The 144179-nt window shown below is 43.0% G+C and overlaps 3 protein-coding genes across 8 annotated transcripts in view; 2 read left to right on the top strand and 1 right to left on the bottom strand.

The window, feature by feature from the left end:
• LOC115101912 (agrin-like) overlaps positions 1–27000 on the top strand; it is a 492981-nt gene extending 465981 nt beyond the window's left edge. For 2 of the 3 annotated variants that reach the window (XM_065005556.1, XM_065005558.1), the window contains 3 exons: positions 19495–19719; positions 20445–20548; positions 24462–27000. In XM_065005556.1, coding sequence (XP_064861628.1) covers positions 19495–19719; positions 20445–20548; positions 24462–24631 — 499 coding nt within the window. In that variant the 3' untranslated portion in view covers positions 24632–27000. The remainder of the gene's footprint in view (positions 1–19494; positions 19720–20444; positions 20549–24461) is intronic. The other variant, XM_065005557.1, reaches the window with a different exon arrangement.
• An 11495-nt stretch (positions 27001–38495) lies between these two features.
• Positions 38496–131027, top strand: LOC115102581 (tyrosine-protein phosphatase non-receptor type 11-like). 4 transcript variants are annotated; one of them, XM_029622680.2, is made up of 16 exons: positions 38496–38867; positions 75756–75878; positions 87148–87342; positions 87866–88058; positions 89329–89445; positions 89673–89786; positions 91967–92063; positions 92154–92248; positions 97014–97169; positions 98306–98437; positions 105988–106142; positions 106568–106635; positions 106954–107105; positions 107509–107612; positions 107789–107916; positions 126825–131027. In XM_029622680.2, the coding sequence occupies exons 1-15, from the start codon at positions 38854–38856 to the stop codon at positions 107877–107879; spliced, it is 1806 nt and encodes a 601-aa protein (XP_029478540.1). In that variant the 5' UTR covers positions 38496–38853; the 3' UTR covers positions 107880–107916; positions 126825–131027. The 4 variants fall into 4 exon arrangements, with proteins under 4 accessions (XP_029478540.1, XP_029478538.1, XP_029478542.1 ...); XM_029622678.2 differs by having other exon boundaries at positions 89326–89445; XM_029622682.2 differs by having other exon boundaries at positions 38497–38867; positions 92154–92233.
• Positions 131028–131648: 621 nt separating this feature from the next.
• On the bottom strand, positions 131649–140614 carry LOC115102582 (RING finger protein 223). Its single transcript, XM_029622683.2, has 2 exons — positions 140079–140614; positions 131649–133634 (listed from the first exon to the last, which is right to left on the bottom strand). Exon 2 carries the CDS (start codon positions 133533–133535, stop codon positions 132816–132818), a length of 720 nt encoding a protein of 239 aa, XP_029478543.1. The 5' UTR covers positions 133536–133634; positions 140079–140614; the 3' UTR covers positions 131649–132815.
• Positions 140615–144179: the final 3565 nt, after the last annotated feature.

The following is a 144179-nucleotide window of genomic DNA, read 5'->3' as shown; positions in this document are numbered from 1 at the left end:
GATGTTATTGGTCACATACATGTGGTTAGCAGATGTTATTGCGAGTATAGCAAAATGCTTGTGCTTCCAGTTCCGACAGTGCAGCAATATCTAACATGTAATCTAACTCCACAACAATACCTACACACACAAATATAAATAAAGGAATAGAATAAGAATGTATAAATATATGGATGAGCAATGCCAGAGCGGCATAGGCTAAGATACAGTAGATAATATAGAATACAGAATATACAGTGGGGAGAACAAGTATTTGATACACTGCCGATTTTGCAGGTTTTCCTACTTACAAAGCATGTATAGTTCTGTAATTTTTATCATAGGTACACTTCAACTGTGAGAGACGGAATCTAAAACAAAACTCCAGGAAATCACATTGTATGATTTTTAAGTAATTAATTTGCATTTTATTGCATGACATAAGTATTTGATACATCAGAAAAGCATAACTTAATATTTGGTACAGAAACCTTTGTTTGCAATTACAGAGATCATATGTTTCCTGTAGTTCTTGACCAGGTTTGCACACACTGCAGCAGGGATTTTGGCCCACTCCTCCATTACAGACCTTCTCCAGATCCTTCAGGGTTTGGGGCTGTCGCTGGGCAATACGGACTTTCAGCTCCCTCCAAAGATTTTCTATTGGGTTCATGTCTGGAGACTGGCTAGGACACTCCAGGACCTTGAGATGCTTCTTACGAAGCCACTCCTTAGTTGCCCTGGCTGTGTGTTTCGGGTCATTGTCATGCTGAAAGACCCAGCCACGACCCATCTTCAATGCTCTTACTGAGGGAAGGAGGTTGTTGGCCAAGATCTTGCGATACATGGCCCCATCCATCCTCCCCTCAATACGGTGCAGTCGTCCTGTCCCCTTTGCAGAAAAGCATCCCCAAAGAATGATGTTTCCACCTCCATGCTTCACGGTTGGGATGGTGTTCTTGGGGTTGTACTCATCCTTCTTCCTCCAAACACGGCGAGTGGAGTTTAGACCAAAAAGCTCTATTATTGTCTCATCAGACCACATGACCTTCTCCCATTCCTCCTCTGGATCATCCAGATGGTCATTGGCAAACTTCAGACGGGCCTGGACATGCGCTGGCTTGAGCAGGGGGACCTTGCGTGCGCTGCAGCATTTTAATCCATGACGGCATAGTGTGTTACTAATAGTTTTCTTTGAGACTGTGGCCCCAGCTCTCTTCAGGTCATTGACCAGGGACTGCCATGTAGTTCTGGGCTGATCCCTCACCTTCCTCATGATCATTGATGCCCCACGAGGTGAGCTCTTGCATGGAGCCCCAAACCGAGGGTGATTGACCGTCATCTTGAACTTCTTCCATTTTCTAATAATTGCGCCAACAGTTGTTGCCTTCTCACCAAGCTGCTTGCCTATTGTCCTGTAGCCCATCCCAGCCTTGTGCAGGTCTACAATTGTATCCCTGATGTCCTTACACAGCCCTCTGGTCTTGGCCATTGTGGAGAGGTTGGAGTCTGTTTGATTGAGTGTGTGGACAGGTGTCTTTTATACAGGTAATGAGTTCAAACAGGTGCAGTTAATACAGGTAATGAGTGGAGAACAGGAGGGCTTCTTAAAGAAAAACTAACAGGTCTGTGAAAGACGGAATTCTTACAAGTTGGTAGGTGATCAAATACTTATGTCATGCAATAAAATGCAAATTAATTACTTAAAAATCATACAATGTGATTGTCTCTCACAGTTGAAGTGTACCTATGATAAAAATGACAGACCTCTACATGCTTTGTAAGTAGGAAAACCTGCAAAATCGGCAGTGTATCAAATACTTGTTCTCCTCACTGTACATATGAGATGAGTAATGCAAGATATGTAAACATTATTAAAGTAGCATTATTAAGGTGACTCGTGTTCCATTTATTAAAGTGGCCAATGATATCAAGTCTGTAGGAAGGCAGCTGCCTCTGAGTTAGTGATGACTGTTTAACTGTCTGATGGCCTTGAGATGGAAGCTGTTTTTCAGTCTCTTGGTCCCAGCTTTGATGCACCTGTACTTACCTCGCCTTCTGGATGGTAGTGGGGTGAACAGGCAGTGGTTCGGGTGGTTGTTGTCCTGGAGGGCAGGTAGTTTACCCCCGGTGATGCATTGTGCAGACCACACCACCCTCTGGAGAGCCCTGCGGCTGTTGACGACAGCCCGACAGGATGCTCTCAATTGTGCCTCTGTAAAAGTTTGTGAGGCTTTAAGGTGACAAGCCACATTTCTTCAGCCTCCTGAGGTTGAAGAGGTGCTCTAGTGCCTTCACCACACTGTCTGTGTGGGTGGACCATTTCAGTTTGTCTGTGATGTGTACGCCAAGGAACTTTCCACCTGCTCCACTGCTGTCCTGTCGATATTTATAGGGGGCTCTCTCTGCTGATTCCTTTGTTTTGTTGACGCTAAGTGAGAGATTGTTTTCCTGCCCCCTCGCGAGAGCCCTCACCTCCTTCCTGTAGCCTGTCTTGTCATTGTTGGTAATCAAGCCTAACACTGTTGTGTCGTCTGCAAACTTGATGATTGAGTTGGAGGCATGCATTGGTCACGCAGTTATGGGTGAACAGGAAGTACAGGAGGGGGCTGAGCATACACCCTTTTGGGGCCCCAGTGTTGAGGATCAGCAAAGTGGAGATGTTGTTTTCTACCTTCACCACCTGGGTGGCCCTTCAGGAAGTCCAGGACCCGATTGCACAGGTGGGGTTGAGACTAGAGGTCGACCGATTAATCGGAATGGCCGATTAATTAGGGCCGATTTAAAGTTTTCATAACAATCGGTAATCGGCATTATGGGCGATTATATTGCTATCCACGAGGAGGCTGCGTGGCAGGCTGACCAGCTGTTACGCGAGTGCAGGCAGCGAGGAGCCATGGTAAATTGCTAGCTAGCATTAAACTTATCTTATAAAAAACAATCTTGACATAATCACTAGTTAACTACACATGGTTGATGATATTACTAGTTTAACTAGCTTGTCCTGCGTTGCAATCAATGCGGTGCCTGAAATTGTCACTTCTCTTGCGTTCAGTGTAAGCAGACTCAGGGTATATGCAGCAGTTTAGGGCGCCTGGCTCGTTGCGAACTTTGTGAAGACCAATTCTTCCTAACAAAGGCAGTAATTAATTTGCCAGAATTGTACATGATTATGACATAACATTGAAGGTTGTGCAATGTAACAGCAATATTTATACTTATGGTTGCCACCCGTTAGATAAAATACGCAACGGTTCCGTATTTCACTGAAAGAATAAACGCTTTGTTTTCTAAATGATAGTTTCCAGATTTGGCCATATTAATGACCTAAGGCTCATATTTCTGTGTGTTTATTATATTATAATTAAATCTATGATTTGATTTTTGATAGAGCAGTCTGACTGAGCGGTGGTAGGCAGCAGCATGCTCGTAAACATTCATTCAAACAGCACTTTCCTGCGTTTGCCAGCAGCTCTTCACAATGCTTGAAGCACAGCGCTGTTTATGACTTCAAGCCTATCAACTCCCGAGATTAGGTTGGCAATACTATAGTGCCTAAAAGCACATCCAATAGTCAAAGGTCTGAAGTACAAATGGTATAGAGAGAAATAGTCCTATAATAACTACAACCTAAAACTTCTTACCTGGGAATATTAAAGACTCATGTTAAAAGGAACCACCAGCTTTCATATGTTCTCATGTTCTGAGCAAGGAATTTAAACGTTAGCTTTTTTACATGGCACATATTGCACTTTTACTTTCTTCTCCAACACTGTGTTTTTGCATTATTTAAACCAAATGTAATATGTTTCATTATTTATTTGAGACAAAATTGATTTTATTTATGTATTATATTAAGTTAAAATAAAGTGTTCATTGTTCATTCAGTGTTGTTGCAATTGTCATTATTACAAATATATTTGCAAAAATCGGCCGATTTATCGATTTCGGCTTTTTTTGGTCCTCCAATAATCGGTATAGGCGTTGAAAAATCATATTCGGTCAACCTCTAGTTGAGACCCAGAGCATCAAGCTTAATGATGAGCTTGGAGGGTACTATGGTGTTGAATGCTGAGCTATAGTCAATGAACAGCATTCTAACATAGGTATTCCTCTTGTCCAGATGGGATAGGGCAGGGTGATCGCGATTACGTCGTCTGTGGACCTATTGAGGCGGTAAGCAAATTGGAGTGGAGTGTCCGGTAGGGTGGAGGTGATATGATCCTTGACTAGTCTCTCAAAGCACTTCATGATGACAGAAGTGAGTGCTACGGGGCGATAGTCAGTTAGTTAAGGTTTAATTGGTTTAAGTGAATTGGTCTCCCATGCTAACCGGTAGTAGAGAAATGGTTAATGGCCCCCCCATTCATATTCCACTGCAGTAAGTGGTGGTGACAGGGTTGATTATTCCAGGCCCATTAGGGGCTTCGGAAGTGAGCCTAGCGTTAGTTGATAGCTCGACCACTTCCCCTGCACTGTTTCCCTGGTCTTGACTGAATTTAGCTAATTTAGCTGACTGGCTAACAATTACGGCAATGCCCCGAGCGCCCCCTTTGCTTGCTGTACACCACAGCGGACGGAGCCGACACACACAGACACATACACCCACACACTCTGATTTGACACACACACCATGCATTTCACAACAACCATTGCAGCCCTAATTTCTATACTTGGTTAAAATTTGATATAATTTAAGCTTCTTTTAGAAATACACAACGAGCGACTGTGTCCTCTCAAAATAGCAGTCCTAAAGTGTCGATTTCCATTTAAACACACGTTAGCTATACCAGGAGAAGCTGGATGATGTAAGTGTAAAATGGTTTCAATACAAGGTGTGAATGAGAGAGAAACGTACCCTGCCTTCCAGGCTACCGCTGATACATTGTATCCTCTTCCATCCATCTACGTCTTCCAAACGCCCGCAGGTTGGCATGCATTAAATGTTTGTGATGATGAACCTGAAAAGACATGGAACATAAGACTAACCATCAAGATCCATTACAAGTCCTCCCAAAACACAACACTCCAGGGTGTGAAAATGGAGAAACAGACAGTGAATTTGAATTTGTGGTCTTATGAACACACACAATGAAACTAAGAGACAATTGTAGGATATGTCTGTATGTCTGTTGTCCTGGTTGAGCCTGTCAGATGTATGTCCTGCCGTCCGTCTCTCCAGCCACTTCTTTCTCTTGTCTGTCTGTCTGACTCATGAGTGTTCCTTGTCTGTCTTTCTGATGCACTCAAGCCAACTGACCAATGACATTCCAGAGTAAGTAGACTTAAAGAGAGTCAAAGCCAAAACTAACCCAACTCTAAATACATTACGATAGTTAACACAAAAGTAATAGATTCTTTATTTATTTATCCTATATCATCTTCATCATCTTCACCAGTGCAGATAGCTATCATGTGTATTATGTTTAAAATAGGCCTACAGGACATTCAAACTCCATGCCCATCATTTGATTTCGTCCGGGCTTTTCTCTTTTCTCTTTTCTCATTCAAATGGCTCATCATAGTCCAGTCTAAATAAACGCATGACTGCATGTGTACCAGATGCATTGTGTTCGAGCTCATAGCAAAGAGTGCTATATTGAAGGTGCTATATTGTGTGCATGGTTGTAACTACTTTCACCAGAGCCAGAAATATGTAAATCGGATGGTTTTAACTGTCATGTTGAAATGAACCCCTTCTTAACTCTTTACACTCATACCCATATACGGGTTGAAAATGGCAGATTTTGGCACTAATAAGTGCCTAAATTGGAACGCAGTGGTAAAATGCTGTAAATGATGTCAGAGTTCAGGCTCTGCCACTCACAGCGCTGTATGGGTTTTTTGCCTGACGGCCATTCTGAACTTGGGCACCGCACGCTTCAATAAAGTGCTCCCATCCCTGTCGCTAATTGGGCAACTTTTGCAAATTTGTAGTTGTCTGAGTGAGGAAAATGCTGTAAATTAAGAGGACTCGATGTACTTTGAAAGATGACACATTGAGGATTCTAATAAATACCACTTTGATGTCATACAAGCAATCCAAACACCTGTGAGTCAAAATGTGCACTATACATTTCCATATCATAAAACTCATGTCATCTACAGTGTCAACGTTTATGATCCCGATGTTTGATGTTCAGTTACAAGATGGCATGGCGCCTAGGTTGTTCTGAACAGAATGAACCTATATTTGTCTATTTGTCTCTCAAAAATAGCCGCGGAACACTCACCTGAATGCACGCATTACTTCTTTCTATGCGCACCAGAATTATGATCTGTTTCTACCCTGTGAAAGCCTAACACTGTAAGATCATATTTTATAACTTAACTAGTTAAGTTAGCAATAGAACAAGCTGTCAAATGATGCCCACCTGACCCAGTATGCGATTTACAGTGTATTCAGACCCCTTCCCTTTTACCACATTTTGTTACGTTACAATCTTATTTGAAAATTGATTAAATCTTTTTTTCCCCTCATCAAGCTACACACAATACCCCATAATGACAAAGCGACAACAGTTTTTTTTATTTTCATTTTTGCAAATAAATACAAAAACTGAAATACCTTATTTACAGAAGTATTCAGACCCTTTGCAATGAGACCTGAAATTGAGCTCAGGTGCATCCTGTTTCCATTGATCATCCTTAAGATGTTTCTCCAACTTGATTTGGAGTCCACCTGTGGTAAATTCAATTGATTGGACATGGTTTGGAAAGTCACACACCTGTCTATATAAGGTCCCACAGTTGACAGTGCATGTCAGAGCAAAAACCAAGCCATGAGGTCAAAGGAGTTATCCGTAGAGCTCCGAGACAGTATTGTGTTGAGGCACAGATCTGGGGAAGGGGAACAACAAAATGTCTGCAGCATTGAAGGTCCCCTAGAACACAGTGGCCTCCATCATTCTTAAATGGGACAAGTTTGGAACCACTAAGACTCTTCGTAGAGCTGGCCGCCGTCCGGCGAAACTGAGCAATCGGGGGAGAATGGCCTTGGTCAGGGAGGTGACCAAGTAACCAATGGTCACTCTGACAGAGCATTAGAGTTCCTCTTTGGAGATGGGAGAACCTTCCAGAAGGACAACCATCTATGCAGCACTCCACCAATCAGGCCTTTATGTTAGAGTGGCCAAATGAAATGAAATCCACTCCTCAGTAAAAGGCACATGACAGTCGCTTGAAGTTTGCCAAAAAAGCACCTAAAGGTGTCACGGTTCATGAATCCACTGCCTCCTTTTCCTTCTCTCTCTCTCTCTCTCTCTCTCTCTCTCTCTCTCTCTCTCCCGTGTTTGTGTGGGCGTGGTTCCCAATCTCGGCCTGATTGTCTGCGCCAGCTGGAATCACTTATCTTCCCTTTATATGTTCTGTAACCAGTGTTTCTTGTTGTCAGATCGTTGTTACTTCCCTGAGGTTGTGTCGTGTGTCCGTGCTCATCTCTCGCCGCCCTTGTGTGGATTATCTGCTGTGCTCCTTCCTACCCATCCGGACACTCTCCCCTGGGTTTCTCAGCACGCTCACATAGGAGGATGCGCCCTAGTCCCTGGGTCGGATTCCGTCTGAGGACAGTCTGTCTGTCCTGTTGCTGCTGTAACCTGTATTCATTAAACCATCGTTGCTTGCATCTTGCATCCGCCTCTGTATTGTTACAAAAGGACTCTCAGACCATGAGAAACAAGATTCTCTGGTCTGATGAAACCAAGATTGAACTCTTTGGCCTGAATGTCAAGTGTCACGTCTGGAGGACACCTGGCACCATCCCAAAGGCGAAGCAAGGTGTTGGCAGCGTCATGCTGTGGGGATGTTTTTCAGCAGCAGGGACTGGGAGACCAGTCAGGGTTGAGTACAGAGAGATCAGAGAGATCCTTGATGAAAATCTGCTCTAGAGCGTTCACCTTCCAACAGGACAACGACCCTAAGCACACAGCCAAAGACAATACAGGAGTGGCTTCGGGACAAGTCTCTGAATGTCCTTGAGTGGTTCAGCCAGAGGCCGAACTTGATCCCGATCGAACATCTCTGGAGAGACCTCCAAATTGCTGTGCAGCAATGCTCCCCATCCAACCTGACAGCTTGAGAGGATCTTCAGAGAAGAATGGGAGAAACATACCCAAGAAGTCTGAAATCGCAAAGTACTGAGTAAAGTACAATAATTTCTAAAAAAACTGTTTTTGCTTTGTTATTATAGGGTATTGTGTGTAAATTGATGAGGGGGATAACACAATTTAATTACGTTTAGAATAAGGCTGTAACATACAGTTTAATTCGGAAGTTTACATATACCTTAGCCAAATACATTTAAACTCAGTTTTTCACAATTCCTGACATTTAATCCTAGTAAAAATTCCCTGTCTTTGGTCAGTTAGGATCACCACTTTATTTTAAGAATATGAAATGTCAGAATAATAGTAGAGAGAATGATTTATTTCAGATTTTATTTCTTTCATCACTTTCCCAGTGAGTCAGAAGTTTACTTACACTCAATTAGTATTTGGTAGCATTGTCTTTAAATTGTTTAACCTGGGTCAAACATTTCGGGTAGCCTTCCACAAGCTTCCCAGAATAAGTTGGGTGAATTTGGGCCCATTCCTCCTGACAGAGCTGGTGTAACTAAGTCAGGTTTGTAGGCCTCCTTGCTCGCACATGCTTTTCCACTTCTGCCCATAAATTTTCTATAGGATTGAGGTCAGGGCTTCATGATGGCCACTCCAATACCTTGACTTTGTTGTCCTTAAGACATTTTGCCACAACTTTGGAAGTATGCCTAGGGTCATTGTCCATTTGGAAGACCCATTTGCGACCGAGCTTTAACTTCCTGATGTCTTGATGTTGCTCCAATATATCCACATAATTTTCCTAAATTAGGATGCCATCTATTTTGTGAAGTGCCCCAGTCCCTCCTACAGCAAAACACCCCCACAACATGATGATACCACCCCCGTACTTCACGGTTGGGATGGTGTTCTTCAGCTTGCAAGCCTCCCTCTTTTTCCCTCCAAACATAACGATGGTCGTTATGGCCAAACAGTTCTATTTCTGTTTCATGAGACCAGAGGACAGTTTTCCAAAAAGTACAATCTTTGTCCCCATGTGCAGTTGCAAACCATAGTCTGGCTTTTTTTTATGGCGGTTTTGGAGCAGCGGCTTCTTCCTTGCTGAGCAGTCTTTCAGGTTATGTGGATATAGGACTCGTTTTACTGTGGAAAAATACTTTTGTACCTGTTTCCTCCAGCATCTTCACAAGGTCTTTTGCTGCTGTTCTGGGATTGATTTGCACTTTTCACACCAAAATACATTCATCTCTAGGAGACAGAATGTGTCTCCTTCCTGAGCGGTATGACGGCTGTGTGGTCCCATGGTGTTTAAACTTGCGTACTATTGTTTGTACAGATGAACGTGGTACCTTCAGGCGTTTGAAAATTGCTCCCAAGGATGAACCAGACTTGTGGAGTTCTACAATTTTTTTTCTGAGGTCTTGACTGGTTTCTTTAGGTTTTCCCATGATGTCAAGCAAAGAGGCATTGAGTTTGAAGGTAGGCCTTGAAATACATTCACAGGTACACCTCCAATTGACTCAAATTATGTCAATTAGCCTGTCAGAAGCTTCTAAAGCTATTACATAATTTTCTGGAGCTGTTTAAAGACACAGCTGTTTAAAGGCACAGTCAACTTAGTGTATGTACATTTCTTACCCACTGGAATTGTGATACAGTGAGTTATAAGAGAAATAATCTGTCTGTAAACAATTATTGGGAAAATTACTTGTGTCATGCACAAAGTAGATGTCCTAACCGACAAACTATAGTTTGTTAACAAGAAATTTGTGGAGTGGTTGAAAAATTAGTTTTAATGACTCCAACCTAAGTGTATGTAAACTTCTGACTTCAACTGTAACAAGATGTTGAATAAGTCAAGGGGTCTGAATAGTTTCCGAATGCACTGTATAATGGGCTGTTTTTGGATTGCGTGAACAACAACACTAATCGTGTGATGGTGGGGATGCAGGGTTGTGTTCCAAACAAGTGTGCTTGCTCTAATTCCTCAACCGCACAGCTAGGAGAGCTCAAAAAATCACCTTATTGTTGAGGACTCTTCTTTGAGTCATAAAAGTGCATTGAAATGACTTAGGAGCTGAGGACACTTAGAGAAATGTGTGGCTACTTGGAGACACCAGTTAGCTCTCTCAGTCAAACCCTTGTAATTTGTTTTTGTCTTATGTTGCACCTTCCCAACATTTACCATTAATATTCTTATCGTATATACTTACTTATACTGAATGTATCCAGAGTATTTTCTGATTTCGTTGTCAACAAATGACATGATAAGAACAGTAAATGTAAAAGGCACATAAAATCAACTGTGTAATGTTTGGATTCAGTCTTGTGTCAGGGGGATTGTTGTGTCAACTTTGGTCTAATAATATTTCCATAATCTCCAAACTGTACCATGTTTATGCATCTGCTTTTCATATTTCTTTTGTAAGAAACATGTCAATTTAGCCATGTCTATATAGGCCAATTCCCACGAGTGTAAAGGCTTAACTGCAAGGTAGTGGACCAAGATATTCCCCCTTCCTCAGTCTTGCTGCATCAGTTATTTTACTGCCTCCTCCAGGGCAACACTTAGATCTTACTTTGTTAGTTTCCTTTTTGCTGGCATTAGCTTGGTAAGTAACTTCTTAAAAGATTTGATTTGATCAAAAAAAACTAATCGGGAAGTTGGTTTTAGGTTGAATTATGCCGAGCTTATTCACCAGAGAATTCGATATCCACATTTAAGCCCCTGTCATTCACACTTAGTTCAATCTCTAACTGCAATTATGAATATTTATCAAGTTGGATGCTGAGAAAAAGGAAGGCTGACATGTTAAGGAGTTGTCTCATGTTTTTAAAATGATTTTCAAGAATGTAACGGCTGTCGTCAGAATGAGACCAAAGCGCAGCGTGGAAAGTGTTCAAAAAACACTGTGATGACAAAATGACAAAAGGTGAAAACGAAAGCGCACAGTTCTGTCAGGAAAAAACAGAAAATAACATCCCACCCGAAACCCAAACGGAAAATGACAACTTATATATGAAAATGACATGAAAATGATATGAAAATGACAACTTATATATGATCCCCAATCAGAGACAACGATAGATAGCTGCCTCTGATTGGGAACCACACTAACATAGAAATAAGGAAACTAGAATGCCCACCCTAGTCACACCCTGACCTAACCAAAATAGAAAATAAAAACCTCTCTATGGCCAGGGCGTGACAAAGAAAGACTTCAAATCGAGACGTCTTTGAGACCAGCCCTAACAATGTGGCAGCTGGTATCAACATCCGTTAGGACAGCATTTCCCAAATTACAATGATCAAAGCTTTATGATTATTTGAATCAGCTTTGTAGTGCTATGCTAAAAACTAGACGTGCACCTCTTGGAGTTTGGCCAACCCTGCGTTAGAGTGATAATCATGGTCCTTCGAGCCGGACTGGCCAGAGGAGCTTTAATAGTTGTCACTTCCTGTAAGAGAGAGGGGCGCGATTATGGTCCAAACCAGAGCCAGCCCAATCTCTCCGAGCGAGTGTCATCGATTCAACATGATCTGGTGTTTAACAGAGATTCATAAATTGATCAATTAATTCCTCAGAGGAATGTTATAGCAATGTTATTACAACACACAGACCAGCGCTGTATCACCCTGGGCTAATGATGCTGTTACTATTTACTGCAGCCTAGATCGGTCTTCATTCCTCTTCTGAAAGCTTGGGTCAATTTCCTCACGCCCCAATATTGGAGCAACCAAATCATATAGGGCCCTGTCTCTGTCTCTCCCCATTTTTGTCGATTTCCCCATTTTTCTCATTTGGTGCTTCCTTCTCTCAAGGAAGTTGATAATAGCCACTACACACACACACACACACACACACATACACACACGCACACACACACACACACACACACACAGCACTGTCATCAGACTAGTAGTGGAAAATGTTATTATCCCCAAAAGAAAAATGGTTTGGCAAATTAATCATAAAATCATGACATTGTTGCCCAGCCCTCCCCTTAAGAGTCCCAGTGGTGGTGTGGTTGTGCTTTACTGCTCCTGGACCAGGGCTACAGTGTCTCTGATCAAATCAAATTGTATTGGTCGCATACACAAGCGAAATGCTTGTGTTCCTAGCTCCAACAGTTCAGCAGTATCTAACAATACACAACAGTACACAGAAATCAAAAATAATATAATTAAGAAGCAGAAATATTTGGACAAGCATTGTCCGAGTCAGGAGTATATAAAAACAAAAATATCACATCTCCAGAATTCCACTTTTCCTGGCACCACTCCACCAGGGCCAGCTCCTCCCTGTAGGCCATCTTGTCGTTGTTGGCAATCAGGCCTACCACTTTTGTGTCACCTGCAAACTTGATTGTTGAGTTGCAGGCGTGCGTGGCCACGCAGTCATGGGTAAACGAGGGAAGTACAGAACGAGGCTGAGGACGCACCTTTGTGGGGCCCTGTGTTGAGGTTCAGTGTAGTGGAGGCGTTGCTGCCTACCTTCACCACCTGGGGGGGGGGCAGCCTGTCAGGAAGTCCAGGATCCAGTTCCACAGGGCGGGGTTCAGACCCAGGACCCCAAGCTTAATGATGAGCTCGGAGGATACTATGGTGTTGAAGGCTGAGCTGTAGTCAATGATCAGTATTCTTACATACATTAGGTAAGATGGGATAGGGCAGTGTGTAGTGCGATGGCATCATCCGTGAATCTATTGGGGCAGTATGTAAATTGTAGTGGGCCTCGGCTGTCGGTGAAGGTGACATGATCCTTAACCTCATAGTCCGCCCCATCCCGCATGCGGTATCGTTACTACAGCCTCAAGCTCATTACCATAACGCAACGTTAGCGATTTCTAAAAATCGCAAATGAAATGAAATAAATATGCCTGCTCTCAAGCTTATCCTTTTCTTAACAATCCTGTCGTCTCAGATTTTCAAAATATGCTTTAGAACCAGAGAAAATCAATAATTTGTGTAAGAGTGGTGATAGCTAGCTTAGCATTTAGCGTTAGCATTTAGCACGCAACATATTCACAAAAACCAGCCAAGGAATCAAATAAAATAATTTACCTTTGAAGAACTTCAGATGTTTCAATGAGGAGACTCTCAGTTACATAGCAGATGTCCAGTTTTTCCTGAAAGATTCTTGTGTAGGACACATCGTTCCCTTTTGTTACTATGCATTTGGCTACCGAAACTAACCGAAAATTCAGTCACCTACACGTCGAACTTTTTCCGAATTAACTCCATAATATCGACTGAAACATGGAAAACGTTGTTTGAATCAATCCTGAAGGTGGTTTCTCATATATCTCTCCATTGAAAGCACCGTCCTTGAAGCCTGCTTTGTTGTCTGATTCGAATGGAAAAACACTGGGAGCTGACTTTTGCGCACCAAATGCCACGCAGACACCAAGCGGGACACTTGGCAATTGTAGTCTCTTATGGTCAATCTTCCAATGATATGCCTACAAATACGTCACAATGCTGCAGAGACCTTGGGGAAACAAGATAAAGTGTCCGTTGATTCCTGTCGCATTCACAGCCATATAAGGCGATCATGGAAAACGTAGCCTCAAAAATCCTGTTCATTTCCTGGTCGGTCATACATCTTGGTTTTGCCCGAAGCATTTGTTCTAAGCGACTCACAGTGAAAATCTTTGCAGTTCTGGAAACGTAAGACTCTTTCCAAAACTATCAATTCCAAGCATATTCGAGCATCTTTTCGTGACAAAATATTGCGCTTAAAACGGGCACGTCTTTTTATCCAAAAATGAAATACTGCCCCTAGAGTACTAACAGGTTAACTAGTCTCTCAAAGCACTTACATTTACATTTAAGTCATTTAGCAGACGCTCTTATCCAGAGCGACTTACAAATTGGTGCATTCACCTTATGACATCCAGTGGAACAGTAGTGCATCTAAATCTTTTAAGGGGGTGAGAGGGATTACTTTATCCTATCCTAGGTATTCCTTAAAGAGGTGGGGTTTCAGGTGTCTCCGGAAGGTGGTGATTGACTCCGCTGTCCTGGCGTCGTGAGGGAGTTTGTTCCACCATTGGGGGGCCAGAGCAGCGAACAGTTTTGACTGGGCTGAGCGGGAACTGTACTTCCTCAGTGGTAGGGAGGCGAGCAGGCCAGAGGTGGATGAACGCAGTGCCCTTGTTTGGGTGTAGGGCCTGATCAGAGCCTGGAGGTACTGGGGTGCCGTTCCACTCACAGCTCCGTAGGCAAGCACCATGGTCTTGTAGCGGATGCGAGCTTCAACTGGAAGCCAGTGGAGAGAGCGGAGGAGCGGGGTGACGTGAGAGAACTTGGGAAGGTTGAACACCAGATGGGCTGCGGCGTTCTGGATGAGTTGTAGGGGTTTAATGGCACAGGCAGGGAGCCCAGCCAACAGCGAGTTGCAGTAATCCAGACGGGAGATGACAAGTGCCTGGATTAGGACCTGCGCCGCTTCCTGTGTGAGGCAGGGTCGTACTCTGCGGATGTTGTAGAGCATGAACCTACAGGAACGGGCCACCGCCTTGATGTTAGTTGAGAACGACAGGGTGTTGTTCAGGATCACACCAAGGTTCTTAGCGCTCTGGGAGGAGGACACAATGGAGTTGTCAACCGTGATGGCGAGATCATGGAACGGGCAGTCCTTCCCCGGGAGGAAGAGCAGCTTGCCGAGGTTCAGCTTGAGGTGGTGATCCGTCATCCACACTGATATGTCTGCCAGACATGCAGAGATGCGATTCGCCACCTGGTCATCAGAAGGGGGAAAGGAGAAGATTAATTGTGTGTCGTCTGCATAGCAATGATAGGAGAGACCATGTGAGGTTATGACAGAGCCAAGTGACTTGGTGTATAGCGAGAATAGGAGAGGGCCTAGAACAGATCCCTGGGGGACACCAGTGGTGAGAGCACGTGGTGTGGAGACGGATTCTCGCCACGCCACCTGGTAGGAGCGACCCGTCAGGTAGGACGCAATCCAAGCGTGGGCCGCGCTGGAGATGCCCAACTCGGAGAAGGTGGAGAGGAGGATCTGATGGTTCACAGTATCGAAGGCAGCCGATAGGTCTAGAAGGATGAGAGCAGAGGAGAGAGAGTTAGCTTTAGCAGTGCGGAGCGCCTCCGTGATACAGAGAAGAGCAGTCTCAGTTGAATGACTAGTCTTGAAACCTGACTGATATGGATCAAGAAGGTCATTCTGAGAGAGATAGCGGGAGAGCTGGCCAAGGACGGCACGTTCAAGAGTTTTGGAGAGAAAAGAAAGAAGGGATACTGGTCTGTAGTTGTTGACATCGGAGGGATCGAGTGTAGGTTTTTTCAGAAGGGGTGCAACTCTCGCTCTCTTGAAGACGGAAGGGACGTAGCCAGCAGTCAGGGATGAGTTGATGAGCGATGTGAGGTAAGGGAGAAGGTCTCCGGAAATGGTCTGGAGAAGAGAGGAGGGGATAGGGTCAAGCGGGCAGGTTGTTGGGCGGCCGGCCATCACAAGACGCGAGATTTCATCACTTCATGATGACGGAAGTGTGCTACGGGGCGATAGTCATTTAGTTCAGTTACCTTAGCTTTCTTGGGAACAGATACAATGGTGGACATCTTGATGCATGTGGGGACAGCAGACTGAGATAGGAAGAGATTGAATATGTCCATAAACACTCCAGCTAGCAGGTCTGCGCCTGCTCCGAGGATGCTGCTCGGGATGCCATCTGGGCCGGCAGCCTTTCAAGGGTTAACATGCTGTCCGCGATGTGGCTGGTTTTCTCTTTATAATCTGTGATTTTCTGGAGTCCCTGCCACATACATCTTGTGTCTGAGCCGTTGAATTGCAACTCCACTTCGTCTCTGTACTGACGTCCTGCCTGTTTGATTGCCTTACGGAGGGCATAACTGGACTGTTTATACCCTACCATATTCCCAGTCCACCTTGCTGTGGTTATATGCAGTGATCACAGTGGGAACAACATCCCCTATACACTTCTTTATTAACTCAGTCACCTTGTCAGTGTACACGTCAATGTTATTCTAGAAGCAACCCGGAACATGTCCCAGTCCGCGTGATCAAAACAGTCTTGATCAGACCAGCATTGAATAAACCTTAGCACAGGTATTTCCTGTTTGAGTTTCTGTTTATAGGGAGGCAGGAGCGAAAGGGAGTTGCCGAAGGGAGGTGAGGGGAGAGCCTTGTAGCTATCCTGGAAGGGAGAGGATTTCTGCAGGCAATGTGTTGGTAGAACTTCAGTAGTGTTTTCCTCAGATTTGCTTTATTCAAATTCCCAGCTACAATAAATGTCCCCCAGGTTATGCAGTTTCCAGTTTGCACATGGTCCAGTGTAGTTCTTTGAGAGCTGTCATGTATCAGCTAGACGGGGAATATACACGGCTGTGACGATAACCAAAGAAAATTCTAAGGAGGTAATGCGGTCGGCATTGATTGTGAGGTATTGCATTGATTGTGAGGTATTCTAGGTCGGGTGAACAAAAGGACTTGAGTTCCTGTACGTTCCCACAATCACACCATGAGTAGTTAATCATGAAACATACACCTCCGCCTTTCTTCTTTCCAGAGATTTCTCCATCAGCACAATGTACTGAGAACCCAGCTGGCTGTATGGATGGGAACAGAATATCCAGAGAGAGCCATGATTCTGTGATCACGGCTCCAGAGCCAAACTCATAAAATGTGTTCTATTTCCTGTGTTCATACTACCTAGAATGTAGTAATGCATTGGCTAGTATCCTAGTATGGACCATGGAAGGTAGCTAGACATGTTTTCCCATCTCTCGGGCAACAACTTACTCTGTTCAACACATCTCCCTGATCACTGAGGCTCTTGTCTATGCTGGCGATGCTATATAGTACATCACCCTGTAAGGTTCCTTGTGGGTCCTCCTTCCACCTCCCTCCGTCCGCTTATTGCACACCCTTCCATTCTCTCCCCTGCTCCCTTAAAGTCCAGAGTCACTGGAGAACCCGTCGGAACAGAGGTGAGTGTCCTGGAGCCTGTAGCCAGCGCTGTCCAACCAATCGCTAGCATGCTGCCTCCCCACCCTTCTGCATCCCACCCCGACACAACCCCCCTCAGGTCGGCAGCCTAACTTGTCACTACTCAAGGCACAGAAAGTGCCCCATAGAAACAGTATTGGAGAACCACAGTTCAATACTCTCGGCCCCATTTAGAGAAGTATAATAGGGCCACACTACTCTGTACATTGGGCCCCATAGAGAAATTATTGGAGGGCCAGACTTCTCTATACTTCTCTATATACTGGGCCACGTATAGAGACAGTATTATATTTTAATTTGTTTATCTGGATCCCCATAAGCTGTTGCAATCGCACCCGGGTCTATTAAGACAGCAGAGCTCAGTCCCCAATCATATCCAGTTTAGCAATGTTCTGTTTACTTCTCCCACCTAAAGGCAATGGGGTGCACAGCCCTTTTTCAGACTTATTCAAAAAGGAATAAAAGAAGCATAGAAGACGCTACTCCATAATATTAATCAAATCCAGTAAGTAAACCCCAAAGTAAGACAACTTGGTTGCATATTAAATCATGTATTGTTTCACATCAAATTCTTAATTCAATTAAATTCAAACGTTGTCCCTTCTTGGAAATGTATTATGCAACCAGGAGTCCGAAACATAATTAAGACTAGTCAGTATAGTATAAATACAGTATAATATATCCTTAGTCTGAGGACCTTCTTCTTTCTGAAAATCCATCCTGTTGAGGATTTATTCAACCTCATACCCAGGCTGTTGAGGATTTATTGAGCCTCCTACCAAGGCTGTTGAGGATTTATTGAACCTCATACCCAGGCTGTTGAGGATTTATTGAACCTCCTACCCAGGCTGTTGAGGATTTATTGAACCTCCTACCCAGGCTGTTGAGGATTTATTGAACCTCCTACCCAGGCTGTTGAGGATTTATTGAACCTCATACCCAGGCTGTTGAGGATTTATTGAACCTCCTACCCAGGCTGTTGAGGATTTATTGAACCTCCTACCCAGGCTGTTGAGGATTTATTGAACCTCCTACCCAGGCTGTTGAAGATTTATTGAACCTCCTACCCAGGCAAGGGGAAAGGAGTCCAAATATTGTATGTGTTTTGCTACTGACCGTTTATCTAAAGGATTTCTATGACTCTAAATTCATTAGTCATTCTGTTTTGTGCATTTGTGCTTGAGTGAATTTAAATGGTGTATTTTAGAAAGATTAGTTATGCTTTGGAAATCTCAAATCCAAATGTAGAAACGTTGCACTCCTTCCTCTCTGCTGGGTCGAATACTAAACATCCGTCAAGTTCGGTTGGCCATACCTGAACAGAAACTAAATGAAATAATTATTCCGTTTAAACAATCCGTCCAGTCTCTTCACCACCGTTAGCTCATTAGCAGTAGCACCACTTTTGGCCGGCCCAATGAGAGGATCAAATCAAACTTTATTCAAGGGTCATTTTCTCTTTTCTTCCTTTTCTCCTGTCCTCCTGCCCTTTGTGGATAACCCCCTGTGCTCCCATAAGACTGTCTGTTTGCTGAGCAGACTCGTGTCGTGTACATGTCATGTCTGTCTTGTGATCTGGGTGTTGTGTTGTATGCTCTCTGTTCTGTGTTGTGTTGTGTGCTCTCTGTTCTGTGTTGTGTGCTCTCTGTTCTGTGTTGTGTTGTGTGCTCTCTGTTCTGTGTTGTGTTGTGTGCTCTCTGTTCTGTGTTGTGTGCTCTCTGTTCTGTGTTGTGTGCTCTCTGTTCTGTGTTGTGTTGTGTGCTCTCTGTTCTGTGTTGTGTGCTCTCTGTTCTGTGTTGTGTGCTCTCTGTTCTATGTGCTTTGCCTGTTTGTCAAAAAAAAGAAATTACGATATTTTTCAAAAAGTTGTTGTACCTTGTCGACTTCACAGCGATAACGATTAGTGACACACACACCACAAACACATAGGCATGATTCTCTTGATATCCATCTCTTGAAGGAAACTATGGAGAATAAAGGAGCTGTTTAAAACTAGCTTCCTTTCTGGAGTCTTTTTGTTTGACGTCTGTACCAAATGGAGCTGTGTGCATGTGTGCGTACATGGATGTGTGTATGTATGCCTTTGTGTGTAGTGGGGCGTGTGTGTGCGCGTGTGTGTGCGTTCGTATGCAAACCACCTCACCAGCTAGGCTCTGAGCAGCAGCCCACTCACAGAGTAGAGACAGCTGTGGCAGTGACATGCAGCGCTCCCCATAGGAAGGCCCAGGATGTCCCAGTCTCCACCCCTCTCCCCAGCTCCCTGACTCCCCCGTCCAGAGACTGAGATCAAACAACACCGAACCCCCCCCCCCAGCATCCTGCCTCAGTCCTCCGCCTCAACCACCACCACGAGAGAGAGAGAGAGAGAGAGAGAGAGAGAGAGAGAGAGAGAGAGATTCACAATCACCTCGCTTACTCTGCTCTCCAATAATATAAGTCATTCTAAAGCTCCTCTCCCTGCCCTGCAGTGAGAAGGCCCTGCAAGTGAACAAATTTGAGCTGAGCATCAAGACGGAGGCCACACAGGGCCTGGTGCTGTGGAGCGGCAAGGGCGTGGAGCGCTCTGACTATATCGCCCTGGCCATTGTGGATGGCCGCGTGCAGATGACCTATGACCTGGGCTCCAAGCCTGTGGTGCTTCGCTCGACGGTGCGCGTCAACACTAACAGTTGGATCTGCGTCAAGGCCAGCAGGTAAGGCGACGGCTAACGGGACATTAAACAGGATAGCTTGTATTTGTGATTTTGCTTTAGCGTAAATCCTAACTTCAATTTGACTAACTTTGACTTGGGTGGAAGTTAGGATTTAGCCCTAAGTGAATATTTATATTAGTGATAGAAAATGACCGAACAGTGGAAGTCATGAAATGTTCATCGTAGTGTTCATCATACAGAGTGTGTGGTTTTCATATTTGCCTTCAATTTCACTCAGCTTGTAAGCAAACTGAAAATCTAGCTTTGGGTTAGCTTCCATGCCACAGCATTTAAATGTGGGGTTATGAATGTTATCTCAACCCATTCTGACATATCGCATACTCCAAACCCGCATCATCCTAGCACATAGTGAAGACTTGATACCTTTAAATCCATGGAGGTTGGTCTCATTTCAGCTCCGTGGGAATGACAGCGATGCCTCCAACACACTGTTGGGTGACTGTCTGCGTCTGAAATGGCACCCTATTCCCTATACAGTGGACTACTTTTGATGATTGCTCGTACAGGCTCTGGACAAACGTGGTGCAAAATATAGGGAATAGGGTGCCATTTCGGATGCACTCACTCTCTCCCCCTTCGCTCAATCACCTGCTAAGCACATAGCCATCTGACTTGATTTTTACTACAAGCCAGTAAACAACTCCCCCTTTCTCTCCCTATCTCCCACCTCTCCCTCTACCTTCCCCTTTATGCCCCCCTCTCAGAGCACGTAGGGACGGATCTCTCCAGGTGGGCAACGAGACAGCAGTCACGGGATCGTCGCCCCTGACAGCCACTCAGCTGGACACAGACGGAGCTCTCTGGTTGGGTAGGTGGACTAATAAGCCCGCAACAGGTCTTAGGTTTAACACACAGTGAAACAGACACACAGAGGCAGACACAGGTGTACAAACATACACACACCCAGATGGGAATGCACACACCCAGATGGGAATGCACACACCCAGATGGGAATGCACACACCCAGATGGGAATGCACACACCCAGATGGGAATGCACACATGCAGACACACGACAGACAGACAAATCAAATAAATGTTTATTTGTCACATGCGCCCTTAACCAACAATGCAGTTTTAAGGAAACAAAGTGAAGTAAAAAATAGATACAGTTGAAGTTGGAAGTTTACATACACTTAGGTTGGAGTCATTAAAACTAGTTTTTCAACCATTCCACAAATGTCTTGTTAACAAACTATAGTTGTGGCAAGTCGGTTAGGACACCTACTTTGTGCATGACATAAGTAATTTTCCCAACAACTGTTTACAGACAGATTATTTCACTTATAATTCACTGTATCACAATTCCAGTGAGTCAGAAGTTTACATACACTAAGTTGACTGTGCCTTTAAACAGCTTGGAAAATTCCAGAAGCTTAAATTTTTTTTAGAAGCTTCTGATAGGCTAATTGACACCATTTGAGTCAATTGGAGGTGTACATGTGAATGTATTTCACAGCCTACCTTCAAACTGAGTGCCTCTTTGCTTGACATCATGGGAAAATCAAAAGAAATCAGCCAAGACCTCCACGAGTAGAACTCCACGAGTCTGGTTCATCCTTGGGAGCAATTTCCAAAGGCCTGAAGGTACCACGTTCATCTGTACAAACAATAGTATGCAAGTATAAACACCATGGGACCAAACAGCCATCATACCACTCAGGAAGGAGACACGTTCTGTCTCCTAGAGATTAACTTACTTTGGTGCGAAAAATGTGAATCAATCACAGAACAGCAAAGGACCTTGTGAAGATGCTGGAGGAAACGGGTACAAAAGTATCTATATCCACAGTAAAACGAGTCCTATACCGACATAACCTGAAAGGCCGCTCAGCAAGGAAGAAGCCACTGCTCCAAAACTGCCATAAAAAAGCCAGACTACGGTTTGCAACTGCATATCGGGACAAAGATAGTACTTTTTGGAGAAATGTCCTCTGGTCTGATGAAACGAAAATAGAACTGTTTGGCCATAATGACCATTGCTATTTTTGGAGGGAAAAGGAGGAGGCTTGCAAGTTGAAGAACACCATCCTAACCATGAAGCACAGGGGTGGCAGCATCATGTTGTGGGGGTGCTTTGCTGCAGGAGGGACTGGTGCACTTCACAAAATAATGAAGAAGGGAAATGATGTGGATATATTGAAGCAACATCTCAAGACATCAGTCAGGAAGTTAAAGCTTGGTTGCAAATGGGTCTTCCAAATGGACAATGACCCCAAGCATACTTCCAAAGTTGTGGCAAAATAGCTGAAGGACAACAGAATCAAGGTATTGGAGTGGCCATCACAAAGCCCTGACCTCAATCCTATAGAACATTTGTGAGCAGAACTGAAAGAGTGTGCGAGCAAGGAGGCCTACAAACCTGCCTCAGTTCCACCAGCTCTGTCAGGAGGAATGGGCCAAAATTCATCCACATTACTGTGGGAAGCTTGTGGAAGGCTACGCAAAACATTTGACCCAGGTTAAACAATTTAAAGGCAATGCTACCAAATACTAATTGAGTGTATGTAAACTTCTGACCCACTGGGAATGTGATGAAAGAAATAAAAGCTGAAATAAATCATTCTCTCTATTATTATTCTGACAATTCAGATTCTTAAAATAAAATGGGGATCCTAACTGACCTAGGACAGGGAATTTTTACTAGAATTAAATGTCAGGAATTGTGAAAAACTGAGATTAAATGTATTTGGCTAACGTGTATGTAAACTGCCGACTTCAACTGTAAAGAGAAAAATAAAATTAACAAATAATTACACAGCAGCAGTAAAATAACAATAGTGAGGCTATATACAGGGGGTACCGGTACAGAGTCAATGTGCAGGGGGCGCCGGTTAGCCGAGGTAATTGAGGTAATATGTACATGTAGGTAGAGTTAAAGTGACTTTGCATAGATAATAAACACAGAGTAGCAGCATAAAAGAGAGGGGGCAATGCAAATCGTCTGGGAAGTCCTTTGATTCGCTGTTCAGGAGCCTTATGGCTTTGGGGTAGAAGCTGTTGAGAAGACTTTTGGACTTAGACTCGGTGCTCTGGTACCGCTTGCCATGCAGCAGCAGAGAGAACACTCTATGACTAGAGGGCTGGAGTCTTTGAACATTTTTAGGGCCATCCTCTGACACCGCCTGGTATAGAGGTCCTGGATGGAAAGAAGCTTGGCCCCAGTGATGTACTGGGCCAATCACACTATCCTCTGTAGTGCCTTGCGGTCGGAGGCCGAGCAGTTGCCATACCAGGTGATCAGTGCTGCCACTGCCGTGTCATCGGAAAACATGATGATGGAGTTGGAGTCGTGCCTGGCCACGCAGTCATGAGTCCTCCATATACCAATCCGTCAGACACTAACATGCTGTTTCTAAAAACAACAAGTGAGTAAACGCTGATAATACTAGGTCTAACTTCCCTCTGATAGTGTAACGGACATGGACTAGTGACCGAGGTACTGTTGAGCAACACATAGGGTTAACCTGAAATTTGACACACACAGTACATTTCCATCTGTAACAATGGTAGGTGTGTGCCATGAGGAATGCGCTCACTATGCATTGCAGTGGATGTGAGAGAACTCGCTGGCATGAAAAGAATTGGTCATAAATGTAAGAGGACGGTCTGGAAAGAGTGTCCAACTCTATTCCGGTATTGATTTGAGAAGTGAAAAGCAATCTGACTAAACTCAAAAGTTTTCTTTTCTCTGGAATTTGAAACGACCAAAGAAGTCTGCCTGTTATCTTTTTGAGTTCCATTTGACCTGAACTTCGCTCAGCGAAATGGCTTTTGAAGTAGCACACGTTTGATAGATTGAATATTCTGGGGAAATGGCGCTGGTAGATTTTTTTTCTTCCTTGAAATGCATTTGGTCGTGTAAGGTGTTGGGAAGGTGTGTGTGGGTGTTTTGAGTTAGGAGAGCCAGCAGGTGGAAGGACACACATAATCCCTCTCTTTCTCACACACACACTGACACACCACACACCGCTGCGGTTCCAAACAGATGCCGAGCACACCCCACAGCTAGAATACATTATCCTTTCAGCAGGCCTCACATCAAGCAGCTCCTCGCTTTTAAATCCTTCTCTTTCACTGCTCATCATTAATTAATCTTTTACTCGCATAAAATTAGCCCTGTCGATCCCCGATTCAGAGGCACGCGATCCGATTAGAGGGGACAGAGAGAAGGGGGAAAGAGCTTGACGGAAAGCCCAACTCGGCGCAGCAGATGAAACGGGGACAAAAGCAGGAGAGGGAAGAGAAAGGAAATAAGTGGAAAATAGTGTCTTTGAGAGGGAAAGAGATATAGACAAAGAGTGTGTGAAAGTGTTTGATAGAGAATGAGAGACAGAAAACGAGAGAAATATAAATCCAGGTGAATTATCAGAAGACGGGCTCCCCTTGGAGTGAATGGAGATTTCTAGTGACTGTACTGCTCGAGCAGGCCTCCAGAAAGGACCACCTGTTTGATATGCAGTTCGTTCCTGTTCACCAGAGCGACATGTCTCTTTCTCATCATCTACTGCCAGGGTCAACATCACACAGTACTTTACAGCAGTTAGTTATCCTTTGTGGAAGGACACATTCTGCTTTGTGGGAGATGCAAGGATGTGACCTCAATCTGTGGGAGTGCTGGGTTGCATGCTTGTGTTGTATGTCTGTTCATGCACCTCAGACACTGTTCTAAATCGCCCTCTTTCTCTTCCCTTCTCTCTCTCTCTCTCGTTCTGTCTCCAGGTGGCTTGGAGGAGTTGATGGTGGCCCACAGACTGCCTAAGGCCTACAGCACGGGCTTCGTTGGCTGTGTAAAGAATGTGGTGGTGGACGGCATGGGGCTTCACCTGGTGGAGGACGCACTCAATAGCCCCAAAATATTACACTGTTCCGCCGCTGAGGACAAAAAATAGCCTGGTTAAACCACCCCCTTCATAAACTACATGTCTAATGCTGTAATTAAGTTCTATTTTTGTATAATTATCATCGCTTTTTATATTGGAAAAAAATAATACGTCGTTTAAATTTGTTTTATTTTGTTTCGTTATACTGTATGTTTTTTGTTTGTTTATCTACGCCTCCCGTTCATTTATTATCCCCCTCCTGAAAGGCCGGTGTAAATACCTTGCGTACATTTGTGTGGCGTCGCAAGACAAGCGAAAGTTGTATTAATTGTATTTGTTATTTTCAAACAAACGCGAACAAAACCTTCATATCGCTCATTGCTTGAACACTGGTGAACCACATTGGTCCTCTCTATTATTGCCTCGTCTTGGTGTCATATCAGTCACTACCACCCAACACAGCCTATAGACATAACCCTAACTCTACATACAAACATTCCCGTGTGAGGCAAATGCAGTAGACATACTGCAGATACCTGTGTCATGTTCGTTAGAGCACACTGTTACAAAATGTTTTACAACATTTTGCAACGAAAACAAGCCTGTCTTATTGGTGCCTCATGAACACAACTCTGGTTTCATAGAACCCTCTGCTTGCCCCTGATAGGACACAAGTGTATTCCATATTAGTTTCGGAAACCGCCTGAACAAACTCTTCAAAACTCCTCATACAGCGCAAATACTCTCAGTTGGCTCTGAACCAATGACTAAGTCTCATTTTTGAACAAAGACGAAGTGCCCTGCATTCCAGAACAACTTACATATCATAATTTCAAAACATCCATCAATCAAGAAATGTAATAATAATTTACATAAATAAAGGTAATAAATATAGAGTATATAAATACCTGAGACTGTGAATATGTAAGATTGGTTCTCTTCTCATGTATTGTGCTTCTCATGTATTGTGCATATTCTATTTTGCAATCAGTAAAGCTAACAATGACCACTAGTTGCATGCAGTTTCTGCGGTGTTGATTTTGTTTTGTTTTAGTTTCGCCAGATCTTTTCATTTTCTGAGGCGAACGTGTCAGAGGTCAAGTGGATTATTTTACTCTCACCTGATTTCACTGAGCTTGTAGAACTATTTCATTTGAATGGGTCCTTTTTTTATGGTGTAACTACAGAACAAGTTGTTGTTTTTACCACATCTGGCCTGATGGAGGAGCTGTAAGATAAGGCTAAATAGAGGAAGAGGAGAGATGTCATACCAGGTGGGCAATGGGACCCTTCAATGCTCAGTCATGAAATGTTCAGTCATCAATGAAATTCTTCAATCTTTCAAACTTCAGAGTAAAAAAATGTTTCTCAAATTGAAATGGAAACTGGTTTATACTCTTGCTTTAAAATAAAGGGGTCCATCTCTTGCTGTTGGAAAGGGGATAATGTGATAAGTTGGGATATTGGGCGGCAAAATTTAAAGAAAAATCGCAAACATAATTGCAATTGCAAATAAACATACTAATACATGGGTTTGTATTAAGATGAATTCTGTAACATCCAAAAACTGACATAAACCCACTCTGTTTTGATACATAAGATACTTGGCAATATTGTTCACTTCATATTTCCCCCTTCTGAAACAAAGGCGGCCATTTTGTAAATGTAGCATTGTGTAAAACTATGGAGGTTATGTTTTTAGTACTATACACTGGAACCAAGAAGTCTGACTTGTCTGTTCACTACACACAATAATTATGTTCTTATGTCAATGGGGAAGGGAAGGGAAGGGGAAGAGCATTGAAGCATATGGCTTTTGAGTCAAATCAAGGACTAGTTTCCAAAGCTAAGACCAGTAACCGTGTGTGCGTATGTATGGTCTACACCACTGCATTTCTATGTTGTATTACTGTTGAATTGGACCTATTCCAGTAGTTGTGGAATGTGTCCTGTGTTATTGACACTCAGAAGTGACACTGGCTCAAGAGTAAGACGGGCACAATCTAATGTCGGGGTAGTTGAAACTGTCTATGAATTGCCTTAAACCAGTTCCAACGGCTCACCGGTTGACAAAGTCGTTGTCCATACTGTTCTGTGCTCTTATTTTAGCCAGCATCCTAGCCTCATCAACCCCATCGTGTAAATTAATATGTAATAATTCAATTCATAATACTGCTCATACTAGTCATCGGAGAGCCTCAAAAATGTCTGCCTCTGGCTTTTACAGAAAATGTACTATTTACTGTTTGAATCTATTTTCTGTTCCTTTATGTCTTCATGTGGATTCCCCTATCGACTGGCCTCTAAACTACTGTTTGATTGAGACACTCCTGAAGGGCAGTGCACCGAGTAAGAGTGGCATGACCTGACCATTACTAACTTTATTACCTTTGTCTTTTGTTCCTACCACCATGAAATAAAATGTCAAACAGACCTGACTCTGTCGCCTGTCTCCGTGGAATCCATCTCCTTCCGTCGAAACAACATAAGGATTACTTAACGGTTTCATAAGCAATGCATAACGGCATTATAAGCACTACCTAAACATTGATCGACGCTTACTGGACACGGTATGTCAATAACATATATTTTACTTGTGCTTATTAAAGTGTTAATGACTCCTAACAAACCTTATGTAGTTACTCTGGGATGGTTGAATTATATAAATATAAATTAGGAGTTGTCTGTGCAGTATGAACTGCGGCCTTTATAATTCAAGCCATAGCTTAATGAGAACTCGTGTAGGGCACACATCCAACATACGAGTACCTCCACAGATAACTATGAGTTCAGGACTAATGTAAAGCTGGAATGTCAACATGTTGCTTGGGGTGAGAAAAGTAGATGGACAGGCAGGCAGCAATGCCAATCTCATTATTATTCTGAGTTCAACTCAAGTGGGATTTTGGACTGGCATCAGAGTGTAAAGCCTCCAGCCAGCTAAGCACATTTCAAGATTTGTTATTTTTAACAGGGAATACATTATTTTTGTATTTTTTTTTTTACAAAGGTCAAAGGAGATTTATGAATTATGCAACAATGCCGGGCCTTCAGTAGATATCCTGAGCAGCAGAAGAGAGGCGGCGAGCCTGGAGATGTGTGGGGGGAAAAGCAATTTCATCCATGAGCCTTTCTCATGACATAACTGCACATATAAAAACAGACTGTGTTTGATTTCTGCGGTCCAACGTGAAGTAATGATGAAATTATCCGAGCTCGGATAAGAGGGATCTTTTCTCTTTTGGGGGGGGGGGGGGGGGGTTCTAGCTAGGCCGGGGTTGGCTGCAATAAAGGCTCTATTTTCTGTCTGTAACAAGGACCTAGCTGTCCTGCTATCAGACTCTATGTGAGTCCCTTTTGTTTATTTTTCTGGGACTTTATTTTGGACCAGAGGACTCTTGAGTCTCAGGGTGAAAGTATCAGCCTGGAACCAATCACATCGGAACAGAGAGAGAGGAGAGAGGTCTTGGCCTGGTTCTATGGGACCGTTCTATGCTGATGAACATTGAGCTACAGTCAGCATACACAGTCACCCCATCCCATGGGCTCTTTTATCATGCCGACTGCCGACTGTTTACCCAAACCAAACAGAGCATGATTGTAATGGTTCCAGCAACTAGGACAGATGCTTAACCAGGCCAGCTTAAAGCAGCTTGGTTTGGCTCGGCTCGGCTCAGTAGTGTGAAACGCCTTACGTTTCCTAATTCATTTAAAGTATCCCATTACACCAACTAATGGTCTGGATCTGGATGAACCATTTGTCTGTCTTGCACCTCTCGTTCTCCGCCACCACACACATTTCTGTCAATGGCAACCTGGATGTCACATAGCAATAAATCTGCTCAGTCCATTGTAGTCCATTTTAGTGGATCTATCAGTTTAACTATGAGTGAGGGAAGGACAGTGGAAATGGGTAAAGGAAACCATTTCAAAGTATTTGGACCCAGCCTTGGTCTGCACAACAGTGTCCTCTCTATACATTCTCAACATTCTGTTAGTAAACTCAACCTCAAACATGTCCACGGCATATTCAAATCAAGTTTATTTATAAAGCCCTTCTTACATCTGCTGATGTCACAAAATGCTGTACAGAAACCCAGCCTAAAACCCCAAACAGCAAGCAATGCAGGTGTAGAAGCACGGTGGCTAGGAAAAACTCCCTAGAAAGGCCAGAACCTAGGAAGAAACCTAGAGAGGAACCAGGCTATGAGGGGTGGCGAGTCCTCTTCTGGCTGTGTCGCGTGGAGATTATAACAGAACATGGCCAAGATGTTCAAATTTTCGTAGATGACCAGCAGGGTCAAATAATAAAATTCACAGTGGTTGTCGAGGGTGCAACAGGTCAGCACCTCAGAAGTAAATGTTAGTTGGCTTTTCATAGCTGATCATTCAGAGTATCTCTACACCGCTCCTGCTGTCTCTAGAGAGTTGAAAACAGCACATCCGGAGAACAGATCAGGGTTCCACAGCCAGAGGCAGAACAGTTGAAACTGGAGCAGCAGCACGGCCAGGTGGACTGGGTACACCAAAGAGTTATCAGGCCAGGTAGTCCTGAGGCATGGTCCTAGTGCTCAGGTCCCCCGAGAATATTCTGTTAAGTGAAAATGCAACAAACCTTTCTCCATGGCTCTCAAGTTATCTATTTTGGCTTTAAGACCCGTCCCTAGAATTCCCTAAAAGAGCAATGACATATCAATTACATTTGAATTCAACAGAATTCCCACTGTGTTGTGTTACTGGTGCGGTATAGAGTACCACAGTATCAGCTATAATTCCCGTAAAACCGAGGGGTCAAAAGGTTACAATCGTTTCACCATTCATTTTTCCATAGGGGATTCTAGGAATACTTTAAATAAGGGCTGTGTTTCATATCGACTTACGCTGGCATGACGTTTTGATATTTGCCTGTATTTACACCCCCAAAAATGAAATGCTAATTCGCTGTTAATGAGGCTATCATACATGAGGCTATCAAACTACAGATGCCTGTCTAAAGCTTTACGTCACTCACTAAGCCATGATGATCTGGATGAGTCTGTCGAATCAAGGCAAAGGTAAGAATATCTGGATTAAAGAGCTGAATTATCTGTTAGCTAAATTTAGTAATCAATAAATTACCTACATTTATTTAAAATCACAATTCTGTGAACTGTCTTGGGCAAGTTTTTAATTTACTGTATTTAATACATGTTATTAAGCCAGCTAGCTCATGGTTAGCTAGTTAACAATATTAGTCTGGCTAGATAGCTACATTAGCTGTCTGTCTAGCTATTTAAATGCACGAAAAAGTTTAGTTTAGCTTTCTTTGGCTTTTAGAAACCAACAAGGCAGCTTGCTAGTTAACTCGTTTGCTAATTTAGATGGTGAACTAGGCGTCCTTGATAATGTTTGTATCTGTGAGTGAGGGGTGGGTCGCCTACTTCAAGTACTACTTAACTTGTACAGTAGCTACCCTAGTATTATTTTGATTAGCATCCTCTCTTGAGTCAACAGTGCTTTACTTTACTGTGTTTGCTGTTACCCTCTTTACAGCAGATCATTAGTAGAGCTAGCAGGCAATATTGATGCAGGAAAAATACAATCAATACAGATACATCACAATATTATTGTGGATGATATTATATCAATACTTAGACTCCAAGTATCGATTTGTAATGTTTAAAATAAAAACTAAGAAATAGTGAGCCAACGTGTTTTTAGCACTTATTTCCCTGACTGATCATAACTCTTTTTCTCATGTTCTCTCTTGTCTCTCTGCAGCAGACAAGTACTGAGCAATATGCTTGGAATGTCAAACCGCAATAAAATCACAGTATCGAATAGCAATACATATAGAATTGTGAGAATCAGGCCTCCCGAGTGGCGCAGCGGTCTACGGTACTGCATCACTACAGATCCTGGTTCGATCCCAGGCGGTGTCGCAGCCGGCTGCGACCGGGAGACCCATGACGAGGCGCACAATTGGCCCAGAGTCATCTGAGTTAGGGGAGGGTTAGGCTGGCCGGGTTGTTCTTCTCCCATTGCACTCAAGCAACTCCTGTGGCGGGCCGGGCACAATGCACACTGACATGGTCGCCAGGTGTACAGTGTTTCTTCCAACACATTGGAGCGTCTTGCTTCCGGGCTAAGCGAGCATTGTGTCAAGAAGCAATGCGGCTTGGCGGGGTAGTGTTTCGGATAATGCACGGCTCTCGAACTTCGTCTCTCCCGAGTCCGTATGGGAGTTGCAGCGATGGGACAAGACTGTAACTACCAATTGGCCATCACAAAATTGGTGAGAAAAAGGGGTAAAACAATTACATCGAAACAATATATATAAATACAAATTTGAAAAAAAGGTTAGTGAGAATCACAATACAGTGGTAAGAAAAAGTATGTGAACCCTTTGGAATTATCTGAATTTCTGCATAAATTGGTCATAAAGTTAACATTTACATTTACATTTAAGTCATTTAGCAGAAATCTGATCTTCATCTAAGTCACAAGAATAGACAAACACAGTGTGCTTAAAATAATAACACACAAAGTATTGTCTTTTCTTGTCTATATTGAATACATAATTTCAACATTCACAGTGTAGTTTGGAAAAAGTATGTGAACCCCTAATGACTTATCCAAAAGATAATTGTCAGTCAGCTAACCTGGAGTCCAATCATTGAGACGAGCTTAGAGATGTTGGTTAGAGCTGCCCTGCCCTATAAAAACACTCACAAAATTTGAGTTTGCTATTCACAATAAGTATTGCCTGATGTGAACCATGCCTCGAACAAAAGAGATCTCAGAAGACCCAAGATTAAGAATTGCTGACTTGCATAAAGCTGAAAAGGGTTGCAAAGTATCTCTAAAAGCCTTGATGTTCATCAGTACATGGTAAGACAAATTGTCTATAAATGGAGAAAGTTCAGCACTGTTGCTACTGTCCCTAGGAGTGGCTGTCCTGCAAAGATGACTGCAAGAGCACAGTGCAGAATGCTCAATGAGGTTAAGAAGAATCCTAGAGTGTCAGCTAAAGACCTAAAAGAAATCTCCGGAATATGCTATCATCTCTGTCGCTGAGTATACGATACGTAAAACACTTAACAAGAATGGTGTCATGGGAGGACGCCACGGAAGAAGCCACCGCTGTCAAAACAAACGACTGCTGTACGTCTGAAGTTCGCAAAAGAGCATCGGGATGTTCCACAGAGCTACGGGCAAAATATTCTGTGGACAGATTAATCTAAAGTTGAGTTATTTGGAAGGAAGGAACAGACAACACTATGTGTGGAGAAAAAAAGGCACAGCACACCAATTGAAGATCAACAGAAGTTGGGTGAGGCAACAGGACAACGACCCAAAACACAGAAGTAAATCAATAACAGAATGGCTTCAACAGAAGAAAATACACCTTCTGGAGTGGCCCAGTCAGAGTCCTGACCTCAACGCAATTGTGATGCTGTGGCATGACCTCAAGAGAGCGGTTCACACCAAACATCCCAAGAATATTGCTGAAGGCAAATTGTAAAGAGGAATGGTCCAAAATTCCTCCTGAACATTGTGCAGGTCTGATCCACAACTACAGAAAACGTTTGGTTGAGGTTATTGCTGTCAATGGAGGGTTAACCAGTTATTAAAACCAAGGGTTCACATACTTTTCCCACCCTGCACTGTGAATGTTTACACGCGTGTTCAATAAAGATATGAAAACATATAATTGTTTGTGTTATTAGTTTAAGCAGACTGTATTGTTGTGACTTAGATGAAGATTACTTAGATGAAGATCAGATCAAATGTTTTGAAAAATTTATGCAGAAGTCCAGGTAATTCCAAAGGGTTCACATACTTTTTCTTGCCACTGTACATATCGTATCGCTATCTAAGTATCTTGATAATATCGTATCGTGAGATCCCTGGAAATTCCCAGCCCTAGTAGGCAAGGTTTTGAAACCTTATTTAGTCCTACATGCTATGGTGGGTTTTAAATTAGTTGGTATTCACGTTTGTTTTTTGAGTTAGAATTACTGTCATATTATTGATGCCAAATTGCAAACCTTATTTGCACCTTCTCTATTCCAGAACCAATGGGTGTGCCTGAGTCTTATCACCTCTCAACTAGATAAACTGTTGCAACCTGGAAGACTTTTCTCATGCTTTGGTCTGCTTGGCAGGAAGTCCTGATGAGCAGTAGTCCGTGAAAGGTTTTGTCCCAGCCCAGCTCTAACACCTAATCAACATAATCCATTGACCATAACATTGACCATAATCAACATACCAAATTACAGCGATAGGCTACGCTTTGTAATCAGGTATGAGCTGGGTTGGAACAAAAGCTAATACTGTCTCCTGCCATTCAGATCTGGTGCTGTCCACTATTTTAAGTAATTCTGTACAATAGTATACATACCGCATGCTCCACTCTCAAGTTGAAGTTGAACTTGTTGACTGATGCAAAGGCTGCTAAGAAGAACAGAGCAGGTGTGGACCAGAAGACTGCAGCCAAGGCAGCGCTGGTCCACATCTGCCTTGTCTGTCGGGTGTGTAGTATTGGTTGGTACTGTATGTGCCATTAGGTTCCTTTCCATTTGTAAGCTATTGTACTGGCCTTTGGGGTATAGTCTTTCGTATGTGTAGAACATAAAATGAGGTGCTGGATTGTGTAGAAGGTTGTATTGCTTTGTTCATCATTTGTGTCATTTTTTTATTCAATCTAAGCCACAGATGAACTTCCTCCATTTTGTACATGACCCAAAGACATTCAAACAGCACTTTGAGAGCAAACATCCCAAGTCTCCAATGGTCCCAGTACTGGTTGATGTACAGTGACCACACACACTCAAATGGACCTACAGCTGGGGTAAGATTCTTCCATCATTCACACACGTAAACCACCATGTTATCAACAAAATGCTGACCTCAATGATTAAGTTGTATTATGTATGGTTCAATCTGTGGAAATGCTGTGATCACTCATCGTCTTTAACGTTGTGATTCACAGACACTCGATGACCACAATTTGAATGACATCGAGGGACACACACTAAGGCCCAGAGTATGACTGGACACGGGCCGGATATTTGTGACAACAGCATAAAAGGGGTGCAGAAGCACTCCAGCACCCCATTTTATGTTTATGTTAATTTCATGGCCAACCATCCCTCCAGCTGCCCCTTATGTCAACGGTGGGTGTAGCTGGTGCATGGAAATCCAGCGCAGGAGAGCAGAGATGAGTGAACACGAAGCACTTTACTGAGGCAAATAGTAAGACCAGAACGCAACAGTGTCACCAAAACCAAATGCCCAAAACAAGTAAGGCAGCACAAAGTACCCCAAAGTACAATGCACAGGCTGCCACAAAACACAGGTATACATAAAACCTGGCACTAACCAGCCAGAAGCATTCCAACCTCGACAAATAAACAATACCCCACACAGACATGGAGGGAACAGAGGGCTAAATACACATAGTAATTATGCACAGGAAAACAAGACAAAACAAATGGAAAATGAAAGGTGGAGCGGCAATGGCTAGAAGACCGGTGACGTCAAGCACCAAACTCCGCCCGAACAAGGAGAGGGACCGACTTCTGCGGAAGTCGTGATAGCTGGTCTAATTCCTAAAATGTAAAAACAGAAGAACATGTTAAGTTCTCAGATAGTGATAACAATTAATATGGTGCTCTTCGATGTTCGAGGTTTGTGGCATTGATTAATACTTCAAGTCAGATATCTTTATGTAATGTACAGTATAAAAGGCATATGTATGCATTGTTTATTATTTCGATTTCTTTAAAACAATGTAATTTATTGGAATTCAGGTTTTTGATGTGATTGAGTAGGCGCATTCTTGTCAAATAAATACACTTATTCATTCTTGATTATGGATACTGCAATGAGTTAATTTGGCTTTGAATCTGCAACAGAACATGTCAAAATGTAGTGCATTATGACACTATGAATTGAAATACATTTCATCTCATTCAAATAGTTGGCAGACATTATAAAGGATTAAATATAGACCTCCACTGGCTGACGGAGAAGAGGATCTATTAAAATAAAGGTATGTTAATAATATCATCTAGGTAGGTAGCTAGCTAGCTTCTTTGCAAAAAATGTGCCTAGTATTCATGAAACATTGTAATTATCTGACTGCTACTACGAAAGTATTCTGTACAAGATACAAGACCAAATGCATAAATATGACAACAAATATTAGTTAAATAAAATATGGAACAGTAAATGAAAATGGGAGCGTGCAATTGGAATGTAGGAATGTCCACCAGAACTGTTGCCTGAAAATGGAATGTTAATTTTTCTACCATATGCCACCTCCAACGTCATTTTAGAGAATTTGTCAGTACGTCCAACTGGCCTGACAACCGCAGCCCACATGTACCCACGCCAGGCCAGGACCTCCACACCTGCTTCATCACCTGCGGGATCATCTAAGGGGGTGCTGAGGAGTATTTCTGTTGGTAATAAAACCATTTTGTGGGGAAAAGAAAAACTCATTCTGATTTGCTAGGCCTGGCTCCCCAGTGTGTGGGTGTATGCCCTCCCAGACCCACCCATGGCTGTGCCCCTGCCCAGTCATGTGAAATCCATAGATGATGGCCTAATTAATGTATTTAAATTGACTGATTTCCTTTTATGAACTGTAACTCAGTCAAATCTTTGAAAATGTTGCATAATGCGTTTATATTCTTGTTCAGCATATACAGTGGGGAGAACAAGTATTTGATACACTGCCGATTTTGCAGGTTTTCCTACTTACAAAGCATGTGGAGGTCTGTAATTTTTATCATAGGTACACTTCAACTATGAGAGACGGAATCTAAAACAAAAATCCAGAAAATCACATTGTATGATTTTTAAGTAATTCATTTGCATTTTATTGTATGACATAAATATTTGATCACCTACCAACCCATAAGAATGCTGGCTCTCACAGACCTTTTAGTTTTTCTTTTAAGAAGCCCCCTGTTTTCCACTCATTACCTGTATTAACTGCACCTGTTTGAACTCGTTACCTGTATAAAAGCCACCTGTCCACACACTCAATCAAACAGACTCCAACCTCTCCACAAAGGCCAAGACCAGAGAGCTGTGTAAGGACATCAGGGATAAAATTGTAGACCTGCACGAGGCTGGGATGGGCTACAGGACAATAGGCAAGCAGCTTGGTGAGAAGGCAACAACTGTTGGCGCAATTATTAGAAAATGGAAGAAGTTCAAGATGACGGTCAATCACCCTCGGTCTGGGGCTCCATGCAAGATCTCACCTCGTGGGGCATCAATGATCATGAGGAAGGTGAGGGATCAGCCCAGAACTACACGTCAGGACCTGGTCAATGACCTGGTCAATGACCTGAAGAGAGCTGGGACCACAGTCTCAAATAAAACCATTAGTAACACACTACGCCGTCATGGATTAAAATCCTGCAGCGCACGCGAGGTCCCCCTGCTCAAGCCAGCGCATGTCCAGGCCCGTCTGAAGTTTGCCAATGACCATCTGGATGATCCAGAGGAGGAATGGGAGAAGGTCATGTGGTCTGATGAGACAAAAATAGAGCTTTTTGGTCTAAACTCCACTCGCCGTGTTTGGAGGAAGAAGAAGGATGAGTACAACCCCAAGAACACCATCCCAACCGTGAAGCATGGAGGTGGAAACATCATTCTTTGGGGATGCTTTTCTGCAAAGGGGACAGGACGACTGCACCATATTGAGGGGAGGATGGATGGGGCCATGTATCGTGAGATCTTGGCCAACAACCTCCTTCCCTCAGTAAGAGCATTGAAGATGGGTCGTGGCTGGGTCAGCATGACAACGACCCAAAACACTCAGCCAGGGCAACTAAGGAGTGGCTCCGTAAGAAGCATCTCAAGGTCCTGGAGTGCCTAGTCAGTCTCCAGACCTGAACCCAATAGAAAATCTTTGAAGGGAGCTGAAAGTCCGTAGTGCTCAGCGACAGCCCCGAAACCTGAAGGATCTGGAGGTCTGTTTGGAGGAGTGGGCCAAAATCCCTGCTGCAGTGTGTGCAAACCTGGTCGAGAACTACAGGAAAGGTGTTTATACCAAATATTAAGTTCTGCTTTTCTGATGTATCAAATACTTATGTCATGCAATAAAATGCAAATTAATTACTTTAAAATCATACAATGTGATTTTCTGGATTTTTGTTGAACTGTACCTATGATAAAAATACAGACCTCTACATGCTTTGAAAGTAGGAAAATATCAAATATTTATCAAATATTTGTTCTCCCCACTGTACCAGTGCAAAGGAAATCCATAGATGAGAGAAAGCCCTGTGGCTTCAGACAATTGCATAACCCCATTCCCCGGCAGATTAACCTCTGTTGATAACCACACAGCCTGGTGACGTCAATGCTGCTGCAGCCATGGAAGCTCTGACTGAGATACCTTTCGCTCTGACTGAGGAGCACTCTCTCTCTCTCTCAATTGAATTCAATTCAAGGGGCTTTATTGGCATGGGAAACATATGTTAACATTGCCAAAGCAAGTGAAGAGGATATATACAAAAGTGAAATAAACAATAAATATGAACAGTAGACATTACACTCATAAAAGTTCCAAAAGAATAATGACATTACAAATGTCATTATGCATGTATAGAGTGTAACGAAATGTGCAAATGATTAAATTACAAAAGAGAAAATAAATAAACATAAATATGGGTTGTATTTACAATGGTGTTTGTTCTTCACTGGTTGCCCTTTTCTTGTGGCAACAGGTCACACATCTTGCTGCTGTGATGTCACACTGCGGTATTTCACCCAGTAGATATGGGAGTTTATCAAAATCAGTTTTTTTTCGAATTCTTTGTGGATCTGTGTAATCAGAGGGAAATATGTGTCTCTAATATGGTCATACATTTGGCAGGAGGTTAGGAAGTGCAGCTCAGTTTCCACCTCATTTTGTGGGCTGTTTGCACATAGCCTGTCTCCTCTTGAGAGCCAGGTCTGCTTACGGTGGCCTTTCTCAATAGCAAGGCTATGCTCACTGAGTCTGTACATTGTCAAAGCTTTCCTTACTTTTGGGTCAGTTACAGTGGTCAGGTATTCTGCCACTGTGTGCTCTCTGTTTAGGGCCAAATAGCATTCTAGTTTGCTCCGTTTTTTTGTTAAATATTTACAATGTGTCAAGTAATTATCTTTTTGTTTTCTCATGATTTGGTTGGGTCTAACTGTGTTGCTGTCCTGGGGCTCTGTGGTGTCTGTTTGTGTTTGTGAACTCTCTCTCTCTCTCTCTCCGTTTCTACAGTATCTCCCTCCCCCTGCCTCTCAATCCAATTCAATTCAAGGAGCTTTATTGGCATGGGAAACATGTGTTAACATTGCCAAAGCAAGTGAAGTAGATAATAAACAGAAGTGAAATAAACAATTAAAATGAACAGTAAACATTAAACTCTCTCACCCCTGTGATTTTCCTTGGCTCTCTCTTGGCCTCTTCCCCCCTCTCCCCTTTCTCCTTTCTCTCTCTACATCTGTCTATCTTATTTTGTCTCTCTCTGTTTCTGTGCTTCTCTCCTCTCTCTCTCTCTGCAACCTACACCTTGCCTTCATGCCATTGTAAGATGAAGTGGACAGAGGCAGACAGAAGATTTAAATAGGTTTGCCATTATCCTTGCATTGTTGCTATTAATAACTCGAAAGGGAGTTCGTGGAGGGCTATTTTCTTATCAAGACTTGTGTAATCATGCATTTCAATACGAAAATTGGCAGCATTTAGGATACAGAATGTTATTTCAACTAGTTACCTTCTCATGGACTGCACTAATATGATGTGAGGTCCCATGTAGTGATAAGTAGGTCATGATTGAGATTATATAAAATTGTCTTTAATTTGCTTGCCCTCCCCTTTTGGTTTTAGAGGCTATATAATATTGAATTAGATTATATAATACAGACAAATATTTGATAGGCAATAGGCCTCTACACGCATGCACCAGACACAAGCCCACGCGCCTTCAGTCTGTTCTTCATTGTTCTGCTATTCCACCTGTAAGCGATCTGACATGAACCAAGTGGATATTATGGACATAGTATCATTTTTTTTTAACGACACACTTCAGTCTTTGTGTAAACCACACCGACCCTTAGTAGAATGAGTATCCCTGACTGTGGGCTTTGGAGGCGGGTTAGCCGGGGATATTGTCTTTGGAGTTGAACCTTGTTCTACAAACGCTCTCCCCAGTGCATGCTCGCCAACAGCGACACCGCGAAGCCCTAAAGGGAAGGCTTGATTTATTTGACTTTCCCTTCTCATTCGACGACAGCTTTCCAAGACTGCTATGACGTCTCGCAGGTAAGACCGGCTTTATCGAAACCAATGGAAGGAACCGGGAATAATCATTTCACCCATTATAACAGCGTTTCACGACTTATTCCCGGGACATGCCGTGTTGGACTTGCAGGTTGACGTTTTGACCCATTAAAACGCACAAAGCCCACAATGGTTGCCTCAATTAGTGGTATTGTTTTAGCTTTTGTCGGCATCTTGTATTTGGTATGACACAAGCTATTGACTGTAAGTTCAGAGTTACAATAACATTGTCATAGACAGTTAGGTTATAGACTAGTTTACGCTTGTAAGGCTATGGGACATGGCAAAACTCCTGTGCCGTTGAATATAGATTGATATAAAACGACAACTGTTCATTTGAAAACCAGGAGGGTCTTATTTGCTATAGCACACTAGTTCTCTCTCTCTCTCTCTGCTGTGCAGGAAACCACCAGGAGTTGAGCTATGATATCACGGTCCCCGGCTTGGCTTTTGCAGAATGCAAGCTCTGTTTTTGTAGTTAGAATGCAACATACTTGTTCAAATGTAGGTTGAATCGAGCTGGCTAGTTGTTGTATTTAGAAACAATAGGATAGGCCACAAATGAATGACACTTTGGTTTGGTTACATCAGAAATACGTGTTGCATTTTTACCTCAATGTGGTTAAAACCTGTTAGAACAAACATTTGAATGATTTGTAAACCTAAAACAAGTAATCGCAATTAACTATTTGGGAGGCTACTGTATACTAGCTTACATTACTGTCTTAATTGACATGTGGTTGTTTTCCAAAGTATTTCTCTATGATGTTTGAGAAACTGCATTAATTAGTCTTCACATTTAGATTTGATATTATTGTTGAACCATTTAGAGCACATTAGAGCATAGCACACTTACAGATAGGCCTTGATTTAAATGATGATGTTTGGTATGTTTGTTCAGTGAGGTATTTCATTCACTGACTTTTTGTAATCTGAACAGGACTGGTCAATATTACACATTTACAATTAAGTTATCAACTGTATTGTGTCCCCTATTATCAGTCATATCAGTAGGAAATAAGATAGTTTTAACCCAGTAAATAAGTCATTTTCAAATGTAGCCTAGTGTCAGTCTCATAAGACAATAGTAAAATCATCAGAATGGGGTTTAGGTAGGCCTATGCTATCCATTACTTGTTTTAGGCAGGCATAACCTCCACAAAACATTGTAGCTCAACCGTAAATTGTTCAATTACAACTGCAGTTTGTAATTGAGTTCAGCAAAGGCTATTGATTGCCATTTCAATCAATACATGTATCTTTATGTACTAGTTCAAACACCATACATATTATGCTTTTCTGGTAAGTGTGTAAGTGTAATCCTACCTGTCCAGCTGTGTACTGTAGTTATGTAAACACTTTTTTGACATGTAGTCTAAAGGTGGGCAGCTGCAAGTACCTGCAAGTGGAGATAAGTCTACAGTACACAAAATAACATCAACATTGACCATGTCAGCAATCTAAGAGTTGACAGTGTACACAGACACCCCTATATGAGTATGCTCTAAATGAGAGAGATGCATCACATCAACGTTTCCAAACGGGATTGCCACTGTAGAAGCAAAGCTGTGCGAAAAAATGAATGGATGTTAGATAACAACAATGTCGTTTAGCAATGCGGTCCAACAACATTTATTTCTGTTTCTTGAGAACAAAAGGGGTGTAATTCATCCATGTGGCAGTTTGGCTAAAATAACCGCTTATAAAACAGCTTTCATTAATACTGCCAGGATCTGGCAGTTAGTCTCTGTGCATCACAAAGGACTTGTCGTGAAGTAAAACATCTCGGCTCGTTCCCCTGAGAACTTTCTACCGTGTCTTTTTAGGTTCTCAGTGAGTTTGTGTCGAGCCTTTACTATGGACAAACAATAGCCTACATGTAGTTTCATGCTTGGGAGACACCGATAATATGACTTTGGTTGGACCGAAACAGTAGTAGCATTGAATTGGAGTTTGTTGATTATAGGGTTGTCACGATACCAGTATCACAAAACTATGAAACTTTTATTTTCCATGGCAAAGAAGAAAGAAAAACATAAAGCAGTCCAATCGCTTTTAGTCCTTAATAGCTTGGCAAATAAGAAAATGTGACACTCAATAAATGAAGTGTGCTTCATGTTTTGTTTTAATGCCATGATATTTCTGAGTATCACAATGCTGGTATCGTGACAACCTAGTTGGTTAGTGGGTGTTTGTTTCCATCCTTTGTCATCTGTTCTGTTTAGTCTGTGGTTCAGTACTTCCTGCTCCTGTGAGCCACAAGGGAACTGTTTCTGACCCATTCATCTGGGTGCCATCTTGGAAAGAGCGTCTGCTTCTGAACTTACCATTTAGCAGTCAAACATTTGAGTCCGTCAGTTTTTACTTCAGATCAACCAATAATGAATAGTTAGTGTGTTTTGCCTTTTATCATCAAATGCAAAGTACTTCATAACTATTAGTGACAGTTCAATGAAGGGCGTCGTTTTGAGTAAGTCGCATGCAGAACGTTCTATAATCGGTGCTGTATATAATGCTGCTCCTGAGTGATTTATTCCCTGCACCAGAATTCACAACATTTCGACAACCGTGTGTGTCCCTCTTCTTTCATCATTCAGTAACACATTACTGGAGGTTGGCTTGCACATTGCCACAATAACACTGTAATAAGCTTGACATGATCCCTATCACAATGGAGTTGCATGTGTCATACCAATTTGACATTGTTCGCTAAAGCAGGAGTTCTCATACCTAGAACGTTTTGCCGGTCCATCCTGGTGCTCTTCAGATAAAGCGGTTCCAAGTTTTCCAGTATTGGAAATCTCTTTGGGCTCTTTTGTTTGTGGAACGAGTCTTTCACTGAAATGGATTGAAACTGTGGAAAACAGTGAGTCATTCGGGGTGGAGAAGCCCTCAGGAAAACAACAGGCCAATGTGGAGATGTAAGATAGCCCATCCAAAATGTCCAGGAATTCACAATAAAAGCTGTTATAGCCATACTATAATTACCAATACAGTCAAATCCTTTCATCTTCCCTCCAGCTGCGATTGATTTAGGTTATCACATTTTGATATCATTTCCAGCAACTGTTTGATGCATAACCACAGCACTCTCAAATGTATCCGCCAGTTTGTCATTTTGATATCATTTACAGCAACTGTTTGATGCATAACCACAGCACTCTCAAATGTATCCGCCAGTTTGTCATTTTGATATCATTTACAGCAACTGTTTGATGCATAACCACAGCACTCTCAAATGTATCCGCCAGTTTGTCATTTTGATATCATTTACAGCAACTGTTTGATGCATAACCACAGCACTCTCAAATGTATCCGCCAGTTTGTCATTTTGATATCATTGCCAGCAACTGTTTGATGCATAACCACAGCACTCTCAAATGTATCCGCCAGTTTGTCATTTTGATATCATTTCCAGCAACTGTTTGATGCATAACCACAGCACTCTCAAATGTATCTGCCAGTTTGTCATTTTGATATCATTTCCAGCAACTGTTTGATGCATAACCACAGCACTCTCAAATGTATCCGCCAGTTTGTCATTTTGATATCATTGCCAGGAACTGTTTGATGCATAACCACAGCACTCTCAAATGTATCCGCCAGTTTGTCATTTTGATATCATTTACAGCAACTGTTTGATGCATAACCACAGCACTCTCAAATGTATCCGCCAGTTTGTCATTTTGATATCATTTCCAGCAACTGTTTGATGCATAACCACAGCACTCTCAAATGTATCCGCCAGTTTGTCATTTTGATATCATTTCCAGCAACTGTTTGATGCATAACCACAGCACTCTCAAATGTATCCGCCAGTTTGTCATTTTGATATCATTTCCAGCAACTGTTTGATGCATAACCACAGCACTCTCAAATGTATCCGCCAGTTTGTCATTTTGATATCATTTCCAGCAACTGTTTGATGTATAACCACAGCACTCTCAAATGTATCCGCCAGTTTGTCATTTTGATATCATTTCCAGCAACTGTTTGATGCATAACCACAGCACTCTCAAATGTATCTGCCAGTTTGTCATTTTGATGGTTGGTTTGCTCTAGGATATTTTGGGATTTATGAAATATGTTTCTTCTGTTATTTGTAGCTGTATGATTCATAAACTAATGCTATTCTTTTTTCATTCTTGGACTTTCCACATGGGTGTGTGTGGAGATAAAGCCACCACGTTTAGATCAAAGTTACTGCTACTGGCGAATGACTAACTGATGCCATTTAAAGGGTAGCTCACAAGCTTGAAGTATGAACATGTCTGATAAACTTTGATTTGGGTTAACTATCCCTTTAAATGTGCACATTTCTGGCTTCATAATATTTCACCAATTTAAACTACAATAACATGCATTTTAGCTACCAGTTGCTAAAGTCACATTTTGAAGAGGATATAGCTGTCCAAGCTTTATCAGTTTTTCATACCTGCTTTCTTCCCAATTGTGATTGATCAACATCTTGCTTCAAAAATGTTATCCAAGGTTTGGGAAGTTAGGTTTTTCCATCATCAAATTAATCAAGATAGCGCAACACTCTCAAAATGGGTTAAATATCACAGACAATGTGTAATGGTCAGGTTATATTAAACCACCAATGCTACACTTGTCTGGCCACAGTTGAACCTGTAGCTCCATGTAACCAGAGTAGCACGGCTTGCTCTCTCTTCAAACTGTGTGCATAGCCTCTGCTCATGCAATTTAAATGGATTGCCCATTAAGTCTAAAAGCCCTCTTACCCAGATGTTCAATATCATTGCACTCAAAAAGGCAGAATAGTTAGCCATCCCCTCAAAACAGAGGGGGCTAGTCCATATGCATACCTTCATATACGCATTTCATGTGCAACTTGAAAGCGCTAAGTTAGCTGCTAACCGCTAGCTGACTACATAGTGATGTGGGGCATCTAGCCGCTGAGGGTGGGTTTGCACTGCAGGTAAATACGGCAGGATTATCAGCTGTTCTAAAAATACCAGTAACATGACCAAAATCCACACCCCGGGGCTTGTCTGTGACCGATATAGCCCTAACGGAGCTTTCATGCAGCGTTGGGGGCACTAAGTACATCACCTTTTTGTCACCAGGCCTAGCCAGTGCTTTAAATAGCCCAGGCTGTACTGATCTTGAGACATTATGTAAGAGAATAGAGAGCGGGCGTGATGTATGCACATGGGGCCTCTGTTTCCCCTGTCTGTCTGTGCAAGCTAGCGCTGTACTCTGTGCTGTGTTCAACCCGCTGAGCCATGGCTTTTTGACTGTGTTGCTCTCCCTTCCATCTGTCACTCTACAGTTTGCTCTCTCCCTCTCTGTATGTCTTCATGTCTTATACCAGTCTCTCATTGACAGTTTCGCATCAGGCACATTGAGAAACACTGGTTCTGCCGCAGTGACTCTGGATTATGTGCTCAAAACTATTCTCTCTCTCTCTCTCTCTCTCTCTCGCTCTCTCTTTCGGCCAGTGCTCCATGCCTGATACGGGAAATTGAAGGGCCTGGTAGTTGTCAAAGGAAATTCCCTGTGTCACTCCTGCAGTCGTGTTCTGTGAGGATAGAGAGATGATATTTGTAGCGCGGGGACACCACAGAAAGGGCCCGCTTCAGGTATTTTTATACTGCAAATGGTTTTTACTTGTTGAATTCATAGTATAGTAAGTCAAGTTGTCTTAATCTGTTAAATATATTCATAAACAAAATGACAAACAAGGGTCTCCATTTTGGTGGGGCACATCTGTTCAAAAGCTGATCTATTTGCAAAAGGGATTTCTCAGTGAGAGATGTGGCTAGCATGGACACTTCCAGTTAATCATTCAACTCTGCACAAAGAAAAAGAGAAAGGGCAAACACATTGGCCCCAGACTTACACAATAACCAGCCAATTCAAAGTTTGACAAAGAAATCCCATTCTGGTGTCCATTCCTACCACATCACATTGGTGTATTGTTTTTTAACTGAATGTCATAGTAACACTTTACCTAAGATATCCAGGTATAATTCCTTGTAACTTGTTATAAGCATGTATGAGCCTTTGTCATTTCTTAGAACAATGCTTATAATATGTCATGTCTCTCCATTCGCCAATGAAAGGCCATAGAGGAGCCTGCAGGCCTCATGTCTTGAGGGTGTACTTGCTAACCATTAGCGTCTTCATGACAGATTGAATAGGACCCCTGGGACTGGATCAGGCATAAGCAGGAAGCTTACGGGGGAAACTTAATAAGCTGGCCTGGCCTGGCCTCATGGCTTCCTATCTGGGCACATGCTGCTAGTGACATGAGTTTTCTGGGGAAAGTCTGCTAGTTTCTTCACTTCAGTGTGATTTATATACTTAATGTACAGTAAACTTCTTTAGAATTGGACAAGTAAATGGCATAGCTGAGCATTGGAAGCTGAGGGTATCTTTATGTTTTGTGGTTTTGTCCTTGTCCTGGTCATGTTTATCTTTGTTCATCCACCATGACTTGGTTGACATGCAGTAGCAATTGCTTATTCCTCTCAAACTTAAATAGTCACGTATCTTGCAATGCTCAAAGAGAATGCAAAAGAGAGCACAATCATTGGCATGCCTAATTTCAGGCATTAATCATGTACCTGATCTGATTCATTTCTAGATCATTTTGAAATAGTTTCCATTTGTTTCACTGTTCCCTATTTCAGATATCATTTTTGTAATGAAATGCATTTAATATTGTGTTGCAACGTAATACTTTTTTTTCCATCAGCATCATTCGGAAATGCCGGAACTAAGGTGTTGGACCTAACTCATGTAGGCCAGCTACTGTATCCAATAGTACTTTATGTTCAACATTATCTAGCACATAACAGCAACATAAACTCCAATATGCTACTAGAGAACATACAGAGAGACCTAGCATAGTTTTCTATGTTGTACATCCTTACTAGGCTCGGTGGTCAGTAATGTCCTACTGCGCATGTAGACTGGGCCTTTCTATCGGCCTTGCTTTGGGAACTGGCAACCACTGTCCTTAAAGGAAGGAAGGCATTAGCCATCAAGAGTTGGAGTCTTTGGTTGGCATGTCGACGGTGCCGAATCATGTAAGTCCCGAGGGACAGCCTGATAGCCGCTCCGAAGCCGATAGGAGCGCCTGTATCGTACTATCAGGGCCGCTCGCACTCATCCAAATCCCAGATTAAACGCCCCCACCTCTCTCGCTCCAACCCACAGTGGCAGCACTCCTACAAGTCCCAGCCCTTCCCCCTCGTTCCTCCCTCCCTCCCTTCACCTCCTTGTGTAACCGTGTAGGGGCTGGATTACTAAACTCTGAGGGAACTGAACCAGGGGGCTCTGACAAGCTCCAATCAGAATGGTGAGGTTGGGAAAAAAACCTTCCTGACATTAAAATGTATTTTAGTCACCCACATGCATTGGGTCTTACCAGTAAGTTGTTGTTGTTGTGTTTCTAGTGCAATGCACTAGGTCAAGTTAGTCTCACGCTTCAATGATTGATAGTTCATGACTTTGTGTGCATTTTGGAGGATCTGGCTGGAGTGGACTGGGTAGTGCTGGGTGGGTGGTGCTTGTTGGCGGACATTTGGTGTTAGGGCTTCTTGAGGGGATTTGACCCTGCTGAACTGCCAAGTGTGTGTGAACAGACCTGGGCAGTGTGATCCCAGGCCAGGTCAAGCCAGGGAGAGAGAGAGAGAAAGAGAGAGAAGGATTATGTGCAGTAATTGGTGAGCAGTGCTATTTGTTCCATTGAGGGGGTCAGGGGTCGAACAGGGGGTGACCTCCTGTCTGATCTTCATTAGCAGGCAAGCAGGTGTGTGTGTGTGTGTGTGTGTGTGTGTGTGTGTGTGTGTGTGTGTGTGTGTGTGTGTGTGTGTGTGTGTGTGTGTGTGTGCACATCTGTGCGTGCGTGCATTTGTTTGTTAGTATGTGTTTAGTGCTGAGGTGAGGGTTGCAGACTAGACAGACTAGAACCCGAAACAGAAAGTGATACTGACCGCTCTCTCTTGTCCTTTGACCTGCAATCGACACAAAGGTATTTTGCTTGTGTTTAAGTGTCGGGCACTTTGTCGGGTGTTTGTTCCAATTTCAAAGCAAACCAAACAAAGCTCTTTGAACATTGTTGCATGTGTAGTGCTACTACGTGATTCACTAAACCTGTTGTATAAGCTGTGCATAAAAGATGCAAGTCATTTTGTTTGCCGGTTGTTATTATAGAACAATGGTGAACAGTTTCAAAGACTGAATGGTCTGAGTGGGCCAGCCATTGTTTCATCAGATGACATGAATGAAAGCAGTGCTGGTGTGACTTAATGTACAATAGTAACACATGGCATTCTTTTCCGATTGGTAGAGAAATGTTTTTCCATGGCCCGTGAAAACAATAATATTAAATCTAATCTGCACCCCAGTCAACAACCCAAGGTCTACAGTAGTCTACGGGACCCCAGTCAAAACACAATAAAACCCATGAGACTGTGTATTCAAGATGGTAGCACCACAGAATGCCATATATGTCCTTAGAATGTTGCTCCTAACCATAGCTCAAGTAACAACTGGTGGCAGCGGTGGCATTTGGAGGATATACAGTGAGCTCCAAATGATACAATGACTGAGGTTAAAGGTGCAGACTGTCAGCTTTAATTTGAGGATATTTTCATCCATATCGGGTAAACCTATTAGATATTCACTTATGTGTATTAAAGTAGTAAAAAGTTAAGTATTTGGTCCCATATTCATAGCACACAATGACTACATAAAGCTTGTGACAAATTTGTTGGACGCATCTGCTGTTTGTTTTGGTTGTGGTTCAGATTATTTTGTGCCCAAGAAATTAATGGTAAATAATGTATTGTGTCATTGTCACAAGTCGGTTCCTCTCCTTGTTTGGGCAGCGTTCGGCGGTCGGCGTCACCGGTCTTCTAGCCATCACCACTTTTCATTTTCCATTTGTTTTGTCTTGTTTTCCTACACACCTGGTTTTCATTTCCCTCATTAATTGTTGTGGACCGTTTTTCTAAATCCTGCCGCCTCCTCCCTCTGCCCGGTCTCCCTACGGCCCTGCAGACTGCGGAGGCCTTGTTTACACACGTCTCCCGGCACTACGGGGTGCCTGAGGACATAGTGTCTGATCTGGGTCCCCAGTTCACTTCGAGGGTCTGGAGGGCGTTCATGGAACGTCTGGGGGTCTCGATCAGCCTTACCTCAGGTTTTCACCCCGAGAGTAACGGGCAGGTGGAGAGAGTTAATCAGGATGTGGGTAGGTTTCTGAGGTCTTATTGCCAGGACCGGCCGGGGGCGGCGTTCGTGCCCTGGGCAGAGAAGCCCCAGAACTCGCTCTGCCACCCCTCCACTAACCTTTCCCCCTTCCAGTGCGTACTGGGGTATCAGCCGGTTCTGGCTCCTTGGCATCAGAGTCAGACCGAGGTTCCTTCTGTGGACGACTGGTTCCGGCGCGTGGAGGAGACATGGGACGCCGCTCATGTTCCCCTTCAGTGCGCCGTGCTGCGCCAGAAAGCCTTTGGGTTTGCACTGCCATGCGGCGCACCACCGGCCATCGCCGATCCACCTTTAATTTTCCATTTGTTTTGTCTTGTTTTCCTACACACCTGTTTTTCATTTCCCTCATTAATTGTTGTGTATTTAACCCTCTGTTCCCCCCCATGTCTTTGTGTGGAATTGTTTGTTGTAAGTGCTTGTGCACATGTTTACTGGTATGCGTCGGGTTTTGTACCCATGTTGGTTATTTCTTTATGCCGTTGGTTTTGCTCTCCTGCGTCTGACTTCCCTGCCACCAGTTACCCTTACAGTCATTTTGGAGTCACTTTTATTGTAAATAAGAATAGAATATGTTCCTAAACACTTTTACATTAATGTGGATGCTACTATGATTATGAAAAATCCTGAATGAATAGTAAATAATGATGAGTGAGAAAGTTAGACGCACAAATAGGTTGAGTATTTAAGAATTTTGTCCACAAATGTACCCACATTTATATGATACCGTACCAGTCAAAAGTTTGCACACACCTACTCATTCAAGGGTTTTCTTTATTTTGTACTATTTTCTACATTGTAGAATAATAGTGAAGACATCAAAACTATGAAATAACACACATGGACTCATGTAGTAACCAAAAAAGTCTTAAACAAATATTTTAAACAAATATATATTTTATATTCTTCAAAGTAGCCACCCTTTGCCTTGATGACAACTTTGCACACTCTTAGCATTCTCTCAACCAGCTTCATGAGGTAGTCACCTGGAAGGCATCTCAATTAACAGGTGTGCCTTTTTAATTTGTGGAATTTCTTCTTAATGCGTTTGGGCCAATGGGTTGTGTTGTGACAAGGTAGTGATGGTATACAGATGATAACCCTATTTGGTAAAAGACCCAAGTCCATATTATGGCAAGAACAGCTCAAATAGGCAAAGAGAAATGACAGTCCATCATTACTTTAAGACATGAAGGTCAGTCAATGCAGAACATTCCAAGAACTTTGAAAGTTTCTTCAAGTGCAGTCGCAAAAACCATCAAGCGCTATGATGAAACTGGCTCTCATGAGGACTGCCACAGAAAGAAGAAGACCCAGAGTTACCTCTGCTACAGAGGATAAGTTCATTAGAGTAGCAGCCTCAGGAATTGCAGCCCAAATAAATGCTTCACAGAGTTCAAGTAACAGACACATCTCAACATCAACTGTTCTGAGGAAACTGCGTGAACCAGGCATTCATGGTCGAATTGATGCAAAGAAATCACTACTAAAGGACACCAATAATAAGACGAGACTTGCTTGGGCCAAGAAACACGAGCAATGGACCGGTGGAAATCTGTTCTTTGGTCTGATGGGTCCAACCACTGTGTCTTTGTGAGACGCAGAGTAAGTAAACGGATGATCTCCGTGTGGTTCCCACCGTGAAGCATGGAGGAGGAGGTGTGATGGTGCTTTGCTGGTGACACTGTCTGTGATTTATTTAAGGCACACTTAACCAGCATGACTACCATAGCATTCTGCAGTGATACGCCATCCCATCTGGTTTGCGCTTAGTTGGACAATCATTTGTTTTTCAACAGGACAATGACCCAACACACCACCAGGCTGTGTAAGGGCTATTTGACCAAGAAGTAGAGTGATGGAGTGCTGCATCAGATGACATGGCCTCCACAATTACCTGACCTCAACCCAATTGATGGTTTGGGATGAGTTGGACCGCAGAGTGAAGGAAAATCAGCCAACAAGTGCTCAGCAGATGTGTGAACTCCTTCAAGACTGTTGGAAAAGCATTCCAGGTGATCTGGTTGAGAGAATGCTAAGAGTGTGCAAAGCTGTGTTCAGGAAAGGAGGACTCGCAGGTCGAGAAAAACATTGTTAGCACATAAAATGCACGTTTCTTTATTGTGCTGTATTCCTCTGAGTAAGCCTCCCAAAATGCACACAAGGACTTGGCACTCCTGAGCACACCCAATAGGTTAAATTGCGGCCTCATCCAGCGAGGGTATCGTATTCTTAGCAAGGGAGGAGAATTCTCCACCTGGGCAAACTGTGAGAGGATCACGTACAAACACAATAATGTCCTTGGGCATGCTGTAGTTTTCAAATCTGGTGGATAAGTTGTCCCTCAGCTGCTTGAGGAAATCTTCCATAACCTCTGTGACAATGCCTAGTCCCTCTGTCTGTTGTTTATTTTGTGTGCTGAAGTGCAGTAGCCTTCCAGATGACAAGTCCAGATCAAACAACTCAAGCTCCCTAGTAGAGGCCTCCAATTTTTCCACCATGTCCACGACTATGACAGAATGTCAGCCAAAAAAGAAACATTGCAACATCCCTCAATTTCTAGAATAAAGTGGTGGTCAACTGCTGCCCTCATTTTAGTTTTTAAATATTTTGTTATCCACAACCTGGTCATGCAGCTCACAGAACCGCTCCAGCTCTTTTCCTTTACTCAGCCAGCGCACGTCATTGTGAAGCAGATCTTTGGGTGGCCTCCTCTGATTCTGTCACAAACTTGCATAAAATACGTTGGTGGGTACTTGATGTCCCTCTGATAAAGTTGATTATGCGCATTACTTTACCCATCACATCTTTCAGCTCACTGTTTAGTCTGGCACACAGCAAACTCTGATGGATGAGACAATGCAAGCCATTCATTTCCTTCACCAGCTGACCAGACCTCTGTGTCAGCCCACCATTTTTCAAATGGCAGACCTTGCCGCGTAAACAATTCTTCCAGCTTTGTGAATATGATGTCCCCAGTGGTGTCCTTCGAGGGGAATCAGTGCCAGTAGCTCTTCTTAAAATTAATTTCCATCAAAATAATGAAAATACAGTACCTTACAAAAGTATTCATGCCCCTTGGCGTTGTTTCTATTTTGTTGCATTACAACCTGTAATTTGAATGGATTTTTATTTGGATTTCATGTAATCGACGTACACAAAATAGTCCAACTTGGTGAAGGGAAATGAAAAAAAAAATATAGCTTGTTCCAAAAAAATTCAAAAAAATAAATAAATGTAAAGTGGCGCGTGCATATGTATTCAACCCGTTTGCTATGAAACCCCCAAATAAGATCTGGTGCAACCAATTACCTTCAGAAGTCACATAATTAGTTAAAATAAAGTCCAACTGTGTGCAATATAAGTGTGACATGATCTGTCACATGATCTCAGTATATATACACCTGTTCTGAAAGGCCCCAGAGTCTGCAACACCACTAAGCAAGGAGCACCACCAAGCAAGCGGCACTATGAAGACCAAGGAGCTCTCCAAACAGGTCAGGGACAAAGTTTTGGAGAAGTACAGATCAGGGTTGGGTTATAAAAAAATATCCAAAACTTTGAACATCCCACGGAGCACCATTACATCCATTATTACAAAATGGAAAGAATATGGCACATCAACAAACCTGCCAAGTGAGGGCAGCCCACCAAAACTCACAGACCATGTAAGGGGGGCATTAATCAGAGAGGCAACAAAGAGACCAAAGACCAAAGATAACCCTGAAGGAGCTGCAAAGCTCCACAGTGGAGATTGGATTATCTGTCCATAGTATCTGTCCATAGGACCATTTTAAACCATACACTTCACAAAGCTGGGCTTTACGGAAGAGTGGGCAGAAAAAAAGCCATTTGCTTAAAGAAAAAAATAAGCAAACAGATTTGGTGTTTGCCAATAGGCATGTGGGAGACTCCCCAAACATATGGAAGAAGGTACTCTGGTCAGATGAAACTAAAATTTAGCTTTTTGGTCATCAAGGCAAACGCTATGTCTGGCTCTAACCCAACACCCCTCATCACCCAGAGAACACCATTCCCACAGTGAAGCATGGTGATGGCAGCATCGTGCTGTGGGGATGTTTTTCCATCGGCAGGGACTGGGAAACTGGTCAGAATTGAAGGAATGATGGATGGCGCTAAATACAGGGACATTTTGAGGGAAACCTGTTAAAGTCATCAAGAGATTTGAGACTGGGACGGAGGTTCATCTTCCAGCAGGACAATGACCCTAAGCACACTTCTAAAGCAACACTCGAGTGGTTTAAGGGGAAACATTTGTCTTGGAATGGCCTAGTCAAAGCCCAGACCTCAATCCAATTGAGAATCTGTGGTATGACTTAAAGATTGCTGTACACCAGTTGGAACCCATCCAACTTGAAGGAGCTGTAGCGGTTTTGCCAAAAATCCCAGGGGCTAGATGTGCCAAGCTTATAGAGACATACCCCAGTTTGCGCTGTTCTGTAAAGGGAGTAGTACACAGCATTGTACGAGATCTTCAGTTTCTTGGCAATTTCTCGGGACAGCCTTCATTTCTTCATTTCTCAGAACAAGAATAGACTGACGATTTTCAGAAGAAAGTTTTTTGTTTCGGGCCATTTTGTCATTGAACCCACAAATGCTGACGCTCCAGATACTCAACTAGTCTAAAGAAGGCCAGTTTGATTGTTTCTTTAATCAGAACAACAGTTTCAGCTGTGCTAACGTAATTTCAAAAAGGGTTTTCTAATGATCAATTAGCCTTTTAAAATGATAAACTTGAATTAGCTAGCACAACGTACCATTGGAACACAGGAGTGATGGTTGCTGATAATGGGCCTCTGTACGCCTATGTAGATATTCCATTTTTAAAAATCAGCCGTTTCCAGCTACAATATTCATTTACATCATGAACAATGTCTACATTGTATTTCTGATCAATTTGATGTTATTTTAATGGACAAAAAATGTGCTTTTGTTTCAAAAACAAGGACATTTCTAAGTGACCCCAAACTTTTGAACGATAGTGTACAAACCACCAGTCAATCAAATATTCCTGGGAAGTAAATTTGTTTTTGTGCTTTAGACTTAAATACGCATAGATATTAAGGTGTAATTAGATTCCATCCTATCCCTTTAAGCTAAAAACAACATGATGCCATTGGTTCTACAACCATACATCCCACTTTAAACAGTATTAGTTAGCTAAACCCAGGTCACGCTAAGTTGAACTAGCTCTCTCAGGCTACCAAGATTGAAGTCAATTTGAAACTCTTGGACAAAGATAAATACTTACACGCTTCGATGCCAAACCCAAATACACCTGTACCAGCCAAAGGGGTGGCCGAAGATGGGTGTTGAACAGTTGCCAGAACAGAACATCTGCACGGTGTGTCATCTGTTCCCCACACAGAATACAATTACCTTAACAAAGGACAAGAACTGAACCAGAAAACTGAAAACCTTTATGTTGATATTTAAAGAAGTGCATGTGAATCGATTATTTCTCTCATAAGCTAGAGAGGAAAATGTCTCCAATTGTCACGGTATTCATCGGAAGAAGAAGAGGAATCGTCAGACCAAAATGCAGCGGGGTACGTGTTCATCTTTAATATACTGAACTGAACACGAAGATACAAAATAGGAATAACCGAAAACAGTCCCGCAAGGTGAAAACACTAAACAGAAAATAACCACCCACAACTAACAGTGGGAAAACAGGCTACCTAAGTATGGTTCTCAATCAGAGACAACGAAAGACAGCTGTCCCTGATTGAGAACCATACCGGGCCAAAACATAGAAATACAAGACCTAGACATACAAACATAGAATGCCCACCCACATCACACCCTGACCAAACAAAAAATAGAAACATACAAAGCAATCTACGGTCAGGGCGTGACACCAATATCCATTGTCATGGAGTGATGAGAATTCACCAAGTCGTCTGTGCACCAGAGATTACATTTTGTAGGAGACAAATGGATTAAATATTGAATTGAGCCCATATTGAGACCTTGGCTGAGGTCGTTTGAAGACAAGACACTGTAGGCCTACTGCCGACCAATAAGTTTCACTGACAACATATTACAGCTAATGTTCATAAAATCAAACTTTGTCACATGCGCTGAATACAACAAGTGTAGACCTTACCGTGAAATGCTTACTTACAAGCCCTTAAGAGGTTCTAAGGCAGCTAGGGACTGACATCTCTGTGGCAGATTGGGAAGATAGATTGGAGTTTATCCACACCTGCTCCATTAACTCCAGACATTGTCTCATTCAATTCAAGGTATTACACATATTACACTATTCTAAAACTAAGCAACATAGGATATTTCCTGATACATCCTTTGTGTGATACATGTCATGCTGCAGAGGGTACACTACTCCACTGCTTTGCATTATGCCCTAACTTATATGGTTAATAGTGTGGAATTTTTAGGATCCTTTCTGAAGTTCTGGAGGCTTCAATTAACCCAGACCCGCTTCTGATCATCCTGGGAGTGTCAGAAACCGTAAACAGATGAACCTGTCCCCAAAACATTCTCCTCTCTTACAGTCTCATTCAGCAAAAAAAAATATCTTGTTGTTTTGGAAAAGGAAGGAAGCTCCCTCCCAAATTATGGCTCAGTGAGTTGGCAAACACTACACTTAGAAAGAATTCGATATATTCTAAGCAATAAATTATCAACATTTTATCAAATCTGGCAGCCTCTCCTCACAGAATAATAGATGAATAAATGTCAAGAAAATATGCCTAAACTTCAACAAAAATGAAAAGATAATTTCACTGTAAAGAAGTTTAGACATAAGGGGCATCAGAGAAGAAAGTGCATCACCAAGAGCAGAGGGGGGTCAAAAACAGCCATTCACAGATACAGAGAGCAGAGGGGGTCTATAACATCCATTCACAGATACAGAGAGCAGAGGGGGTCTATAACAGCCAGATACAGAGAGCAGAGGGGGGTCTATAACAGCCATTCACAGATACAGAGAGCAGAAGGGGTTTATAACATCCAATCACAGATACAGAGAGCAGAGGGGGGGTCTATAACAGCCAATCACAGATACAGAGAGCAGAGGGGGTCTATAACAGCCAATCACAGATACAGTGAGCAGAGGGGGTCTATAACATCCATTCACAGATACAGTGAGCAGAGAGGGGGTCTATAACATCCAATCACAGATACAGAGAGCAGAGGGGTCTATAACAGCCATGCACAGATACAGAGAGCAGAGGGGGTCTATAACAGCCAATCACAGATACAGAGAGCAGAGGGGGTCTTTAACAGCCATCCACAGATACAGAGAGCAGAGGGGGGGTCTATAGAATCCATTCACAGATACATAGAGCAGAGGGGGTCTATAACAGCCATTCACAGATACAGAGAGCAGAGGGGATAAATAACAGCCATTCACAGATACAGAGAGCAGAGGGGGTCTATATAACATCCATTCACAGATACAGAGAGCAGAGGGGGTCTATAACAGCCATTCACAGATACAGAGAGCAGAGGGGATCAATAACAGCCATTCACAGATACAGAGAGCAGAGGGGGGGGTCTATAACATCCATTCACAGATACAGAGAGCAAAGGGGGGGTCTATTTAATCCAATCACAGATACAGAGAGCAGAGGGGGTCTACAACATCCAATCACAGATACAGAGAGCAGAGGGGGTCTATAACATCCATTCACAGATACAGAGAGCAGAGGGGGTCTATAACAGCCAATCACAGATACAGTGAGCAGAGGGGGTCTATAACAGCCAATCACAGATGCATAGAGCAGAGGGGGGGTCTATAACAGCCAATCACAATTATAGAGAGACATTTTAAAACCTCAAGAATCAAAGCAAGAAATTACAACTGTTTACAAATAGTTTCAGACTTTGCCACACTTACAGGGAATTACATTTTTACATATAGCCACACCCCCACATTTCTTACCCCGATCAGTGCGTTACACATTGTAACCATTTATACAAATATCCTTATTAAGAACAGACTTGCTGAGCCAGGTTTCAGAAAATACAATTAGCGTCAGTTGATTTAGCCCCAATCCTAACCAATCTAATTTTAGACAACAGGCTGCGTACATTTAAATGAAAAATACCAAAACCAGATCTTGATTTAAAATCAGAGGGGGTTTGGAGACATTGCATATCAGGGCCAGGGTTAGGTTGCACGTTACCTGATATCAACAAAAGAAGAATATCTAGTCACCTCTGTTTCATAACCTTGCACGGCTTCCCTTTTTTTAAGAGACCTACTGCAAGTGAATTCCACAAGATATATTCTAGACAATGCAAAACAGTAATGGTAGTGACACTAGTTTGTACTGCTCACATCATGACACAAATGCATCGGCACTTGGACGAGTCGCTGGAGTGGAAAAAGAGTGAGTGCCCGCAGACACAATGTCTAATGTAGGGTTGAGCACACTGTCAGATGTTCATTTTCTCCAGTAAAGTCAGTGCGCAAAGCAATACCACAAATTGGTGTTTTCTCTGAGAGATGTAAGAAATCGAGGCCAAGGAAATGTAAAGGGAGAGAGGGACACTGAGTATGTATGAGTGTGTGCGCGTGTGAGTAGATTGGGGGTCGATTTAGAGAACCGGTTGGGGATTGTTGAGGTTACTGCCAGGTGGAGAGCAAAGTGGAGCAGCATGGACAAGACACTCCGCGGAGGGAAGGCAGAGGATAGAACCCAGGCCAGCCTGAGAGAGGGTAACTTTGGTAAACTTCGAGTAGGCAAGTGCAAATAGTGATAAAAAAAAGATCAGAGTTGAGCGAGACCTGGGATCTTTACACCAGCAAAACTAAATAGTTGCACTACACAGCAAGGAAAGTGTAGATTTGCTCCACCATGAATGAATAGGTTAAAAACTACTAGTCACAGACAAACAACTATACAGTACATGCTGCCATCTTGGATTCTGGTTGATTTGGTTTGATTTGATAAAAGTACCATGTGCAGTGCCTTCAGAAAGTATTCACACCCCTCAAAGTTTTTCACATTTTGTTGTGATACAACGTGTGATTAAAATTGATGCTATTGTTATTTTTTTGTCAATGATCTACACAAAATACTCTCTAATGTTAGTGGAAGAAAAATTCTCACATTTGTAAAAAAAAAAAAAACACGAATATCTCGATGAAATAAGTATTCAACCCCATAACTCAACACACATTAGAATCACCTTTGGCAGCGATTACAGCCTTCTGAAGGAACTGTATGTAAAATGTGTGTAAAACATCACAAAACAGCTATAGAAACAAAAAACTGAAATAAAGTTACTTTTGTCCTCCGAAAAGGGATGAGAGGGCCAATAAACAAGTCCAGCATGCAGGTTTTAAATAACAGAGGACTAGGGAGGGGTAGGCACTCCTCTAACAATTTGAAGTACCAATGTGCCACTCCACCCCAATCCCTTTGAGGGAAATGACTGGTAACAAGTGTCACTGTTATAAAACAGATGATTATAAAATATACAGAATAGAAACCCATATCTACTGTAAAATATGCTGGAGGATCTTCGAAATTATGGGGCTATTTTGCTTCCACTGTTCCTGGGGTCCTTTTACATTTTAGCCAAATACCTAGTTGCCTCTGCCAGGAGTCTGGAACTTGGCTGCAAGTGGATCTTCCAGCAAGACAATAACCCCAAGCACACGTCAAAATCCACAAAGAAATTGTTAATTGACCACAAAATCTGTGACAAACAAAATTGAAAACCTGTGAACCCCTTTGAAAACCTGAAGAGGGCAGCCCATAAGCGCAGACTAAAGATATCAAGGATCTGGAAAGATTCGTTATGAAATAATTGTCTAAGATCCCTCCCAAGTCATAAAACATTTAGAAAAAGGCACAGTTCCATTATTCTCACAAGGTGAGGTGTTGACAAATATTTTATTGAAAAAGAAAACAGGTGTGCCAATACTTTTGACTGCTATCATAAAAAAAGTATTACTTGTTAAACTAAATACATATTCTTAGCTATTTTTTCTTAGCTATTCTATTAGTATAAATTATATTCATTTTGGGAGGGGGCATACTGTATATGTATTATTTATATCATATAGTCTTTTTTTGCTCATCTTTATCAAAAGGTGCCAAAACTTTCGGACCTAACTGTATATCCAATTTTCTGTGGTGTCCATACAGCTCAAGGTGCATAATTAGGTTTTGCAAAGCCAGACGCCGTACTTTCCTTGAGTGGCCCTGCCAGAGCCCGGACTTGGAACCCAATCCAACATCTCTGGAAAGAAAATAGATGTGCAGTGACGCTCCCCATCCAACCTGACAGAGCTTGAGAGGATCTGTAGTATAATACCCAAGAAGACTTGAGGCTTGAATTGCTGCTAAAGGTGAATGGAGCAAAGTACAGAGAGCTCCTTGATGAAAACCTGCACCAGAGCGCTCAGGACCTCAGACTGGGGTGAAGGTTCACCTTCCAACAGGACAACGACACCCTAAGCTAACAGCCAAGACAACGCAGGAGTCTCTGAATGTCCTTGAGTGGGCCAGCCACAGCCAGAACTTGAACCCGATCAGACATCTCTTGAGAGACTTGAAAATAGCTGTGCAGCGACACTCCCCATCCAAACTGACAGAGCTTGAGAGGATATGCAGAGAAGAATGGAAGAAACTGCCCAAGTACAGGTGAGGCAAGCTTGTACCCAAGAAGACTCAAGGCTGTAATCGCTGCCAAAGGTGCTTCAACAAAGTAGTGAGTAAAGGGTCTGAATATTTATGTAAATGTATTCTTTCAGTTTTTTATGTATTTATACATTTATTAATTTTTTTGCGTGTCTGTAGGTTGATGAGGGGGGAAAACTATTTAATTTGATTTTAGAATAAGGCTGTAACCTAACAAAATGTGGAAAAGGTTAAGGGGTCTAAATAGTTCAGTTAGATAGCTTAGTAGACGCAGCATGAAGCTGCTGAAATTTTAGACAGAGAAAAAGTAACATTTTTATTTTAGGAAGCTCCTGTTATTATTTAGTATGTGTGTAAAAACTCCTGTTATTATGTAGGATGTGTGTAAAAACTCTGTGTAAGCTATCGGCATTTAAGTTATTTTACAGTAACAATTGCTTGTTTTCCATTTCGTTTATACTATGCTACACTTACCCTAATATAATGAAAGCTGGTTCAACAGCAATGCATCTGGTGTCTTTCTTATCCTGGCTATGAATTAGCCAAGGAGTCAATCCATGTCAATCAATCAAATGTATATATATTAATCCCTTCATACATCAGCTGATATCTCAAAGTGCTGTACAGAAACCCAGCCTAAAACCCCAAACAGCAAGCAATGCAGGTGTAGAAGCACGGTGGCTAGGAAAAACTCCCTAGAAAGGCCAGAACCTAGGAAGAAACCTAGAGAGGAACCAGGCTATGAGGGGTGGCCAGTCCTCTTCTGACCCTGATGGGTGGAAATTAAAATGGCCAAGATGTTTATAGATGACCAGCAGGGTCAAATAATAATAATCACAGTAGTTGTCGAGGGTGCAACAGGTCAGCACCTCAGAAGTAAATGTCAGTTGGCTTTTCATAGCCGATCATTCAGACTATCTCTATCGCTCTTGCTGTCTCTAGATAGTTAAACACAGCAGGTCTGGGACAGGTCAGGGTTCCATAGCCGTAGGCAGAACAGTTGAAACTGGAGCAGACTGGACTGGGGAGAGCAAGGAGTCATCAGGCCAGGTAGTCCTGAGGCATGGTCCTAGGGCTCAGGTCCTCCGAGAGAAAGAAAGAGAGATAGAGAAAAAGAGAATTAGAGAGAGCATACTTAAATTCACACAGGACACCGGATAAGACAAGAGAAATACTCCAGATATAACAGTCTGACCCTAGCCCCCCGACATGTAAAATATTGCAGCATAAATCCTGGAGACTGAGACAGGAGGGGTCGGGAGACACGGTGGCCCTGTCCGACGATACCCCCGGGCTGTGCCAAACAGGCAGGATATAACCCCATCCACTTTGCCAAAGCACAGCCCCCACACCACAAGAGGGATATCTTCAACCACCAACTTACTATCCTGAGCCCACAAAGATTTCCCCCACGGCACGAACCCAAGGGGGGGCACCAACCCGGACGGGAAGATCACTTCAGTGACTCAAACCACTCAAGTGACCCACCCCTTCTAGGGACGGCATGGAAGAGCACCAGTAAGCCAGTGAATCAACCCCTGTAATAGGGTTTGTAGCAGAGAATCCCAGAGGAGAGAGGGTAACCGGCCAGGCAGAGACAGCAAGGGCGGTTTGTTGCTCCAGTGCCTTTCCGTTCACCTTCACACTCCAGGGCCAGACTACACTCAATCATAGGACCTACTGAAGAGATCTTCAAAAAAGACTTAAAGGTCGAGTCTGCGTCTCTCACATGAATCGGCAGACCATTCCATAAAAATGGAGCTCTATGGGAGAAAGCCCTGCCTGTTTGCTTAGAAATTTTAGGGACAGTAAGGAGGCCTGTGTCTTGTGACCATAGCGTACGTGTAGGTACGTACGGCAGGACCACATCGGAAAGATAGGTAGGAGCAGCCTATGTAATGCTTTGTAGGTTAGCAGTAAAAACTTTAAATCAGCCCTAGCCTTAACAAGAAGCCAGTGTAGAGAGGCTAGCATTGGGGTAATAATGATCACATTTTTTTGGTTCCATTCAAGATTCTAGCAGCCGTGTTTAGCACTAACTGAAGTTTATTTAGTGCTTTAGGGTTTCTAAATGGTCTACTCGTGAGGCTTTTGCCAACATGATTTTGCATGATTCACAATTCACATAGGCCTACCTGCAATGCAGTCTCCATTTGGCTTGTATCCATCCTCATTTCCAAAGAGCCCCTCTTGTCCGGTTACCAAAGACGCGCTCCTCCAAACATTGGCTATTCAAAATGTTCAGCCCTATAACACCATATCAACAGTAGGCCTGGGCTTTACAGTCTCTTGCTTATTGAGAATGTGGTAGCAGCTGAGTAGATGTAATTCCTCTTATCTCCTTCTGACGGACTGTTTTTGAATCAGGTGGATCCAGCAGTGACCCCTATTCTACAATAAGTCAGGCGTGTTTCTGGATCTCTACACATGCTCCTTTCATTGATGTATATCCCAGTATATTGTTCATGACAGAGCATGGGCCTTTGATGATGCAGAGCCTTGTTCAATTCCCCCCTGTCATGTATTTGTGTCTAATCCCTTGTTGAATGCCAGTTGTAATCTGTTACAATTTGCCTGCTGCTGTTTGAAATGTTTCTCAGTAATCTCCTGGGTTTAGAATGAGAAATAAGCCTGGTACCCGGCTGGATAAGGGGGTCAGGTGCAATCTGGGCCAGTGTCGTTTCCCAGATGTCTGAGGCTTTGTGGGGCTTTGGCCCTGTCTGTTCCCTCTTCCATCAGCTCTACTACTGTCTACTGATGTCTTCTCTTGCTCTCTCTTTCTCTGTTTCTCTCTCTCACGTCTGCTTTGTGAATGACGAGCCGCCACTAAAGCCTGATTCATCCTGATCTGAGTGTCATTGCACCGGAGGTTCGGAGCGAAGGCACAGGACAACGTCCCGCCATTCCAAGGACTTAGTTTACTCTGTTGACATTGTCGGGACTTTTATCAATTTAGATGTTTGCCCAGCAGTTGAGCTCAAGCTCCCCAAGAGTCCGATTAAATTGGATCCACAGTTTTGCCATCAAACAGAAATATGAAAGGATGTGCGTTTCACGGCTGCTTGAAGGCTGTACGAAAGTCTCACAAGGCTTGTAAGTAGATTGAGTGTTAACATGTCCGTTGATCTCCTTAGTTTATTAATAGTAATTGTAAGATGAAAAAAAACTATTTTTTTCGTGTTACTGGTCATGGGTTTGTCTCCTAAATATAAACATGAGCAGCTCCCACTCAACCCAGTCTAAGATCTTCTCTGTCCTGGTACCCCGATGGTGGAATCAGCTTCACCCTGAAACTAGGACCGCAGAGTCCCTGCCCATCTACCCAAAAACATTTGAAACCCTACATCGTATATAATCCCACAGCAACCCCCTCACCCCTTCCCTTGCCTTCTGTGAAGTAAGACTTGTTTCTCCTCTGTTAGCACTGACTACTGATACCTAGTAAAACATATACTGTATGTCTCTCTGATACGAGTGTCTGCTAAATGACTCAAATGTACATGAATATACCCAAATACTCACTTTTGTGCCATGGCATAGAGGCCTGATCTAGCAAAGATTGTGTGTGTGGAGTTTTATTTTAAAAAATGATCTTATTGTTGCATTTACTGCATTTATCGCTGTCCGTGATTCCTTGTGAAGCCTGGGGGAAGCGATATTTTGCCTTGGAAATACATGTGCTATGTGACTCACTGATTCTATCAATGTCAGTGTCAAAAAGTATCATGTCCCCCCCCCCTACCAAATTCCCCACTTATCTCTGATATTTCCCTCAAAAGAAAGAATCCCCTAGAGTGTTGGAAACGTCAGTGGTGGTCGGTGCCGATTAGTAAGGACAATCATTGTTTTATGAGCAGGACCTTTTACAGAATAATATGAGCTCAATATAACATCGATAGGTTTAGGCTACTACATGATTCTCAAATGTTCCGTTTACCCATCACAACCTAGCCTAAGAATGAAAGTTCCCAAGATAGTAGCGCAGGTCGAGTAATCAAGGTGACAGACAGTGAGACATTCAATTCCGCCTTGCACACTCTGGCCTGTATCTAGCGTGTAATCATTAGTCCAAACAGTTGCAAACAAATGTTTCTGTTGGACAAATTCAGGCACGTTTATCCTCGTTTCGTTCTGTTTGCTTCCGTTTAAGAAACGTTTTAACAGAATCGGCAGAATGAATACACCCCTGATCACACGCAAACACTTTCATAGCGGCCACATTTCACCTTTATTTAACCAGGTAGGTTAGTTAAGAACAAGTTCTCATTTACAACTGCAACCTGGCCAAGATAAAGCAAAGCAGTGTGACACAAACAACAACACAGAGTTACACATGGAAAGGCGGCCAAATAGGTGTACAATGACCACTTTGCTCATTGTGTAATTCTTTATCACATCTACACACTTTATCCCTTTTCCCTTCGCTTGTGGACTTCAGTGCTCAACACAACAGCTGTTTGTGACCAGGGAAAAAAAATTATAAGCCAAACCTTCATACCATAACCGCTACAGACAGCCTACATCGTTGTCACCATATTAGCTAACGTCATAGTCAACATAGCGACTAGAACTAACGCATTAGTAAACCCGCTACAGTGTACAGTAGGGCAAGCAGTTTAGCATTTGCCCAGGTTAGGGGCGCCGTATTGGGGGGAGGACGGAGGAAGGAGAGTAGCTGTCCTCCAGCTACACCATGGTGCTACCCCAGAGAGTGCTGTTGAGGCTACTGCAGACCATTGCAAAACAGTGTGTTTTAATCAATTATTTTGGTGACGTGAATATATTTAGTATTGTTTTATCTAAAAAGAACACTTTAATGTTTCACAATTTCTATTTTATGAAATTCACTGAGGAGGATGGACCTCCTCTACCTCCACTGAGGAGCCTCCACTGGTAAACAGTGAAGAACTGTAAACGGTGTTCAGAAAGTATTGGTGTAGTTTACACCACCAGTACATATCACTGTAAATCCATGACGGGGTGCAAGTGCATACTTTGGGGGAAGTGTGGAGAATCAGGATGCAGCTTCTTAGATAATCAGGCTTTTCCTAGCTAAATAGTTTGGATGCTGAAGCAACAGATCGAGATTGCAAACGTTTGTATTAAAGTGTGGTATTCTTTAACATAAGTAGCGAACTAGGTTTTGAAGTTCTGCTTCTGCTGTTCTAAGGCATAACAGGCTACTGACAGTGTTGCAATACCAGCAGTTGTCTTTTTAATATTCATAGGCTACTGATATTTTGACAGCTCAACTTTAGTTTGTTTTGAGTCATGTATTGACCTGGCAGAACCTGGGCCTTCGTGAGTATATGGCTCACTGATTGGATTACATTGACACTTTTTGTGTGTGTGTGTTTGTTCCATAGAGAATGATAGAGGCCTCTAGTGGCCAAAATGACTTTTTAGCATGGGCAGCGCCATTGAGGGTTTCCGCTGTATTAAATGTTTGGATTCCTACGGGAATCCTACGGGTTGTAGCCTCAATGGCGCTTCCCATTCTGTCACAGACACTATAATGGCACAGATATAAAAATGAGTCCTCTATCTATCTCTATGGTTTGTTCAAGCAGCAACCATTTGTGCATTCTGTCTCGTGGACAAAGAAGCTACAAATTGTGTCTTTAAGTCTGATACCAGAACATTGCACTGTATTCCTCCAAGAGTGTATCGACATATTCAACACAGTGTTTTGTGGAAATTCTCAATCCACCCTTGAGCCTCAACAAAACTGACCACAATCTCTGTTTTTTGATTCAAGACAACATCATCACAATAGGCTTTATCAACGTTAGAAGTTGTTTTTGTTTTTTCATGTAGACCCAATTCATTATGCTTAATACAAATGGGTTCACACTTTAACTAGCCTTGAAAAAGCCACAATAGTCAATTCCATTTGCTATAGCAACCACTTGTGGAAAGGGGCCCTGCGAATCGAATAGGTCATAGATTAGACCCAGAGTAATTTAGCATATTAACCTCATAATTATGAAAAATATATACGTTATGGTGAGGAGAAAAATAATTCCAAGTTGGCTTTTTATACATAACCACAAAACTTGTTTTTGTTGGAAGTTCTCAGACCTCTATCGATCTTTTGATCTTTTGATACCACGAGGAGTCACAATCCCCTTTCATAAAATAATTTTTATGAAAGAATAGTTAGGATATATGGAGAGAGGGAGATAGTGATAGAAGGGCACAGACCAGAGTCATCATTTGCAATTACGCTTGTGGTGTATTTCTGTACATTTTCTTGTTGGACAATGTAGCATCCAAATGTGTAATTGTTGATGGTGAACAATATGGTTATCCAAATCTGAGATGGGTGGAGTAAATTGTTTTACTCTCTGTTTGGTTATATAACACAGGAAGTAAGCATTTGCCAGTTATCTTAAGTTCTGTAAATGTTGGTGTTCTGAGTGGTATACTACGAAGTAAACTAGATCAAATGAGGCTTTTATAAAGCTAGGTCAGCTTCACCTTGCAGATCAGGCTTCAACTGTACTATGATGGTGGATATTGCTCATCCGCCTGCCCCCAACTCTAGTAGGCTTGTAACTGTGCATTCATGTCGCGCATGGCTAGTCGAATGCCAGACTCTTCATTGAGACAATGCTGAAACATCAATCCATGGGCGAGTCAGTGACACATTTTAATTTGTGCTGAAATCAAAATGAAAAAAAAAGGTTTCTTGCAAATTGAAATAGACTTTTAGAAGTGCTATCTTTATTTCATGACTTATCATTTATGCAGTCTTTGGTGTGCTTACCAATGCACAAGCACCTTTTTCCCCACTGCTATCGCTGTAACGGCTTTCCTCCTGGGAAGGAGAGGCGGACCAAAATGCAGCGTTGTTATAGTTCATGGTTTTTTTATAATAGGAAAACTCAACATGAACATATTACAAAACAATAAACGTGGCACAACCGAAACAGCTCTATCTGGTGCAACAAACACAAAGACAGGAAACAACCACCCACAAAACCCAACACAAAACAGGCTACCTAAATATGGTTCCCAATCAGAGACAATGACTAATACCGGCCTCTGATTGAGAACCATATCAGGCCCAAACACAGAAACAGACAAACTAGACATCCAACATAGAAGGCCCACTCAGATCACACCCTGAACAAACAAAACATAGAAACATACAAAGCAAACTATGGTCAAGGTGTGACAATCGCTCCTTCTCCTATCTGTGGAACAGCTTATTGCGTTGTGGCCATAGGCATACAATCCATAGAGTTTTGGAACCTCTAACCCTGGCAATTTGACTGTTAAACTCATGTGTACACTAGCCATGGCTGCCAGTCTTAAGGGAGATATCCCTATTTTTCTCTCACATCGTGGAAGCTTGGCTTATTACAACACCAGTTAGGCTATTTTCAAACAAACAACTCAAACAACCTCTGGGAGATGCCTACAGACAGAGAGAGAGAGGAAGTGTTGTGGTCTGGGACCAGACCTCTGTGTAATCCAGCTGCCACATTTCGCCCATTACTGCCTAGACAACGGATATTTACGTTTGCACAGACGGCATAGTGTTGGCAGTGGCTGATGCAGCAGAGGCTGGAGATGACACCCGGGAGTACCGGCATGCTGTCTACACAGTTTGTGATGTGGCAGCTTTGTTCCCTTGGTGCAGGGAACCGAGTTGTCATCCCCAGTCTCTGTGTTTGGAGAATCAGGGACACTACTTTCCCTGATCCCCATTCACAGTACACTGGGTTCCACCCTGGGAGCTAGGATTCTCAAAGTGTTTGGCATGATGACATACTAACGTTATGCCCAAAGAGTATCCGTTGCCAGACACTTATTGGCATGACATTAATATGGCATCATGTCACTTGCTGTGAACAGAACACAAGCTCTCCCTCAGTTTGCATTTTCAACACAAACACCTGCCAGGTGCATCTTCAAGACATCAAGAACCTTCTTACTGGGCACACCATGTCATATCAAAGATTCTAAAGGTTGTTTATTTCTCTCCCAAAAGTGTCATCACTGCACTTTCTCCCGACACAACAAAGTTTAAATGGGAAAATGTCAGATTTTATTTATACATCTGAAAGTGTTCTTGAATAAATCATATTTTTACATGAGTTTGTTTGCATATTAGCTTTTTTTGGATATAAAGTTTAAAAATGCACTATTTTACACATTTTAGACACTTGTCTATATTGAAAATTGGTTTCCATTAACATAATTGTACGGTTAAAATATCACCCCACCAATGACTTGTGCCAGGTCTATGCAGGTAAATTGGTTCTAGAATTTTACAGAAAATACCATATTAAGAATTTTGCTTAAATTCATCAAGAAAAGGTTAGCTTATAACAGTGGCAATTCTAGGTATTGTGGCATATTTTGGTTAAACTTCCATCACATGTACAGTGCACTCTTCTATCACATGTACAGCTGATTCTCAAGATCTTGCAAACTAATGAGATGCTATTGAGCCCACACTACTAAACTGTCTGAGCCAAGGACTACATGCTTTCTGGGAAATTTTGATTAGGCAGTGGCTTGCGAAAGTATCACCCCCTTTGCATTTTTCCTATTTTGTAGCCTTACAACCTGGAATTAAAATAGATTTTGGGGGGGTTGTATCATTTGATGTACACAACATACCTAACACTTTGAAGATGCAAAATATTTTCATTGTGAATCAAACAAGAATTAAGACAAAAAAAACTGAACTTGAGCGTGCATAAACTATTCACCCCCCGAAGCCAATACTTTGTAGAGCCACCTTTTCTCTTAGGGTATGTCTCTATAAGCTTGGCACATCTAGCCACTGGGATTTTTGCCCAATCTTCAAGGTAAAACTACTCCAGCTCCTTCAAGTTGGATGGGTTACGCTGGTGTACAGCCATTTTTAAGTCATACCACAGATTCTCAATTGAATTGAGGTCTGGGCTTAGACTAGGCCATTCCAAGACATGTAAATGTTTCCCCTTAAACCACTTGAGTGTTGCTTTAGCAGTATGCTTATGGTCATTGTCCTGCTGGAAGGTGAACCTCCGTCCCAGTCTCAAATCTCTGGAAGACTGAAACAGGTTTCCCTCAAGAATATCCGTGTATTTAGCGCCATCCACCATTCCTTCAATTCTGACCAGTTTCCCAGTCCCTGCCGATGAAAACGTCCCCACAGCATGATGCTGCCACCACCATGCTTCACTGTGGGGATGGTGTTCTCAGGGTGATGGGGGGTGTTGGGTTTGCGCCAGACATAGCATTTCCCTTAATGGCCAAAAATCTACATTTGTGTCTCATTTGACAGAGTACCTTCTTCTATATGTTTGGTGAGTCTCTCACATGCCTTTTGGGGAACACCAAATGTGTTTGCTTATTTTTTTCTTAAAGCAATGGCTTTTTTCTGGCAACTCTTCCATATAGCCCAGCTCTGTGGAGTGTACGGCTTAGTGGTCCTATGAACAGATACTCCAATCTCTGCTGTGGAGCTTTGTAGCTCTTTCAGGGTTATCTTTGGTCTCTTTGTTGCCTCTCTGGTTAATGCCCTCCTTGCCTGGTCTGTGAGTTTTGGTGGGCGGCACTCTCTTGGCAGGTTTGTTGTTGTGCCATATTCTTTCCATTTTTAATAATGGATTTAATGGTGCACCGTGGGATGTTCAATGTTTCTGATATTTTTTTTATAACCCAACCCTGATCTGTACTTCTCCACAACTTTGTCCCTGACCTGTTTGGAGTGCTCGTTGGTCTTCATGGTGCCGCTTGCTTGGTGGTGCCCCTTGCTTTGTGGTGTTGCAGACTATGGGGCCTCTCAGAACAGGTGTACAGTGGGGAGAACAAGTATTTGATACACTGCCGATTTTGCAGGTTTTCCTACTTACAAAGCATGTAGAGGTCTGTCATTTTTATCATAGGTACACTTCAACTGTGAGAGACGGAATCTAAAACAAAAATCCAGAAAATCACACAATTCCTGACATTTAATCCTAGTAAAAATCCCTGTCTTAGGTCAGTTAGGATCACCACTTTATTTTAAGAATGTGAAATGTCAGAATAATAGTAGAGAGAATTTTCAGCTTTTATTTCTTTCATCACATTCCCAGTGGATCAGAAGTTTGCATACACTCAATTAGTATTTGGTACCATTGCCTTTAAATTGTTTAACCTGGATCAAACATTTCGGGTAGCCTTCCACAAGCTTCCCACAATAAGTTGGGTTAATGTTGGCCCATTCCTCCTGACAGAGCTGGTGTAGGTAACTGAGTCAGTTTTGCAGGCCTCCTTGCTCGCACACGCTTTTTCAGTTCTGCCCACACATTTTCTATGGCATTGAGGGCTTTGTGATGGCCACTACCAATACCTTGACTTTGTTGTCCTTAAGCCATTTTGCCACAACTTTGGAAGTATGCTTGGGGTCATTGGGCATTTGGAAGACCCATTTGTGACCAAGCTTTAACTTCCTGAGTGATGTCTTGAGATGTTGCTTCAATAGATCCACATAATTGTCCTCCCTCATGATACCATCTGTTTTGTGAAGTGCACCAGTCCCTCCTGCTGAAAAGCACCCCCACAACATGATGCTGCCACCCCGTGCTTCACAATTGGGATGGTGTTCTTCAGGCTTGCAAGCCTCTCCCTCTTTTTCCTCCTAACATAACAATGGTCATTATGGCCAAACAGTTTCATCAGAGGACATTTCTCAGAAAAGTATGATCTTTGTCCCCATGTGCAATTGCAAACCGTAGTCTGGCTTTTTTATGGTGGTTTTGGAGCATTGGCATCGTCTTTGCTGAGCGGCCTTTCAGGTTATGTCGATATAGGACTCGTTTTACTGTGGATATAGATACTTTTGTACCTGTTTGTACCATCTTCACAAGGTCCTTTGCTGTTGTTTTGGGATTGATTTGCACTTTTCACACCAAAGTACTTTCATCTCTAGGAGACAGAACTCGTCTCCTTCCTGAGCGGTATGATGGCTGTGTGGTCTCATGGTGTTTATACTTGAGTACTATTGTTTGTACAGATGAGCATGGTACCTTCAGGCATTTGGAAATTGCTCCCAAGTATTAACCAGACTTGTGGAGGTCTACAATTTTTCCCATGATGTCAAGCAAAGAGGCACTGAGTTGGATGGTAAGGCCTTGAAATACATTAAAAAACATGAGCTGGCGCACACCCAGAATAATAGTTTGTGTAGAGGTGCTGACTAACGGCAATAAACTATAAATCAAAATCAAGAAAGTCGCACACTCCTTGTACAATCTCCCAGCAATTTAATGCGTATTTACCAATGTTTCGGCATCACTGTGCCTTCCTCAGGGAAAGAGGCACTGAGTTTGAAGGTAGGCCTTGAAATACATCCACAGGTACACCTGCAATTGACTCAAATTATGTCAATTAGCCTATCTGTCACGTTCTTTCAAAATCGAACCCAGAAGCAGACCAGGACAAGGAGAGTAAAGAAGGTGAGTAATTTCTTTACAAGTGAATGGGTAGATATATCCAGGTGGCGTAGCGGGCAGCGGTGGTGAGTTGATGGGAGTAAATAGGTGGATCCAATGGGGTAGCGGAGTCCTCCGACGACCAGGTGGGAATGGGGTAAATGATCCGGGTGAGTAACTGAAGACAGAACAAACGGAGGTAAGTTTAAGGCAAGCAATACGTAAAAACCAACAAAACAAATTCTATCCGACTTGAGGCTGATACTATGGCACAACATACTGTTCATGGCTAACGATCCGGCAGGGAATGGATGTCAGGTCCGGGCTTATGAAGAGGAGAGATGATGATCAGGACCAGGTGTGCAGATAGCTGATGGGATACAGGTGCGGGTCATCAGAACTCCCAACTGGCTACATTGCCCGGCAACCAGACAGGGTGCATTCCAGGACGCCGGAAAAAAACACTCCAGGACAGAACACAGGCAAAAAACAGACTCAGGAAACGGGATTCGTGACACTACCAGAAGCTTCTAAATCCATTATATCTAAGCTGTATAAAGGCACAGTCAATTTAGTAAATATACATTTCTGACCCACTGGAATTGTGATACAGTGAATGATAAGTGAAATAATCTGTCTGTAAACAATTGTTGTAAAAATAACTTGCGTCATGCACGAAGTGGATGTCCGAACCGACTTGCCAAAACTATAGTTTGTTAACAAGATATTTGTGGAGTGGTTAAAAAACAAGTTTTAATGACTCCAACCTAAGTGTATGTAAACTTCCGACTTCAACTGAATACCACGGGTATGACAAAACATGTGCATCTCATGCTACATCTGTACTGCTCTAATAACGTTGGTAACCTGTTTACAATAACAATATGGCACCTCAGGGGGTTGTGGTAAATGGACAAATTACCAGGGCTAAGGGCTGTATCCATAAGAACAGCCCTTAGCCGTGGTATATTGTCTCTTCCTGGAGCTGGCCGTATGGTCAAACTGAGCAGGGAAGTGACCAAGAACCCGATGGTCACTCTGATAGAGCTCTAGAGTTCCTCTGTGGTAATGGGAGAACCTTCCAGATCGACAACCATCTCTGCAGCACTCCACCAATCAGGCCTTTATGGTAGAGTGGCCAGATGGAAGCCACTCCTCAGTAAAAGGCACATGACAGCCCGCTTGGAGTTTGCTAAAAGGCACCTAAAAGACTCTCAGACGATGAAACAACATTCTCTGGTCTGATGAAACTAAGATTGACCTCTTTGGCCTTAATGCCAAGCGTCACGTCTAGAGAGAACCTGGCACCATCCCTACAGTGAAGCATGGTGGTGGCAGCATCATGCAGTGGGGATGTTTTTCAGCGGCAGGGAGACTCGTCTCGATGAATGGAGCAAAGTAGAGAGATCCTTGATGAAGACCTGGTCAGGACCTCAGACTGGGGCGAAGGTTCACCTTCCAACAGGACAACGACCCTAAGCACACAGACAAGACAATGCAGGAGTGGCTTCGGGACAAGTCTCTGAATGTCCTTGAGTGGCCCTGCCAAAGGACGGACGTAAACCCGATCCAACATCTGTGGAGAGACCTGAAAATCGCTGTGCAGCGACACTCACTCCCCACCTGACAGAGCTTGAGAGGATCTGCAGAGAAGAATGGGAGGATCTTCCCAAATACAGTCGTGGCCAAAGTTTCCTGCTTCAGTGTCTTTAGATATTTTTGTGAGATGTTACTATGGAATACTGAATTATAATGACAGGCATTTCATAAGTGTCAATGGCTTAAATTGACAATTACATGAAGTTGATGAAAATAGTCAATATTTGCAGTGCTGTCCCTTCTTTTTCAAGACCTCTGCAATCTGCCCTGGCATGCTGTCAATTAACTTCTGGGCCACATCCTGACTGATGGCAGCCCATTCTTGCATGATTAATGCTTGGGGTTTGTCAGAATTTGTGGGTTTTTGTTTGTCCACCCGCTTCTTGAGGATTGACCATAAATTCTCAATGGGATTAAGGTCTGGGGAGTTTCCTGGCCATGGACCCAAAATATTGATGTGTTGTTCCCCGAGCCACTTAGTTATCACTTTTGCCTTATGGCAAGGTGCTCCATCATGGAAAAGGCATTGTTCGTCACCAAACTGTTCCTGGATGGTTGGGAGAAGTTGCTCTCAGAGGATGTGTTGGTACCATTCTTTATTCATGGCTGTGTTCTTAGGCAAAATTGTGAGTGAGCCCACTCCCTTGGCTGAGAAGCAACCTCACACATGAATGGTCTCAGGATGCTTTACTGTTGGCATGACACAGGACTGAAGGTAGCACTCATCTTGTCTTCTCCGGACAAGCTTTTTTACGGATGCCCCAAACAATCGGAAAAGGGGATTCATCAGAGAAAATGACTTTACCCCAGTCCTCAGCAGTCCAATCCCTGTACCTTTTGCAGAATATCAGTCTGTCCCTGATGTTTTTCCTGGAGAGAAGTGGCTTCTTTGCTGCCCTTCTAGACTCCAGGCCATCCTCCAAAAGTCTTTGCCTCACTAGGCGTGCAGATACACTCACACCTGCCTGCTGCCATTCCTGAGCAAGCTCTGTACTGGTGGTGCCCAGATCCCGCAGCTGAATCAACTTTAGGAAACGGTCCTGCGCTTGCTGGACTTTCTTGGGCGCCTTGAAGCCTTCTTCACAACAATTGAACTGCTCTCCTTGAAGTTCTTGATCATCTGAGAAATGGTTGATTTAAGTGCAATCTTACTGGCAGCAATATCCTTGCCTGTGAAGCCCTTTTTGTGCAAAGCAATGATGACGGCACCTGTTTCCTTGCAGGTAATCATGGTTGACAGAGGAAGAACAATTATTTCAAGCACCACCCTCCTTTTGAAACTTCCAGTCTGTTATTCGAACTCAATCAGCATGAGAGAGTGATCTCCAGTCTTGTCCTCGTCAACACTCACACCTGTGTTAACGAGATAATCACTGAGAATCACTGACATGATGTCAGCTGGTCCTTTTGTGGCAGGGCTGAAATGCAGTGGAAATGTTTTAGGATTCAATTCATTTGCATGGCAAAGAGGGACTTTGCAATTAATTGCAATTCATCTGATCACACTTCATAACATTCTGGAGTATATGCAAATTGCCATCATACAAACTGAGGCAGCAGACTTTGTGAAAATTAATATTTGTGTCATTCTCAAAACTTTTGGCCACGACTGTACAGGTTTGGCAAACTTGTAGTGTCATAGCCAAGAATATTCAAGGCTGTGATCAGTGCCAAAGGTGCTTCAACAAAGTACATGTACAAAGTAAAGGGTCTGAATCCTTTTGTCTTTCATACATTTGCAACAAAATTCTAAACGTATTTCTGCTATTCCATTACGTGGTATTGTGTTGATTGATGAGAAAAAACAACAATTTAATCCATTTTAGATTAAGGCTGTACCGTAAACAAAATGTGGAAAAAGTCAATACTTTCCAAATGTACTTTGTAATGGTAAATTATAAATACAAACAACAAAAGTAAATACACTAGCATATCACAAATATTAAGAACAGTCTTACATTAGGTCATTGACCTCTTCATTTACTTCTAGGGTCTCTTCGGAGATGCTAATATTCATCAGGATAAATAGAAGTGATAGAACATTACAAAAAAATAAATTCACTGAATAAGATCTGTACAATTTTGGCAATACACATATAGGGTGATAATGTCTTGGAATAGTTAACGGAAAAAACCTTGTTGCCTGTTTTCGCCTTTTGTTGCCTCTATGGTGCTCCCATCTAGTTCAACAACTCCAGGTTACTTCAGAAACTCATCCCCCCTTTAGAAAAGACAGTTGGTTATACTCTAAGAATATAGTATCTTCATTACTGGCAAACATTTTGACTACTAGAGAGTGAGACATGACAGTAGCAGAGAGATAAACCTACACATAGGCTATTTAAAGAAGGCAGGCTCAAAGAGAGGTACACAGAAACCAACCATAAATGATGCACACAAAGTTCACACTACCCATCATTGAAGGGAATAGGAAAAAGGTATCTAGCTATTCTCCTACTGAAATGAAGCATGTGTTCTTTGCTATCTGACAGTGCGGTGCTGGATGCCACTCCAATGCTTGATAAAGCAGGCAGAGGTAACACTTCCCTTGGAGTGGATTGTGGTGGGGCCTTTTCATAACTAGAACATGAGAAATTACATTTTTATTTCACTCATGTCCCATTATTATATCACATATCTAGCTAGTGAGCTTACTTGTCAACTCTCTACCAAGCTACATAATGTTAACTAGCTAGCTAGCATTGTTTCAGTAATGTTCTGTAATAGCGATAGTCACTTGGAAGTCTCAAAAAGACGAGGCAACTATACTGCCGAGCACCATTACAGCTACTTTCGTTACAGCCAAGCGCCATTAGAGAAATGCACAATAAATGTTAGCTAGCCATCAACACACAACAACAAAAATTCAGCTATGTAAATGTAAATAGGTTCTAAATGATCATGACTATCAAATACACATGTTTATGTCAATATCCTGACAGGTCTTAGATCATAAATACCATGTACACCTTAGTAATTTATCAAGACAGCCATATAATTTAGATAGCATAAAGCTAACCCAGATTCTCCATTCATAGCTAACACTAGCTAGCTCCTGTAGCTGATGCAACATCTTGGTAACGTTATCTGTCAAGCAGAAAACAGGCCATCTCTCCATCAGACTTCAGCCCTTTTAGGGCCATAACTTATCTCCAGCGATTCAAATTGTTACCGATATTTACTCTGGTTTTTCCCTAAGCCTCATCATTTTGTCGCTTGGCTAAACGTTTGCCACCCGTATCTGCAACCAGTGCTGGGCTGGACCCTTACAAAAACATCTACATAATGCTCTTTTAACTTGAATGGGAACTGCCATCTATGGATTAAATGTCTGTGGTTGGTTGTCAGTTGGCTGTCAGTTTGCATTTTGCAAATTTCAAAATAGAATTGCGTGAAAAATGTACAATTTGTAAAACAAAACAAATCACTAATTGTGTAATACTTTTTTAAACAAATGTACACAAAAAACATTTGATTAATAAAATATTGAATCAGTCATCTTCCTCAAATGACTGAATTAACAAGGGGATGACAATCTTTGCAAGAGGAAGCAAATCTGATTTTATTGGTCCTTAACCTACATCTCAGATACTTCATTCAAGATAAATGGAGTTAACTTGGCCCAGAGCAGGCTAAAAGGTGAGCCACATTTGTTGACCAAAGTTACTTAGCTAACTACTCAAACCTCATTTGTAGTTTTGGGCTCTGCTCTCCAAAAGGTTAACTCTTATGGTTTATGTATTTCTGACTAGTGTCACCAAACTGGATATTTTACTGGGAAATGATTGATTGATTGATGAGTGAGCTCCTGGAGGGGCCCCTGTTTCTTTTTAGCCCAGCAGTAACACACCTGATTCAACTGGTTGATCATTTGAATCAGGTACATTGAGAAACACTGTTTCTGGCGCAGTGACTCTGGATTTGGCGTTTGTGCTCAACTATTCTCTCTCTCTCTGTTCTTCCAGGTGGTTCCACCCCAACATCACCGGAATCGAGGCAGAACAGCTCCTCTTGACCCGGGGGGTCCATGGCAGTTTCCTAGCCCGGCCGAGCAAGAGCAACCCGGGAGATTTTACTCTCTCTATCAGGTAGGGGCCTCCATGTTCCCAGCTAACAAATGTTGGTTCCAATAACAATCTGGTTAAGTTATTTGTCAAATAACCAAGGGAGAACCTTTAGGTAATGGTTCGTGAATGTTCTGTGTTAGCATGGTTCTCTGCTAGTGCTTTAGTCCACCGCTTTAGCCTAGCTCTTTATCCTAGCGTTAGCGGCCCATGCTCCACAACATTGTCCCTGGTGTAAGTTAATCATTCAGAGCAAATTGTCTTGTGAGTCAAGCCTCAAGAAATGGGAAATGATCGCTTCCCAGTAAGCAAGCTAGCGAGAGAGCAAGAGCCTTGCCTTTGGGTGAACAGTCACAGCATGTGGGAGTTCAAGCTTGAAATATGCGTAGTTTGTTATTCTCCCACGTTTCTACGAAATGGAAAATGTTTGTTTCCCACCTCGGTTGAAAAGAAAGCGAGAACTGGACGTAAATAGCCTTTCACAAGAATTGACTTACACCACTGACCCCATGTATGAAATCATCAGGTCTAACCCTGTCTCATGACATTACATTTCACTGAATTATGAACAGTGAGCTCTGTAGTTGGAGAGATACAAAAGAGAAACATGGAGTTCTGGTAAACAGCAGGCCTCTGTGATTTCCTGTAGCGCCAGGATAGAGAGTGCCTCTGCATTGGCAACGGAAGCTTTTAAGAGGCTTATCAGTCAGACGAGCTCATGGAAAAGGTCCAGCATCGTCCTTTAGCTCACTCTCTTTAGCAAAGGTTGGCTTGAGTAGCGAGGGAGAGAGGAGTGTGTGTGTTAGAGAGAGGGGGGGGTGTATGTAGGGTAGAGGGAAAGGGGGATACAAATGAATGCATTCAACTGAAATGTGTCTTCTGCATTTAACCCAACCCCTCTGAATCAGAGAGGTGCGGGGGCTGCCGTAATCGACATCCATGTCTTTGGCGCCCGGGGAGCAGTGGGTTAAGGCAGGAGACAGATTTTTACCTTGTCTGCTCAGGGATTCGATCAAGCAACCTTGAAGGTGAATGAAGGTTGTTAGGCTGGTAACAGCAGTGAGTGTGGCAGCCATGCCAGTCCAGGCAGTAGCTCTTAATAACATCAAGGCCGGGGGCCCATGTCGAGGTCTGACCCTGCATGCCCCTGGTGTTATGTGGCTTTGTGGTGACTGAGGGCTGCCTAACTGCCTGTGTGTTTTTGCAGTCACCAGGCTAAATGACATGTATTTGTTGTTCTTCAGACCACAGGGCCTGTGGCTAAACTATAGTGCAGGCTAACAGCAGCCCTCCCTCACCCCCACTCCACCACCTTCCTGTGGGCTGTGTGATTTCTGCCCCCCCATGGTACGGTAAGGTGAGTTTGGACTAGCTTGGTGGGGGGAAGGAGGAAGTAGTTAGAATAGTGCTATCTAGAGCATTGACATCTTTATTTTGTGTCTGCACTGTTTTGCTGTTGAAAGTAGGCTACGTACCAACATGAATGCATAAGAGTTTATTTCTTTGCTTACGGTGAGAAATACAAAAAGCTTATTCAGCTTTCATGAGCTGATGAGAGTTATGCTTTACACTTACTCACTTACACTTTTCTTTGCGACTATTCAGCTATGTCTTGCCTATTCACCAAGGACCCAATTCCGACCCGAGTTTAGCGTGCGTAAATGGAACGTTAGGAAATGTTTATGCATTTTTCTCCGAGTATTCTGACCTTGAACTTAAGCAATGGAACTTAAGCAATGGAATAGCGTGCTATTCACCTGATATTCATTTTGGGTGGCGATCGAATAAATGAAGGTGTGGCGGAGGTGTGTCTAGCAAGATACGCCGTATTCTGACATTGATTTACAGTAATTCCTAATTTCAGCACCGTTACGCGTGAGGAAACTATGAATAAGGTCCAGCGAACCTGTCGGCATCTACTTTATTTTTTCCGATAGAAATAACCCCATTCTCATTGCACTGTAATTTACAACTTGATAATAGCTATTGATAACAGCTAGGGAAATTAGTAATCTGTTTGGAATTGTAAATATAAGTGACACTTGTTTTAGATATATTTGCCTTATAAATCACAGGAGGCAAATGATAAACCAGTCATATGTAATTGTATTAACTTTCCCACAGTAAGGTTTTTTGAAATGTTGTTCGATTCTGCCGAATTTAAATTGTTAAATTGCCTTTTCACTTGCAGGGATCGGCACTCTCAATTGTCTTAATTATAGGCCACCCCGACATTCTCTGTTTACTATTTCTATCATGTTAAATATTAGCTACTATCAGTATCGACCGTCACCAGGCCTAATAACAACCCATATTCAACCGCCAATGTATTGCTAGTTCCCTTTAGTTAGTATAGCCTATGTTATCATTCCATTTCATTGCATTGTTTTGTTTACCTTCATTTGCTTTCTCTGTGAATTCTGTCATGGCCATGTGGTTGTTGCTCAGGATCATTAGTAACAGTTGGTAATACAGAGAAAAGACATGTAGGTTCATTAAATGGTTATGGAGTGGAGCGCAGACTGAGCCGTAACAGTTTGAACCTGATGAATGACACTACTTGGCTGTGTCATCACACAGTTAGTTAGTACAGGCAATAGAGGACAGCCTCCTATTGTAAAATATGCTCCCTATTGTAATTCAATGTAAACTAATCTTCCAACATTACCATGAGTTAAAGATCTGAATGTAGCAATTTTCTGACTGAATCAACCCACAGTTTTCTTTCTTCCGTGTGTAAATGCTAGGCAAACCTGTAAAATACACTATAAAATACACAGTATTTTTAAATCTACCAATTGGTGCAAAAACAGAGACAAATATGCATATATTATAGATGGCTTTCTTTCATTGATCCCTAATATTGTGAACCCGTTCTCTCAATATATTCTATTGAGTCTGATGACAAAATTCAAACTACTAGGTACACCGTATTTGAAGGGATGTCTTTTAAGATACATTTACTGAAAACCCTATTGAATGGAAAAATCTGTTGGCCACCAAGTGGGAAGGTTTTCAGCGGTTAAATGTATTATTCAGTGAACACAAAGGAACCACGCCTGCAAAGCCCGTTACACACCTTCATAAGGTAAGTCTGAATACCAACTACTGAGAAGTGTGTAGGAAATGCGTGTGTAAGAAAGGTGTCATTTAATAAATCGGAATTGGGCCCTAAGCTTGGACCAAGCGGTCTCTTACTTGTATGCTCACACATACTCCCACATCACAGACACTCTCTAGCATTCTCTCACACACACTCATATCACACACACTCTCACACACACACTTATATCACACACACTCTCTCAATCATATATACTCACAAACAATCTCATAACACACACACACACACACACACACACACACACTCAACAGGAGAGTGATTAACATGTCGTTAGTGTTTCTTCTTACCAGCATGTTATTAGGGGGGTCCAGCTTGACTCTCCTTTTAATGGACGCCCTGGTACTCCAATGGGCTGTTATCTCATTCTCCCTGCTTTTCCCTTCGCTTATCTCCCCCTCTCCCTTTCCTGGCCTGGGCAGGGGGCTGGATGGCAGGGGAAGGGGGAGGGGTAAATACATTTTCTGCTAGTAGTGGCCGGAGTAGACCACAATGTGTGGTTAAGTAGACAGTGTGTTCTGTTATGGGAGAGGCCTTGGCAACCATAGCTCTATGCTGCATTTTGAGGGAGTGAGAATTTACACAGCCAAGCATGTAATTGTGAAGCGCATGTACACTGAGTATACGAAAAATTATGAACACCTGCTCTTTCCATGACATAGACTGACCAGGTGGAAGCTATGATCCATTATTGATGTCACTTGTTAAATCCACTTCAATCAGTGTAGATGAAGGGGAGGAGACAGGTTAAATAAAGAAGGAATATATCAAGAATGGTCCACCACCTGAAGGACATCCAGCAAACTTGACAGAAGGGGTGCAAATCAATATTAGGAAGGTATTCCTAATGTTTAGTATACTCTGTGTATGTAATTCTCAGATCAAAAGAAATGCCTTGGTTATTCATTGTTTTCGTTTAGTGAAAATATTTTGGGAACATAGGCCACAACTTTTGTTCTAGTGGTGTGTGTTCTAGTATCATGTTGTGTTTATACATCTCTATGCTCTTAGTCAGAGGAGAGGTTTAGAGGGCATTAGCCGGGACTGTGGATGGATTTTCTCCCCGTATTACGTATGCCATTGCCTCCATTCATTTCCATTAGACATATTTCCATTGCAGTCGGGCTATTTATAGATTCAATCAATTAAATGCATTGGCCAAATTGACCTAACAGAATGTTGATTCATCTCATTTTGATAAGTGGATTGTGTTCTCACTGGATACTATGTAACAGAGACGTGGCCATGGTGGTCTGGTGGTTATTGACTCTGCCCTCGGCACTCACATACAGTGGGGAGAACAAGTATTTGATACACTGCTGATTTTGCAGGTTTTCCTACTTACAAAGCATGTAGAGGTCTGTAATTTTGATCATAGGTACACTTCAACTGTGAGAGATGGAATCTAAAACAAACATCCAGAAAATCATTGCATGGCATAAGTATTTGATCACCTACCAACCAGTAAGATTTCCGCCTCTCACAGACCTGTTAGTTTTTCTTTAAGAAGCCCTCCTGTTCTCCACTCATTACCTGTATTAACTGCACCTGTTTGAACTCATTACCTGTATAAAAGACACCTGTCCACACACTCAATCAAACAGACTCCAACCTCTCCACAATGGCCAAGACCAGAGAGCTGTGTAAGGACATCAGGGATAAAACTGTAGACCTGCACAAGGCTGGGATGGGCCACAGGACAATAGGCAAGCCGCTTGGTGAGAAGGCAACAACTGTTGGCACAATTATTAGAAAATGGAAGAAGTTCAAGATGACGGTCAATCACCCTCGGTCTGGGGCTCCATGCAAGATCTCACCTCGTGGCGCATCAATGATCATGAGGAAGGTGAGGAATCAGCCCAGAACTACACGGCAGGACCTGGTCAATGACCTGAAGAGAGCTGGGACCACAGTCTCAAAGAAAACCATTAGTAACAAACTACGCCGTCATGGATTAAAATCCTGCAGCGCACGCAAGGTCCCCCTGCTCAAACCAGCACATGTCCAGGCCCATCTGAAGTTTGTCAATGACCATCTAGATGATCCAGAGGAGGAATGGGAGAAGGTCATGTGGTCTGATGATACAAAAATAGAGCTTTTTGGTCTAAACTCCACTCGCGCGTTTGGAGGAAGAAGAAGGATGAGTACAACCCCAAGAACACCATCCCAACCGTGAAGCATGGAGGTGGAAACATCATTCTTTGGGGATGCCTTTCTGCAAAGGGGACAGGACAACTGCACCGTATTGAGGGGAGGATGGATGGGGCCATGTATCGCGAGATCTTGGCCAATAACCTCTTTCCAGCATGACAACGACCCGAAACACACAGCCAGGGCAACTAAGGAGTGGCTCTGTAAGAAGCATCTCAAGGTCCTGGAGTTGTCTAGCCAGTTTCCAGACCTGAACCCAATAGAACATCTTTGGAGGGAGCTGAAAGTCCGTATTGCCCAGCGACAGCCACGAAACCTGAAGGATCTGGAGAAGGTCTGTATGGAGGAGTGGGCCAAAATCCCTGCTGCAGTGTGTACAAACCTGGTCGAGAACTACAGGAAACGTAGTTAATTGCAAACAAAGATTTCTGTTCCAAAAAATACAATGTTTTTTTCTGGATTTTTGTTTTAGATTCCATCTCTCACAGTTGTAGTGTACCTATGATAAAAATTACAGACCTCTACAAGTCGGAAAACCTGCAAAATCGGCAGCGTATCAAATACTTGTTCTCCCCACTGTATACTGATATCGACATGTGTTCGAATCTGTCCAAAGGCCTGTGTGATACACACGTTTTAGAGAGATAGGAAGCCAGTAGATAAAAGGAAAGGGTGAAATAGGCACTAAATAGTGTCATTGTGTGTTCTTTCTTCTCGAACCATGGGTGGGCCATTGAAGATTGATGATGACCTAATGTTGCTCCAGATATATTAAAACAAGTGCAGCGGCCTCCATCCTTGTAGTCAGAAGGGCTTGTAGGTAGACAGATCCTTCACACACACATGTTTGTTTTACTATACCTGTGGGGACCAAACAATTGATTGCCATGCAAATCATATTTTCCCTAACCTCTAATTCTACACCTTAACCTAACCCTTTTTCTTGTGGGGACTGTTCTTGTGCCAGAAGCCCCCACATGTGCAATATTCTTTCAAAGGCCAAACCCACTGCTGCTGTGCACGGACAAAGACCTCTATGACCATGGCACCGGTCCAATCCAAGTGCCAATGCCATTTAACAAACTCCAGGTGGTGCTATTGTCAGATGACATGAAAATAGTGGTCGTCGGTCACGCACACCAGCAGTGGGTTTGGCCTTCAAAATAAAAATTCAAATTTTTCAGAAATACCTCATCCCTACTGTAAAACATAGTGTTAGATCTTTGATGTTATGGGGCTATTTTGCTTCTCTTGTTAAGATCAACAGCATCATAAACTTTACCAAGTACCAGGATATGTTTAGCCAAAAACCTGGTTGCCTCTGCTAGGAAACTGAAGCTTGGCCCCAAGTGGATATTCCAGCAAGACAATAACCCCAAGCACACGTCAAAATCCACAAAGAAATTATTTAATTGACCCCCCCCAAAAAAATCAACATTTTTCAATTGCCACCTCAGTCTCCTGACTTGATCCCCATTGAAAACCTGTTGTTTGAATTGAAGAGGACAGTCCATAAACTCAGAGGAAGGATATCAAGGATCTGCAAAGATTCTGTATGGAGGAATGGTCTAAGATCCCTCCCAATGTGTTCTCCAATATCAACACCTTATTTTATAAAAGGCTCAGTGTTGTTATCCAGGAGTACTGAAAACAGGGGATCCAATAATTTTGACCCCTACCTTTTGTAGATATATATATATATAATAATTATATGTATATAATATAATATATATAATAAAATAAATAGAAATATATATTTATTTTATATATATAATAATTATATATATAGATATATATAATAATTATATATAACATAATATATAATAAAATAAATACAAATATATATTTATTTTATATATATAATAATTATATATATATATATATATATATAAAATAATATATATAATAAAATAAATACAAATATAGAGCTCAAATGTTTATTTGAGCTCCATATTTGTATTTATTTTATGCAGACTTTTTTCTCAGCTTTATCAAGGCATCTGAAAAAAGACTCCACTGTATATCCAAAAACAATATTCACATAACTCTGTACAACAGCATTATTTGATTTTGCCCCATGGTCAAAAGCAGCTTTATGAATGCTGTACGGCACAATGATTGTGTGCTATGTCTCCAAGTCTGCAAGAGACCTATCCCATCCGCAGTGTAACATCTAGATGGATGTTTGGCTCAATGCGACGTCATTAATTGTGTTAAACTCCCACAAACAGCATGGTGCAAACACATACACGCACACGCACGCACACACACACACACACACACACACACACACACACACACACACACACACACATACACACACACACACACACACACACACAGTGCAGCCGCCACGGGCCATTAGTAGCCACAGACAGGAAGGCATACTGCTCCACTCAAACATTCATAACACAATTACAGGGAAGGAGAGAATACAGGTTTATAGGAGAGAAAGATGGATGAGAGGGAGGGAAGGAGAGAATGCAGGTTTATAGGAGAGAAAGATGGATGAGAGGGAGGGAAGGAGAGAATGCAGGTTTATAGGAGAGAAAGATGGATGAGAGGGAGGGAAGGAGAGAATGCAGGTTTATAGGAGAGAAAGATGGATGAGAGGGGGGAAGGAGAGAATGCAGGTTTATAGGAGAGAAAGATGGATGAGAGGGAGGGAAGGAGAGAATGCAGGTTTATAGGAGAGAAAGATGGATGAGAGGGAGGGAAGGAGAGAATGCAGGTTTATAGGAGAGAAAGATGGATGAGAGGGAGGGAAGGAGAGAATGCAGGTTTATAGGAGAGAAAGATGGATGAGAGGGAGGGAAGGAGAGAATGCAGGTTTATAGGAGAGAAAGATGGATGAGAGGGAGGGAAGGAGAGAATGCAGGTTTATAGGAGAGAAAGATGGATGAGAGGGAGGGAAGGAGAGAATGCAGGTTTATAGGAGATAAAGATGGATGAGAGGGAGGGAAGGAGAGAATGCAGGTTTATAGGAGAGAAAGATGGATGAGAGGGAGGGAAGGAGAGAATGCAGGTTTATAGGAGAGAAAGATGGATGAGGGGGAGGGAAGGAGAGAATGCACGTTTATAGGAGAGAAAGATGGATGAGAGGGAGGGAAGGAGAGAATGCAGGTTTATAGGGGAGAAAGATGGATGAGAGGGAGGGAAGGAGAGAATGCAGGTTTATAGGAGAGAAAGATGGATGAGAGGGAGGGAAGGAGAGAATGCAGGTTTATAGGAGAGAAAGATGGATGAGAGGGGGGGAAGGAGAGATTGCAGGTTTATAGGAGAGAAAGATGGATGAGAGGGATGGAAGGAGAGAATGCAGGTTTATAGGAGAGAAAGATGGATGAGAGGGGGGGAATAGGATTTGTTCCACTTTATATGACTGTTACTTGATCATCAATTTGCAGAGAGAGGGCTAGCTAATTGCATTAAAGCTAGATATCAGATAGCATAATGTGCAGTTCTGTCACTTTTCTAACTTCCTGAGTTAGATCACTAGCAAAAGCATGATCTTTTTTGTAAAAGTGTGTGGAGTGGGAGTTGTGGTTTGCTGCAGGCTCAAAAACCGACTTCTACATGTGTAGGTGTACTAAGACAAAGTGCATGTTTGTGCATTGGTTCGGCCTTTTGCTGCAGACAAATATTGCTCTGAAATGTTCACTGGAAATGGAAAAAGAAAGTACTATCTTCAACTACGCCTAATTTTTCACTTCTTGTTTCCATGCTGATAAGAATGTTTCGGGATTAGCATGCTATGTGTTTGTGACATTGTGTCTCTTTGTGGCTGTGTATTTTGAAAAGTGTCAGACTGTTTTTTGACCGTATCTGTGCTCCCTGGCCATCTGCATTTAGTGAAAATCAGTTGCTCTCTAATACTCACTCAAAATCAACAGGGTATTATAAAGGAATAATCTCAGAAATTGTAAGGATCGTCGTCGGGAGAAAAAGAGGAGGACCAAGGTGCAGCGTGTTAAGTGTTCAAATTAAAATGGTTTTAATGAACACTGAAGCAAAACAATACACGACAAACGAACAATCCTGAACAGTGCAACAAAACACAGAACAGAAAATGACTTAAATGTAAAATGTAAATGTAAAATAAACACCCACAAAACACAGGTGGAAAAAGGCTACCTAAGTATGATTCTCAATCAGTGCCAACTAACGACACCTGCCTCTGATTGAGAACCATACTAGGCCGAACACAGAAACCAAACATAGAAAAACAAACAGACTGCCCACCCCAACTCACGCCCTGACCATATAAACAAAGACAAAACAAAGGAACTAAGGTCAGAACGTGACAGTACCCCCCCCCCCCCCCCCAACCCCCCAAAGGTGCGGACTCCGGCCGCAAAGCCTGAACCTATAGGGGAGGGTCTGGGTGGGTGTCTGTCCGCGGTGGCGGCTCTGGCGCGGGACGTGGACCACACTTCACCACAGTTTTTGTCCGCCTCCTCAACCGCCCCCGTGACCTCCAACTGGGGACCCTAGCCATGGGTCCTGAATGGACAGGAGATTCCGGCAGCGCTGGACAGGCGGGAGACTCCGGTAGCGCCGGAGTGAAGGACGATTCCGGCATCGCCTGGCTGACTGATGGCTCTGGCGGCTCCTGGCTGGCTGGCGGCTCCTGGCTGGCTGGCGGCTCAGGACAGACGGGAGACTCTGGCGGCGCTGGGCAGGAGGAAGGCTCTGGCGGCGCTGGACAGGCAGGGTCTGGGTGTGCATCTGTCCGCAGTGGCGGCTCTGGCGTGGGACGTGGAACCCACTCCACCTTAGTCTTGGCCCACTTAAACGGAGCCTTTGGAGTGACGACCCTCGCCGCCGACCTCGGACTGGGAATCCTTACAGCGGGCCCCGAATAGACGGGAAACTCCGGCAGCACCTGAGTGAAGGGCGGCTCCGGCGGCTCCGTAGTGACGGGCGTCTCCGGCTGCTCCTGACTGACAGGCGGCTCCGGCGGCTCCTGTCTGACGGGCGGCTCTGGCAGCTCCTGACAGGAGGGAGACTCTGGAAGCGCCGGACAGGCGGGAGAACCTGGAGTGAGGAGACGGAGAGACAGCCTGGTGCGTGGGGCTGCCACAGGACCCACCAGGCTGGGGAGACCTACAGGAGGCCTGGTGCGTGGAGGAGGCACCGGATGGACCGGGCTGTGGGGGAGCACTGGAGCTCTGGTGCATACCACTCGCACCTCTCCTTTAGGCTCAATCCCCACATTCGCACGGCACTGCACCCTCCCAGCTCCCCGGAGACACAGCACGCAGCGCTGACGTAGGATACCCTGGGACGAAACGGCGTACTGGAGACCAAACACGCTGAGCTGGCACAACACGCCCTGGCTGGATGACCACTCTCGCATTGACTGGGGGGCTGGCCTATAGCGCACCGGGCTATGAGCACGTACTGGCGACACTGTGCGCTTGATATCAGGCCAAACACAGAAATACAAAACCTAGAGCAAAAACATAGAATGCCCACCCCAACTCACGCCCTGACCAAACTAAAATAGAGACATAAAAAAGGAACTAAGGTCAGGAAGTGACATTATCAGCTGTTGTCAAACAGGCGTCGGTTTCCAAAGACGATTCTTTTCCTCAGCAGTGTGCAATGAAGTCTACTCGATGAAAAGCGAAATGAGTATGACATCCTGGCATTTAAAGCATATAACATTTCAGAAGTTTCACATACTATAAAACAGGATTTTCTTCCCACATACACAAAATGCCTACTATTTAAAACGCAAGTCCTGGTTTTCTCTGTGTGTGTGCCATACCCACACATACTTTTTTCATACACAAATGACAGACACTGCTGCGTTTCTGAGCACGACCTGTGGCTAGAATACATGATCCTTTCAGCAGGACTCACATCGCACACACAGAGAGAACAGGGGTACCCTATTAACCTAACCTCTGCTACATGCTGCATGGTGCACCTGTTACATAATATATGGTGATCTATCTGAACAATGTGCACTATGACTAACCCTGACTCCAACCACTCTCCTCTGTGTGTGTGTGTCAGGCGGAACAATGAGGTCACCCACATTAAGATCCAGAATTCAGGGGACTACTACGACCTGTATGGAGGGGAGAAGTTTGCCACGCTGGCAGAGCTGGTGCAGTACTACACAGAGCAGCACGACCTTCTCAGAGAGAGGAACGGAGACGTCATCGAGCTCAAGTACCCACTCAACTGTAAGGACCCAACCTCCGAGAGGTACGTACACACACGCACGCACAGGCACATGCATGCACACAGATGGCTGCACACACACACAAATGAAAACAACCACAGACACAACATTTACAATAAAATTCACCCACACACACACAGACCCTGTTATAATCTTCAAACATATCTATGCTGGCATTTCTGTCTCTACACATTGTAACGCACAGTGTATCAGTTTGTATCAAGCTCCAAAAACAAAGTGTGATCCCTGTTGAGGATGGTTTCTCCATGAAACACCAGCTAAGCGCTCTTGCCGGAACCTCCAACACATTTACATGTGCAAGCTCTCACACAGAAAAACACACAAACACACACAATTCGGATTTCTTTGTAAACACCATCACGTGCAAACTCACACATTCAGAAACACCCACATTTTTCAATTTCTTATGTAAACAATTACACGTAAACGTTGGGGTGATTTCCATTTCCCAATTCTTCATTGCTTTTTAATAGTATTAGTATTTTCAAACATAATAGTCATAAATTGTCTACCGATCTACACTAGGTGGTACCACGGGCACCTCTCTGGGCGCGACGCTGAGAAGCTGCTCATGGACAAGGGCAAGCCTGGCAGTTTCCTGGTACGGGAGAGCCAGAGCAAACCAGGTGACTTTGTGCTCTCTGTCCTCACCAACGAGGAGAAGCACGAGAACGTAGACCGCAAGACCAAGGTCACCCATGTCATGATTCGCTACCAGGTAAAACCAGCTAGGGCCTTTACATGTACAGTGGGGTCTGAAATGATTGACATCCTTGATAAAGATGAGCAAAAAATATAACTGTGTATATAATAAGTCATCCAACTACTGAGCTATATTGCATGCTCAACATTTTTTGAAGTTCTACTATTGTATACTAATACAATTGCTCAGAGAAATAGATTTTGTTTAACAAGTAATACTTTTTTTCTCAAAGGTAGGGGTCAAAATTATTGACACCTCTGTTTCAATACCTTTCAATAACCTCACAATGTGAGGATAACGGCACTGAGCCTTTTCCTAAAACGTTTTATGAGTTGAACACATTCGGAGGTATTTTAGACCATTCCTCCATACAGAATCCTTCCAGACCCTTGATATACTTAGTCTGTTCTTATGGATTGCCCTCTTCAATTCAAACCACAGGTGACTGAGATGGCCATTGCAAAAAATATCTATTTTGTGGCCAATTAAAAATGTATTTGTTTATTTTGATGTGTGCTTGGGGTTATTGTCTTGCTGGAAGATCCACTTGCAGCCAGGCTTCAGCTTCCCGGCAGAGTCAACCAGGTTTTTGGCTAAAATGTTCTGGTACTGGGTAAAGTTCATGATGCCGTTGACCTTAAACAAGAGCCCCACGACCAGTGGATGGAAATTGCCACATAACATTAAAGATCCACCACCATATTTTACAGTAGGTATGGGGTTCTTTTCTACTTATGCATTCTCATTTCAAGGCCAAACCCACCCCTGGTGTGAGTGGCCAAAGAGCTCTATTTTCATGTCATCTGACCAAAGCACCGGCGCCAATGCATTTTAGCAAACCCCAGGTGTTTTATATTTGTTGGATGACATGAAAAAATAGCTATTTGGCCACTCACACCAGTGGTGGGTTTGGTGTCGAAATGAGAATGCTTGAGCAGAAAATAACACCATATGGTGGTGGATCTTAGATGTTAGGATAATTAACGTAGCAGGTTAGGAGAATTAGGTTAAAGTTAGGGAAGAGGGTTAGGGTTAATGAACATGCCAAAATGCTTCCCGATGCGACTCAAACATGCAACTTTTGACATCAATTTGACATTAGCTGCATCCCTTCTAGCCATGACCAGGACTAGTATGCTTGTAGGGCTAGTAAGCTAGCAGGCAGGCTAGGGTCTATCCGGCTAGATTGCAGGGATGGCAGGCCGGGATAGCAGGCTTGTAGGCAAGCTAACTGTCCAGCTAGAAGGGCAAACAAACAACATTCGTTTTTGTGTGTTTCTAGCAGGATGGGAAGTATGACGTAGGTGGAGGAGAGAGGTTTGACACGCTGGCTGACCTGGTGGATCATTACAAGAAGAACCCCATGGTGGAGAAGAGTGGAATTGTTGTTCACCTCAAACAGGTGAGAGACTGAACCAGTGCATTCAGACAGCCGCACATGAAACAATGTTGTACTGCCATTTTTATGTTCTACTATGATAAAACCAGATGTGTTAAGTATATTAATTATGTGTCATTCCAAGTATGGGTGAGCTGCAAATTCTATATTAGTAATATCATTTAATGTGAAGGGTGGATCATATAATCATCCATGGAGTTAATGTTTTGCTCTTCCTTTCCCAACGGAAGCCCTTCAATGCCACCAGGATAAATGCAGCCAACATTGAGAACAGGGTGAAGGAACTAAACAAAGTGGCAGACAACTCAGAGAAGCCCAAACAGGGATTCTGGGAAGAGTTTGAGGTACAAGAGTGGTGGTATCATCATTACCGCCAGTGTATTTAAATGATTGTAAATCACACCTAATATTCCAAAACATGAAAGTCAAGATCAAGATAATAAAAAAATAAAAAAATGTATTTCACCTTTATTTAACCATGTAGACTAGTTGAGAACAAGTTCTCATCTACAACTGCGACCTGGCCAAGATAAAGTAAATCAGTGCGAAACAAACAACAGAGTTACACATGGGATAAACAAACGTACAGTCAATAACACAATAGAAAAGTCTATATACAGTGTGTGCATATTTATTAAGATTAGGGAGGTAAAGAAATAAATAGGCCATAGTGGCGAAATAATTACAATTTAGCAATTAAACACTGGAGTGATAGATGTGCAGAAGATTAATGTGCAAGCAGAGATACATACTGGGGTGCAAAGGAGCAAAAAAAATAATAATAATATGGGGATGAGGTAGTTGGGTGAACTATTTACAGATGGGTTATGTACAGGTGCAATGATCACTGATGACAGGTGATGCTTAAAGTTAGTGAGGCAGATATAAGTATCCAGCTTCAGGGATTTTTGCAATTCGTTCCAGTCATTGGCAGCACAAAACTGGAAGGAAAGGCGGCCAAAGGAGGAGTTGGCTTTGGGGGTGACCAGTGAAATATACCTGCTGGAGCTCGTGCTACGGGTGGGTTCTGCTATGGTGACCAGTGAGCTGAGATAAGGTGGGGCTTTACCTAACAAATACTTATAGATGACTTGAAGCCAGTGGGTCTGGCGACGAATATGAAGCGAGGGCCAGCCAACGAGAGCATACAGGTCGCAGTGGTGGGTAGTATATGGGGCTTTGGTGACAAAATGGATGACACTGTCAAATCAAATCACAATCAAATCAAATTTATTTATATAGCCCTTCGTACATCAGCTGATATCTCAAAGTGCTGTACAGAAACCCAGCCTAAAACCCCAAACAGCAAGCAATGCAGGTGTAGAAGCACGGTGGCTAGGAAAAACTCCCTAGAAAGGCCAAAACCTAGGAAGAAACCTAGAGAGGAACCAGGCTATGTGGGGTGGCCAGTCCTCTTCTGGCTGTGCCGGGTGGAGATTATAACAGAACATGGCCAAGATGTTCAAATGTTCATAAATGACCAGCATGGTCGAATAATAATAAGGCAGAACAGTTGAAACTGGAGCAGCAGCACGGCCAGGTGGACTGGGGACAGCAAGGAGTCATCATGTCAGGTAGTCCTGAGGCATGGTCCTAGGGCTCAGGTCCTCCGAGAGAGAGAAAGAGAGAATTAGAGAGAGCACACTTAAATTCACACAGGACACTGAATAGGACAGGAGAAGTACTCCAGATATAACAAACTGACCCTAGCCCCCCGACACATAAACTACTGCAGCATAAATACTGGAGGCTGAGACAGGAGGGGTCAGGAGACACTGTGGCCCCACAGTCTACTGTGATAGACTGCATCCAATTTGCTGAGTAGATTATTGGAGGCTATTTTGTAAACGACATCGCCGAAGTCAAGGATCGGTAGGATAGTCAGTTTTACGAGGGTATGTTTGGCAGCATAAGTGAAGGATGCTTTGTTGCGAAATAGGAAGCCGATTCTAGATTTAATTTTGGAGTGGAGATGCTTAATGTGAGTCTGGAAGGAGAGTTTACAGTCTAACCAGACACCTAGGTATTTGTAGTTGTCCACATATTCTAAGTCAGAACCATCCAGAGTAGTGATGCTGGACGGGCGGGTGGGTGCGGGCAGCGATCGGTTGAAGAGCATGCATTTAGTTTTGCTAGCGTTTAAGAGCAGTTGGAGGCCATGGAAGGAGAGTTGTATGGCATTGAAGCTCGTCTGGATGATGTAAATCCAGTATGTTCATGAGGCATTTCCTGAAGGACAACACACAGCACATTATTGTTAACTCTAAGATGGTCACCACTGGTTCCTGTCATAGTCTGTTTATGGGCCCTGATCAAAGGTAGCACACTATCTTGGCACATATGGTGCCATTTGGGATACCTGGGTCTAAGGGATTTTTTATGGCTCAGATTAGACTCTTCACTCCAAAATGACTTCCTAGACTTTGGTCAAAATTATTGCACTAGATTGCCAATAGGGAATGCCATTTCATATACTGCCTCTGTCTGACTTTCTCTCACCTTGTTCTCTTCTCTCTTCTTCCAGGTGCTACAGCAGCAGGAGTGTAAGCTCCTCTACCCCAGGAAAGAAGGGCAGAGAGCAGAGAACAAGAGTAAAAACAGATACAAGAACATCCTCCCTTGTGAGTGAGATATCGACCTGAACCTCCTGTCTCCAAAACCTCCCTGTGTGTGTGACCAATGACCCGAATCCCGGTCTATCTGTGTTCCAGTTGACACCACACGGGTGGAGATCAGGGAAGCAGACACAGATGTGCCTGGCTCCGACTACATCAACGCCAACTACATCAGAGTGAGTTCTGGAAGTGTGAGTGGAATAATTGCACTTAGGGGCGAATCCTAACTTCCATTTTAATCAAATTTTCCCTTAATCTCCCATTGACATCAATGCATGACTAATTCTGCTTTTCGACTGTTACACTAGTGTATACACCCTTATGTTATACTTGGGAAATTGTTTCAATAGCTAGGGCTGACAGTGAGGACTTGTGAAGAGCAGAATCAACAACCTCTGTATAATCAAAACAGTTGCTTTGTTAGAAGGTGTTAAAGTTCACAGTTAGCTATTGTTATGGAAATGACAGCTGAAAAGTACCAGTGACCTGGCTTTGACCCCAAGCGAGAGCAGGTCCAGCCTTGGTCCACTAAGACAAGGGTGCTGGCCCGAGTAGAAAAGTGAACATTTTCCTTGAATTTGATTTGCCCCTAACACTTACAGTGCTTTCAGAAAGTATTCATACCCCTTGACTTATTGCACATTTTGTTGTGTTACAGCCTGCATTCAAAATTGATTAAATATTTTTATTTTCTCACCCACAATACCCCATAATGACAAAGTGAAAATAGTTTTAAAAATATATTTTTTTAATCAAATGTATTGAATGAAATACAGAAATATCTAATTTACATAAGTATTTGCACCTCTGAGTCAATACTTTGTAGAAGTACATTTGGTGGTGATTACAGCTTTGAGTTGTCTTGGGTAGGTCTATCAGCTTTGAGTTGTCTTGGGTAGGTCTATCCACTTTGAGTTGTCTTGGATAGGTCTATTAGCTTTGAGTTGTCTTGGGTAGGTCTATCCACTTTGAGTTGTCTTGGATAGGTCTATTAGCTTTGAGTCATCATGGGTATGTCTGTACCAGCTTTGAGTTGTCTTGGGTAGGTCTATCAGCTTTGAGTTGTATTGGGTAGGTCTATTAGCTTTGAGTCATCATGGGTATGTCTGTATCAGCTTTGAGTTATCTTGGGTAGGTCTGTCAGCTTTTAGTTGTCTTGGGTAGGTCTATCAGCTTTGAGTTGTCTTGGGTAGGTCTATCAGCTTTGAGTTGTCTTGGGTAGGTCTATCAGCTTTGAGTTGTCTTGGGTAGGTCTATCAGCTTTGAGTTTATTGGCTAGGTCTATCAGCTTTGAGTTGTCTTGGGTAGGTCTATCAGCTTTGAGTTCTTGGGTAGGTCTATCAGCTTTGAGTTGTCTTGAGTAGGTCTATCAGCTTTGAGTTGTCTTGGGTAGGTCTGTATCAGCTTTGAGTTGTCTTGGGTAGGTCTGTATCAGCTTTAAGTTGTCTTGGGTATGTCTGCATCAGCTTTGAGTTGTCTTGGATAGGTCTGTACCAGCTTTGAGTCATCATGGGTCGGTCTGTACCAGCTTTGAGTTGTCATGGGTAGGTCTGTACCAGCTTGGAGTTGTCTTGGGTATGTCTATCAGCTTTGAGTTGTCTTGGGTAGGTCTGTATCAGCTTTAAGTTGTCTTGGGTATGCCTGTATCAGCTTTGAGTTGTCTTGGATAGGTCTATCAGCTTTGAGTTGTCTTGGGTAGGTCTATCAGCTTTGAGTTGTCTTGGGTAGGTCTATCATCTTTGAGTTGTCTTGGGTAGGTCTGTACCAGCTTTGAGTTGTCTTGGGTAGATCTATCAGCTTTGAGTCATCATGGCTAGGTCTGTATCCACGTTGAGTTGTCTTGGGTAGGTCTATCAGCTTTGAGTTGTCTTGGGTAGGTCTATTAGCTTTGAGTCATTGGGTATGTCTGTATCAGCTTTGAGTCGTCTTGGATTGGTCTGTACCAGCTTTGAGTTGTCTTGGGTAGGTCTGTACCATCTTTGAGTTGTCGTGGGTAGGTCTGTACCAGCTTTGAGTTGTCTTGGGTATGTCTGTTCCAGCTTTGAGTTGTGTTGGGTAGGTCTGTTCCAGCTTTGAGTTGTGTTGGGTAGGTCTCTCAGCTTTGCACATCTGGATTTAGGGATGTTCTTCCTTACAGATTTTCTCAAGCTCTGTTAAATTGAATGGGGAGCGGCAGTGAACAACAATCTTTAAGCCTTTCCACAGATTTTCAATGGGATTCAAGTCTGGGCTTTAGCTGGGCCCCTCAAGAACTTTCACTGTCTTGTTCTGAAGCCATTCCATCGTTGCTTTGACTAGGGGTCATTGTCCTGTTGTAACAGCCCCAGTCTGTTTGCACTCTGAAGCAGGTTCTCATCAAGGATTTGTCTGTATTTGGCACCATTCATTGTTTCCTCTATACTTACCAGTCTCCCAGTTCCCGCTGCTGAAAAGCATCCCCATATTCCCATAGCATGATGCTAGGCACCACCATACTTCACGGTAGGGTTGGTGTTAGATGGGTAATGAGCTATGTCTGGTTTTCTCCAAATATAGCTATTTCCATTCAGGCCAAAGAGTTACATTTTTGTCTCATCAGACCACAGGATCTTTTGCCTTATGCTCTGTCTTTCACATGCCTTTTTGCAAACTCCAGGCATGCTGTCATGTGCCTTTTTAGCAAGAGTGGCTTCCGTCTGGCCACTCTCCCATCAATCCCTGATTGGTGAAGTGCTGTAGAGACTGTTGTCCGTCTGGCATGTTCTCCCAGATAAATTATATGTTCAGCCAAAGAACTCTGTATGTCTGTCAGTGGTCATGGGGTTTTTGGTCACCTCGTGACCAAGGACCTTCTTGCCCGGTTGCTCAGTTTGTTCAGACGGCTAGCTCTTGGCAGTCTTGCTAGTACCAAATGTTTCCCAATGATGGAGACCACTGTGGTCTTGTATGGTGTGTGGAAAGTTTCCATTTTTTTATACACTTCACCAGATATACAGTACCAGTCAAACGTTTGGACGCACCTACTCATTCCAGGGTTTACTTTATTTTTTACTATTTTCTACATTGTAGAATAATAGTGAAGTCATCAAAACTATGAAATAACACATGGAATCATGTAGTAACCAAAGTGTTGAACAAATCAAAATATATTTTAGATTCTTCAAAGTAGCAACCCTTTGCCTTGATGACAGCTTTGCATTCTCTCAACCAGCTTCACGAGGTAGTCACCTGGAATGCATTTCGAGGAACAGGTTGCCTTGTTAAAAGTTCATTTGTGGATTTTCTTAACTTAATGCATTTGAGCCAATCAGTTGTGTTGTGACAAGGAAGGGGCGGTATACACTCTATTTGGTAAAAGACCAAGTCCATATTATGGCAAGAACAGCTCAAATAAGCAAAGAAAAACAACAGTCTGTTACTTTAAGACATGAAGGTCAGTCAATCTGGAACATTACAATAACTTTTTTTTTCCAAAGTTGAGTCGCAAAAACAATCAGCGCTATGATGAAACTGTCTCTCATGAGGACCGCCACAGGAAAGGAAGACCCAGAGTTACCTCTGCTGCAGAGGATAAGTTCACAGAGTTACCAGCCTCAGAAATTGCAGCCCAAATAAATGCTTCACAGAGGTCAAGTAACATACACATCTCAAAATCAACTGTTCAGAGGAGACTGTGTTAATCAGGCCTTTATGGTCAAATTGCTGCAAAGAAACCACTACTAAAGAACACCAATATGAAGAAGAGACTTGCTTGGGCCAAGAAACACGAGCAATGTACATTAGACCGGTGGAAATCTGTCCTTTGGTCTGATGAGTCCAAATTTGAGATGTTTGGTTCCTACCGCTGTGTCTTTGAGATGCAGAGTAGGTGAACGGATGATCTCTGCATGTGTGGTTCCCACCGTGAAGCATGGAGGAGGTGTGATGGTGTGGGGGTGCTTTGCTGGTGACACTGTCTGTGATTTTATTTAGAAGTCAAGGCACACTTAACCAGCATGGCAACCACATCATTCTGCAGTGACACGTCATCCCATCTGGGTTGAGCTTAGTGGGACTATCATTTGTTTTTCCACAGGACAATGACCCAACACACCTCCAGGCTGTGTAAGGGCTATTTTACCAAGAATGAGAGTATTTGGAGTGCTACATCAGATAACCTGGCCTCCACAATCCCCGACCTCAACTCCACTGAGATGGTTTGGGATGATTTGGACCGCAGAGTGAAGGAAACGCAGCCAACAAGTGCTCAGCATATGTGGGAACTCTTTCAAGACCATTTGAAAAACATTCCAGGTGAGGCTGATTGATAGAATGCCAAGAGTGTGCAAAGGCTGCCAAAGGCAAAGGGTGGCAACTTTGAAGAATCTCAAATATAAAATACATTTGGTTTTGTTTAACACTTTTTTTTGGTTACTACATGATTCCATGTGTTATTTCATAGCTTTGATGTCTTCAGTATTATTCTATAATGTAGAAAATAGTACAAATAAAGTAAAACCCTTGAATGAGGAGGTGTGTCCAAACCTTTGACTGGTATTGTATGCCTCAACACAATTCTCTCAGAGCTCTACGGAGAGTTCCTTGCACTTCATGGCATAATGTCTGCTCTGACATGCACTGTCAACTGTGGAACCTTATAGAGATGGGTGTTTCTTTTTTAATCCTGTCCAAACAATTGAATTGGCCACAGGTGGACTCCAATCAAGTTGTAGTGACGTCTCAAGGATGATCAAAGGAAATTGGATGCACCTGAGCTCAATGTGGAGTGTCATAGCAAAGGGTGTGAATGGCCTGTTCTCATACTGTAGCCTATGTGCTGTCGTAGACAACTCTTCTATGTTTGGCATGAAAATGAACTAACACACACAGTGAGGAGTTGATTAAAGCACAAACAGACTGAACCACCACCAGGTTACCAATGTTCATCATGAATGAAGACATGAAATGAATGAAGTACTGTATGTTTCTCTCGCCCAGAGTATGCATGAAGAGGGCCGCCACGTGGAGGAGGGCAAGGTGTTCATCGCCACCCAGGGCTGCCTTCAGAACACGGTGGTGGACTTCTGGAAGATGGTCTACCAGGAAAACACACACGTCATTGTCATGACCACCAAGGAGATGGAGAGAGGACGGGTGAGGCCATAGAAGTAGAATTACTGGGTAGAAAGTCTGGTCCGGTGATAATGATATCATCTATGAAACCACATACATTCCCCCATGGTGTGGATCCCAGTTTGCTCTTTCAACAAATACATAAAGATATGTTAGACATTCACAATTTGAATAAAAGATGAGAGGAAGGGGAAAAAATAAGTAAATGTATTAGGACAGGCATTCCTATTGAGTCCATGTAGTGTAATACTATTTGTAAGGTTGAAAGCCTCCACTGACACCATCTCTGTTTAGACGAGAGCCTCCCACTGACACCTTCTCTGTTTAGATGAGGATGAAAGCCTCCACTGACACCATCTCTGTTTAGATGAGGATGAAAGTCTCCCACTGACACCATCTCTGTTTAGATGAGGATTAAAGTCTCCCACTGACACCATCTCTGTTTAGATGAGGATGGAAGTCTCCCACTGACACCATCTCTGTTTAGATGAGGATTAAAGTCTCCCACTGACACCATCTCTGTTTAGATGAGGATGAAAGTCTCCCACTGACACCATCTCTGTTTAGATGAGGATGAAAGCCTCCACTGACACCATCTCTGTTTAGATGAGGATGAAAGTCTCCCACTGACACCATCTCTGTTTAGATGAGGATGAAAGTCTCCCACTGACACCATCTCTGTTTAGATGAGGATGAAAGTCTCCCACTGACACCATCTCTGTTTAGATGAGGATTAAAGTCTCCCACTGACACCATCTCTGTTTAGATGAGGATGAAAGTCTCCCACTGACACCATCTCTGTTTAGATGAGGATGAACGTCTCCCACTGACACCATCTCTGTTTAGATGAGGATGAAAGTCTCCCACTGACACCATCTCTGTTTAGATGAGGATTAAAGCCTCCCACTGACACCATCTCTGTTTAGAAGTACATCAGTGGATGGGGTGCATGTATGGACAGATAGATGCTTATCAGAACTGAACTTCAGGAGGCTAGCAATACATTGTTTGGCTCCCCCCTCCTCCAATCCAAAACAGCTGTTGTCAGCCAATCTCCGGGATGACCAGGATAGTATGACAGCTAAACTGGTCGTAAAAGTGCTTGGAAAAAAGCAGGGCCTTCTAGATTGTGTAATGCTCCACTTTTCCCTCGACAGAACAAGTGTGTGCGTTACTGGCCCGACCTCAACGCCACTAAGGAGTTTGGGAAAGTGAGTGTGAAGAACGTGGAGGAGTGTCCGGCTCAGGACTACATCCTAAGGGAATTGGAGGTGACGCGTTTGGACAGGGTAAGACAGCCCCCTGTGGTGACCACATACATTTAAGAAGGATCTTTATAAAATTGGTACCATTTGGTATAGCACAGTAAATTACACCTAAACTAAGGCCACTTGTGATGGGGGGGAGATTTATTTCTGGTTGTATAAATTAATATATAATTAACAGGTACTACATAGGCCATTTCTCAGTGACCACCGTAACATTTGAGTAACTTTGCAAAGCTCAACGTGCAAATCGCCCCTGCACCCACTTCGCCTCCCTTCATTGACTGGGGGGGGGCCGTGTTTCATTGTCCCAACGCGTTCAAAGGACGGCTGACTGAAAAGCCATGTACGGATTGACCATGTCTCCACAGCCAACGTTATATGGTTTGCGTGCCCTGCTGAAGGACCCTAGTATTGTAAGTATAACCAGAGACACTGGAATATAATGACCTCTCTGCTATAATTTAGCTAACGATTTTAAATTATGTTATGTAGCTATCTTGTGATGAAGCGAGGCAGGCTATAGCAAAAGTTTTCGCTAACGTTAGAGTAGCTAGCTAATTACCTCATTACAACATAGTTAGGTCGTAGCTCATACTAGTTTACTGTGTATTGTCTGGATACTGTTGGTTATGTCACGTTATCATTTGATAATGTTGGTGAGGAAGGCTAGCTAGCTAATGTTAGCTTACAAGTCAGTCTACATCTATAAAGCATAGAATTAGGGGTTCCACTAGTTACCGCAGCCACAAAGTCCAAATGGACTAGAATAACAATGGTTAAAAACAAAAATTAGTTTAATGTAAGGTTAGGCATAAGGTAGTTGACATTGCTCGTCCAGATATATATATTCTTAATTCTATTTCTTTAATTTAGATGTGTGTTGTGAAATTGTTAGATATTTCTGTACTGTTGGTTGGCGTTAGAAACGCATGCATTTCTCTACACCAGCAATAACATCTGCTAAACGCGTAGATTTTGAGGTTCGCAGTGTGGTTAGGTTAAGAGAAATTGTAAAAATAGGCAGGGTTTATGACTTTGTGGCTGTGTTAACTAGTGACAATCTATAACTAAATTGACCCAAGGTACTGCCCTGATGACACAGACAGCTTCATCAACAATGTGTTATGTGGAAAGTTTTATTAAAACATACCGTTTGATAAACTAGTAGGTTAATTACCCAGCCAAGCAGATAAAAAATAGTACAGTCATTTTTGTTATGTGCATTATCAAAAAGCGTTGTCCTTTATAACAAAATGCAATTTACCACTTGGCTGTCTATTGTTTCACCCTGTCACAGGCCCTCCCAGTCAACACCACCTCATAAGATACAGGACGTTGTTTATGAGGATTGCCTGCTGCAGTTGTTTGAGAGATGTCCAGTTTGCAGCAGAACATGCAACATAGAGAAGACCAGCTAGGGGACCCTCAGCATCACACAGACATCCCCTCACTGTGAGCATTCCTATAAAACGGAACAGGGAGGACACTTGAATCAGGTTGGTGACATTTTACCTGGTCAGAGGTCAAAACATGTTCGAGCTTTGTCCCAATTCGCCTTCATAACTTCAGCCTTGTGGAACCACCCTGATCGCTGAGTTTACCATTCCATTTCACTTCACATATCATGATATCTGAGGTGAAATAGAAAGGTGAATACAGCTAATCATAACCACCATTGATAATCTAATCAGTACTCTGTATGTTTGACCGACCAGTATCTTTGAGGGGTCAGGAGCTCATCAATGCTGCGATGCCCATCAATGGGGCACCAATGGTCGTCGATGGGGAGACAAGAATTAGGTAGGTTTAGTATGACCTGTTCAAACTTCAACATGGTAGATGTGTGTTAGGATAGGTGATATCTGACAAACTGCCCATTGGTAATAGAACAGTGACTCTGTATGTGTTCACAGAAACATGTATGGAGCCAGCACATGGAGACTTGCAAGATGACGTGATGAAGACTGATGTCTCTAAATGGACCTGGCACTCTGCATACATTTTTTACTAGACAACCTTTACTTGCATTGTCTTTTTTTATTATTGGGTTGACTGGTATCAGTCAGTATGGGGAGGGAGAAACTCTATGTATTCTGCACCAGGATCAAGGAACTCCTGTTGTATACGGGACACCACACAGAAAGGCACTCTGGCATGTTAGCCAAGGTAGCCCCATTACCACCAGACAAAATGCAGATAGGCACAGTATCTGTATCGGCTTGGAATGACAATGAAAGGTGTATTTTGTTAAACTGTATTTGCAAAACACTGCTTATATTGTATTGTTTAAAGGGTTGTTTATTCTGCATGGATCTGTAACTATATTTGAAAGGTATCAAAACACTTTGTTTAGAATATCTACATAAATTCATACATCTGCCTGTAGTTATTGAACTCCAGCTGCCGTGGTTTGATTGTGGTTATTGAGTGGGGGGGGGGGGGGGGACAGCTGCAGGCGAAGTTCTGACAGATGGGTGTGTCTTGGTGGTGGCAAGGACACACTCAAGAAACACCCCAAATCACATTTGGTTTCTGATATTCTTGAGGCACCAAAAAAACAAGGCCAGATCAGATTTTCTGCATCGTGTCATAAGGGCCCGATTCAGACATAGGAAATGTACCCCTTTCCCACGCACATCTCAGTAGTTTGGTATTCAGACTTGGAACCAGGTATGCTTGTGTGGTAACATTGCGCGCACTGAATACATTGAATTCAACCCCAGAAAATACCCAATGGGCGGCCTACCTATTTGAACAGGATGTTTGTGTTCAATTGTTTTTTCTGTTCATTTAGCTAAAACAGGGATGTGCAACTTTGATGGGGATGGGGGCCACAACAAATCTAAACTCATGAGAGGTTGCTGTGGCATCGTGGGTCTCTGTACCGACATACATACAGTAGCTGGCCCTAGCCTCATGTTGTTGGTGTAATGGCTTTCTACTGGTGAAGGAGAGTCGGACCAAACTGCAGCGTGTAGATTTCGATCCATGTTTAATAAAACAACTTAACACGAATCAACACACAAACTCAACAAAACAATAAACGAAACGAAAACAGCCTATACATGTGTCTACAAACCTCTAACAAGGACATCAAGACACACAGGACAATCACCCACAATACAACCAAAGAATATGGCTGCCTAAATATGGTTCCCAATCAGAGACAACGGTAAACACCTGCCTCTGATTGAGAACCACTTCAGACAGCCATAGACTCTCCCAGAACACCCCACTAAGCTACAATCCCACTAAGCTACACACCACATACAAAAACCCATGTCACACCCTGGCCTGACCAAAACATAAAGAAAAACACAAAATACTTCGACCAGGGCGTGACAGTTGGGGATGGCCCCCCCACCTTGCAAGCAAAACATTTTAGCAGCCCCCTTATTGACAGCAGCGAGGTGTGTGTGTGTTTATGTATATTTTCATTTCCTGCAATTCTACACTTCGTCATGGGGTGTAGAGAGAATGAGACATTCTTAATTTTTCACATTTTGCTATAGAGCAGAGGGAGAAATTAGCAGTTTTATAGTGAATGTTTGCTGTTTCTAATATATGAGAGTGACTAACAAAATAAATGGGGGCCACCTGGTCGGTAAATCGACCACGATTACTACAATTTTAGATAGCTGGCTAAACTAATTGACCAATTAAAACATATTTAGCGGGTGTGGGTGAGTGTCAGAGACTGACATAAGAGAAGCTGCTGTGAATTATTCTAATTCTCAACACTAAGTTGAGACCCCGACTGAGGTAATAAAATTATATATACAGTGAGCTCCAAAAGTATTGGGCCAGTGATACACTATCAAGCTTGAGAGACTACAAATTGGTTGGATGCTGTTTTTGTTTCAGATTATTTTATGCCATATACAAATTAATGGTAAATGTGACTTTGATTGTAAATAAGAATAGAATACGTTTCTAAACAAATCTACATTAATATGGATACTGACATCATTACAGATAATCCTGAAAAATCGTGAATAACGAGTGAGAAAGACGCCAAATATCATACCCCCAAAAATGCTACTGTCACCTGATATTGTCAGAGTGAGATGTTAGCATATCTTGGGGGTATGATGTTTGTGGGTTTGTAACTTTCTCACTCAACAATATTCATGATTCATTCAGGATTGTCTGTAATCAGTGTAGCATCCACATTAATGTAGAAGTGTTTTGTTTACAATACAAGTGACTCATGACACATTATTTACAGTTTCTGTTGGGCACCAACTAATCTGAAACACAACCAAAACAAACCAGCAAATGCATCCAACAAATATGTAGTCACAAGCTTGATGTAGTTATCACGTGCTATGAATATGGGACCAAATACTTACATTGTTACTGCTTTAATACATATTTAAGTGAATATGTCCCAATACTTTTGGTCCCCTAAAATGGGGGGGATATGAACAAAAAGTTATTTAATTTCTCAAATGTTTACCCTGTATGGATGAAAATACCCTCAAATTAAAGTTGACAGTCTGCACTTTAACCTCAAGGTCATTGTATCATTTCAAATACAAAGTGCTGGACTACAAAGCCAACTCGAACAGTTGTCAAAGATGCTTCAACAAAGTACAGAGTAAAGGGTCTGAATAACTGTAGATGTGATATTTCAGTTTATTTGTTATACATTTTCTAAAATGTCTAAACCTATTGTGTGTAGATTGATGAGGGAGGAAAACTAATCAATTTTAGAATAAGGTTAAGTTAAGGAGTCAAAATACTTTCTGAATGCATATATTTTGACTTAAATTTCAACATATTGATACGATCAGGTATGAAGGGAAGACCCAGAAGCAGACCACGTCGAATAAACAATAGTTTGTTCTAACAGGGGCAGGTCAAGACAGGCAGTGGTCAGAAAACCAGAGGTCGGGGAATGGTACCGGATGGCAGGCAGGGTCTGGGTAAGGCAGAGTGATCAGGCAGGCGGGCTCGGAGTCAGGACAGGCAAGGGTCAAAACCGGGAGGGCAAGAAAAGAAAGACTAGAAAAAGCAGGAGCTGAGACAATGCTGGTTGACTCGAACAAACAAGACAAATTGGCAACAGACCAACACAGAACACAGGTATAAATACACAGGGGATAATGGGGAAGATGGGTGACACCTGGAGGGGGGTGGAGACAATCACAAAGACAGGTGAAACAGATCAGGTGTGACAGTACCCACCCCCTCTCGGGGTGCCACCTGGCGTCCTACCTGGGCGCTTACCTGGTTGACCGGGGAGTCGTTGAAAATCCGTGATGAGGCCTGGTTTCAAGATGTCCCTGACGGGGACCCAGCACCTCTTCTCCGGGCCATAGCCCTCCCAGTCAACCAAGTACTGGAATCCGCTGCCCCGAGGTCGAACCTTCAGGAGATGCCTCACCGTGTAAGCTGGTTGGCAGTCGATGAGACAGGGGAGAGGGGTGGGCTTGGAAACAGGAGACAAAGGGCTGTGAGACATAGGTTTGACTCTGGACACATGAAAGGTGGGGTGTATACAAAGAGTACGGGACAGGAGAAGACGAACATCAGAGGGACTGATCATTTTAGAGTTGGGAAACGGGCCAATAAAGTGGGGGAAGAGTTTTCAGGATTCCACCCGGAGGGTCAGATCCTGGGTGGATAGCCATACCTTCTGCCCGAGACGATGCTGGGGTCCGATTGTGATCTGCTTGTCGTCGCCACCTGGAGGTGGTCTTGAGGAGGACCGACTGGGCTCTCCAGGTACGACGACAGGTGGACAAACATCTGGGCAGAAGGTATGCCGACGTCGGTAGGCCGAGACCATGTAGTCCATGGATCTGGACGACGTGCCGCACCATGAGCTGGTCCGTCGCCTTGGCTGATGGTAATTTGGGAAGAGGAATGAACTGGGTGGCCTTGGAAAACCGGTCGACCACCATCAGGATGGCAGTGTTGCCCTCAGACAGGGGGAGACCCGTGACGAAATCCAGGAGTATGTGGAACCGAGGATGGTGAGGGACAAGCAGAGGTTGCAGAAGGCCAGCCAGAACTTGCTGAGGAGTCTTGTTCTGAGCACACATGGTGCAAGCGGCAATGAATGCAGAGACGTCAGGAACCATGGTGGGCCACCAAATGCATTGTCATACAAACGCCAGGGTCCGCTGGGAGCACAGGTGGCAGGCAAGCCTGGAGGAATGGGCCCACTCCAGGACCGCAGAGTGGACTGTGTCAGGTACGAACATCCGGTTATCTGGGCCCCACCCAGGTTTCGGCTGGGACCGCTGCGCCTCCCGGACCTGCTTCCCGATACCCCAGCTGAGTTCCGTCGCCAGGCACAAGGTGGAAGCTGTGAGGGTTATAGCAGCAAGACAGGGCATCCGGGCTTGATGTTCTTGGACCCCAGCCGATAGGAGAGGGAAAAGTTGAACCGGGTAAACAGCAGGGCCAATCTTGCCTGCCTGGAGTTGAGGCGCTTAGCGGTGCGGAGATACAACAGGTTTTTGTGGTCAGTCCACACAATGTATGGATGCTATGCCCCTTCGAGCCAGTGCCTCAATTCCTCCAAGCCATTTTCACCGTGAGAAGCTCCCGAGTCCCCACATCGTAATTCTTCTGCGAAGCGGTGGGAGAAGAAGGCGCAGGGATGCAGCTTAAAGTCCCGTGTAGAACGTTGGTACAGAACAGCCCCCACTCCAACGTCCAAAGCATCGGCCTCCACCACGAACTGACGGGAAGGTTCCGGATGAACCAGGATCGGAGCCGTGGTGAAGTGATGTTTAAGGTCCCGGAACGCCCGGTCAGCAGCCGTGGACCACGTGAACGGAACCTTGGTAAGGGCATACAGGGGGAGGGCCAATCCACCAACGCTTTCACCTTCTGGGATCCATCTTGACACTCCCAGCAGAGATGATGTAGCCCAGAAAGGGAATGCTGGAGCAATGGAACTCGCACTTTTCCACCTTAACGAACAACTGGAGAAACTGCCAGACATAGAGCACATGTTCTTGGGGGGAGTGGCAGAAGACAAGGATGTCATCAATGTAGACAAAGACGAACCGGTTCAGCAAGTCGCGGAGAACGTCATTCACCAGAGCCTGGAACACGGCAAGGGCATTAGTGAGGCCAAAGGGCATGACCAGATATTCGTAGTGTGCTCAGAGTCAGGACAGGCAACTTTCAAAACCAAGAGGGCGAGAAAAGAGAGACTAGAAAAAGCAGGAGCTTAGACACAAAACGCTGGTTGACCCGAACAAACAAGACGAACTGGCAACAGACCAACAGTGAACACGGGATAATGGGGAAGATGGGCCTGGAAGGAGATGGAGACAGTCACAAAGACAGGTGAAACAGATCAGGGTGTGACAGCTGGAAGGGGATGGAGACAGTCACAAAGATGAAACAGATCAGGGAGTGACAGAAACATGCGTTTAGAACAGTGATATATGCGTTTCCCAAAATTCAAGGTCAGAATAAATGTAGAGAGAAGTGCATAAAAAGGGAAGGAAGTTCCATTTATTTGTGTGTAACTAAATTTCCCCTCCCCAGGTGAACACTGCTGAAATAGGCCTGTAAACTGTAGTGCTACCTCTCTCCATCTGTAGAGGGAGCTGGTGCGGTACATCTGGCACTACCAGTATTTGAGCTGGCCTGACCATGGCGTGCCCAACGAGCCTGGGGGAGTGCTCAGCTTCCTGGAGCAGGTCAACCGCACGCAGAGCGCCATTCCAGACACCGGACCAATTGTGGTCCACTGCAGGTAAAACAGACAGAGGGCACACATTGTGACAGATGGCACGTATCAGATGCAACACCTTTCCAAGCCCTACTGACATAAAGGCAGTTATTTTCGAGCCTAAATGCATGTCTGTTTGTGATGACTGTTTGGGAGAACACTCTCATGTGATATGGAAAGATAAATATATAACTATGGGTCTAGTATTCTAGGACTGTATACATCAAAGTTGACCATGAATCTGTGATATACTATAAATTTAACAGACCAAAAAGTAGGATTTATGTTTTTACATTTTAGTATAAAGCACAACTGTCTTTCTTATAGATTTGGTCATATTTGTAAGTGTAACTTTAGCGAAATGGCAGTTTGAGTCTATGTCTGTTATGAAAGTGCCACCTAATTGTAGTAACATAGTGCTATTGTCTCCTTTGACCCCCCTCCCCCAGTGCAGGAATTGGGAGAACAGGCACCATAATTGTCATTGACATTCTCATTGACATCATCAACAGACAAGGTAAGACAATGTCAAACATTATGGTTCCTAACCAAACGTTACCGCTATAAAATCAGTCCTAGCCAAAAAAATCAGTCCTAGTTACGGCTCTGACATCAGTCCTGTCCAAGCGTTAATGCTCTATCAGTCCTGTCCAAACCTTACAGCTCTGATATCGGTCCTATCCAAGCGTTACGGCTGTGATACTGTGTTTTTGGATGGCTCTGCATGGAGTAGAGATTAGGATTTGGGACAAATCTGTGTAACCGTGCTAAATATGCTACGTGTGTTTGTGTGCATGCTCGTGTGTGTGTGTGCGTGTGTGTGTGTGTGGTTCAGGATTAGACTGTGACATCGACATCCCTAAGACCATCCAGAGGGTTCGTCAGCAGCGGTCAGGCATGGTGCAGACGGAGGCCCAGTATAAGTTCATCTACATGGCCGTCCAGCAGTACATTGACACGGCACAGAAGAGACTGGAAGAGGAACAGGTATCTACCAAACAGTAGTGGAAATAGTTCTGTAATATTGTAGAAGTATTCTAGCAGTAAAAGTGGCCCTTTTAGTCACAGTTACTGTATATTAGCAGTGGACGAGTAGTAGTTTATTACTAAAGGTACTAGTAACTACCGTACCAACAGCAGTATTGAAGTATATATTCTCTAAAGGGACTGTCTGGAGCTTAGGTATTGCCTTACAGTTGGAGACCCAAGCATTTTATAATAGCTTGATTCAAAGGAACAATCAAGTTGAACCCGAGTTACGGGTACTACATTTCAGGGTGTCAACAAGCAAAGCATGTTGGCCAGGTGCGCGATATTCTACCCTGTCTCAATGTTTACCGATCTTCCTTTTCAAGTTCTAAAAACATGGCTTCTTGTGGACACTTTGCAGAGGAACAAAACGAAGGAGAGGGAGTACTCTAATATCAAATACCCCCAGATGACCAACGCCCGGTCAAAACCCAACATGACCTGTGTGTCACGCTCCTCCTCTGTGTGAGTAGCCCTGCAAATACACACACACGGCTCATAGTTCACAGACAAATGCTGCTTTACTCTCTCTAAATGCACACTCTATCTCCTTCATATTATTTCATCCACACGCAATGAACATTGTCTGAATGAACATGAAACAGAATTTCAGCTCACCATGTTTTGTTTGTGTGATGCAGGGTGACGGATGACAACCCGTCCAGCGTGTATGAGAACTTAAACATCAAGAACCCAAAGACCTCCGGGAGCAGCAGTAAAACCAGGAGGTGAAGTCCAGCCACGGACCTCTGCCTCTCTCAACCTCTCTGTGAGTACTCTGTTACGGTGGCTCGTTTAATTATTAGTTATGGCATTATAAAGGCTCATACGTACTTATAACAATATTTAAGTGGTGTTATTGTTATTTTCTAAAAATAAATAATTGGTCACTTTTTATTGAGCAACTCCTCCATATACACTTAAATCACTCTATTTGATTTATATAATGTGTTAATAACCAGCCGACAGGCACCAAAATACACAGCTTAATTAGTAATAGAAATATACACTGCTCAAAAAAATAAAGGGAACACTAAATTAACATATCCTAGATCTGAATGAATGAAATATTCTTATTAAATACTTTTTTCTTTACATAGTTGAATGTGCTGACAACAAAAATCTCACAAAAATTATCAATGGAAATCAAATGTATCAACCCATGGAGGTCTGGATTTGGAGTCACACTCAAAATTAAAGTGGAAAACCACACTACAGGCTCATCCAACTTTGATGTAATGTCCTTAAAACAAGTCAAAATGAGGCTCAGTAGTGTGTGTGGTCTCCACGTGCCTGTATGACCTCCCTACAACGGCTGGGCATGTTCCTGATGAGGTGGCGGATGGTCTCCTGAGGGATCTCCTCCCAGACCTGGACTAAAGCAAACTCCTGGACAGTCTGGTTGGTGGATGGAGCGAGACATGATGTCCCAGATGTGCTCAATTGGATTCAGGTCTGGGGAACGGGCGGGCCAGTCCATAGCATCAATGCCTTCCTCTTGCAGGAACTGCTGACACACTCCAGCCACATGAGGTCTAGCATAGTCTTGCATTAGGAGGAACCCAGGGCCAACCACACCAGCATATGGTCTCACAAGGGGTCTGAGGATCTCATCTCGGTACCTAATGGCAGTCAGGCTACCTCTGGAGAGCACATGTAAGGCTGTGCGGCCCCCCCAAAGAAATGCCACCCCACACCATGACTGACCCACCGCCAAACCGGTCATGCTGGAGGATGTTGCAAGGCAGCAGAATGTTCCCCACGGCGTCTCCAGACTCTGTCACTTCTGTCACATGTGCTCAGTGTGAACCTGCTTTCATCTGTGAAGGGCACAGGGCGCCAGTGCCGAATATGCCAATCTTGGTGTTCTCTGGCAAATGCCAAATGTCCTGCACGGTGTTGGGCTGTAAGCACAACCCCCACCTGTGGACGTCGGGCCCTCATACCACCCTCATGGAGTCTGTTTCTGAACGTTTGAGCAGACACATGCACATTTGTGGCCTGCTGGAGGACATTTTGCAGGGCTCTGGCAGTGGTCCTCCTGCTCCTCCTTGCACAAAGGCGGAGGTAGCGGTCCTGCTGCTGGGTTGTTGCCCTCCTACGGCCTCCTCCACGTCTCCTGATGTACTGGCCTGTCTCCTGGTAGCGCCTCCATGCTCTGGACACTACGCTTACAGACACAGCAAACCTTCTTGCCACAGCTCGCATTGATGTTCCATCCTGGATGAGCTGCACTACCTGAGCCACTTGTGTGGGTTGTAGACTCCGTCTCATGCTACCACTAGAGTGAAAGCACCGCCAGCATTCAAAAGTGACCAAAACATCAGCCAGGAAGCAGAGGAACTGAGAAGTGGTCTGTGGTTCCCACCTGCAGAACCACTCCTTTATTGGGGGTGTCTTGCTAATTGCCTATAATTTCCACCTGTTGTTTATTCCATTTGCAAAACAGCATGTGAAATGTATTGTCAATCAGTGTTGCTTCCTAAGTGGACAGTTTGATTTCACAGAAGTGTGATTGACTTGGAGTTACATTTAATTGTTTAAGTGTTCCCTTTATTTTTTTGAGCAGTGTATATATATATATATATATATATATATACATATATATATATATATATATTTAAATAAGAAAAATTCTTATTTACAATGACGGCCTAGGAACAGTGGGTTAACTGCCTTGTTCAGGGGTAGAACAGCTAATTTTTACCTTGTCAGCTCAGGGATTCGATCTAGCAACCTTTCAGTTCCTGCCCCGACGCTCTAACCACCTGGTTGTGGTACATGTATGGCACCTGCCTCCCCAGTGAATAATCATTATGGGCGAAGAAGCCTTTACGATAAGATGGATAAGAAAGCATTTTATTGTCTGTTTTGACATAAATGTCCTTTGCGTCATAAAAACGGCTTACATAACATAAAATACAACATACAGAAGATGTGGCGGTCAAGGGGTTATAGAAGTTAAACAGAATAGTTAACCTCAACATTTGAATCAGATTTACCCCTCTACAACTGAAAAAAATGCTACACTCTTAGAATTATTTTTTGATTATAGAACCAAAAAGAGTTATATTACTTGCTTCATGGAACCCATAAAGTTATATATACTGGATAACCCTTTTATAGGGTTCTTTGATCAGAACCTTAGAGGCTCTTCTTCAATGAAGATCCTAAATGGCGCAGCGGTCTAAGGCACTGCATCTCAGTGCTAGAGGCGTCACTACAGACCCTTGTTCGATTCCAGGATATATCACAACTGGCTGTGATTGGGAGTCCCTGGGGGCGGCACACAATTGGCCCAGTGTCGTTCAGGTTAGTGTTTGGCTGGGTTAGGCTGTCATCAATCCATCAAATGTATTTATAAAGCCCTCCTTACATCAGCTGATGTTACAAAGTGCTGTACAGAAACCCAGCCTAAAACCCCAAACAGCAAGCAATGCAGGTGTAGAAGCACTGTGGCTAGGAAAAACTCCCTAGAAAATCCAGAACCTAGGAAGAAACCAAGAGAGGAACCAGGCTATGAGGGGTGGCCAGTCCTCTTCTGGCTGTGCCGGGTGGAGATTATAACAGAACATGGTCAAGATGTTCAAATGTTCATAGATGACCAGAATGGTCAAATAATAATCACAGTTGTTTTCGAGGGTGCAACCGGTCAGCACCTCAGGAGTAAATGTCAGTTGGCTTTTCATAGCCGATCATTCAGAGTATCTCTACTGCTCCTGCCGTCTCTAGAGAGTTGAAAACAGCAGGTCTGGGACAGGTAGCACGTCAGGTGAACAGATCAGGGTTCCATAGCCGCAGGCAGAACAGTTGAAACTGGAGCAGCAGCACAGCCAGGTGGACTGGGGACATGCATGTAGCCTAGTGTTCCTGAGTGGCCGAGTTACAGTTTTGACTTAAATCTGAAAATGTTTGTCAAGCAATGATCAACAACCAATTTGATAGAGCTTGAAGAATCTTTTAAAGAGTAATGGGAAAATGTTGCATAATCCAGGTGTGGAAAGCTCTTAGAGACTTACCTAGAACGTCTCACAGCTGTAATTTCTGCCAAAGGTGCTTCTACACTGAATACATGTGAATACATGTGAATTAGATTTGTGTTTTTCATTTTCAATACTTTTGCACACATTTAGAAAAACATGCTTCCCTGTTGTGTGTAGATGGATGAGAAAAAAAAATGTATTCGATCAATTTTGAGACGGCAGGTAGCCTAGTGGTTAGAGCGTTGGACCAGTAACCGAAAGGTTGTTGGATCGAATCCCCTAGCTGACGTTCTGTCGTTCTGCTCCTGTTCAAGGCAGTTAACCCACTGTTCCCCATTAGGCCATCATTGTAAATAAGAATTTGTTCATAAGGTAAAAAAATTATGAATAAAAATTGTTCTTAATTAACTGACTTGCGTAGTTAAATAAATTAACCCAAATGGTTCCATATTGAACCCTGCGTGGTGCCATTAATGAATTATGGCTACTACTATTAAATAGTGATATTTTGAGCTTAGTATATAATTGAATAAACAACTAAATAATGGACAAAAGAATTCCAGCATAATTCTTTTCATTTATTGTCATTGACATGATCAACAGACAAGGTAAGACAATGTCAAACATTATGGTTACCAGTTCTAAATGAACCAAGTAAAACTCATGGACGATTAGTAAAGCTTTAACCAAGTTTATTCACCAGTGGTAGTGTGTGTGTATATATATATACAGTGGGGCAAAAAAGTATTTAGTCAGCCACCAATTGTGCAAGTTCTCCCACTTAAAAAGATGAGAGAGGCCTGTAATTTTCATCATAGATACACTTCAACTATGACAGACAAAATGAGAAGAAAAAAAATCCAGAAAATCACATTGTAGGATTTTTTATGAATTTATTTGCAAATTATGGTGGAAAATGAGTATTTGGTCTATAACAAAAGTTTATCTCAATACTTTGTTATATACCCTTTGTTGGCAATGACAGAGGTCAAACGTTTTCTGTAAGTCTTCACAAGGTTTTCACACACTGTTGCTGGTATTTTGGCCCATTCCTCCATGCAGATCAGGACCATGCAGGGAAACTTCAATCAGTTTTACCTCATTTTTATCAGCATGTTAAATGTGCAACCAGAGGGGAAACAATTCTAGACCACCTTTACTCCACACACAGAGACGCATACAAAGCTCTCCCTCGCCCTCCATTTGGCAAATCTGACCATAACTCGTGATACCTGCTTTCAAGCCAAAATTAAGGCAGGAAGCACCAGTGACTCAGTCTATAAAAAAAGTGGTCAGATGAAGCAGATGCAGGACTGTTTTGCTAGCACAGACTGGAATATGTTCCGGTATTCTTCCGATTGCATTGAGGAGTACTCCACATCAGTCACTGGCTTTATCAATAAGTGCATCGATGACGTCGTCCCCACAGTGACCGTACATACATACCCCAACCAGAAGCCATGGATTACAGGCAACATTTGCTAAAGGGTAGAGCTGCCGCTTTCAAGGAGTGGGACTCAGAAGCTTATAATAAATCCCGCATTGCCCTCCGACGAACCATCAAACAGGCAAAGTGTCAATACAGGACTAAGATCGAATTGTACTGCACCGGCTCAGACAGATTACCAGGACGGTTACTCCGAGCATGCGCTGACCAACTGGCAAGTGTCTTCACTGACATGTTCAAACTCTCCCTGCCTGAGTCTGTAATACCAACATGTTTCAAGCAGACCACCATAGTCCCTGTGCCCAAGAAAGCAAATAACCTGCCCAATTGACTACCGCCCCGTAGCACTCACATCTGTAGCCATGAAATGCTTTGAAAGGCTGGTCATGGGTCACATCAACACCATTATTCCAGAAACCCTAGACCCACTCCAATTTGCATACCGCACCAACAGATTCACAGATGATGCAATCTCTATTGCACTCCACACAGCCCTTTCTTACCTGGACAAAAGGAACACTCATGTGAGAATGCTATTCATTGACTACAGATCAGCGTTCATTACCATAGTGCCCTCCAAGCTCATCAATAAGCAAAGGACCCGGGACTAAACACCTCCCTCTGCAACTGGATCCTGGACTTCCAGGACGCATCCCCCACACTGATCCGCAACACGTGGTCCTCTCAGGGGTGCCTGCTCAGTCTCCTCCTGTACTCCCTGTTCACTCATGACTGCACGGCCAAGCATGACTTCAACACCATCATTAGGTTTGTTGATGACACAACAGTGGTAGGCCTGATCACAGACAACGAAAAGGCAGCCTATTGGGAGGAGATCAGAGACCTGGGAGTGTGGTGCCAGGACAACAACCTCTCCCTCAACGTGATCAAGACAAAGGAGATGATTGTGGACTACAGGACTAAAAGAGGACTGAGCACGCCCCCGTTCTCATCGACGGGGCTGTAGTGGAGCAGGTTGAGAGCTTCAAGTTCCTTAGCGTCCACGTCACCAACAAACTAACAGGGTCCAAGCACACCAACGCAGTTGTGAAGAGGGCATGACAAAACCTATTCCCCCTCAAGAGACAGAAAAAATGTGGCATGTGTGCTCAGATCCTCAAAAGATTTTCCAGCTGCTCCATCGAGAGCATCCTGACGGGTTGCATCACTGCCCGGTAAAGGCAACAGCTCGGCCTCCGACCGCAAGGCACTACAGAGGGTAGTGCATATGACTCAGTACATCACTGGGGTTAAGCTTCCTGCCATCCAGGACCTCTATACTAGGCGGTGTCAGAGGAAGGACCCTATAAATTGTCAAAGACCCCAGCCACCCTAGTCATAGACTGTTCTCTCTGCTACCGCATGGCAAGTGGTACCGGAGCGCCAAGTCTAGGTCCAAGAGGCTTCTAAACAGCTTTTATCCCCAAGCCATAAGACTCCTGAACAGCTAATCAAATGGCTACCAAGACTATTTACATTGCCCCCCCCCCCCGTCCCACACACACACACACACACATACATACACACACTGCTGTTACTCTCTGTAATTATCTATGCATAGCCACTTTAATAACTCTACCTACATGTACATAATTACCTCGACACCGGTGCCCCCGCACATTGACACATTGACTCTGTACCGGTACCCCTGTATATAGCCCTGCTCTTGTTATTTACGGATGCTCTTTAAATATATATTATTCTTAGCTCATTTGAGGTATTTTCTTAAAACTGCGTTGTTGGTTAGAGTAATTAAGTAAGCATTTCACTGTACGGTCTACACAAGTTGCATTCAGCGCATGTGACAAATACAATTTTATTTGAAGAACCTAAGGTTCTATGTAGAACCCCAAAGAACCCTATTTTGTAAGAGGGTAGAGCCGCTATGTGAAAAACACGGGGTGGGGTGAGGGTAATATTGTGTATGAGATCATTTCTGAAAGGAAACACGACGTATACGTTTATTAAATGATTAGAAAATATTACGATGCATAGTCTTGGCACTGTGCTCTGCTCCTTCAGGGTAGCTCACCGCCAGAGCGAACCGTCATATAAAGATGATCAAACAACTACAGGCGGTGCTGTACCAAATCCCCTGAAGGAAGAAACAGAACCAAGACAGGTGGAGGCTGGTGGTGGGATTTCAGAAAACAGCAGGTATAGCGACTAACTAGTAGGCAGCAACGCTAATGGCAGCAAGACACACCAGCGTGTGTGACATCCATCATCGGGGAAGGATGTGTAGAACTGGCCAACTTAAATAGGCTGCATGAAGGTAGAGTGTGAATAAAATTGGTGCAATATCCGCTGTTGTGATCAGCTGTTGCCGCCACACTCAGGTTTCCCTTCTGTGCCGGCTTTGTTTTATTTCAGAAAGAAAACAACACATGTAAGTTTAAGCATTTATTAGAAAGGTTACAATGTGTAATATTGACATTAGGCTCTGCTCCGTCAGGGTAGCTCACTGCCAGAGCGAACCGTCATATAAAAATTATAAAATGACTACAGGCAGGGAGCACAATATGCTATACCAAATCCCCCAAAACAGCCAGATGATTAACTGTGTGTATGGCATAATACGCCATTTAAGAGCTGTCAATAGACCAGCGAAGGTCATTGTACCATTACATGAATGCCGACTAGGCCTGTTTGTGAATACTAACTATCTGTAGCATGAGTTAATGCAGACATATGACAATTTCTCATTTGACGCAACGCCAGTTACCCTCAATGAGGCATCTTACTACATGTGAAATATCTAAATAGGCAACCATAAGTAGTATGAACCACAGGAGCCATTATTCCAGCCATTATTTTGAGCCGTCCTCCCCTCAGCAGCCTCCAGTGGTATGAACGCACTTGCCATAGTGACGTCCTGCCGGATGCCCTCGCTGAGCCAAGATCAGCTTTCATCTTGGATCATGAAGATATTCTACCTATGAACACAACCAACCACCTGAAATATAGATGCGCCATCAGGTGGCCTCGCTGAGGCAGGATGAGCGATCTTCTTGGTACATGAAGATATTCTACCTATGAACACAGCCAACCACCTGGAATAAAGATGCACCATCAAGTGGCCTCGCTGAGGCAGGATGAGCGATTTTCTTGGTACATGAGGATATTCTACCTATGACCCAGCCAATCACATGCAGCTATATAACAGAGTTATATTTCAAATTGCAATGCAGTATGGATAACCAGCATATCTACTGGACCATATTGGCAATTACTGCAGGAACTCTTGTAGGCTCCACAATCTCAGCATTTCAACCAAGTGTAATGTCTTAGGCAGAACAGGATAATAGGCCCATGATGTTGAGGGTGCAGCCGGGAGCGATTTTAGAAGCAGTAGCAGCGTTGATGCAGGAGTGGGCAGCCCATAGCTCAGAGCTAGCCCGCAGCACTGATGCAGGAGTGGGCGGCCCATAGCTCAGAGCTAGCCCGCAGCACTGATGCAGGAGTGGGCGGCCCATAGCTCAGAGCTAGCCCGCAGCGCTGATGCAGGAGTGGGCGGCCCATAGCTCAGAGCTAGCCCACAGCGCTGATGCAGGAGTGGGCGGCCCATAGCTCAGAGCTAGCCCGCAGCGCTGATGCAGGAGTGGGCGGCCCATAGCTCAGAGCTAGCCCGCAGCGCTGATGCAGGAGTGGGCGGCCCATAGCTCAGAGCTAGCCCGCAGCGCTGGTGCAGGAGTGGGCGGCCCATAGCTCAGAGCTAGCCCGCAGCGCTGATGAAGGAGCCAGAGAAGTGATGAGTTACAGTATCTTGTCATTGGTTGCCAGCATCAATGTTGATCAGAGATTAGCCAGGTGTCGCCTCTGCTCAGCATGCAGATAGCGTAAAATGGAAGAGAGGACAAAGCAGTGTCAGTTCTAGTGATGATGACTGGTGTTGATTTGCTAGTTCTTTCATGCTCGGTGTGTATGAGAATACGATTAACTTAACATGTGAAGGTCCATAATTTATTCAGAACCTGAGAGATCCTGCAATATTAAAGGAGTGGAATTTAGTGTATTTCAGACCGAAGAACCCGTACAAGCCATCACACAGACCACCTCTGGAAAAGCGTCATGTAAACCCAACACTGTTGACCCAAACTTGTGCTACTGCGAGAGGAGAGATACTCAGAGTTATTAAGAGTAGGTGGACAGATGCATTCCTGAGCAGAACTCACACCGAATGGTCCTGACACCCAATATGAACTGAATCCCTCCTATCAGACAATAAGAAAAGCTGCGTTTGCCTGACTGAAATTTGGAATAGAAAAGGCATACATGGTTGTATAAACACAAAACATTGTACAGAGAGAAAAGTAAATCAAATTTGATCGGTCGCATACACAGTTTAGCAGATGTTATGGAAGGTGCAGCAAAATGCTAATGTTCCTAGTTCCTATCAATCAATGCAGTAAATGTCAACAAGCACAGAATAATAACAAATTATAAAAACTCTAGTACAGAAGACATATAAATAGCTACCAGCGTGTAGAGTACCTGAGAATAGCTGGCTAGTGCCCGAGGGGCAGAGTAGGGTACTGGGCACGGTAGTGGGTAGATGTCCTGGAGGGCAGGCAGTGTGCTCTCGATGGTGCAATTGGATGACCGCACCACGCTCTGGAGAGCCCTGCGGTTGCGGTTTGTGCAATTGCCATACCAGGCAGTCATACAGACCGACAGGATGCTCTCAATGGTGCATCTGTAGAAGTTTGTGAGGGTCAGGAGCCAAATTTCTTCAGCCTCCTGAGGTTGAAGAGGCACTGTTGCGCCTTCTTCTCCACACTGTCCGTGTGGACCATTTCAGGTCCTCAGTGATGTGCAGGCCAAGAAATGTGAAGCTTTTCACCCTCTGCACTGCTGTCTCCTGTAGTCCATGACCAGCTCCTTCATTTTGTTGACATTGAGGGAGAGGTTATTTTCCTGCCAGCAGTCTGCCAAGGCATCTCATCAAACTTTGATGATTGAGTTGGAGAGGTGTGTGGCCACAGTTACGGGTGAACAGGGAATACAGGAGGTCTGAACACGCAGCCCTCTTTGGACCCCCGTGTTAAGGATCAGCGTGGCAGCGGTGTTGTTGCCTACCTTCACCACCTGGGGTCGGCCTGTAAGGGATTCCAGGACCAGGTTGCACAGGGAGGGGTTCAGACCCATGCCCTGAAAATAGTGATTAGCTTGGAGGGCACTATGGTGTTGAAGGCTGAGCTGTAGTCGATTCAACAGCATTCTTTCATAGGTATTAGACAGTAAGTAGAATGCTGCAGAGAGGCACAACTCAGCCATGATATACCATCACACAACATAGAGTATAGTAATAAACACAAATAAATGTTAGCCACAATGTTTTATTTAACCAGGCAAGTCAGTTAAGAACAAATTCTTATTTACAATGGCGGCCTACCCCGGACGACGCTGGGCCAATTGTGCGCCGCCCAATGGGACTCCCAATCACGTCCGGATTCGATGCAGCCTGGATTCAAACCAGGTACTGCAGTCACACCTCTTGCACTTGGATGCAGTGTCTTAGACCGCTGCGCCACTCGGGAGCCCAATGGGGCAAAATATAACATAACCACCTGTAGGGTCGAAATAGCCTAATGTCCTGCTGATACTGCTCAAGAGTGTGCAAAGCTGTAATCAAGGCAAAGGGTGGCTACTTTGAAGAATCTGAAATATAAAGTATATTTTGATTTGTTTAACACTTTTTTTGGTTACTACACAATTCAATGTGTTTTTTTTATAGTTGTGATGTCTTCACTAGTATTCTACAATGTTGAAAATAGTACAAATAAAGAAAATCCCTTGAATGAGTAGGTGTGTCCAAACATTTGACTGGTACTGTATTTCAGTCAATTAAAGTTGGCCATTCAGATGTGCAGACAGACTTATTTGCCACTCCTTTTGCCCCATCTCTTTCAACCGCAGACTTGTTCAATTACTCATCAATCCCTGGAGCCGTAATACTGTAGTTCTAACAGTCAGTTTCTTAACAGCTGCATGTTTATCAGTAATTTTCATAAATCCATCAATTGCCACGTGTGCATGCTCCTTATTAATCACATCACACCAACACATATTTTTAACATCGTCCACATAAATCACAGCTTAATATTTTGTATGATCTCTTATATACTATTTTAGGCCCAGTTTTTGGAACCTTGGCTTTCCTGGATATAACCACTTTTTGTGAGCACTGCATCCAATGGGTATGGATACAGCTTTAGAACAAAGTTCTACAGTCTTAGTAAAAATGTGATCAATACTTGTGGATGATATAGTTCCTGTAGTGTTTATAAATACCATTATAGGTTGATTAATAATCTGAACCAGATTATAGGCACTAGTTAGTGAGAAGTTTCTTCTCGAGCGGACACCTTAATGGAAAAACAGTCAATATTCAGGTCCCCCTGTTTACATCACATACACTATCAAGCGTTTCATACATTATCTACATACTGACTATTAGCACTTGGTGGCCCGTAGCTACACCCTCAAAGAGTGGGCTTTGGATGAGGTAGGTTTACCTACTTCCACTGTAACAATGTGCGCTGAGAGTCGGGAAGCAAGTTCAGGGAGTGAGTGTTTTAATAAAATAAAGATAACATAATACAAAACAAGAAACACTAACAGCACACAGACATGAAACAGAAACAATAACGCCTGGGGAAGGAACCAAAGGGAGTGACATACATAGGGAAGGTTATCAGGGAAATGATTGGGAGTCCAGGTGAGTCTGATGACGTGCAGGTGCGCGTAACGATGGTGACAGGTGTACGCCATAACTAGCAGCCTGGTCTTCTAGAGGCCGGAGAGGGAGCACACCGGATGTCCACAATGCTTCAATAACACTTAACATGAGATGTTCTCTAAGCATTACAGGGATGTGGCTCTGAATATACAGTTGAAGTTTACATACACTTAGGTTGGAGTTATTATTTTCAACCACTCCACAAATGTCTTGTTAACAAACTTTTGGCAAATCGGTTAGGACATCTACTTTGTGCATGACACAAGTAATTTTTCCAACAGTTGTTTACAGACAGATTATTTAACTTATAATTCACTGTATCACAATTCCAGTGGTTCAGAAGTTTACATACACTAAGTTGACTGTGCCTTTAAATACAGTAGCTTGGAAAATTCCCGAAAATTATGTCATGGCTATAGAAGCTTCTGATAGTGGATGTATTTCATGGCTTACCTTCAAACTCCGTGCCTCTTTGCTTGACATCATTGTAAAATCAAAATAAATCAGCCAAGACCTCAGAAAGAAATTGTAGACCTCCACAAGTCTGCTTCAATTTCCAAACGCCTGAAGATATCACGTTCATCTGTACAAATAATAGTATGCAAGGTGCAAAAAGTGCAAAACACCAGTAAAGGACCTTGTGAAGATGCTGGAGGAAACAGGTACAAATGTATCTATATCCACAGTAAAATGAGTCCTATATCGGCATAACCTGAAAGGCCGCTCAGCAAGGAAGAAGCCACTGCTCAAAAACCGCCATAAAAAAGCCAGACTACGGTCTGCAACTGCACATGGGGTCAAGGATCATACTTTTTGGAGAAATGTCCTCTGGTCTGATGAAACAAAAATAGAACTGTTTGGCCATAATGACCATCGTTATGTTTGGAGGATAAAGGGTGAGGCTTGCAAACCCGAAGAACACCATCCCAACTGTGAAGCACGGGTTGGCAGCATCATGTTGTGGGGGTGTTTTGCTGCAGGAGGGACTGGTGCACTTGTAAGGGGTGCGTAACTGGTGGCAGGGAAGTCAGCAGCAGGAGAGCAGAACTAGGTAATAGCCGGAGCAGTTTCATAGCAAAACCAATGACATAAAGAAATAACCAACATGGGTACAAAACCCGACGCGGACCAGTCAACATGTGCACAAGCACTTACAACAAAAAATTCCACACAAAGACATGGGGGGGAACAGAGGGTTAAATACACAACAATTAATGAGGGGAAATGAAAACCAGGTGTGTAGGAAAACAAGACAAAACAAATAGAAAATAAAAAGTGGATCGACGATGGCTAGTAGACTGGTGACGCCGACCGCCGAACGCCGCCCAAACAAGGAGAGGTACCGACTTCGGGTGGAAGTCGTGACAGCACTTCACAAAATAGATGGCATCATGAGGTAGGACATTTATGTAGATCTATTAAAGCAACATCTCAAGACATCAGTCAGGAAGTTAAAGTTTCGTCGCAAATAGGTCTTCCAAATGGACAATGATCCCAAGCATACTTCCATAGTTGTGGCAAAATGGCTTAAGAACAACAAAGTTAAGGTATTGGAGTGGCCATCACAAAGCCCCGACCTCAATCCTATAGAAAATTTGTGGGCAGAACTGAAAAAGCGTGTGCGAGCATGGAGGCCTACAAACCTGACTCAGTTACACCAGCTCTGTCAGGAGGAATGGGACAAAATTCACCCAGCCTATTGTGGGAAGCTTGTGGAAGGCTACCTGAAATGTTTGGCCCAAGTTAAACAATTTAAAGGCAATGCTACCAAATACTAATTGAGTGTATGTAAACTTCTGACCCATTTGGGAATGTGAATAAATAAATAAAAGCTGAAATAAATCATTCTCTCTACTATTATTCTGACATTTCACATTCTTAAAATAAAGTGGTGATTCTAACTGACCAAAGACAGGGACTTTTTACTAGGATTAAATGTCAGGAATTGTGAAAAACTGAGTTTAAATGTATTTGGCGAAGGTGTATGTAAACTTCCGACTTCAACTGGATACAGCAACACCCTATAGGCATTTCTGTCATATAAGTGGTGTGAATCAAATTGGTGCAATATCCACTGTTGTGATCAAATTAAATGTATTTATATAGCCCTTCGTACATCAGCTGATATCTCAAAGTGCTGTACAGAAACCCAGCCTAAAACCCCAAACAGCAAGCAATGCAGGTGTAGAAGCATGGTGGCTAGGAAAAAACTCCCTAGAAAGTCCAAAACATAGGAAGAAACCTAGAGAGGTGATCAGCTGTTGTCACCACACTTAGGTTTCCCTTCTGTACTGGCTTTGATTTATACAACAGTGTTATTATGCTCGTGGTGCATTGGTTAAATGTGCATGCATTTGTTCAGTGCATGATCAAATAATGCATGTGTGTGATTGGTTATAACTGTCTTAATTGATAGGTCCTCATTGGTTGTGGGCCTGGGATATATCCTCTGCTACCCTGTGAGCGGGCGCAGATGGAGAGATGTTAGGTAAGCAGTTATGTCTTCTCATCTGTCAAGTGTTAATAAACCATCATAACCAAGATGCACTTCTGCATACTGTCATGTTCCTTTCAAGAGCTTCAAAATAACCTACTCGCTTTAACTGGTAATGCAACAAGAAACACCTAGGCAGGTTAAACTGTGTCATTGTGGCATATACGGGCTCCTCGGGTACGCTTAAAAAATTAAGTATCAAATCTCAACAGAATTCAACCCTCAGCCCAGATTAAACTTTTGCTTTTCTAGAAAATTAAAGAACTCTGTGTCTACAGGCAAGCAGCTGTCCATCCTTGTTCTTCCAGCACAAGATGGAAAGTTCAGTGTTTTCCAATTAATTTAACTCCATTTCTCAGTTTTCAGATCATAGCAATGCCTGTTTGATTGTCTGATAAGATACAAGACAGTTGAAATGGACATATAACCAATACTTCTCTGTCAATGGGTTCCACAAATATTCCAGATGAGGAAAGACATCACAAAAACACTTTGCAAATCAGTAAATCAAATCAAATTGTATTTGTCACATGCGCCGAATACAACAGGTACCATGAAATGCTTATTTACAAGCCCTTAACCAACAATGCAGTTTTAAGAAAATAGAGTTGAGAAAATATTTACAAAATAAACAACAGTACAAAATTAAATAACATTAACAAGGCTATATATAGGGGATACCAGTTCAGAGTCAATGTGCGAGGTACATATGTACATGTAGGTAGGGGTAAAGTGACTAAGCATAGTAGCAGCAGTGTAAAAACAAAGGGGGGTGGGGTCAATGCAAATAGTATAGGTGGCCATTTTGATTAATTGTTCATCTGTTTTTTGGCTTAGGGGTAGAAGCTGTTAAGGAGCCTTTTGGACCTGGACTTGGCGTTCCGGTACTGCTTGCCGCGCGGTAGTAGAGAGAACAGTCTATGACTAGGGTGACTGGAGTCTTTGACAATTTGTCGGGCTTTCCTTCATACCGTCTAGTATATACAGTGCCTTGCGAAAGTATTCGGCCCCCTTGAACTTTGCGACCTTTTGCCACATTTCAGGCTTCAAACATAAAGATATAAAACTGTATTTTTTTGTGAAGAATCAACAACAAGTGGGACACAATCATGAAGTGGAACGACATTTATTGGATATTTCAAACTTTTTTTAACAAATCAAAAACTGAAAAATTGGGCGTGCAAAATTATTCAGCCCCTTTACTTTCAGTGCAGCAAACTCTCTCCAGAAGTTCAGTGAGGATCTCTGAATGATCCAATGTTGGCCTAAATGACTAATGATGATAAATACAATCCACCTGTGTGTAATCAAGTCTCCGTATAAATGCACCTGCACTGTGATAGTCTCAGAGGTCCGTTAAAAGCGCAGAGAGCATCATGAAGAACAAGGAACACACCAGGCAGGTCCGAGATACTGTTGTGAAGAAGTTTAAAGCCGGATTTGGATACAAAAAGATTTCCCAAGCTTTAAACATCCCAAGGAGCACTGTGCAAGCGATAATATTGAAATGGAAGGAGTATCAGACCACTGCAAATCTACCAAGACCTGGCCGTCCCTCTAAACTTTCAGCTCATACAAGGAGAAGACTGATCAGAGATGCAGCCAAGATCACTCTGGATGAACTGCAGAGATCTACAGCTGAGGTGGGAGACTCTGTCCATAGGACAACAATCAGTCGTATATTGCACAAATTTGACCTTTATGGAAGAGTGGCAAGAAGAAAGCCATTTCTTAAAGATATCCATAAAAAGTGTTGTTTAAAGTTTGCCACAAGCCACCTGGGAGACACACCAAACATGTGGAAGAAGGTGCTCTGGTCAGATGAAACCAAAATTGAACTTTTTGGCAACAATGCAAAACGTTATGTTTGGCGTAAAAGCAACACAGCTCATCACCCTGAACACACTATCCCCACTGTCAAACATGGTGGTGGCAGCATCATGGTTTGGGCCTGCTTTTCTTCAGCAGGGACAGGGAAGATGGTTAAAATTGATGGGAAGATGGATGGAGCCAAATACAGGACCATTCTGGAAGAAAACCTGATGGAGTCTGCAAAAGACCTGAGACTGGGACGGAGATTTGTCTTCCAACGAGACAATGATCCAAAACATAAAGCAAAATCTACAATGGAATGGTTCAAAAATAAACATATCCAGGTGATAGAATGGCTAAGTCAAAGTCCAGACCTGAATCCAATCGAGAATCTGTGGAAAGAACTGAAAACTGCTGTTCACAAATGCTCTCCATCCAACCTCACTGAGCTCGAGCTGTTTTGCAAGGAGGAATTGGAAAAAATTTCAGTCTCTCGATGTGCAAAACTGATAGACACATACCCCAAGCGACTTACAGCTGTAATCGCAGCAAAAGGTGGCGCTACAAAGTATTAACTTAAGGGGGCTGAATAATTTTGCACGGCCAATTTTTCAGTTTTTGATTTGTTAAAAAAGTTTGAAATATCCAATAAATGTCGTTCCACTTCATGATTGTGTCCCACTTGTTGTTGATTCTTCACAAAAAAATACAGTTTTATATCTTTATGTTTGAAGCCTGAAATGTGGCAAAAGTTCGCAAAGTTCAAGGGGGCCGAATACTTTCGCAAGGCACTGTAGGTCCTGGATGGCAGGAAGCTTGGCCCCAGTAATGTCCTGGGCCGTACACACTACCCTCTAGTGCTTTACGGTCGGGATACCAAGCTGTTGCCATACCAGGCAGTGATGCTACCTGTCAGGATGCTTTCGATGGTGCAGCTGTAGAACCTTTTGAGGATCTGGAGACCCATGCAGCGGTAGTGTTTAGTCCCAGGGTCCTTAGTTTAGTGATGAGCTTTCTGGGCACTATGGTGTTGAACGCTGAGCTGTAGTCAATGAACAGCATTCTCACATAGGTGTTCCTTTTGTCCAGGTGTGAAAGGGCGGTGTGGAGTGCAATTGAGATTGCATCATCTGTGGATCTGTTGGGGCGTATGCAAATTGGAGTGGGTCTAGGGTTTCCCGGAGAATGCTGTTGATGTGAGCCATGACAAGCCTTTCAAAGCACTTCATGGCTACTGACGTGAGTAGTCATTTAGGCAGGCTACCTTCACTTCCTTGGGCACAGGGACTGTGGTGGTATGCTTGAATCATCACTCGGTCAGGGAGAGGTTGAAAATGTCTGTGAAAACACTTGACAGTTGGTCCGCGCATGCTCGGAGTACACGCCCTGGTAATCCATCTGGCCTGCGGCCTTGTGAACATTGACCTATTTAAAAGTCTTGCTCACATCGACTACGGAGAGCGTGATCACACTGTCGTCCAAAACAGCTGGTCCTGTCATGCATGGTTCAGTGTTGATTGCCTCGAAGTGAGCACAAAAAGTATTTAGACCGTCCGGTAGTCTTGCTACACTGGACAGCTTGCGGCTGGGTTTCCCTTTGTAGTCCGTAATAGTTTTCAAGCCCTGCCACATCCGATAAGCGTCAGAGCTGGTGTAGTAGGATTCAAGCTTAGTCCTGTATTGACACTTTGCATAGTGGGATTTCTTATAAATGTCCGGATTAGTTTCCCACTCCTTGAAAGCAGCAGCTCTAGCCTTTAGCCCGACCTGACAAGGTAAAAATCTGTCGTTCTGCCCCTGAGCAAGGCAGTTAATCCACTGTACCCTGGGCGCCGAAGACGTGGATGTCGATTAAGGTAGCCCTCCACACCTCTCTGATTCAGAAGGGGGTTAAATGTGTAAGACACATTTCAATTGAATGCATTCCCCATTTTCTTTTAGCTCGGTGCGGATGTTGCCTGTAATCCATGGCTTCTGGTTGGGATATGTACGTAAGGTCACTGTGGGGACAATGTCGTCGATGCACTTATTTATGAAGCCAGTGACTGATGTGGTGTACTCCTCAATGCCACTGGATGAATCGCGGAACATATTCGAGTCTGTGCTAGCAAAACAGTCCTGTAGCTTAGCATCCGCATCATCTGTCCACTTCCGTATTGAGTACTGGTACTTCCTGCTTAGTTTTTTCTTGTAAGCAGGAATCAGGAGGATAGAATTATGGTCAGTTTTGCCAAATGGAGGGCGAGGGAAAGCTTTGTACATGTCTCTGTGTGTGGAGTAAAGGTGGTCTATAGTTGTTTTTCCTCTGGTTGCACACGATAGTGAAAACGGATTTATGTTTGTCTGCATTAAAGTCCCCATCCATTAGGAGCGCTGCTTCTGGATGAGCATTTTCTTGTTTGCTTATGGCCTTATACAGCTCGCTGAGTGCGGTTTTAGTGCCAGAATTGGTTTGTGGTGGTAAATAAATGGCTACGGAAAATATAGATAGTGTGGTGTTCAGCTTATCATGAGGTACTCTATCTCAGGCGAGCAATACTTCAAGACTTCCTTAATATTAGACATCGCACACCAGCTGTTATTGACAAATAGACACACACTACCACCCCTCGTCCTACCAAACATTGCTGTTCTGTCCTGCCGATGCACTAAAAACCCAGCCAACTGTATATTATCTGTGTCGTCGTTTACCCACGACTCCGTGAAACATAAGATATTACTGGTTTTAAAATCCCATTGGTAGGATATTCTCGAATGGATCTCATCCAGTTTATTCTCTAGTAATTGCACGTTGGCCAATCGAACAAGGCACACGGATCTGTCCCTTTGTATCTCTGTCATTTCTTAATGTGAATGAAGGGGATTTGTGCCTGGTCCAAGAGCAACAGTGTATCCTTCGTGTCAGACTCAAAAATCTTCTTCCAGTTCGAGGTGATTAGTCGCTGTTCTGATATCTTGAAGCTCTTTTTGGTCTTAAGAGACGGTAGCGGCAACATTATGTTCAAAATAAGTTACAAACAATGCGAATAAACACACAATAGCACAATTTGGTTAGGAGCCTGTAAAACGGAAGCCATCCCCTCCGACGCCATTACTCTGAAGGAGTAGTGATTATAGGATTCATTAGTTGTGTTTTATTGTGTGCATTTCTATTAGAAGTGGTTCTGTGTAACACGGTGTGCCATTGTGTGTGCTTCAGTTTCAACAGAGGTGCCTCTTCGCCAGCGCCTGATTCATGGGGGACCGGTGGTGGACCCTACCTGGGGTGAAGGTGGAGGTCCTGACATCTCCTAGTCTCTCCCCTTCTGCTGCCCTGCTGGCTGTCTGGAGCATCCCCCCTCCACGGAGAGAGGGGTGTAGCGCAGGGCTCTTGTCCTTCTATCTTCATCCCCCATCCCCTATCTCTCTCTCTCTATGACCTCCACATGACTTCATGTCTCTTCTACAGGCTCTACCGTTTACTGACAGTGCCTTGTCTACAGACATGTCTGTAACCCCCTTCCTCCTCCCACAGTTGTTCCATCTCACCACCCAAACCCCCTATCTATCAACCATCCCACCAGCCCAACAAATGTCCTTTGCTTATTTCTGTTGACTCAAACTAAATCGAGAAAAGAAACAAACCATTGTGTACTCTTGTGCGATATCAATGTTTAAGTGATGCTTTTCTCTGTCGTGTTCCGTCATGAGGTGGATGGGACAAGAAAGATTTCGAGAAGATTTCTCTTCTCGCTCTCAGAATTTGCTCCTCTCTCTCTCTCTCTCTCTCTCTCTCTCTCTCTCTGCTGGCTCTCATCTACTTGAATCAAAGACTTCAGCAATGTTCTATTCTTGCTAGCAGCAGTCATTACTGCAGTGTTGAGCGATTTTACCACGTGAGGCACTGGCGCAGACAAGCTTACTCAACCCTCTCTCATACCTTCATTTTGAAAGTCGAGGAAAGTCAGGGTATTCGCAATGGCCCTTTGTCAGTGAGTTGGGGTAAAAAAAGAAATACCCCAACTCACTGACAAAGGGATTTTCCATTTCTGTACAGGGAAGTATTTCTTCAATATAATTTGAGATGTACTTGTTTGTCCCACCTGTCCCACCGATGATTTCTTGTGCCAATAGAAGACGTGCATTCTCATCTACTTTAGGGATTCCACCATTACAGTTGCTGAGCGCCTATTCAGTCAATATTAACAAGCTCCTCTCCAGACTTACTCATGAAATGTTTATATTTATTTAGTTTGAATCTGTGTCCTTTCAATGGATTCTTGTTTATTTTATTGTTATTATTGGTGTGATTTTGTAATGAAAAAGCGGTGCGGTATTGCCTCCAAAGGAAGAAAGATCCAATTCCATAGTTATGAATTGACAAAAAAAAGCACAATTTTCTGCCCTGCACTTGCTCTGTAGATCCTGGTCTATATGCGGGAAATTAACATAGTTTGAGGTCAACGTTGGCCTCAGAGAAAGTCTGCAAAGGTTTTCATCCTAATCGAATGGCATAATAAACAGGGTTAAACATCTGCCAAGCGAGAGATAGGAGAAGATGGGAGAGGACAGGAGAGGAGTCAGGATGCTAGCCTGGCTCACTGACGTGGGCTGCTATCGCTGAAGTCTTTAGCCAAACATTACTGGGCCAGATGGCCTACAGCCCAAGAATAAATAATAGATTTATCTCCAAAAAGCAATCTACAAAATGGCTATAATCCAGGCTTGACGATGGTGGGAGTAAAAACCGACGTTACTGATGTCATAAAGAGGGAGGCGCCGCACAGCAAAGAGCCTTCTGTAATATATTTTTAAATATACATGTACATCATGGGCAGTGGCTTCTTTCTGACAGACGTCATGCTAACTCTTCTTAGCATTTTGCATAAAAAATCGAATGTTGAAGGTGTTCACACTGGATTTAGCCAGCGGCACATTGATGTCATCCTTTTGAACGAGCCGGTTGTTTGGCTGCATAGAGGTTGTGTTACCTGCTGTGTGAGTCGGGCTGTACTTGTACATGGTTCAGGCCTTTTTAACTAAGGCTTGGCAGCACATCTGAGGGCCGCATTTGCTACATCGTCTCTTGCTCGTCCTAACACCAATGCAGTAACTTTCAGTAATACTGAAAGTATGGATTTTCACTATTTCCCTTTTAGCCGAAATGTCTGTATTTCAGAAAGCTAAATCAGTCCTAGTAGGATATGTCATTCTCAATATTGTATTCATGCTACATTGAGCTCCAAAACTATTGGGACAGTGTCACACTATTTGTTGTTTTGGCTCTCTACACCAGCACTTTTTTACCATGATTACGGATAGTCCTGAATGAATCGTGAATAATGATAAGTGAGAAAGTTAGACACACAAATATCATAATCCCCCAGAATGCTAACCTCCCCTGTTATTGTCATGGTGAGAGGTTAGCATGTTTGTGCGTCTAACTTACTGACTCATCATTATTCACAATTCATTCAGGACTACCATATTCATGGTAGCATCCACATTCATGTAGCAGTCTTTTAGAAACCTTCTATTCTTATTTACAATAAAAGTGACTCCGAAATGAAAGAATACATTATTTACCATTCATTTCTATTGGGCACAAAATAATCTGAAACAGCCAAAACAAACAGCAAATGCATCTAACAAGTTTGTAGAGTCACAAGCTTGATGTAATCATTGCATGCTATATGGGACCAAATAATAAACTTTTGACCATTTTAATACCCATATAAGTGAATTTGGCCCAATACTTTTGGTCCCCTAAAATGGGAAGGACTATTTACAAAAAGTGGTGTAATTTCTAAATGGTTCACCTGGTATGGATGAAGTCTGCACTTTAACCTCACATATAATTTCAGATGTGAAGTGCTGGAGTGCAGAGCCCAAACAACGACAAATGTGTCACTGTCCCAGCTCACTGTATATTCTGAAATCACTGGTAGCTGTAGCTATTTTGAAATGAAGTTGTATGCTATTCTGAAGTGATCACTGAACATTTTGTGCAATTATCTCTCTCCGTCGTTCAACTGCCTGCCTAACTCCTAATCTTGCCCAATGAATGAAAAGTGCATTTTTTGCTTTCTGTTTTCTTAATAATGTTGCACTGATGATCATGATGATGACGATGTTGATGATTTTGTATTGTATTTCACTTTGCCTCTATGGGTCCAAACTTTTTGTTATGTGGTGAGAAATTGAGGTTGCGAATCCTAACTTCTATTTATGAGAAATGTTCACTGAGTGAAAACGTTACTTCGGTGGAAATTAGCCCCTAACACAGTACTTGAAATTCTGTTTGAGGCTTCTGAGTCCTTTAGCTGAGGGCTTGTGATCTGTGACTGTCAGGATGGCCATTGGCTGTTTAAAGAGTACAGTATGATGATAGTCGGCTCGACGTATACGCCGACAGTGTTGTACGTTTTCTTTTCATTTCCTATTTTCTTTGGAAGCATTTTGTTTTCTATAAGATCATTATTATTACGTGTGTGTCTATTTGGTGTTATTACACCATTGATAATAACATCATGATTATGATTTATAAGCTAAACTGGTGTTCTTGGAGGTATACAGTAATTATATCAGTTATTTTATATCCGCTCTTTAAATTGACTTGAATATGATGTCGACATAGTAGTTGGTTGCAATATGCCTGATTTGAGTAGTGGTATACTGACTGTTCCTGTGTTTGGATGAAGACTGTTTCCCCCCTCTTGCACTGACTCAGCCCAAACGCCTTCTGTCCAGGCATATAGCGCTGATGCAATGAGATGGTCAGAAATAACAACATCATTAAATATTTAATAGTTTAATAAAAATGTATGAAGGAAATATGATCTCCGCTCATTCCTGTCTCTATGTAATGATAGTTTAGTGCCTTCTTGAGTGCTGTAGTAATGTGATTTGCTGATGTCCTTGGACAGTTAGCACAAGATTGACTTCATAAGCAGGGAAATGTGAAGTGATTTTCTTCTGCATGTGTTATTTCTTAGGTAAAAGCTAAAGACCAAATAATGCAACTATTGTCTTATGTCATATTTAGTTAGCTGTACTCAGTTATACTCCTCTTTTGTTGTTATGCTCTTGTGTACTGTAATGTGACTTGCCAATCAATGTCCATGCCTTTCATAAAACCATATATTTTCCTTTCAGGAGGAGAAATACATTATTTTAGGAGGAAATAAACTAAACCACTTATATCTTATAACTTTGCATATCTGTCTAACAGGGTAATAAAAGTATTTCTATAGCTTTTTATTGCATTCTAAAGTAGCTGTTTATCAGCCTCATATCAACACTCACTACTGTAAAGACCACTCCCTACTGTAAAGACCACTCCCTACTGTAAAGACCACTCACTACTGTAAAGACCACTCACTACTGTAAAGACCACTCCCTACTGTAAAGACCACTCACTACTGTAAAGACCACTCACTACTGTAAAGACCACTCCCTACTGTAAAGACCACTCACTACTGTAAAGACCACTCCCTACTGTAAAGACCACTCCCTACTGTAAAGACCACTCCCTACTGTAAAGACCACTCCCTACTGTAAAGACCACTCACTACTGTAAAGACCACTCCCTACTGTAAAGACCACTCCCTACTGTAAATACCACTCACTACTGTAAAGACCACTCCCTACTGTAAAGACCACTCACTACTGTAAAGACCACTCCCTACTGTAAAGACCACTCACTACTGTAAAGACCACTCCCTACTGTAAAGACCACTCACTACTGTAAAGACCACTCCCTACTGTAAAGACCACTCACTACTGTAAAGACCACTCACTACTGTAAAGACCACTCACTATTGTAAAAAGAGAACCCCTAACTGGAAAGGCCACTCCTTACTGTAGCAGGAATGGTTCACTTTTCCTTTGAAGCAGTTTACAGGAATAATGGTTGTTTGTTAGGAAAATCATGACTGGTGAAATGGTGTGTGCCCAGATAAGATACTTACAGGAATCACACTTCTTGAAAAAAAACGTTCAAAGAAACTTGGAAGACAAACAATCCGCCATCATTGACACAATGGGAAAAACAAATGATTTATTTTTGAAATGTTGAAATGGCATGGGTGACCGAGGAAAAACTAATTGGTACAATTTAAGGCCAAGTGGCAAACAATAATGCAGGCACTAGGAATGGGGGTGTGGGCATGCAGGTCTGGGCAGAGGAGATGTAGTCATTGTGTGTGTCTGTAAGTTGTTAGTATGTATATGTTTGTTTTTGGAATGTAAAAAATAAGAAACAATATATTTAATACAAATGAAATAAACCGATTCTAACAGGAAGTGGGAAACACCATGAATCATTAGTTCCTACCAAGACCAACCATTCATGTCTATGTCATTCTGGTCAATCCTGATTAGGTAAGTGCTGTACAAAGCTATGCAATATTTTCCTAAACCTAGACCATGCCTGTGTTGTTTTTCATTTATTGTAGTATTGTAAACTAAATATATATCAGAATAGTACAATGAACTATACATGTATATACACTTACAATTTCAGCATTGTGTTTTGGCATACTCTTATTTTCAAATCAGATAAGACAGCTGAACTTTGTTCTTTAACTGAACATTTTGAGTGGAGGTTTCTAAGGTATTGAGTTTCAATGTCTGCTCGGACTTGTATATACACTACAATGCTTTCAGTGTGTTGTGAAAGTAATGTCGGACGGATTTGTTTTGAAAAACATTACCTATACTGTTGTACTGTGGCCAACAAATCTGATACTGTAGATATGAATAGATTTCACCCAGATTGTGACTGAATATTACAACATATTTGATCCACATATTGTATTATTTATGCAAAATAACAATTTTATAAAGGAAAATCTCAAAACAATATCAGTTAAATCAAGGTGCAAGGATTGGAATTCATGTATGAATTTCATTATGAATGTTATTTGTAACTTTCTTGTCAGAAAAATGACACTGAGCACACCGTTATCAATTGTTAAAACAATTGGATGGAGTGTGCAGTCTCTCACCGTTGAGTTCTATATTCAGTCTTCTTTGATTCAAATCAAATCAAATTTGATTAGTCACAGGTGTAGACCTTACTGTGAAATGCTTCCTTACGAGCCCCTGACGGCCGTGGGCCTTAACCACATGGCCATGTGCCTTTCAATAAGCACTCTGGCGATCTGTGGACTTGTGAACCAGGTATCTGGCCTACTACATATCATGTCTTTTAATTAAAGGCTCCCTTTGTGAGACTGGGTATCCTGGTGAATGGGGTAGCGGTGGTGGCGGTGAAGTCGTGTCCTGAGCCCACGGTGCGCGGCATGCAGCGCATATTGCCCGTGGTGACAATGCACTGCAGGGGCCACAGCACGATGACCACCAGCAGCACCATCAACACGATGAAGAGCAGCAGCCGCTTCCAGCCGTTCAGACGCTCCAGGAAGCCTATGCGCTGGGGCCATGTCTGAGCAAGGACCTCACCTGCCTTGCTGGCCCCGATGTCGATGGAGATGCAGAAGGCTGAGGTGGAGCTGGGTGTTCCGGGGTTGGCCTCCAGTGGCCGCTTGTAGCACAGCTTCTCCCCATCAAGCCACACAGGTTCCTCGTGCTGCTGGTGGCTGGGCAGTTTACACAGTACCTCTTGGCTGGTGGCCAGGGCAGGCGGACCCTCCTCGGTTAGGAGGGTAGGGTGGCGGCAGAATGGACAAGGGATCTTGCTGCTGCCTCCTTCCTGTTCTCCTAGCGAAATGGCCATGAGGCGCGACAGGCACTCCAGGCAGAAGGTGTGGGTGCACTCCAGCAGCTTGGGTGTCTTGAAGACATTGTCGTAGGTGTTGTAGCAGATGGAGCACTCGGGTTGGCTACCAAAAGCAACCATTTTGTCCAGGTCCACATTCTCTTCCTGGGGCATCACCTTGGTGTGCCACATCTGAGGGATCTGCGCCATCTTGAAGGGGTGTTCTGTATCCTTTTCTCCTTTTCTTTGGTCTTGATTGGCACTCCCTCTTTTTCCCCCTTTATCTTCTTTGTTTTTGGTGTGGATTATCTGAGAATGAATGAAAATCCAGATTATTTATATTTTAATGACGTGTTCAGATTCTAGTAAAAATAATGGGCCAGACACCATGTAAAATGTATTTTTAGCATCAAGCAGTGTGTACATAATCCCAAATGGCTAACAGGATTTCATTCAAGAGCATATTATACAGTAGGTCATAAAGGTCTACGTCCTCTTGCAGGCGGAGTTCCATTATGTTATTCCCTTCAGAATATGATTACATTCTGACCTAATTTAAGGAGATTACACTCACGGTAGTCCCAAATAATTCAGCATTTGGTGGAATTTTATCATAAAGTAAGGTGTATAAATGTAATGTATTTTTACATATTTACATACATTTGAAGTCGGAAGTTTACATACACCTTAGCCAAATACATTTAAACTCAGTTTTTCACAATTCCTGACATTTAATCCTAGTAAAAATTCCCTGTTTTAGGTCAGTTAGGATCACCACTTTATTTTAAGAATGTGAAATGTCAGAATAATAGTAGAGAATTATTTATTTCAGCTTTCATTTCTTTCATCACATTCCCGGTGGTTTAGACGTTTGCATACACTCAATTAGTATTTGGTAGCATTGCCTTTAAATTGTTTAACTTGGGTCAAATGTTTCGGGTAGCCTTCTACAAGCTTCCCACAATAAGTTGGCTGAATTCCGGCCCATTCCTCCTGACAGAGCTGGTGTAACTGAGTCAGGTTTGTAGGCCTTTTTCAGTTCTGCCCTCAAATTTTCTATGGGATTGAGGTCAGGGCTTTGTGATGGCCACTCCAATACCTTGAATTTGTTGTCCTTCAGCCATTTTGCCACAACTTTGGAAGTATGCTTGGGGTCATTGTCCATTTGGAAGATCCATTTTTGACCAAGCTTTAACTTCCTGACTGATGTCTTGAGATGTTGCTTCAATATATCCACATAATTGTCCAACCTCATGATGCCATCTATTTTGTGAAGTGCACCAGTCCCTCCTGCAGCAAAGCACCCCCATAACATGATGCTGCCACCCCCGTTCTTCACAGTTGGGATGGTTTTTCTTCGGTTTGCAAGCCTCACCTTTTTTCCTCCAAACATATCAATGGTCAAAATGGCCAAACAGTTCTATTTTTGTTTCATCAGACCAGGGGACATTTCTCCAAAAAGTATGATCTTTGTCCCCATGTGCAGTTGCAAAACGTAGTCTGGCTTTTTTATGGCGGTTTTGGAGCAGCGGCTTCTTCCTTGCTGAGCGGCCTTTCAAGTTATGTCAATATAGGACTCGTTTTACTATGGATATAGATACTTTTGTACCTGTTTCCTCCAGCATCTTCACAAGGTCCTTTGCTGTTGTTCTGGGATTGATTTGCACTTTTCGCACCAAAGTACGTTCATCTCCAGGAGACAGAATGCGTCTCCTTCCTGAGCGGTATGACGGCTGCGTGGTCCCATGGAGTTTATACTTGCATATTATTGTTTGTACAGATGAACGTGGTACCTTCAGGCGTTTGGAAATTGCTTCCAAGTATGAACCAGACTTGTGGAGGTCTACAATTTATTTCTGTAAACAATTGTTGGAAAAATTACTTGTGTCATGCACAAAGTTGGTGTCCTAACCGACTTGTCAAAACTATAGTTTGTTAAAAAATTAATTTGTGGAGTGTTTGAAAAACTAGTTTTAATGACTCCAACCTAAGTGTATGTAAACTTCCGACTTCAACTGTATATCGGTCCCAATCCAAATCATCCTATCAAATGCATTTTGACATCAAAATGTACATTCATCAGTTTAATTGAATACTGTGACAACAAAAATGAGGTCAACCAAACAAAAACCTGATCTTAAAAACAGCATTTATAAGAATTATGTAAATACAGAAAATATTTGCTCTGTGGGATATGAATATTCAAATAGTATGTGACAACTGTGTTCAATTTGGAGTTTGTGACAGCAACTACAGTGGGGCAAAAAATTATTTAGTCAGCCAACAATTGTGCAAGTTCTCCCACTTAAAAAGATGAGAGAGGCCTGTAATTTTCATCATAGGTACACTTCAACTATGACAGACAAAATGAGAATGAACTTTTTTTTTCTTTTTTTTTTGCTAAATTGCACAGTCCTGGGCCTTTTCATCTCACAAGCATTTTTTTCACCAAAACAGGAACATAATAATAATGAACTGGAACATGTAATGCTTTGCTGCTGAACCCCTAATTATCACAATGAAATACTTTAAGATCTTCTATGGAGAAAACACCTTCCATTCTAATGAGTCCTGTGCGGATGTGACCATCGAGCTAAATAGACAACTCAAGCGTGTTCGTGAGTGTCTAAGCTTTCCATGAAGGGGTCATTGTCTGTAGCTCAAACCGTTTGGACTTTGGAGATGTTTCCGTGAGAACAACCTATTTCGGCATGTTGTCTCACAAACTGTGCTTTAGCACAGCTCCCTTCTACCACAGAGGCGTGTGGCTGCTATGGGCGTATCCAGGGCAACAAAAAGTCTGTAGCTGAAACACGGACTCAGGAGGTGTTCAGAACCACTCACATTTCAGCTCTTTCATATTGGGGCGCTGTATTGAAGCCACCGTGCAGCCATCAGGCTTTGGAGACCTTTACATTGATACATGTATTCTACACAGACACTTTAACGCATACTTTTAACTTATATTATGTGAGCTAAACATAACAAAAATATATATTTTTAAATCTATATTTTGAAAATAGTAAAAAATAAAGAAAAACCCTTGAATGAGTCGGTGTGTCCAGACTTTTGACTGGTACTGTACATCATTGCTTACTACCAACTAAACGCACTGTAAAGTCATTAGGCAACCTCTTGCATCCCCTGGGCAATGTTCATCGGGGAAACGTTGTAGATAGAAATGTTATGAATAGAGCTGACACGATTGTTCATTCTTCCTGTCAGAGGCTTTTTTGTTCTACATCAAAGATATCATTTATTTCACTTTTATTTAACCAGGAAAGACCGTTGAGTTAAAGAAACCTCTTTTACGAGGGCGATCAGGAAACCGACATGATCTATATCTGAGCATTTCACAAACGCTGTGCACCGGCTGAATGAGGCCCAGCTGTTGAAAGCATCTTTCTAGTGAGTGGGGAACAGTTATGTGGGACTCTCATCAGGCAGTACTAGGGATGGACACAGATCTCTTTGTTATTCCCGGTTTTCGCAGACGTCAGGATGGGCACCCTCCACAGGGACCTCCCTCTGGCCAGAGCCTCAAAGTCACCCAGCCAACCATCAGTCTGATAAACAGCCAGATAGTGTTATAGCACCACCACTATTGTACCACAACCATTAGCCATTAGCCATCCAGTATTGTATACCATGAGTCAATACATTTTAGAATTACCTTTGGTAGCGATTACAGCTGTCTTTCTGGGTAAGTCTCTAAGAGCTTTCCACACCTGGATTGTGCAACATTTGCCCCTTATTCTTTAAAGAATTCTTCAAGCTCTGTCAAATTGGTTGTTGATTTACTGCTAGACAACCATTTTCAAGTCTTTCCAAAGATTTTCTAGCAGATTTAAATGAAAACTGTAACTCGGCCACTCAGGAACATTCACTGTCTTCTTGGTAAGCAACTCTGGTGTATATTTGGCCTTGTGTTTTAGGTTATTGTGCTGCTGAAAGGTAAATTAATCTCCCAGTGTCTGGTGGAAAGCTAACTGAACCAGGTTTTCTAGTAGCATTTTGCCTGTGCTTAGCTCCATTCCATGTATTTTTTTTAATCCTAAACTGCCCAGTCCTTGCCAATGACAAGCAAACCCATAACATGATGCAGCCACCACTATGCTTGAAAATATGGAGAGTGGTACTCAGTAATGTGTTGTATTGGATTTGCCCCAAACATAACACTTTGTATTCAGGACAAAAAGGGAATAACTTTGCCACATTTTTTTACAGTATTACTTTAGTGCCTTGTTGCAAACAGGATGCATGTTTTGGAATATTTTTATTCTGTACAATTTTTATTCTGTACAAGGTTAGTATTGTGGAGTAACTACACTGTTGTTGATCCATCCTCAGTTTTCTCCCATCACAGCCATTAAACTGTTTTAAAGTCACCATTGGCCTCATTGTGAAATCCCTGAGCGGTTTTCTTCCTCCTCGGCGACTGAGTTAAGAAAGACATGTATCTATGTGGGTGTATTGATACACCATCCAAAGTGTAATTAATAACTCCCCCTTGCTGAAAGGGATATTCAACTTATTTCATCTTGCCATAACAAAGGGGTTGAATACTTATTGACTCAAGACATTTCACCTTTTCATTTTTTATTACTTTGTAAAGATTTCTAAAAACATATTTCCACTTTGACATTATGGGATAATGTGTGTGACAAAATATCTCAATATAATCATAATCATAATCAATTAATCATGGCTGTAACACCACAAAATGTGGAAAAAGTCAAGGAGTGTGAATACTCTCTGAAGGCACTGTAACTACATATGCCACTTCCTGACAAATGACAAACTTACTGGTATTGGTTTGGGTGTGATTGACACCTGTGTTCCGCTAATGCAGGATAGGTAGGTAGCTAGTAGGTACAGGACAGGTGATACAGTAGCTGTGATGGGGAGGTTTCGGGGGGTTGCATGTGTTCCCCCTCGACACACAGCAGCCCTACCCCTCTCTGTCCGGGCCCAGCTCTGCCAGCCGGCTGGTACAATGTGTCTGCTTGTTCTTCCTGTCCTCTCATTGCTCCATCTACCTGTTGGCATTCCTGCAGTGCCAGCCTTTGCCCAGGCCTCCTGTCTCTCTCTCTATCTACAGTATCTCTCTCTCTCTCTCTCTCTCTCTCACACACACACACACACACACACACACACACACACACACACACCACCATTTCAGACACAGAAACAACTGGAGGCCCCCAAAAGAAGTCTTGATGAATCCCCTAACTTCCTACGCAAACTACAATGTAGCAACTGCTCTGATGTTGGGAACAATGTAAAACAATCAACTAAGTAGACCAAGTGAGAATATCTGCAGCTTATCTGTGGCCTATGGGTTTAATTCCAACCTTTGTTAAACTTGTTATGCCACTGTTAACCTCCCACGATCCCAATCCACTGTTTGCACTTCAGGTAGAAGTTACCCCCAAAGCACAGATCTAAAATCAGCTTACCCTCCCTAACTCCTAGCTGGAACAATCAGGTTTATTTAACAGTCAACAAACCACAACACCAACCACATATCAGTGCTTATGGGCACATTTTATTGTGTGGGACCACTGACAGTTAGTCATTAATATAATCTTTTTTAGGTATGTCGGACCTGATTATCTACCACAGGAACATAAGGAAGGAGAGCCTTTGTTTTGCAGACTGGTGCTCCCTGAAGTTTGAACCCTCCCTCCCTGCCTGCCCTGTCTCTATCTATACGAAACGCTTTGGATATCAGCGGCATGTTTTCACCCTATCGCCATTTTAGCCGAGTAACGCGGTTTTGTGACTGCCTCCAAATCTATTCATGCTGCCTGAGCTGAGATATTTTGTGTTGTTATGTGTTGTGTTTTTCAGATTCTCAGAGTGGAATCTTAGCTTGTTTAAAGTCATTGGTAACATTAGATGTCTTTCATGAATCTTTATACATTGTGTATCAATGTTTACAATTAATTAAATACGTATTTATTAACAGTTTATAAATAGTTTATCAATGCTTATTCATTAAAGCTATTTTAAAATGTTACCAAGTCATCCTTTTTAAATGGTAAGCCAAGCTAAGTGCAGTAGGCTACAGTGCCTACGATTCTTCGAAGCAAAGCAGGTAGAGTTATGTGTTGACTTTTTCGGGCAGCAGCTGTTGTTTTCAACTGACTAGCCAGAGGCGGACTGGGACCAGAAATCGTCTCTGGAATTTCTCACACAACAGACCATTTTTTTTCTTAGTGGCCCCCACAACAGCCAACTGTTTTCCCTTGAGGCCCCCACACCAGCCCATTTTATTCCTTGAGACCTCCATTATTAGCCAGATAATAATCATTTAGCTCATTTCTTTTGTTGACATGCCCACTTCGGCTAAAAATTGACCAGCCCATATCTGGCCCCGAATGCTCGAAATTGCCAGATGACTTGTCCACCCCGGAGCATGACCTTTGTTTTCTTCAGCTGTGTGTATTTTGAGGTCAGCTGGTGCATAGACAGTTGAACTGCCTTTCTCTTCCATTGCAGCTCTACCTGTTCTCCAATTCTAAAGTAAACGTAACTTGATCCTCAGAAACGTGAGGTGTGCAACAGCATACAGTTCTGCTCAAAAACCTTGCTCTGGTATGAAGTTAATTGATTCACACGTTAAAACATAATCTAAAACAAAAAATGTTTTATCCTGTACCAGTTGGGACAATCTCATATGTTTGCACTGTTTACATATAAGCTAAGGTCAACAAAAGTTGAAAAGTTCCTGCTGAGGTTTCCTCTTACCTGTATAGTGAAAATATTGTCAGATGACCCTCTTTCTCTTTCTAGTGTATTACAGGTATTTCCTGATCGATTCTTCCTTCTGTAGACAAAAACACATCTTCAGGCCAAGTTGGACGACTGGGGGGGGTCCCACGGAGGAGGTGTGAATTGTGGGGATCACTCTGCAGCTATAGTATTCCCTGGTCATTGGAAGCGATAACGAATGGAAGTCAAGCAAGCTGCAGGTGTGCTCCGACAAACCATCACAGTAGCATGAGGTGTTTGCATTAGCCCAGGGGTGCTTCTATCTCTGTCCGTTGGTCGTCTCTCACCTGCTCTACTCTGCCGACTCCCTTTCCAGCTCTCTATGTCAATGACACTGCGGGCAGGGGAACAAAAAGGTGGCCTTGAGGGAGCGTCTGAAGGGGTAGGACAAGGGGGAGAGGGGGAGGGGAGAGGGATAGGCTAAGGAGAATCCAACACATTGTTTCCTCTCTACCTTACACTCCCTTTCCTTACTCCCCATCTCCTTCCCTCTCTCTCCTCACTTTCTCTCTCCTGCTCTTTCTGTCTCTCTTATATCCCACCAACACACTCATGCAAAAACACACTGAGACAATCAAATCAAATGTTGTCACTGCTCTCACCCTATGAAAGGTAAGGTTGGGAGTGTTCAGATACCACCCAGCCCATCAAACTGTTCTCAGAGCCTTCCCATCTACTGTGTGTGATCGCACTTATAAAATAGTATAAGATTCTCAGCGCATCAGACCATATGAATGGGTTTGTACTGTCATAACACATCTCTCAGAGACTGCGTTTCTCATTGACAATAAATTGACAAGCTCATTGCAGTCCCTTCTGCTTTGGACACTAATTTGTGGTTACACGTGAAAGTTTACCTGGGTCACTTTAGGATTGCAAAATTCCGGTAACTTTCCAAAAATTCCCAGGTTTTGAAGAAATCCCTGTTGGAAGATTCCTGGAAACTGGAGGGAATAAGCAGGAAATCCATAACCCTCCAACCAGTATTTCTGGAAACTGGAGGGAATAAGCAGGAAATCCATAACCCTCCAACCAGTATTTCTGGAAACTGGAGGGAATAAGCAGGAAATCGATAACCCTCCAACCAGTATTTCTGGAAACTAGAGGGAATAAGCAGGAAATCCATAACCCTCCAACCAGTATTTCTGGAAACTGGGGGGAATAAGCAGGAAATCCATAACCCTCCAACCAGTATTCCTGGAAACTGGAGGAATAAGCAGGAAATCCATAACCCTCCAACCAGTATTTCTGGAAACTGGAGGGAATAAGCAGGAAATCCATAACCCTCCAACCAATATTCCTGGAAACTGGAGGGGATAAGCAGGAAATCCATAACCCTCCAACCAGTATTTCTGGAAACTGGAGGGAATAAGCAGGAAATCCATAACCCTCCAACCAGTATTTCTGGAAACTGGAGGGAATAAGCAGGAAATCGATAACCCTCCAACCAGTATTTCTGGACACTGGAGGGAATAAGCAGGAAATCCATAACCCTCCAACCAGAATTTCTGGAAACTGTAGGGAATAAGCAGGAAATCCATAACCCTCCAACCAGTATTTGTGGAAACTGGAGGGAATAAGCAGGAAATCCATAACCCTCCAACCAGTATTTCTAGAAACTGGAGGGAATAAGCAGGAAATCGATAACCCTCCAACCAGTATTTCTGGACACTGGAGGGAATAAGCAGGAAATCCATAACCCTCCAACCAGTATTTCTGGACACTGGAGGGAATAAGCAGGAAATCCATAACCCTCCAACCAGTATTTCTGGACACTGGAGGAAATAAGCAGGAAATCCATAACCCTCCAACCAGTATTTCTGGACACTGGAGGGAATAAGCAGGAAATCCATAACCCTCCAACCAGTATTTCTGGAAACTGGAGGGAATAAGCAGGAAATCCATAACACTTATTCTGCCCTTGAGTTGCGTTCCCATGCAAAACTAGACAGATAGCTAACAACTAAGTCTTCAATAAAACTCCCAAGGCGTGACTTTTCTTGAATGAATATATTGAAAACGTTTATGTTGTGAAACTGCAAAATACAGAAAAGAATATACTTTAGTGTTCAATTCACACCGACATACTGTAGCTGTACATTAAACATTTGAAGTTGCATAAATACAAAGCATGCGCTAAGGTACCATGCATCTGGCATGATGCCAAACCATATAGCTAATTGTTAACCATATGGTAATTGCTCCTTTCATTACTCTAATAATGTATAACCATCTATGTAGAATAACAAAGCATATTACACTAGAAACAGTAACAAAACTACAGTATTGTATATTTTACAATTCGTTTGCATGACGCATGAGCAAAGTAATACAGCTAACGACATACATTAAAGGCATTGCAATTTGTGAGTAAATGCAACCAACATTGATATGTAAGAAACTATCAATAACAAGATTATCATCATTAGCTAAATGCTTGAATCGAACTTACAAACAAATATTTTTCCAAGGCTGAAGCATGACAAGAAATAACTACATTGAAAGACCTGCACCGTAGCGTTGTTTGTAGCTGCTTCTATGCGTGCAAAACAAATTCTGAACTTCCCGTTTGCGTTGTCTTTCTAAGTACCAGAAAGCGCCACTAGGGGGCAAATAACACCATTGAACACAATGAAAATCCAATTTAACCATTGTAATAAAATAATCTGTTACCTTCTAACAGGATGGCAGCACACTCCCCGCCTGGTATAATGAAATTGTGCCACTATTAAATAAAACATATCAAGAAACAAATAATGTCCTTTCTATTTTTATCTTTTGTCTCTAGGATGCTTCAGAAAGAAGAACAACAATCTCTGAGATTGGTCTCAGAAACACCTTAGCAGCTCCTTGCTTGACAATTTTTTGTTCTACTTTCCTAACCTTTTTGTCAGTACTGTGAAAGGTTTTTACCACAAGCCCGACTGGCCAGTCATTTCTGTGTGCCTGACTGTCTTTCAATAAGACAACATCTCCCACTTTTACATTTGGCTTTTCTGCTGTCCATTTTCTGCGTCTCTGCAGCGTTGTCAGGTACTCCTGTCTCCACCTTTTCCAAAAGGTGTCAGCGAGACACTGGACTTGCTTCCATTGTTTTCCATGAAGGTCGTTCATGCTGAAGTATCCGGAAGGGGCTGAGGTAGCGCTGGTCTTTTGTGTAAGTAACATTGAGGGTGTGAGAATGGTAGGCATGTCAGGGTCGGTTGATACTGACACTAAGGGTCTCGCATTGATTATTGCCATAACTTCAGACATAAGAGTGCTCAAGACCTCATGTGTGAGATGAGTGGAGCCCGTCTGAAACAGCATAGCATCAAGAATACGTCTGGCAACCCCAATGAGTCTCTCCCAAGAACCACCCATATGAGACGAGTGTGGAGGATTAAATATCCAAGTACATCCCTTATCTGAGAGGTATTTAGTCAGTTCTGAGTCATTTGTGTCGATACCCAGTTCCCTGCAGGCACCTATAAAGTTTGTACCTCGATCAGACCTTAGCACTTTTGCTGGACCACGGATAGCGAAAAAATGAATGATGAAGCTGGATGTGGACATGGATTCGATACGCTCGATATGGACTGCTCTAGTAGACATACATGTAAAGAGCACCGCCCAGCGCTTGGAGTCTGCACTACCACCTCTAGTGCGACGAGTTATGACATTCCATGGTCCAAAAACATCAAGTCCAACGCTGGTGAATGGTGGTTCAGATGTGAGTCTGTCTGCAGGCAAGTCAGCCATTTTTTGGTCAACTAGCCTCCCTCTAACCTTGCGGCAGGTGACACACTTGTGAATAACACCAGAGACCAGACGTTTGCTCCCAATAATCCAGAAGCCTGCTGCTCGAATAGCTCCATCTGAAAAATGACGGCCTTGGTGAGCCACTTGCTCGTGATAATGTCTTACCAGCAGAGTGGCAACATGATGTGTCCGTGGGATGATGAGAGGATGTTTTTCGTCTTGTAACATGTCGGCGGAGGATAAGCGGCCTCCCACCCTCAACAACCCATCCTCATCAATCACTGGGTTCAGCTTTTTGAGTGTACTTTGCTTTGGGAACTCTTTTCCTTTTTCAAT

The sequence above is a fragment of the Oncorhynchus nerka genome, linkage group LG20 (assembly GCF_034236695.1).
Source record: "Oncorhynchus nerka isolate Pitt River linkage group LG20, Oner_Uvic_2.0, whole genome shotgun sequence".
Taxonomy (NCBI): domain Eukaryota; kingdom Metazoa; phylum Chordata; class Actinopteri; order Salmoniformes; family Salmonidae; genus Oncorhynchus; species Oncorhynchus nerka.
The sequence above is the reverse complement of the archived record's forward strand: the minus strand, read 5'-3'. Positions and strand labels throughout refer to the sequence as shown.

Bases quoted from the DNA above. Each gene is read 5' to 3' on its own strand.
- LOC115102581 (XM_029622678.2), top strand. The intron at 92,064-92,153 runs GTGAGTGAGATA...TCTGTGTTCCAG, and splicing joins ATACAAGAACATCCTCCCTT to TTGACACCACACGGGTGGAG. The intron at 107,106-107,508 runs GTATCTACCAAA...GACACTTTGCAG, and splicing joins AGAGACTGGAAGAGGAACAG to AGGAACAAAACGAAGGAGAG.
- LOC115102582 (XM_029622683.2), bottom strand. From the start codon at position 133,535: ATGGCGCAGATCCCTCAGATGTGGCACACCAAGGTGATGCCCCAGGAA.